The sequence below is a fragment of the Ranitomeya variabilis genome, chromosome 4, assembly GCF_051348905.1.
Source record: "Ranitomeya variabilis isolate aRanVar5 chromosome 4, aRanVar5.hap1, whole genome shotgun sequence".
NCBI classification, from domain to species: Eukaryota; Metazoa; Chordata; class Amphibia; order Anura; family Dendrobatidae; genus Ranitomeya; species Ranitomeya variabilis.
In genome coordinates, this window is record NC_135235.1 from 711,666,158 (window position 1) to 711,810,336 (window position 144,179).

The following is a 144,179-nucleotide window of genomic DNA, read 5'->3' on the forward strand; positions in this document are numbered from 1 at the left end:
ACTGGTTATTATGCAACTCACCATTCCAAATATAAATTATAATACGCCACTGAGCCCCTTCTAGCTATACATAGCCACTTTCCCCATTTAATATATAAATTAATTAGCACCTGTACTCTTTCTCCCAATTTCCAGTCACTTTATCCTCAACGATCCCACTATGCACCTCCCGCTCTAACCCTAACTCCGATTCATTATAGCTACATGCCCCTTCTGCCTCAATTCATTGTCATGTCTTCTCTCTCTCCCACCCTCTATTCATTATCAACTGCTCTTCCCCACCCTCAAAATTCATTATTTGCTCTCCCTACCTTCAATATACCATTGGCTCTCCCCACCCCCACCTACAATTCAATTGCTGTCCACCGTCCCTCACACTCACTTGATGTGCATGCAGTCCCCATCACCCCCACTTCATCATTTGCAGTCCACCTTACTTCATCATTTAGTCCCCTATCCCCCTTCACTTCATCTGCAGTCCCCCTTACTTTATCATTTGCAGCCCCCTATCATTTCATCATGTGCAGTACCCCCTCAACCACACTTCATCATCTGCAGCCCCCTATCATTTCATCATGTGCAGTACCCCCTCAACCACACTTCATCATCTGCAGCCCCCTATCATTTCATCATGCGCAGTGCCCCCTCAAGCACACTTCATCATCTGCAGCCCCCTATCATTTCAACATGCGCAGTGCCCCCTCAACCACACTTCATCTGCAGCCCCCTATCATTTCATCATGCGCAGTGCCCCCTTAAACACACTTCATCATCTGCAGTCTCACTCTCACCCACCTCACCCATTTAAAAAAACAAAAATAAAAATGTTTTTTTATACTTACCTCAGTCGTTCCGGGGCGTCTAGTGTTTCCAGCAGTGAAGCAGCAGCTAGAATGTATGGGCTGCTGAGAGGACCTGACAGGAGCCCCTACATTCTAGCACATTCACTACTGAGACGGCTAGAATCAGAGGTGTAGCTAGGGTTTCAACTTGGGGGGGGGGGGGGGGGGGGGGCGAAACATCTGAGTGGGCCCCTAACCAGCTAACCCTGATTACAGCTACGGTTGCGCACTCTGATTGTGAAACCTCAGAATATGACCCTACTGTTATTGAAAATAAATCTCTATATAAAAACAAACATTGACTTTACCGCCATATTGTGACCATATGAAACTTTGATGGTCACAATACTCCGAGTGCCCCTATAACAACGATGCTTAAGTGCCCACTTAACATTTAATAATGTCCCCTAAGTTCCCTCATGTACTGCTCCATTATACACAGTATGGTGAGCTTAAAGCTTCCCTATACACAGTCTAAGGCCCCCACAGCTCCCCTATACACAGTATGATGATTCTATAACTCCCCGATACACTGTATGATGTTCTCACTGCTCCCCTCTACACAGTATGATGTTCCCACTGCTCCCCTATAGATAATGAGCCCAATGCTCCCCTATACCCAGTATAATGCTGACAGAACTGCACTATAGAAAGTATAATGCCCCCAGAGCTCCCCTATATACAGTTTAATGGGCCAACAGCTCCCATATGCACAATATGCCTTCACAGTTTCCTATACCCAGTATGGTGGGCCCGCAGCTCCCGTCAAACAGTATGATGTCCCTCACAGTTCCCCTGTACACAGTATGATGGGCCCGCAGCTCCCGTATACACAGTATGATGGGCCCGCAGCTCCCTTATATATAGTATGATGGGCCCGCAGCTCCCATATATACAGTATGATGGGCCCGCAGCTCCCTTATACACAGTGTGATGGGCCCATAGCTCACTTATACATAGTATGATTGGCCCGCAGCTCCCTTATACACAGTGTGATGGGCCCACAGCTCCCGTATACACAGTATGATTGGCCCGCAGATCCCTTATACACAGTGTGATGGGCCCATAGCTCCCTTATACATAGTATGATGGGACTCGCAGCTCCCTTATACACAGTATGATGGGCCCGCAGCTCCCGTATACACAGTATGATTGGCCCGCAGATCCCTTATACACAGTGTGATGGGCCCACAGCTCCCGTATACACAGTATGATGGACCCCAGCTCCTTTATACAGAGTATGATGGGCCCGCAGCTCCCATATACACAGTATGATGGACCCCCAGCTCCCTTATACACAGTATGATGTGCCCACAGCTTCCTTATACACAGTATGATGGGCCCGCAGCTCCCGTATACACAGTATGATGGATTCACAGCTCCCGTATACACAGTATGATGGACCCCCAGCTCCCTTATACACAGTATGATGGGCCCGCAGCTCCTGTATACACAGTATGATGGGCCCGCAGCTTCCTTATACAGTATGATGGACTCACAGCTCCCTTATACACAGTATGATGGGCCCACAGCTCCCGTATACACAGTATGATGGACTTACAGCTCCCGTATACACAGTATGATGGACTTACAGCTCCCGTATACACAGTATGATGGACTTACAGCTCCTTTATATACACAGTATGATGGACCCGCAGCTCCCGTATACACAGTATGATGGACCCGCAGCTCCCGTATACACAGTATGATGGGCCCACAGCTCCCTTATACACAGTATGATGGACCCGCAGCTCCCTTATACACAGTATGATGGGCCTGCAGCTCCCTTATACACAGTATGATGGACCCGCAGCTCCCGTATACACAGTATGATGGACATTTACTCATCCTCCGGCGTATTCAGTATTTTGGGGCACTGCTGCAGTGCCGCTGCTCAAACTTGTGAAGGCAGCTTCTGACTGGCCAGAAGTTAGAAGCTATGTCAAAAGCTCTCAATGTAAGACTATGAGGCTATGTGCACTTTGTTGCGGATTTACTGTGGATTTCCTGTGCAGATTTCACCTGCGTTTTACCACCTGCGGAATCCTATACAGGAGCAGGTGTAAAATGCTGCGGAATCTGCAAATAGAATTGACATGCTACGGAAAATACAATGCAGCGTTTCCGCACCATGGGCACTGCGGATTTGGTTTTCCATAGGTTTACATGTACTGTAAACCAGATGGAAAACTGCTGCAGATCCGCAGCGGCCAATCCGCACCGTGTGCACATAGCCTGAGAGTGAGAACGAGGCCAGAACGAGGCTCCCACAGACTCACACTGATTAGTGACCTCTGCGCTGCTCCATGAAACACTGGAGCCTCGGACAGGCCACAAACTGCAGGAGACGGAGCCAAGCAGAGACTAAGGCTACGTTCACATTTGCGTTCGGCGCCGCAGCGTCGGGCGCTGCAGCGTCCCCGCATGCGTCATGCGCCCCTATATTTAACATGGGGGCGCATGGACATGCGTTGCACTTGCGTTTTGTGACGCATGCGTCGCTGTGGTGCATGCGTCAGGGCGCAGAGGACGCAGCAAGTTGCAGTTTTTTCTGCGCCCAAAACCATGCAAAAGTGGACGCATGCGTCACAAAACGCTGCGTTGTGCATGCGTTCACATTTGCGTTGTGCGTTGCGTCGCCGACACTGCGCGCACAATGCAAATGTGAACGTAGCCTAAAACAGATGAAGACGCCAGAAGGTGAGTATCAGACAGAGGGCAGGGGACGAGGATTGTCAGCACCTGGAAGTGGTGCTGTATATGTGATGCAGCTCTTGGTTACTGTATGGGGGCTCCTTATACTAACACTCATAAAATACCCAGGTGGTACATATCAAAGGCCCCCTACCCCCATCTCCAGCCTCCCCGTACATATACTATCATAACATAACATTATAATATTCAGCCCCCAGTGACCTGTCCCCCTCCCCCACAATACCCCCATCGTCTCACATCCACCCCTCAGTGCCCTGTCCCACCTCACCCACCTTCAGCCCTCACAACACCCCCATGGTCTCACATTCACCCCCCAGTGCCCTGTCTCCCCTCCCCCACAATACCCCCATGGGCTCACATTCACCCCCAGTACCCTGTCCCCCCTCACCCACTTTCAGCCCCCACAATACCCCAAGGGTCTCATAGTGACATACCTGAATTTAATAAACCTAAAATGTCCCATGCCCAGCACTTACTGATAAAGCTTGCACTGCAGGACCAGGAAGTGTCAGTGAAATGCAGGGTGTGGGCACTAGGACCCAGCGTGCCTGAGCCAATCCCAGCGTGCACAGAGTGAGGAAAACTGCAGTCGGAAAAAGCTTCATGATCAGGTCAGACGGGCGAAACCATTCACTGCAGGGGGGAGACTCTGCAGCCGTCACTGTGCTAGTAGCCAGCGTGCAGCTTGTCAGACGGGAGCAGACGTTATACTGCTCTGCTCCTATGCGGTGTTCTGAATCTGCCTCGTCACAGAAGTGGCCCTGCCCTGGCTCCCCGTGGGCCCCTTCATGTGACAGGGCCCGGGGCGATGGCCCCCTCTGCCCCCCCCCCCTACGCTACTGGCTAGAATGGATGGGCTGTAGTCAGGACCTGCAGGGAGCCCATACATTCTAGCTACAGCCGAGCAGGAGCTGTGCAGCCGACTAGGTAAGACAGCCGTGCACAGCTCCAAGTCGGCTCCCGGGCCCCAGCGCCGACATGTGCGCCGCAGTGCACAGTATTTTAGTGCACGATGGGGCCCGATCAGTAGGAGCACAACAGTGGGGCCCCGGATCTGCGGGCCCCTCTGTGTACTGCTGCTGACCGGGCCCCATACAGCAGTAACGGCTGTAATGCCCTGATGGCGGCCCTGCCCGCAGACTGTGAGGAATTGTATCTTAATTTCCCAGACAACCATGCAAACCAAAGGAATTGGCTTTTTATCTGTATATTGGCTTGTGAATTTAAGTGTTTATGTCTGGTGGGTCAAGAAGACTTGCCAACTGATATACTATCTAACATACTGTGTAAGTCTATAATAGTGACTGTACATAGGGTGTGTTAAGCTTTGCTTATTGATGTGTGCTGATATGCTAATAGTGCTACTTGATCCCATCACCATTGTTTACCTTATCTTGATGTTGGACTGAAGGACCCTGGGTAATTCTAAAAATATAAAAAATGAAAATAAGAGTGTCGCCGAATACTGCAGGGCTAATTGAAACTGCTGTAACTACAACAATCACCACCTCAGATTGTATTGTTAAGAAATGCCAAAAAAAATGAATATATGCGGAAATAGCATATATATGCATTCGCGCTGATTCTAGCCCTTATGGGAAAAAAGACAATGTGCAATAAATGTAATTAAATAAATACACACTCTGACATAGATCCGGAACGTTTTTCCTGAATCTAATGAACAGCACAAGTAAAAACAAGAGGACTCCTGATATATGAATAAAGTTCTTACCCTACTGGGAAGTCCATGCAGGTGCAGACAGTCTCATTGAACAAATGTCGATGAAATCCAATGTCCAAATGTCAATCGATAGCTGCCCCGGCCGGTGGCAGCATATCACTCCTCTAAGCACAACTCGCGGCGGCGTGCCGGCCAACAGGCGTCCCGCCCAGTGTATGAGTAATCAGAGCGGCGCTCGCGAAGGACCTACGTGCCGGAGTGAGCAGCGTGACCGCACACGTGACTTAGAGGCAAAGGTACAGATGACAATAGGGACCAGAATTACCGATGCATTTCGGAGACGTCTGTCTCCTTCAGGGATGGCCCCTACCCCCTAGTGGCAGTCCTTATAGCCGCCATCCGCAAATTGGATTATTGGAAGCCAAACAATTCAATTCCACTGTTCAATCCCTTAGGAATAACAGTGTCAAATATAAAATACAGTCTGTATAGTGTCTTGTGCTTGGGTGCAAGGAAACACAGAAGACACAGGCTTGTTTAAGTAGTTCTTGTATTACTTCATACAAGTAAGGGTTAACAGAGTTGCAGGCAGGATACAAGACAGGTAGGAATAAACCTTAAGTCGATCTAGTCACAGAAACAGGTTAAAGGTTCTCTCTCTACTTCCCTTGCCAATGTTGATGGTAAGCTGAGGGATTCCTGAGTCCACACATGTCCAAGGATCAGAAGCAGAAGGTGGTTAGGATAATAAGTCCATGTCTTCCAGGAGCAAGGTGTCAAGTACACTGCAGACTTGATTCTGAAGCACTGATTAAACAGCTGATGCTGCTTTTAAAGGGCAAGTGTCAGAGAACAGGGCGGAAACATTGAAACTGAGAACTCCATGCTGGTTAAGGGCAAAGTAGATACAGCAGAACAGAAAGCAAAATGGCCGACAGGGAAAACTAAGTTCTACTAAAAATAACAGCAGATATAGCAAATTGTCTTAAACCTTACAAACAGTGTCCAGTACGAAAATCCACTTAGCCTCTGCCCTCGACATAGATTTAATATAATTGCATCCTCTCCAATGTGGGTGTATTTTTTCAATGCCTGCAATTTCCATCTGTTGAATCTTTCCGTTATGATATTCAATAAAATGTTTTGAAAGGGGGTGACCCAGAAACCTTTTCTTGATGTTTTGAATGTGCTCACCGATTCTCATTCGTAGGGGTCTTTTAGTGTGCCCCACGTACACCTTTTTACACGGGCATGTTATAGTGTAGGTGACCCCTGTAGTAGAACAAGTAATGAATTCTTTAATCAAAAACTCGGTGTCATCTTTCATGATCTTTGTTTGTTTGCACGTTTGAACTTGTTTGTACATTGTGCATTTCTGGCACGGAAAAAACCTTTCAAAGTGTCCTGCGAGAGAGTGATTTGTGTAAAGCGGGATTTGTTTTGTACGGTAGGGGCGATTAAATTGCCCTGATTCCGGCATCTTCTATACACAAAGCGGGGATATTCAGGCATTTTCTCCCCCAGGACCTTATCATCCTTGAGTATATGCCAGTATTTTTTTACTATTCTACGCAGAATATTTGCATTGGCATTAAATTGTGTAATAATTGGAGTGAAATCTAAATTGTCCTTTGATTTAATTATCGGATTGGGCGGGGTTTAGAAAAGGCAGCTCTCCTAGCTCCCCCCAATGTTTCTTCATCATACCCCTTTTCCAAAAATTTTTTAGTTAATGTTTCAGCCTCTCTATCTCGATCTTGGGGCCTTGCCAAAAATTCTTTAGTTAATGTTTCAGCCTCTCTATCTCGATCTTGGGGCCTTGCCAAAAAATTTTTAGTTAATGTTTCAGCCTCTCTATCTCGATCTTGGGGCCTTGCCAAAAATTCTTTAGTTAATGTTTCAGCCTCTCTATCTCGATCTTGGGGCCTTGCCAAAAAATTTTTAGTTAATGTTTCAGCCTCTCTATCTCGATCTTGGGGCCTTGCCAAAAATTTTTTAGTTAATGTTTCAGACCCCTACGAATGAGAATCGGTGAGCACATTCAAAACATCAAGAAAAAGTTTCTGGGTCACCCCCTTTCAAAACATTTTATTGAATATCATTCATAATGGAAAGATTCAACAGATGGAAATTGCAGGCATTGAAAAAATACACCCACATTGGAGAGGAGGCAATTATATTAAATCTGTGTCGAGGGCAGAGACTAAAGGTATCATCACATTAAGCAACGCTGCAGCGATATAGACAACGATGCCGATCGCTGCAGCGTCGCTGTTTCGTCGCTGTGTGGCCGCTGGAGAGCTGTCACACAGACAGCTCTCCAGCGACCAACGATGCCGAAGTCCCCTGGTAACCAGGGTAAACATCGGTTTACTAAGCGCAGGGCCGCGCTTAGTAACCCGATATTTACCCTGGTTACCAATGTAAATGTAAAAAAACCCAAACAGTACATACATTCCGGTGTCTGTCCCCTCGCCGTCAGCTTCCCTGCACTGTCTCAGCGCCGGCCCTAACAGCAGAGCGGTGACGTCACCGCTGTGCTTTACGGGGTTACCAGTGAAGACATCGCTGAATCCGTATCACACACACCGATTCAGCGATGTCTGCGGGAGATCCAGCGACGAAATAAGGTGCTGGCCTTCTAGCTCCGACCAACGATTTCACAGCAGGATCCAGATCGCTGCTGCGTGTCAAACACAACGATATCGCTATCCAGGACGCTGCAATGTCACGGATCGCTAGCGATATCGTTGTTAAGTCGCTCAGTGTGAAGGTACCTTAAGTGGATTTTCGTACTGGACACTGTTACTCCTAAGGGATTGAACAGTGGAATTGAATTGTTTGGCTTCCAATAATCCAATTTGCGTATGGCGGATATAAGGACTGCTGCTAGGGAGAAGGGGCCATCCCTGAAGAAGGAGACAGACGTCTCCAAAATGCGTCGGTAATTCTGGTCCCTATCGCCATCCGTACCTTTGCCTCTAGTCATGTGCGCGGTCACGCTGCTCACTCCGGCACGTAGGTCCTTCGCGAGCGCCGCTCTGATTACTCATACACTGGGCGGGACGCCTGCTGGCCGGCACGCCGCCGCAAGTTGTGTTTAGAGGAGCGATATGCTGCCACCAGCCGGGGCAGCTATCGATTGACATTTGGACATTGGATTTCATCGACATTTGTTCAATGAGACTGTCTGCACCTGCATGCACTTCCGGGTAGGGTAAGAACTTTATTCATATAGCAGGAGTCCTCTTGTTTTTACTTGTGCTGTTCATTCTATTCAGGAAAAACGTTCCGGATCTATGTCAGAGTGCGTATTTAATTACATTTATTGCACATTGTCTTTTTCCCCATAAGGGCTAGAATCAGCGCGAATACATATATATGCTATTTCCGCATATATTGATTTTTTTTGGTAATTCTAAAAATAGCTTACATGCCTTGGGTATAAAAAGACTCAGAGATCACATCATGGGCGACTGAAGTAAGACAGAGCTACCAGCCAGACATTCTGCAAACCACCCAACAGACAAGAGAAAGGACTGCAGCCAATTCATCATGGCATCATCACGAGGGACACTGATCTATGATTCTATAGGAAACAACCTAGGGGTTTTCAGCTCTGGTTGGAAGGACACAGGTCTGATCCAGTGACCATCTCTGAACCATGGATATGTTTAGAGAAAGCCAGGTTTGGGACCCGCTGGTCACCTGGTTCCATGGAGATTGTCAGATAAGCGAGGTGGTGTCTCTCGTGTCAACTGGCTTTGGACCTTGTATGGACTCTATGGACAGTTCTTGGTCATTTCCCTACTCTTGTCGTTACCTCTTCTCCGTGTGTGTATCACAGGTGGAATAGCGACCCTGGGAGCTCTGATATAACATCTACCATTATCCCGGCAAGACAACGGAAGAGTAAGACCCTGTCATGTGCACTATGTTGGGGTAATTGCTGAGATTGTTCTGTATGCTATTGTGTGTTGTGGTTCAATAAAGTATTGCCACACTGTTTTACCTTAACCCTGTGTTGTCTGTGTAGTGTATTGCCCACAGGGAGATAGAGCGGGCATTCAGTGATATGAGCCCTGGTCCATACAGTCTTGCTAAAGACAGCCGGGCCAGCAGACGAGAGCACCCACTGACCCAGTTTCTCCACACAGACTATTCCATCAAACTCTGCATTTTAAAACGTCACTACTTCCCTTCTGAGCCCTGATGTGTGACCAAACAATGGTCCCCAAACTTATGGGGTATCATCGTACTTAGGACAAATTGGACAGCAAAATTTGGGGTCCAATTTCTCCTGTTACCCTTGGGAAAAAAAATTGGGGCTAAAAAAATCATTTTTGTGGAAAAAACATTTTATTTTCACGACTCTGCATTATAAACTTCTGTGACCCATTGGGCATTCAAATTGCTCATCACACATCTAGATAAGTTCCATGGGGGGGTCAAGTTTCCAAAATGGGGTCACGTTGTGGGAGTTTTCTACTGTTTAGGTACATCAGGGGCTCTGCAAACGCAACATAACGCCCGCAGACCATTCTATCAAAATCTGCATTCCAAAACGGCGCTCCTTCCCTTCCGAGCTCTGCCATGCACCCAAACAGTGGTTCCCCTCCACATATTGGGTATCAGCGTAATCAAGATAAATTGCACAATAAATTTTGGGATCCAATTTCTCCTGTTACCCTTGTAAAAGTAAAAATTTTGGGGTGAAAAGATCATTTTTGTGGAAAAAATATGATTTTTTATTTTCATGGTTCTACGTTATAAACTTCTGTGAAGCAGTTGGGGGTTCATAGTGCTCACCACACATCTAGATAAGCTCTTTGGGGGGTCTAGTTTCCAAAATATGGTCACTTGTGGGGGGTTTCTACTGTTTAGGTACATCAGGAGCTCTGCAAATGCAACATGAAGCCCACTTACCATTCCATCAGAGTCTGCATTTTAAAACATCACTACTTCCCTTCCGAGCCTCGATGTGTGCACAAACAGTGGTCCCCTCCACATATGGGGTATCAGGGTACTCAGGATAAACTGGTCAACAAATTTTGGGGAAAAAAGAAATGATCTAGCTGGAGATGGAGGCAGTTGCGACTTTGTGAGACTTTAACAACTAAAACGATAAATTGTTCAGAAAAATCTTTGCATAGCAAACACCTGTCACGCCAGTCAGGAGGATCAACGCGTTTCAACTATGAAGTCTTAGGCTACTTTCAAATTAGCGTCGTGCACTGCACTTCGCTATGCGTCGTTCTGGAGAAAAAACGCATCCTGCAAAATTGCTTGCAGGATGCGTTTTTTCTCCATAGACATGTATTAGCGACGCAGTGCGACGCAATGCCACACGTCGTATTCTATTAAATACAGAGAAAATTTGTGAGCGTCTTTCCAATAGAGGATATCCTAAATGGAATCTGGACAAAGCACGTAAAAAAATCTCCAAAGTAGATCGCAAAAATTTATTAGCGACGAAAAATTATAAATCCACTTATAATAATCCACAGAAAAACAATAATGTAGTATTCAGTACCCCATATAGCTCAAAATACAGGCAGATCGTGGATATTGCCAAAAACCATTTACCCATGCTTAAACATGACGACAAATTAAAACGAATTCTAGCACAGAATGATATCAAATTTGTTGCTAAAAGAGCTCCCACTTTGGGGTCGATCCTATCTCCAAGTCTATTCTCCAGCTCTCTAGGGGACACTAACAGAACAGGGTTTTTTAGATGCAGAGCCACTCGTTGCAAAACATGTAACTATGTGCATAAAACTAACAAATTTTCATCTTTTCACAATCATAAACAATTTGATATACATGATTACATTAACCCCTTTCTGACATTGGACGTACTATCCCGTCGAGGTGGGGTGGGCCCGTATGACCACCGACGGGATAGTACGTCCAGCGCGATCGGCCGCGCTCAAGGGGGGAGCGCGGCCGATCGTATTCCAAATGGCGCTCCTTCCCTTCCAAGCTCTGCCATGCGCCCAAACAGTGGTTCCCCCCACATATGGGGAATCAGCGTACTCAGGACAAATTGGACAACAACTTTTGGGGTCCAATTTATCCTGTTACCCTTGTGAAATTACAAAACTGGGGGCTAAAAAATCATTTTTGTGAAAAAAAAAAAATAATTTTTATTTTCACGGCTCTGCGTTATAAACTGTAGTGAAACACTTGGGGGTTCAAAGCTCTCAAAACACATCTAGATAAGTTCCATAGGGGGTCTACTTTCCAAAATGGTGTCACTTGTGGGGGGTTTTAATGTTTAGGCACATCAGGAGCTCTCCAAACGCAACATGACGTCCCATCTTAATTCCAGTCAATTTTGCATTGAAAAGTAAAATGGCGCTCCTTCACTTCCGAGCTCTGCTATGCACAGAAACAGTGGTTTACCCCCACATATGGGGTATCGTCGCACTCAGGACAAATTGCACAACAACTTTTGTGGTCTAATTTCTTTTCTTACCCCTGGGAAAATAAAAAATTGGGGGCGAAAAGATTGTTTTCGTGAAAAAAATATGATTTTTTATTTTTACGGCTCTGCACTATAAACTTCTGTGAAGCACTTGTTGGGTCAAAGTGCTCACCACACATCTAGATAAGTTCCTTAAGCGGTTTAATTTCCAAAATGGTGTCACTTTTTTTGGGTTTAAATGTTTAGGCACATCAGGGGCTCTCCAAACGCAACATGGCGTCCCATCTCCATTCCAGTCAATTTTGCATTGAAAAGTCAAATGGCGCTCCTTTCCTTCCGAGCTCTGCCATGCGCCCAAACAGTGGTTCACCCCCACATATGGGGTATCAGCGTACTCAGGATAAATTGTACAACAACTTTGGGGGTCCATTTTCTCTTGTTACCCTTGGTAAAATAAAACAAATTGGAGCTGAAATAAATTTTGTGTGAAAAAAAGTTAAATGTTCATTTTTATTTAAACATTTTAAAAATTCCTGTGAAACACCTGAAGGGTTAATAAACTTCTTGAATGTGGTTTTGAGCACCTTGAGGGGTGCAGTTTTTAGAATGGTGTCACACTTGCTTATTTTCTGTCATATAGACCCCTCAAAATGACTTCAAATGAGATGTGGTCCCTAAAAAAAAATGGTGTTGTAAAAATGAGAAATTTCTGGTCAAATTTTAACCCTTATAACTCCCTAACAAAAAAAAATTTTGGTTCCAAAATTGTGCTGATGTAAAGTAGACATGTGGGAAATGTTACTTATTAAGTATTTTGCGTGACATATTTCTGTGATTTAAGGGCATAAAAATTCAAAGTTGGAAAATTGTGAAATTTTCAAAATTTTCGCTAAATTTCTGTTTTTTTTCTCAAATAAACGCAAGTTATATCGAATAAATTTTACCACTAACATGAAGTACAATATGTCACGAGAAAACAATGTCAGAATCGCCAAGATCCGTTGAAGCGTTCCAGAGTAATAACCTCATAAAGGGACAGTGGTCAGAATTATAAAAATTGGCCTGGTCATTAACGTGCAAACCACCCTTGGGGGTGAAGGGGTTAATTGCAACGCCGAAAATGTAGTGTATTTAATAGAATGTATTACATGTAAAGTTCAATACATAGGCTGCACTACATATCCGCTGAAAGCAGGAGTGAGAGAGCATCTATCAGACGCCGTAAATTCTAAAGTCCTCTCTGCTTCAGCTGTGTCCAGACACTTTTACAACGTGCACAAAGGTAATTTAACTAGTCTTAGATTCTGCGGAATAGAAAAGGTTTATAAACCTCCGAGAGGAGATAATTTACAGCAGAAACTTCTTAATCGAGAAACGTACTGGATATTTATGCTTGACACACGCATTCCATATGGCCTTAATGCCAGACATGATTTAATGAAGCAAAACTAATTAATGTCCAAGTAATGTTCAAGCAATGTCCCTTAAGGGTATTTATTATGTCAATTTAAGCTATTTCTATGATATTCTTAAACGGTGATTTCTTCTTTCTACATTTATATGTGCTTTTTTGCATTTTTAATTGTCTGTCCAATCAATGTTTTGTGCACACTATATATATGTTCTCATTGCACTATTAGGTAGATCATGAGTAAGACTTCATAGTTGAAACGCGTTGATCCTCCTCACTGGTGTGCCAGGTGTTTGCTATGCAAAGATTTTTCTGAACAATGATTTATCGTTTTAGTTGTTAAATAAAGTCTCACAAAGTCGCAACTGCCTCCATCTCCAGCTGGATCATTTCTTTTTTTCTTCATTTGCTGTGGGCGCTCACCCCGAACCGTGCTGGGCGTTGGCAGGTCTGGGGATTTCTTCTAAGACCGGTAAGTTGACTACATTCCTTTTTTGCAACAAATTTTTTGGTCCAATTTCTCCTGTTACACTTGAGAAAATAAAAGTTTGTGGGCTAAAAAAATCATTTTTGAGGAAAAAAAAGGATTTTTTATTTTCATGGCTCTACGTTATAAATTTCTGTGAAGCACTTGGGTGTTCAAAGCGCTCACCACACATCTAGATAAGTTCCTTAATGGGTCTAGTTTCCAAAATGGTGTCACTTGTGGAGGGTTTCCACTGTTTAGGCACATCAAACTAAGAAAAATGGGGGCACCACAGTCAATGGGACTCAAACCAAGGCCTGAAAAAATGCCACATATAAACTAAAGAAGAAAGATGGGCCTTATAAATGGGAGTCAACACTCTATCAATAATGCAGTAAAAAATGTACAGCTTTATTAAACATGTATGCAGGAGACAGACAACACTAAAAACATTTAAAACACCAGAGGGATATACAATATCCCCATACTAGCAGAGGGCTCGTAATAGGGCACACAAACCGCACCCCCCTAACAGAGTATAATACACACGCCTGCTTGGCTAACAGAGCCTAAATGATACAAAATATATACAGCCTGGCCAGTCCCATACAGTGATCCTTGCAAGCACCCCATGGAAAAAGTTCCGCAATTAACACAGATGGTATAATAGTGTACAGAGCATAATACAACCCATACAGATGGTGAAAAATATAATAATAATAATGCAGTGCAAATAAAGAGCAAATAAAGAGATAAGTATGCTGACCAAAGTCCACCTAAAATGAGGCCAACCATCTAAAGTCAGTCAAACACCAATGAGAAGGAATGGCTACCATGTCCCATAGGTGCCGATATACGGCAGGGTCAGGCTGGGTAAACCTAAGTCAAAGAGGCATGTGTACCCTGAAAGGGAAGGAGGTGCGGACAGCAGGCACCCAACGCGTGTCGCCACACAGAGGTGGCTTCGTCAGGGGTAGTGCCAGCTCGTCCTGCCTCCTGCTTAAATACCAAATATTAGATACCTTACCGGCAGCAGCTGTGCAGCTATTGGGAGCGCTGCATGGAGTGTGTGTGATGGCGTCTGCAAATGCCGGGTCACAGGGGTGTTTTGTCTGGACTACTTCTCTAAACATGTCATTAAGTGGTTTCGCTATATTGATGATGTTGTGTTTATCTGGACAGGCACCCTTGATCATTGTAAAGAATTCGTGGGCATACTGAATGATAATCCCTGGAACATACGTCTGACCTCACATTATTCCCAGACGGACATTGAATTTTTGGACTTGAGATTGCAAGTGAAGGGACCTAAAGTCTCCACAACTCTGTATCGGAAACCTACGGCTACAAATAGCCTGTTACATTTTGCTAGCTTCCATCCGTTGCATCTTAAAACAGGTATTCCAAAGGGCCAATTTTACAGAATTAGGAGAAACTGCAGTGACCATCAGGACTTCACGACACATTCCCGCGATCTCACGGCACGCTTTCGAGAAAGAGGCTACCCCAAACGGGTTATTTCTCGTGCATTTTCTGCAGCCAATCACAGCAATAGGGGGGATCTCTTACAAAGTCAGGCTAAAATTGTGGAGAAGCCACTTGGAATTATCACAATGTTCAATAACCAGTGGCAGTGTATGGGTTGTATTATGCTCTGTACACTATTATACCATCTGTGTTAATTGCGGAACTTTTTCCATAGGGTGCTTGCAAGGATCACTGTATGGGACTGGCCAGGCTGTATATATTTTGTATCATTTAGGCTCTTGTTAGCCAAGTAGGCGTGTGTATTATACTCTGTTAGGGGGGTGCGGTTTGTGTGCCCTATTACGGGCCCTCTGCTAGTATGGGGATATTGTATATCCCTCTGGTGTTTTAAATGTTTTTAGTGTTGTCTGTCTCCTGCATACATGTTTAAAAAAGCTGTACATTTTTTACTGCATTATTGATAGAGTGGTGACTCCCATTTATAAGACCCATCTTTCTTCTTTAGTTTATATGTTTAGGCACATCAGGGGCTCTTCAAACGCGACATGGTGTCCGATATCAATTCCAGCCAATTCTGCATTGAAAAAGACAAACGGAACTCCTTCTCTTCCAAGCTCTGCCATGCGCCCAAACTGTTGTTTCCCCCCAAATATGGGGTATTGGCGTAGTCAGGACAAATTGCACAACAACTTTCATCATCTAATTTCTCCGGTTACCCTTGTGAAAATAAAAATGTTGGGGCGAAAATATCATTTTTTTAGAAAAAATGCGATTTTTTTATTTTCACAGCTCTACATTATAAACTTCTGTGATACACCTGGGGGTTTAAAGTGCTCACCGCATATCTAGACAGGTTCCTTAAATGGTCTAGTTTCTAAAATGGTGTCACTTGGGTGTTTCTACTGTTTAGGCACATCAGGGGCTCTCCAAACGCGACATGGATCCGATCTCAATTCCAGCCAATTTTGCATTAAAAAAGTAAAACGGAACTCCTCTTCCAAGCTCTGCCATGCGCCCAAACAGCGGTTTACCCCCACATATGGGGTATCGACATACTCAGGAGAAATTGCAGAACAACTTTCATAGTCTAATTTCTCCTGTTACCCTTGTGAAAATAAGAATTTGTGGGTGAAAAGATCATTTTTGTGTAAACAAAATGTGATTTTTTATTTTCACGTCTCTACGTTATAAACTTCTGTGAAGCACTTGGGGATTCAAAGTGCTCACCACACATCTAGATAAGTTCCTTAAGGGGTCTAGTTTCCAAAATGGTGTCACTTGTGGGGGGTTTCCACTGTTTAGGCACATCAGGGGCTCTCCAAACACGACATGGTGTCCGATCTCCATTCCACCCAATTCTGCATTGAAAAAGTCAAACAGTGCTCCTTCCCTTCCAAGCCCTGCCGTGCACCCAAACAGTGGTTTACCCCCACATATGGGGTATCAGTATTCAGGAGAAATTGCACAACAAATTTTCTGGTTCAGTTTTCTCTTTTTACACTTGTGAAAATAAAAAAAATTGGTTCTGAATAAAATGTTTGCAAAAAAAAGTTAAATATTCATTTTTTCCTTCCACATTGTTTCAGTTCCTATGAAACACGTAAAGGGTTAATAAACTTCTTGAATGTGGTTTTGAGCACATTGAGAGGTGTAGTTTTTTGAATGGTGTCAAGTTTGGGTATTTTCTGTCATGTACACCCCTCGATGTGACTTTAAATGAGAGATGGTCCCTAAAAAAATGGTTTTGTAAATTTTGTTGTAAAAATTAGGGGTGTGTTGGGGTTAGGGTTGGAGTTAGAATTGAGAGGTTTCCACTGTTCAGGCACATCAGGGGCTCTCCAAACACGACATGGCGTCTGATCTCAGTTTCAGCCAATTTTGCAGGCCCTTCCAAGCTCTGCCATGCGTCCAAGCAGTGGTTTACCTGCATGTATGGGGTATCAGCGTACTCAGGACAAATTGTACAACAACTTTTGGCGTCCAATTTCTCCCATTACCCTTGGTAAAATAAAACAAATTGGTTCTGAAATGCATTTTTTGTGAAAAAGTTAAATGTTAATTTTTTTTTAAACATTCCAAAAATTCCTGTGAAGCACCTGAAGGGATAATATGCTTCTTGAATGTGGTTTTGAGCACCTTGAGGGGTGCAGTTTTTAGAATGGTGTCACTTTTGGGTATTTTCTATAATATAGACCCCTCAAAGTGGCTTCAAATGTGATGTCGTCCCTAAAAAAAAACGGTGTTGTAAAAATGAGAAATCGCTGGTCAACTTTTAACCCTTATAACTTCCTAAAAAAAAAAAAGTTGTTTGCAAAATTGTGCTGATGTAAAGTAGTCATGTGGGAAATGTTCTTTATTAACTATTCTGTGACATATCTCTCTGATTTAAGGGCATAAAAATTCAAAGTTTGAAAATTACAAAAGTTTAAAAATTTTCCACATATTTCCGTTCTTTTCATAAATAATCTCAAGTAATATCGAAGAAATGTTACCACTAACATGATGAACAATATGTCATGAAAAAACAGTCTCAGAATCAGCGGTATCCATTAAAGCGTTCCAGAGTTCTAACCTCATAAAATGACAGTGGTCAGAAATGTAAAAATTGGTTTGGTCAATAACCCCTTTCTACCATTGGATGTACTATTCCGTCCATGTGGGGTGGGCCCTACTTCCCAAGGACGGAATAGTAAATCCAGTGCGATCAACCACGCTCACGGGGGGAGCACGGCCGATCGAGGCACGGACCGCCCCCGGCACATTAACCCCCGGCATACTGCGATCAAACATGTTCTGGCAATATAAGGAAGCATCGCGCAGGGAGGGGGCTCCTGGTGTGCTTCCTTGAGACCCTCGGAGCAACGCGATGCATCCGGGTCCTTCAGGGAGGTGGCTTAACAGCGCCTGCTCAGAGCAAGCACTGGTACGTGTCCCTGCTGTGCCTGTGTGATCGCTGATCTGACACAGTGCACAGCAAAGTGTCAGATCAGCGATCTGTCAATAAAATGTGATGCCCACCTGGGGCAAAGTAAAAAAAAAAATGTTTTACATATGTGAAAAAAAAAAAAATCCTAAATAAATAATAATAAAAAATATATATTGTTCCAATAAATACATTCCTTTATCGAAATAAAAACAAAACAATAAAAGTACACATATTTCGTATCGCCGCATCCGTAACGACCCGACCTATAAAACTGTCCCACTAGTTAACCCCTTCAGTGAACACCGTAAAAAAAAAAAGGCAAAAAACGTTTTATTATCATACTGCCGAACAAAAAGTGGAATAACACGCGATCAAAAAGATGGATATAAATAACCATGGTACTGCTGAAAACATCATCTTGTCCCGCAAAAAAAGAGCCACCATAAAGCATCATCAGCAAAAAATAAAAAAGTTGTAGTCCTGAGAATAAAGCGATGCAAAAATAACTATTTTTTCTATAAAATAGTTTTTATCGTATAAAAGCACCAAAACATAAAAAAATGATATAAATGAGGTATCGCTGTAATTGTACTGACTGAAGAATAAAACTGCTTTATCTATTTTACCAAACGCGGAACGGTGTAAACGACCCCCCAAAAGAAATTCATGAATAGCTGGTTTTTGGTCATTCTACCTCATAAAAGTCAGAATAAAAAGCAATCAAAAAATGTCTCATGCCGGAAAATGTTACCAATAAAAACGGCAACTCGTCCCGCAAAAAATAAGACCTCACATGACTCTGTGGACCAAAATATGGAAAAATTATAGCTCTCAAAATGTGGTAACCCAAAAAATATTTTTTGGAATAAAAAGCGTCTTTTAGTGTGTGACAGCTACCAGTCATAAAAATCAGATAAAAAACCTGCTATAAATAGTAAATCAAACCCCCCTTCATCACCTTCTTAGTTAGGGAAAAAATAAAAAATGTATTTATTTCTATTTTCCCATTAGGGTTAGGGCTAGGGTTAGGGCTAGCGCTAGGGTTAGGGCTATGGTTAGGGTTAGGGCTAGTGTTAGGGTTGGGGCTGCAGTTAAGGTTGGGGCTAAAGTTAGGATTAGGGTTGGGGCTAAAGTTAGAGTTAGGGTTTGGATTACATTTACGGTTGGGAATAGGGTTGGGTTAGGGTTAGGGGTGTGTCAGGGTTAGGGGTGTGGTTAGGGTTACCGTTGAGATTAGGGTTAGGGGTGTGTTTGGATTAGGGTTTCAGTTATAATTGGGGGGTTTCCACTGTTTAGGCACATCAGGGGCTCTCCAAACGTGACATGGCATCCGATCTCAATTCCAGCCAATTCTGCGTTGAAAAAGTAAAACAGTGCTCCTTCCCTTCCGAGCTCTCCCGTACGCCCAAACAAGGTTTTACCCCAACATATGGGGTATCAGCATACTCAGGACACATTGGACAACAACTTTTGGTGTCCAATTTCTCCTGTTACCCTTGGGAAAATACAAAACTGGGAACTAAAATATAATTTTTATGGAAAAAAAAAGATTTTTTATTTTCACGGCTCTGCGTTATAAACTGTAGTGAAACATTTGGGGGTTCAAAGTTGTCACAAGACATCTAGATAAGTTCATTGGGGGGTCTAGTTTCCAATATGGGGTCACTTGTGGGGGGTTTCTAGTGTTTAGTTACATCAGGGGCTCTGCAAATGCAACGTGACGCCTGCAGACCAATCCATCTAAGTCTGCATTCCAAATGGCGCTCCTTCCCTTCCGAGCTCTGCCATGCGCCCAAACGGTGGTTCCCCCCACATATGGGGTATCAGCGTACTCAGGACAAATTATACAACAACTTTTGGGGTCCAATTTCTCCTGTTACCCTTGGGAAAATACAAAACTGGGGGCTAAAATATAATTTTTGTGAAAAAATATGATTTTTATTTTTACGGCTCTGCATTATAAACTTCTGTGAATCACTTAATGGGTCAAAGTGCTCAGCACACATCTAGATAAGTTCCTTAGGGGGTCTACTTTCAAAAATTGTGTCACTTGTGGGGGGTTTCAATGTTTAGGCACATCAGTGGCTCTCCAAAGGGAACATGTCATCCCATCTCAATTCCTGTCAATTTTGCATTGAAAAGTCAAACGGCGCTCCTTCCCTTCCGAGCTCTCCCTTGCACCCAAGCAGTGGTTTACCCCCACATATGGGGTATCAGCGTACTCAGGACAAATTGTACAAAAACTTTTGGGGTCCATTTTCTCCTGTTACCCTTGGTAAAATAAAATTATTTCAGTTCCAATTTGTTTTTTTGTGAAAAAAAGTTAAATGTTCATTTTTATTTAAACATTCCAAAAATTCCTGTGAAACACCTGAAGGGTTTATAAACTTCTTGTATGTGGTTTTGAGCACCTTGAGGGGTGCAGTTTTTAGACTGGTGTCACACTTGGTTATTTTCTATCATATAGACCCCTAAAAATGACTTCAAATGTGATGTGGTCCCTAAAAAAATGGTGTTGTAAAAATGAGAAATTGCTGGTCAAATATTAACCATTATAACTCCCTAACAAAAAAAAATTTGGTTCCAAAATTGTGCTGATGTAAATTAGACATGTAGGAAATGTTACTTATTAAGTATTTTGTGACATATCTCTGTGATTTAATTGCATAAAAATTCAAAGTTGGAAAATTGCAAAATTTTCAAAATTTTCGCCAAATTTCCGTTTTTTTCACAAATAAACGCAGGTAATATCAAAGAAATTTTACCACTGTCATGAGGTACAATATGTCACGAGAAAACAGTGTCAGAATCACCATGATCCGTTGAAGTGTTCCAGAGTTATAACCTCATAAAGGGACAGTGGTCAGAATTGTAAAAATTGGCCCGGTCATTAGCGTGCAAACCACCCTTGGGGGGTAAAGGGGTTAAGTAACAAATTGGCTCTGTCACTAAGGGGTTAAATTAGTCTCCGAACTATTTCTTTACATGGGGATGAGGGTTCATGTGGGTGGGGGCATCGGCTTCAACTGCCTAGGGCAACAAATTGCCTTGTTCCAGCCCCATGTACAGTAGGATCAATTCATCATACTAAGCATGCGGAGAGTACTCTGTTGGAATTAACGTTGGGGGTATCTTACTGTGTTTGGGGGCAATTTAGTTGGCATCACACTTTATAGGAGCAATTAAAGGGGAATCTAGGGCTTCAATAGGAGGAAAATGACTCTGTAAGTGCTGTAAAGTGAGATCTGCTCTTCTCGGCCCCATCATTTCTTGTGCACCCCTGATTATCATGTTTTCAAATCTCTTTTTTACTGAAGTTCTTTGTTACCTGCTGTGACCTTCTTTCCTTGTGATTGGTCATGTTTGATCATGTTTGTGACCAATTCACAATTGTATGTGCAATGAATAAAGACAGCAGTCGGAAACGTGTTTGCGTGTAACAGACGGTTACCGGACTTGTGACCTTTATAAATATTTTTTTCAATAGTGTTTTATAAAGATTTGGATGCTGGAATTTCTGTACCTACCTTTTCCTGTGGCACCACAAGTTTCCTCTTCATGGATCTTCCATATGTGGCTGAGCTGACCATTTTCTCCTTCTTTGTCGCTAGATTGGACATCTGGACAGATGAGTACTGAGGTGACTAGAATGTTGTTGGAAGCAGTGCCGCACTGCCAATGGCACAAACCTTGCAGCTGCTATGGGGTCTGTGAGGTAGAGGGTCCCACCCAACATCGTAGGTTGAATTGTATCAGCATCCTGGATGCCAATACAGTTGCCAGCAATGATGAAATAGGGAAACCATCACCATCATTCTCCCTTTGTAGGTGCGTCATTTAATTGTGTCGCTGTGCTGAGAAGTGAAGAGTTTCAGAGCACAGACTATGGAGACTGGAGAAGCAGGGAAACCAGGAGAGTTGAGTATTTTATTATTTTAAATCAGTGAGTACATTGTGGCCCATTATATTGTATGTGTGGACTATTATACTAAATGGAAGGCAATGTGGTGGCCATTATTCTATATGTGTGGTAACATTATACTATTTGAAGGGTTATGTGAGGGCCATTGTACTTTTTCCAGTACTTTGTGGGGGCCATTATACTGTGTTTCAGGGCTAAGTAGAGCCCATTATACTGTTTGAAAGGCTATTATAATGAATGCGAGTAATTAAATTGTGAAGGTTTGTGTGGGGTCCATCGTAATGTGTGGAGGGCTTGGTAGGAGCTTTTATGCTGTTTGGAAAGCTGTGTAGAGTGGATTATATTGTTTTAAGGGCTAGCGGGGGCCATTACACAGTGTTGATGGTTGTGTTGGGGCCATTATACTGTCTGTGGGCCATTATAATGTATTTAGGGCTATGTGGGGGTCACATTTGGACAGTTGGGGTATCATACAGTGTTAGGGTCACCACAGTTTTACAGGTGAGTTGAGGTGGGGGTACAGGAGGGTCATTATACTGCATATTTGGTGGAATTCAATGTGAGGGTATCATACCATGTTTGGGTGGGCAGTTTTTGTCGCCCTCATTCTGTATAGGTGCAATCAAAAGACAATCAATGTGCGTCAATAGGAGGAAAATTAATTTGTAAGGGATGCAAAGTTGTGAGATATGCTCTTCTGTGACCGCACCAAATATTTTTTGGGGGGATTTCAATTAGGCTACTTTCACACTAGCGTTTTTCTGCGGACGTTGAAAAGCGTAGTTTTGGTGGAAAAACGCATCCTGCAAAATCTCCCGCAGGATGCGTTTTTTTCCCATAGACTTGCATTAGCGACGCATCGAGACGGATTGTCATGCGTTGTGTACGTTTTGCGACGGATGCGTCGGAATGTTCCGACACGTCACCTGGAAAAAACGTTGATTGTTACGTTTTTTGTCTGCGCCGGAAAAACGTGTTGCGATGCTTCCTTATTAATGCGTAGTTGGCTACAATAGCAGCCTATGAGCGCAGGATGCGTCGGGACACATTTTTTGACGGAATGCAGCGCTGCAATCTGTTTTTTTACACTGAGCATGCTCAGAAGCAGGATTTTGTTGCCAATTTCACCAGACAACCCCAAATCTATATAAACTAGGCCTGAGCCTTCAACCCCAGATATGCCAGAAAGAAGCCAGAAGACAGCCTGCCAGCATCTACCCAACATCTGCTCAGCATCTGCCCAGCCTGCCAACATCTGCCAAGCCTGCCAGCATCTGCCAAGCCAGCCAGTGTCCAGAGGCCTGCCAGCTTCAGAACCTAAAGCTGCAGCATTCCAGCCAGTGTGAGTATATATACTGCCATTTTTGCGTGCGTCTGTGTGCATGTGTGTGTGTGCGTGTGCATGTGTTTGTGTCTGTATGACGTACTGAATACAGTCGGCGCTAAACCTGAACCAGAGCTAAGCCTGAACCAGAGCTAAACCTGAATACAGACATAGGCCTGACATCATACTGCACCAGCCAGCGTCCTGTCAGAGCCCAGCTACAGCATGAGGACTGCTCTTGTGAAGCCAGTCAGCTTTGAGCTCCAGCCTGATTCCTGCCATTTATGCATTCGTATGTGGGTGCGTGTGTGTGTGTGTGTGTGTGCGTTTCTGTGTGTGTCTTGTGCTTTTGGCCGGCTGTGTTATTTTGTGTGTGTGCATGTGTGTGTGTTTGCGTACGGCTGTGTGCTTTTGTGTGTTTGTGCTTTTATGCCTGCACCTGTGTGCTTTCGTGCATGTGGTTTAGTGTGTGAGCGTGTGTCAGCATGGGTCTTGCGTGTGTGTTCTTTGTTTCTCAACATATATTTTTGGTGTTTTATTGCTGAATAAATTTCCATTTGATGTACTTGTGCAGCGCCCCAGAGTCCTGGTCGTTGCAGTAATGACGCTCTGCTGCTAAGGGGGGTGATGTTACGTCTGATGGCACTGAAGGAGTTCATCTGACCAGGTATCACATACACCAATACATTTCACAGTCGGGCCTCCAGGGGGAGCTAAGGGTACTATTCACTAGGCCACTCCTCACATACTGGTAAAACTGGGGGTCAGGCAGGAAGTTAGATGAGAAAGCTGACTGGGTTGGAACCAGGCAACACCTTGTGGCAGAGGGTGTTGTGGGGGAAGATTCGGTAGGGTCCCTGTCAGGGGTGGGATCCTGACAGAGGCCTGGCAATCAGAGAGAAGGATACGGGACCGTGCCTGCTCAGCATAGCGGCGGTGCCCTAAGAAAGGATAAGAAGCGAGATCTATTGTGCTGAGTGAGAAACGAGATCAAAGCAAGAAGGAGACTACCAGTAGGAGTCGTGCTGTTAGACCGAGGCAACATCCTACTGAGGCGCACAGCCGGCGGCCGGAACGCCGAGGAAGTATAAAGCTCCAGGCAATACTTCAAACCAACGGCAGGACAGTCAGTCACAGGCGGGCTGTCTCACCTAAATCACCTACGCAGACATAGGGGGCAACCTTTGGAGAGGGGCGACTCTAGGGTCCCGGAAGAGCTCCGAGCCTACCCGTCATACGGGTGCGTCCCAACCATAACACCAGGGAGGGACGGAGGATTAGCAGAACATCATCTAATCGAGTTGTGAGGGAACACGAGAAACAGACACAACAGTTGTGGGGACTATCCCGTAAGCTCAGCAGGGGAGGACCACAACACATAGCGCTAGCAGGAAGGCACAGATTTCCACCTGCAAAGGGAACTCTGGAGGTGCCATCGGACCGGCCGGACTTGCGCAGCCTGGTGAACCGGACTGAGGACCCAGAGACATTCAGTAAAGAGGTAAAGAGACTGCAACCTGGTGTCCTCGTTATTTACTGCGACCGGCACTTCACCGCACCATAACATCCTCACCATACCTCCACCTTTATTGTACGCCCCTCAGCAGGGTCACGGACTGGGCCTAGCCACCATGACAGCCCCAGGACTGAGACTAAGAGGCCTGGTACCGGGTACCCCTCGGCCCTGCGGCAGTGGGGGCGCTGCACTTGTATTTAAAATAAAGAGCATTTTCGCTCCTTTTGTGATGTTAAAAAAAAAAAAAAATTAATAAAAAGTTTATGAAAAATCTCCGTAGTATCATTTCACAAAGATAAATTTTTAACTGGTGTATGTACAAATGTCCACACATGCAAAACTGTGTTGGTGCAGGGTTTATTTATTAAAGATAAAAGGTAATCTATTTTTTTTTTTAGAAGGGAAATAAAATGTGGTACAGTTTATTTTAAATGGATCTTTTCAAATCACATACATGATCAATACATTTTGAACTGGTGTGTAGGCCTTTCAAGTTTCCAAAAGTTTTTTTTTTGGGGTGTGGGGGGGTAGGGGTAAATGGTTTTACAGCTAGCACATACAATTGCAGTAGGGAATCCAGCTCAGACTGGTGTGCCTTGGGTAATTTTTTGGGTGGTTTATCTCTGAACTTTCGCAGTTGGCCTGCATGAACATTGCTCTGATAATTTCAGCAGGGTGGTTATTACATCTTTTACATTCGTGAGTTTGGGGGGTTGTTTCTAACAATATAAACTTGTCATACTTGCAGAGCCACCAGGGAACACAGCGGACTACCTGAAGGCCCAGGAACACCTCCCACCAGGGACCACAGCCGCCCGGACCAAGTAAAGGACCCAGGGACCACATCCGCTTTGCTGATGTAAGTATTAAAGACCCTACAGCTTCAATTTCAATGTGTATAGTAGATTACAAGGGTTTTTATACTTGCAGAAACACCAGGGAACACAGCGGAAAGCCAGGGACTACAAAACAGTACGATGTCTTCTTCTGAGAGCCCTTCTCCACAGCGACAGCGTGTTGCGGTAATTATCAATGTTTACATGTGATGTAGCTACACGTAAAATGTTTTTTAATCACTACATGCCTTAATTATTTGTTCACAGGAAGCTGAAGCAGCCGAGGGACTCTCAGAAGGAGATGAGAGGGGTGGAGAAAGACGAGGAGCGGGCGCACAGAGTGTAAGTTGTGTCGAAACAGCTTCACGCATCACTGAGCACCCAACACATTCAAACCACAACATCATACATAACAGTACACATACAACATATGCATAACTTTAACGTAATTCTTTTTAATGTTTTCCAGTCTGCTGCACAGCAAGATCCTCCCAGCCGCTCCCGGAGCCGACGTAGTCGTGGCCGCGGTCGCCGAGAGGTGAGTTTATTTTTATTTTTTTGCCTCTATTGATCATTATTTGTTTCTGTGTAGTAATGTTCTTTTTATTTTTTTTATAAATATCAACAGCGTGCTCGCGACTCAGACGCTGATGACCTCTTCGGGATCGATGTGGAACAACTGATTGAGGAGGTCCGCGAGCGGGAGCCGCTCTGGCATATGGGTGACAAACGCCATGCAGATTTATTTGTGACCCGTCGGCTCTAGGAGGAAGTATGCCATAACGTTTTGCCGAGGTGGGATGACCTTGATCCAAGGCAGCAGACTCAAGAATGTAAGTATAAAATTTTCAGTTATGTTTTTAACTGAATGGAATGCGTTATAATTAACACTTGATTCTATTCTTGTCTTTACAGGTGAAAGGGTTAGGAAGTGGTGGCGGTCACTCAGAGATCGCTACAAGAGGGAGTTTAACGAGGAGATGCAGGCCCCGAGTGGCTCAGCACGAAGACGAAGGACTCCATATAAATATGGCCGGGCCCTGTCCTTCCTCCGGGAGAGTATGCTGCAAAGAGTGTAAGTATTCAACAGGCCATTGAATGACCTATTGTACCTAACTTGTTTGGTTTCAGTCAGGGCTTTTCCTCTGTCAATATATTAATTGTTGTTTGTTCTCTATTTCACAGCACCTTCTCCAGCCATCGGGCGCCTCTCAGGAGTCCGTCACCGAGGGCCACGTCGGTAGGCCACATCCCTCTGACCCCTCATCTGGCCCTTCCGGTACCTCTGTCCCATCCACTTCTACCGCCGGCAGCAGTGGAGCAGCATCGCAGCCCTCGTTACTGGAATCTGCTGGTCAAGACGTAGCGTTCCCTTTACCACACCCCTCTGATCCTGCCACCTCTAGACCACCATTAGGTTCGTGGCGGCAGTGACAGAGGGGTCCGGAAAGGAGCTATGCTCCTGAGTTCTTGCATCTGAATGCATCCTTCCAAAGCTCTTTCAAAATTTTGGGAGAGCAAGTGACTGCTGGTTTTAGCATGCTGCAATCACGTATCAGTGAAACCAGCACTGAAACCAGCAGTCGCTTGGATAGGCTGCATTCAGATGTAAGTCAATCTCCGGCCAACCTTTTTTTTCATTCAATGCTCAGGAGCATGGAAAAGCTTTCTCTTGACCAGCAGATGCAGGTAATGCACGACTGCCATGCTGCTCTACTGCGGGTCATGAGCCAAACTCCCACACCTCCCAACACAGCCACTACAAATTTCCCACCCCAGTCCCAATAGCAACCCCAGTCCCAATAGCAACCCCAGTCCCAATAGCAACCCCAGTCCCAATAGCAACCCCAGTCCCAATAGCAACCCCAGTCCCAATAGCAACCCCAGTCCCAATACCAACTCCAGTCCCAATACCAACCCCAGTCCCAATACCAACCCTAGTCCCAATACCAACCCCAGTCTCAATATCAAACCCAGTCCCAATACCAACCCCAGTCCCAAAACCAAACCCAGTCCCAATTCCCATCCTGGCCACAAATCACAGTGTCTTCCCCAATGTTTTCCTCGTCAAGCTTTCCTTCCCCGTTTACTGTTCCACCTACCCCTACAACACCCTCCCCTGCTCAGCCTCCTGCTTTTTCATCCCATTCCACTACACCACAACTCAGTAGGCTTTCCCCACCTATCGACGTGGTCCAACCTTCCAGCCCCTCCGCTAGTATCTCCACCCCACACTTTATGGATTTGTAAAATATTTGTTGAAAAATTGTTCTTTTATGTTGTGTAATTTAAAAAAATAAAAATAAAAAAATGGTAACAAAAAATAAAAGGATAAAAAATAAAATTGTTACCAATAAAAAAAAAATTAAAAAATGAAGTTTAAACAACTCTAAAAAAAAGTTACCAATAAAAAAGTTAAACAAGAAAAAAAAAATGGTGGACACAAATTTGGTGTTTCAACAAATTGTTCTTGAAACATTTACAATGTTTGTTTGTAATAACTTTTAAATAAATTTTGTTTTGGTTTGAAAAAAATTTGATTGTGAAGTGGCTTCATTTTATATGTTAAGAATTGGAAATTAAATACACACCACACGTTTGAAGGTATAACATTTGGTTTATTACACCACATATACCAAAGTGTATTCAACTAATTATGAAGTTGGTGGCAATAAAAAAAACTTTATACACAAACATTTATCACCAAGACCTGAAATAAAAGTTCACACAATGTTCTCTTGCCATGGCACCCTGCCCACAGGTGAAACAAAATACTCAGCAAAGTTGTCCCTCATTCTGGAAACAGAACCGGCAGAACGTACAGAGCTGCTGTGGTAATCCCACAGGGTGGTCTCCAAATCCTCATCATCCACGGAAACAGGCTCCTTTGAAAGTACATAGTTATGTAGGACCACGCAGGCCTTCACAACCTCATCCACAGTTCGTATGTGCAGAGTTATGGCGGTGAGCAGTACGCGCCACTTTGCAGTGAGAATGCCGAATGCGCACTCCACCACTCTTCTTGCTCTCGTTAAGCAGGTAATTGAACACTTTTTTGGTTCTGGTCAAGTCTTGGCTTGAGTACGGTTTGAGGAGATGTGGGGACAACTGAACGGCCTTATCACCCACACAGACATATGGCATAGGTGGTCCAGTTGTTCCCGGGAGTAGTCTGGCTGGTGGAAAGTCATATGTATCGCCATACAAACAACGGCCCATCGGTGAAGTTTTGAAGACTTGGGAGTCGTTGGACCGGCCATAGGCTCCAATGTCCACAGCCAGAAATTTGCAGTTGGCATCTGCTATGGCCATGAGTACGATAGAAAAGTACTTCTTATAGTTGTAGTACTCCGAGCCTGTTCCTGACAGTTTTGCTATACGGATGTGTTTCCCATCGACTGCCCCCAAGCAATTTGGGAAATGGCACACTTTCTCAAACTGTTCTGCACTCTGCAGCCAGATGTCCCTTGTTGGTTGTGGAATGTACTCCGTGTGCAAGGTATCCCATATCGCCAGGCAGGTCACTTTCACAATCCCGGAAATGGTTGATATTCCAAGGCGAAACCGGTAGTGTAGTGACGTTAGGGATTCTCCTGTAGCCAAGAATCTGTGAAAAAGCAAAACAAAAGTTATAAAAGATTGTAAAGACAGCTAAATAAATGACATTTGTAAGCAATTTACATAAATTTTTTTTTTTTTTTTTTTTCCATTTTAAAAATGCCACAGCTTTTTTTTGTTTTGGCTGTTGCAGTGCACATTAACAACAGCATTTTTACATCTGTGCATACATGGGCCCATACATGGAAAATATTAACATGGTCCAGAACATGCAACGCTGTGTTACAGCTCAGTATTTTGGGGACCATGTTCACTGCTGATGTTGTTTTCCATACGTTAAAATATGCTGGCATGGCATTAAATATGAACAGTGAGATAAAAAAAAATTTAATTACCGCAGGGTCACCATCAGCCGCTCCGCCGGTGTAATGGAAGACCTCATGTGTGTGTCCTGCCTTTGGATGACATCCCCAACTTGTTCCAGCAACACATCAAAGTGCTCCTGCCTCATCCGAAGATAATTATAAAATTTCTCCGGGTTCTGCCGTAACTCCATGTACAGGGTAGAATAGACGCCCCGGGTCATCCGCAGTGCGTTAATGGGATGAATCCACAGTCTGCGACATCGAGGGTGACGCATCCATCATCTTTGTGCTGCCGCCTCCTGCTCCTGAACCATGATATCCAGGCGAATGGTCTCAAAAATCACATCGGTAACCACGTTTGCAATGCTCACAAGCACTCCTTCCATCTCTGCCACTTTCTCTAAACCCTTTCGAAGATGGGCTGTAAAAACAGTCTGTATATAGTTTTCCCTATTTTCCAGTAGCCAATCACATAAGGAGACTCCCACTTTTATTATGTGGAAAACGGATCCGTCATAAAAACGGATGGAAACAACGGATGCAACGGATCCAGTTTTTCGACGGAACCGTCTAGCGAATCGACGAGGCATCCGTCGAAATAATGTAAGCGTTGTATCCGTTTTCCTGTCTTTACGACGCATCCGTCGATGCGTCGCAACCACGCATTTCGACGGCCGCAAGACGACGCTAGTGTGAAAGCAGCCTTAGACACAAAATGAGAAATACCTGTGCTAAAAGCCTTCAGAGAAGGACAGCCTATGGGAGAAAACAAAAGCTGCAAACAGGTATATTGCACACCCAGTCAAATGTCTACAAATTTACATAAGATACACTCAAGAAACCATAAATAGGTATATACCTTTTGCGCTATTATGTTGGTCCCAGGCAGGGCCGGACTGGGACTAAAATTCAGCCCTGGCATTTGAAGTTACACAGGCCCACTTGTCACTTGGTGACTGTATAATATCTTTGTACACTTGTAGGCAGGGCCGGTTTTAGGCAAAGTGGGGCCCTAGGCAAACTTTAAAATGGGGACCCAAATGCTAACATATTGCACATCACACAAAAGCATTTCGGTTGTATTTACGTGCGGTGAGTTCAGGCCGCTAAATGAGTTTGATCAACAATACTGAAGTTGTTCAACACTTGTTTCCCGGCCTCTTTCCACCAGCTGAGGAATAATGATGAGACAGAACGATCACTAATAGATCACTAACAGATCACCATACAGCATCATGTTATCAGCAGCACATCTACAGTTTACACCGGCGATATACCCCATAGTCCTCCATATATTATAATATGCTCCACAGTCCTCCATATAGTATAATACACTCCCTATAGTCCTCCATATATTAAAATACACTGCTCAGTCCTCCACATAGTATAATACACTCCTCATATTGCTCCATATAGTATAATGCACCGCCATAGTCATCCATGTAGTACAATCCACTTCCCATAGTATAATGCACCCCATAGTTCTTCATATAGTATAATGTATTCCCCATAGTCCTCGATACAGTATAATGTAGCCCACATATAGTATAATGCAGCCACCACCCTACAGAGTATAATGCAGCCACCCCACAGAGTATAATGCAGCCACCCCAGAGTATAATGTAACCCCCCATAGAATATAATACAACCCACCTCCCCATAATATATAATGTATCCCCCCATAGAATATAATGCAGCCCCCCATAGTATATAACACAGCCTCCCCCATAGAATATAATATACCGTCCCATAGTATATAACACAGCCACATAGTACATAACACGGCCTCCCCCATAGAATATAATATACTCCCCATAGTATATAGCAAAGCCCGCATTGTACTGTATATAGCACAACCCGCATAGTATATAGCACAGCCTGCATAATATAGCACAGCCCGCGTAGATAACACAGGCCACACAGTAGTATACAGCACAGCCCACGTAGTAGTATACAGCACAGCCCGGTAGTAGTATATAGCACAGCCCACACAGTAGTATATACTGCACAGCCCGCGTAGTAGTGTATACAGCACAGCCCGCGTAGTAGTGTATATAGCACAGCCCACACAGTAGTATATACAGCAGAGCCCACACAGTAGCATATACAGCACAGCCCACACAGTAGTTTATACAGCACAGCCCACACAGTAGTTTATACAGCACAGCCCACACAGAAGTATATACTGCACAGCCCGCGTAGTAGTGTATACAGCACAGCCCACACAGAAGTATATACTGCACAGCCCGCGTAGTAGTGTATACAGCACAGCCCACACACTAGTATATACAGCAGAGCCCGCGTAGTAGTATATATAGCACAGCCCACACAGTAGTATATACAGCACAGCCCACACAGTAGTTTATACAGCACAGCCCACACAGTAGTATAAATTTTATTTACGGTGGTGGATGAAGCGACAGTTTTTTTGACGTTTCGGCCGAACTCCGGCCTTTATCACATAGTCGCTGGAAAAAATATAAAACAATATATACAATCAGAATGCTTCATATACAAATATACAAGATATTTACAAAATATAAGAGAGCTAGTCTATCCAGGTTGATGAGGGTGCAAATATGTTAGGCTGGCAATATCAAAAACGACACTGGGTATCAGTAGTACAGGAGTTGGCATAGAACGTAAATGATTAAGTACAGAGTAAAAAGACATAAAAAGACATGGAGCATACCCTTTAAGGTCACCGAAAGGTTATTGGCACCGTTTATTGGGATGTCTCAAATTGATGATGCTCGTATTCCGCATCCAGTGCAGCACACAATTACTGCACGAGCACGTTGTTGCTCCCGCAAGACTACTACGCCTTCTATTTCTGTGAGTACTGTTGCATACATCTAGCACCCACCCGGTAAAATGACTCCAGCGCTATCATATACCATATTCTTACCCTGACTACTTTGCCCATTGTAGCTCAATTATCAAAATCAGGACAGCACTCCTTTGGCTTGCCGCAAACCCCTCCTGGATCATCCATTAAACGGGTACATATATATATATATATATATATATATATATATATATATATATATATATATAGACATAATTCTTTCCCCTCTCAGTTTTTTTCTCTCCTCTTGTTCCCACCCCCGGTCACGTCACACTATATCATTCAAGAGACGCACTACTACAAACTACATCAAGGTCACTGTTCTTAATGTTACACTTTGCCAGCGATTTCTAGGCCACCTTCTTAACTATTCTTCCCCCTCTCCTTTCACCTTCAGGAAGTATATCATCAATTTGAGATATCCCAATAAACGGTGCCAATAACCTTTCGGTGACCTTAAAGGGTATGCTCCATGTCTTTTTATGTCTTTTTACTCTGTACTTAATCATTTACGTTCTATGCCAACTCCTGTACTACTGATACCCAGTGTCGTTTTTGATATTGCCAGCCTAGTTGCATCTGCATATTTGCACCCTCATCAACCTGGATAGACTGGCTCTCTTATATTTTGTAAATATCTTGTATATTTGTATATGAAGCATTCTGATTGTATATATTGTTTTATATTTTTTCCAGCGACTATGTGATAAAGGCCGGAGTTCGGCCGAAACGTCAAAAAAATTGTCGCTTCATCCACCACCGTAAATAAAATTTATTCACTTGAAAGCATACCTTCTCTATTGAGTGCAGTGATTCTATAGCTATTTTTGGACTTTACGGAATCTTTGGTTCCTTTTCACTTGCACCTTTTTCTACGTGGTCGAGTGCTAACCATCTATACTAAAAAAAAAATCAAAAAAAAATCACACAGTAGTATATACAGCACAGCCCACGTAGTAGTATATACAGCACAGCCCACGTAGTAGTATATACAGCACAGCCCACGTAGTAGTATATACAGCACAGCCCACGTAGTAGTATATACAGCACAGCCCACGTATTATTAGTATATACAGCACAGCAGAGTCCTGCATACACTGAGGCCCCTGATCATGTGACCCCCTGACTCCTCCCCTCCTGTGACCTCATCACAGGTCCTGTGTGCACAGAGCGAGAGCAGCCATATATGTGGAGTGCGGCTCTGTGGGTGGAGGTCGGTGCTGGAGGCTCCATTATTCTCTATGTGGAGTGCGGCTCTGCGGGTGGAGGTCGGTGCTGGAGGCTCCATTATTCTCTATGTGGTGTGTGGCTCTGGGGGTGGAGGTCAGTGCTGGAGGCCCCATTATTCTCTATGTGGAGTGCGGCTCTGCGGGTGGAGGTCGGTGCTGGAGGCCCCATTATTCTCTATGTGGAGTGCGGCTCTGCGGGTGGAGGTCGGTGCTGGAGGCTCCATTATTCTCTATGTGGAGTGCGGCTCTGCGGGTGGAGGTCGGTGCTGGAGGCTCCATTATTCTCTATGTGGAGTGTGGCTCTGCGGGTGGAGGTCGGTGCTGGAGGCTCCATTATTCTCTACGTGGAGTGCGGCTCTGCGGGTGGAGGTCGGTGCTGGAGGCTCCATTATTCTCTATGTGGAGTGTGGCTCTGCGGGTGGAGGTCGGTGCTGGAGGCTCCATTATTCTCTACGTGGAGTGCGGCTCTGCGGGTGGAGGTCGGTGCTGGAGGCTCCATTATTCTCTACGTGGAGTGCGGCTCTGCGGGTGGAGGTCGGTGCTGGAGGCTCCATTATTCTCTATGTGGAGTGTGGCTCTGCGGGTGGAGGTCGGTGCTGGAGGCTCCATTATTCTCTACGTGGAGTGCGGCTCTGCGGGTGGAGGTCGGTGCTGGAGGCCCCATTATTCTCTATGTGGAGTGCGGCTCTGCGGGTGGAGGTCGGTGCTGGAGGCTCCATTATTCTCTATGTGGAGTGCGGCTCTGCGGGTGGAGGTCGGTGCTGGAGGCTCCATTATTCTCTACGTGGAGTGCGGCTCTGCGGGTGGAGGTCGGTGCTGGGGGCTCCATTATTCTCTATGTGGAGTGCGGCTCTGCGGGTGGAGGTCGGTGCTGGAGGCTCCATTATTCTCTATGTGGAGTGCGGCTCTGCGGGTGGAGGTCGGTGCTGGAGGCTCCATTATTCTCTATGTGGAGTGTGGCTCTGCGGGTGGAGGTCGGTGCTGGAGGCTCCATTATTCTCTATGTGGAGTGTGGCTCTGCGGGTGGAGGTCGGTGCTGGAGGCCCCATTATTCTCTATGTGGAGTGCGGCTCTGCGGGTGGAGGTCGGTGCTGGAGGCTCCATTATTCTCTATGTGGAGTGCGGCTCTGCGGGTGGAGGTCGGTGCTGGAGGCTCCATTATTCTCTATGTGGAGTGCGGCTCTGCGGGTGGAGGTCGGTGCTGCAGGCTCCATTATTCTCTATGTGGAGTGCGGCTCTGCGGGTGGAGGTCGGTGCTGGAGGCTCCATTATTCTCTATGTGGAGTGCGGCTCTGCGGGTGGAGGTCGGTGCTGGAGGCTCCATTATTCTCTATGTGGAGGGCGGCTCTGTGGGTGGAGGTCGGTGCTGGAGGCTCCATTATTCTCTATGTGGAGTGCGGCTCTGTGGGTGGAGGTCGGTGCTGGAGGCTCCATTATTCTCTATGTGGAGTGCGGCTCTGCGGGTGGAGGTCGGTGCTGGAGGCTCCATTATTCTCTATGTGGAGGGCGGCTCTGTGGGTGGAGGTCGGTGCTGGAGGCTCCATTATTCTCTATGTGGAGTGCGGCTCTGCGGGTGAAGGTCGGTGCTGGAGGCTCCATTATTCTCTGGTTGAGCCTAGAATGTATGTGCTCCTTCAAGGTATAAATTATTAATGCCAGCAGAATATATGGGCTCCTGCCAGGCCCTGACTGCAGCCCATACAGTCTAGCCGGCTCACTGGTGAATACACTAGACTGTACGGGCTCCTGTCAGGTATATATTATTGTAGATACAGACTGTACGGACTCCTGTCAGGTATATATTATTGTAGATATAGACTGTATTGGCTCCTGTCAGGTATATATTATTGTAGATACAGACTGTACGGGCTCCTGTCAGGTATATATTATTGTAGATATAGACTGTACGGGCTCCTGTCAGGTATATATTATTGTAGATACAGACTGTACGGGCTCCTGTCAGGTATATATTATTGTAGATACAGACTGTACGGGCTCCTGTCAGGTATATATTATTGTAGATACAGACTGTACGGGCTCCTGTCAGGTATATATTATTGTAGATACAGACGGTACGGGCTCCTGTCAGGTATATAGTATTGTAGATATACTGTAGATTGTACGGGCTCCTGTCAGGTGTATATTACTGATGATATCAGAATGTATGGGCCCCTGTCAGGTGTATATTACTGATGATATCAGAATGTATGGGCTCCTATCAGGTATATATTACGGATTATATCAGAATGTATGGGCCTCTGTGAGGTATATATTACAGTAGTGATGATATCAGAATGTATGGGCCCCTGTCAGGTATATATATTAGTGATATCAGAATGTATGGGCTCCTGTCAGGTATATATTATTGTAGATATTGACTGTATGGGCCCCTGTCAGGTATATATGCTGCGATTGTTCTCGTATGCTGATTCGGCATGTAAAAATAATCACAGATGTGATCTGCCCCATAGATTAACACTGGTCCGAGTGCCATGCGATGTTTTCTCACATAGCGCTCGTCCGTATTCTACGCTAGTGTGACCCCAGCCTTAAACTTATGAAGCGACACAGACCACCTGCAGTTCAGCCACCATCAATATTTAAATTACAAGTTTTTCACCATCCAAAACCTAGTTCAATAGGTTTCTTAAAGGGAACCTGTCACCAGGTTTTCCCCATATATAGTACCACCAGCACCTATATGCCCTTATACACACCCTTCTAGAGTGCTGTACCGTATATACTCGAGTATAAGCCAAAATTTTCAGCCCACTTTTTTGGGCAGAAAGTGACCCTCTCGGCTTATACTCAAGTCATTGTCGGCGGGGGAGCGGCGGCTGTCACATACTCACCTTCTGGCGCGGTCCCTGCATGTCCTATGGTCTCTGGGCAGCTCTTCCTGTGTTCAGCGGTCACGTGGTACCGCTCATTAAAGTAATGAATATGGACGCATATTCATTACTTTAATGAGCGGAACATGACTGCTGAACATAGGAAGACGCTGCTGGCTCCCGGAGACCATCTGACAGTGAGAAGCTGCCAGGGACCGCGCCGGGAGCAGGTGAGTATGACGGGGGGAGGTGAGCATTGTGCGATATTCACCTCTCCCCGTTCCAACGCAGGGCGCTGCTGTCTTCCGTCCTCTAGCTATGGCTGTTCAGGTCAGACGGCACAATGACGTAGTTAGTGTGCGCGACGCCCTCTGCCTGAACAGTCAGTGCAGAGGATGGAAGACAGAGCAGCGCACAGCGGTGGAATGTGGAAGGTGACTATCGCAAGTGCCGGGGGCCTGAGCGAAGAGAGGTGAGTATGTGATTTTTTTTATTTTAATTGCAGCAGCAGCATATAGGGAATAATGTGTGGAGCATCTTATGGGGCATAATGTGTGGAGCATCGTATGGGGCATAATCAGTGGAGCAGCTCATGGGGCATAATCTATGGAGCATCTTATGGGGCCATCAACCTTCATGCAGCATTGTATGGGGCAAAAGTTTCTATGGAGCATCTGATGGTGCCATTAACATTTGTGCAGCATTATATGGGGCATATTTTAATATGGAGCATCTTATGGGGCCATCATGAACTGTACTGAGCATTATATGGGGCTCCTGATTCAATATGGATATTCAAAAACACTTAACCTACTGCTGTCTCAATTAATTTTACTTTTATTGGTATCTATTTTTATTTTTGACATTTACCGGTAGCTGCTGCATTTTCCACCCTAGGCTTATACTCGAGTCAATAAGTTTTCCCAGTTTTTTGTGGCAAAATTAGAGGGGTCGGCTTATACTCGGACCGGCTTATACTCGAGTATATACTGTATGTCTGTAAGCCAATGTGCATAATGTAAATAACTTCTTATACTCACCTACGGGGCGGTTCGGTGTTATGTTTGGTGCTGGTCTTCATCCGGTGCAGTCCTTCCCATGGATGATGTGTTCTACATCATCCACACTCCCTCCCTCATCACGCTTCTGTGCAGGAACATTTGTCTGCTGAGCACAAAGCAAAGTACTGCAAAGGGCAGAAAGAAGTGCACTTGCAAAGGAGCGCGATGGAAGACACCATGTGGATGACATAGGACGCGTCATCGACTCAAAGAAAGAAGGATGGTGATAGAAGAGAAGGCACCGGATTAAGACTAGCGAAGCCCATTGGATGGGGCTAGGCAAGTCTAATATGCCACTATCTTAAGGGCATACAGATAGTGGTTGTGCTTTATAAAATGCTGTATATAAGGGTATACAGGCAGTTGGCCTACTATATATGCACAGCATTTTAGAATGCTGTATATACGTGCATATAGATGGTGGCTGTACTTTATATGGGGGGGGGGGGACAGAAACAATGATTGAATAACTTGTACTAAGTAAACGGCTATGGTGCAAGAAAATATAGGGTACTTAGTTAACACGTTTGTTTGATTAAAAAAAAATTGCAAAAGCAATCCCACCACTTCATGGTGAACCTAATTGGGACAGTCCTAACTAATATTAAAAACCTTAATATACACTGCTCAAAAATATAAAAACGGAACACTAAAATCCCACATCCTAGATATCACTGAATGAAATATTCCAGTTGTAAATCTTTATTCATTACATAGTGGAATGTGTTGAGAACAATAAAAGCTAAAAAAAGAACAACGTAAATCACAACTAATATAGCACAGAGGTCTGGAGTTGGAATGATGCTCAAAATCAAAGTGGAAATTGAAGTTATGGCTGATCCAACTTCAGCGGAAATGTCTCAAGACAAGGAAATGATGCTCAGTAATGTGTGTTGCCTCCACGTGCGTGCATGATCTCCCTACAATGCCTGGGCATTCTCCTTATGAGGCGGTGGATGTTATCCTGAGGGATGTCCTCTCAGACCTGGAATAAAGCATCCGCCAACTCCTGGCCAGTCTGTGGTGCAACGTGACATTGGTGGATGGAGCAAGACAAGATGTCAAAGATGTGCGCGATAGGATTAAGGGCTAGTGGACGGGCAGGCCAGTCCTTAGCATCAATGCCTTCATCTTGCAGGAACTGCTGACACGCTCCAGCCACATGAGGTCTGGCATTGTCATGCATCAGAAGGAACCCAGGGCCCAATGCACCAGCATATGGTCTCAGAAGGGGTCTGAGGATCTCCTCTCGGTACTTAATGGCAGTCAGGCTACCTATGGCGAGCACATGGAGGGCTGTGTGGCCCTCCAAAGAAATGCCACCCCACACCATTACTGACCCACTGCCAAACCGGTCATGCTGAAGGATGTTGCAGGCAGATCTCTCTCCATGGTGTCTCCAGACTCTGTTACGTCTGTCACATGTGCTCAGTGTGAACCTGCTTTCATCTGTGAAGAGCACAGGGCGCCTGTAGTGAATTTGCCAATCCTGGTGCTCTGTGGCAAATGCGAAGCGTCCTGCACGGTGTTGGGCTGTGAGCACAACTCCCATCTGTGGTCGTCGGGCACTCAGACCATCCTCATGGAGTCAGTTTCTAACCGTTTGTGCAGACACATGCACATTTGTGGCCTGCTGGAGGTCATTTTGCGGGGTTCTGGCAGTGCTCCTCCTGTTCCTCCTTGCACAAAGGCTGAGGTAGTAGTCCTGCTGCTGGGTTGTTGCTTTCCTACGGCCCCCTCCATGTCTCCTGGTGTACTGGCCTGTCTCCTGGTAGCGCCTCCAGCATCTGGACACTACGCTGACAGACACAGCAAACCTTCTTGCCACAGCTCGCATTGATGTGCCATCCTTGATGAGCTGCACTACCTGAGCCACTTGTGTGGGTTGTAGAGTCCGTCTCATGCTACCACGAATGTGAAAGCTCAACCAGCATTCAAAAGTGACCAAAACATCAGCCAGAAAGCATTGTTACCGAGATGTGGTCCCCACCTGCAGAACCACTCCTTTTATTGAGTGTCTTGATAATTGGCAATCAATTCCATCTGTTGTATTTTCCATTTGCACAAAAGCATGTGAAATTGATTTTCAAACAGTGTTGCTTCCTAAGTGGACAGTTTGATTTCACAGACGTTTAATGTACTTGGAGTTATATTCTGTTGTTTAAGTGTTCCCTTTAGTTTTTTGAGCAGTGTATATTGATGTGGTTTTCCATTGCTGTGTCCAGTAGGTGGGCCCAATCCTTCTCATCCCTTATCCACATGCATGTCACATGACAAAATAGTGTTTTTAATTTTAGACTTAGGACTGTCCAAATTACGGTCACCGTGGAGTGGTGGGATGGCTTCGGCTTTTTTTTTTTTTTGTTACATAACACTTTTTTTTTTTAACTAAATACCCTATATTATTTTCATGCACTATGCTATTTATTTACTGCAGGGTATTCAATCATGTTTCAGTCTGTTTTTTTATCTGTTCAGAGGTGTCACGATATTGTATGACATGTAATATGATGTAATATGATTTTGTAGCTTTGCCTGTCAGACCCATGCTGCAGGCTAAAACCCCCCCTTCTCTCTGTGTTTGTGTTTGCTGAGATGTGGACGTGTATAAAAGTTTTTATTGCTAGCTGTAAATTCCAGGCTCTGGGCAACTTACTCATCCCTCCTCCCATCTATAATCAGCTAGAACTGGTATAGAATTTCCCAAAATCCATGAAGTCCTTTGTTCCAATACTGTAAGATATTGGGCCAACAATTTGGCCTAGGAAAATAATAAGTACATATTGCTAAGGTCCATCGGCGGATCTGTCAAACACTGTAAGCATGAGCCTCTAGTTCAAACAGGGACAGAGTACAGATTTCTCCGGAACCGGGTGTCAAAACGAGCCCGAATTTAGTATCATTAGAAAGCCAATTTTAGAATAAGAAGAATGCTGGGTGTGTTATGATTCTGACATGTTTGGGAATGAAAATACGAGACTTATAAGAATTAGAGTTAAATTTGGTAAGTTTGAAGGGAGAGGACGGACTGGGAAAGCCAGCCCTTTTGGTGATGTCACGGGCTGCAGTCTATAAGTCTCTGGCAGGCCCCCAGCAGTTGGTTTTACCTGAGGAGCCCTGACTGCTAGCCCTGATGAACTGGGACATATGGGAACTCTGCCCACTAGCCTGGTTGCCTGCAATGCCCTGAACACATGTAAGTGTTAATGTCTCATTTAACCCCTGTTATTTTTATAATTACCTTGTACATATTTTCAGTTGTCTCATATTGTAACATCTTTATATGCCTTTTTGTAAACACTGCATTAATTTTTTACGGAGTAAAATATCTAAATACTAGTTTCGTTCTCCTGTTCTAAAACGTACCCTAAGTCTTCTGAAGGGAGTTACGCTACTGTTTTGGGTTAGCTTCGGACCTGTTTAAACGAAGCTGGTGGCAGCATACCTTTGTTCTGTGCCTTTGGGAGTCACCTTAGCGATGGCAGCGTTGACAATTATTGTTCCTGCCTGAGTGGGAGTAGTTATATCGCCTCGCTGCAGCTTGCCCAATAGCCAGTACAAAGCAGGCAGCCTTTCTGGCGACTAATTACCCTAGGTGCAGTACCTAACCTGACCTGAGGTTAAGGGGGGCGCCAGAGAGCTGCAAGTTCAAGCGTAACTGTAAAGCAGGATATACATAAATCCCTGCAGTTCGTGGTATATTGAAGAGCAGGGGGATAACTAAAATAAGCCCCTGCTGTAAACGAAGAGGTCAATAGCCTTGTGTGTGTTTTTTCATCACATTGTAGCAGTGGAGGGATAACTAGGATAAGCCCCCCTGTGCATGTGATAGCCGTCTATTGGCCTAAAGTCACCCTGATCCGTGACGTAGGGTGTTATGACCTGGTGGTTAAGGAACAACACTGATATGACCTGGTGGTTAAAGAACAACATGGGACGAGCTCTGGTAGCTGTACTGACCGCAGTTCCTAATCCTAACACCAACACTAGCAGTAGCCGTGGGATGTTCCTGTCACTCCCTAGACACCTCGTCACAGCCTGAGAACTAACTACCCCTAAAGATGGAAACTGAAAACTATCTTGCCTCAGAGAAAACCCCCAAAGGAAAGAGCCCCCCACAAATATTGACTGTGAGTGGAGAGGGAAATGACATACACAGAAATGAAAACAGATTTTAGCAAAGGAGGCCAATACTAATCTAAATAGACAGAATAGGAAAGGATACTGTGCGGTCAGTATTAAAAACTAAAAATCCACGCAGAGTTTACAAAAATGATCTCCACACCGACTCACGGTGTGGAGGGCAAATCTGCTTCCCCAGAGCTTCCAGCTAGCCTGAATATATCATAATGACAAGCTGGACAAAAAGAAACATAACATGAGCAGAGCAATAAGTCCACAGCAAATGGACAACAAGAGAACTAGCAAAAACTTATCTTTTGCTGAAATGGACAGGCCATAAGAGAAATCCAAGGGGAGATCTGAATCCAACCCAGAAAACATTGACAGCTGGCAAGAACTGAAGACCAGAGCCAGGTTAAATAGCAAAGCCAGGAGAGACAATGAGTGAAAGCCGCTGCTAAGCTAAACTCAAGGAGCAGCAGTTCCACTCGAAACCACCAGAGGGAGCCCAAGGGCAGAACTCACAAAAGTCCCATTCACAACCACAGGAGGGGGCCCAAGAACGGAATTCACAACAGTAGGGGTGACGGTCATGGTGTGAATCGTGACAAGAGGCCAGTGTGAATGTGTACTTACACGCTGCATGCAAACACCTGGTCACAGATTCCCTTTAACTCCTTAATGACCAATACACCTTTTTTACTGATCTAAAATGTAAGATCTAAGAGAATACCATCCCCAGACAGGTGGCAACCCTGCAGCTGTTGGCTGTACAACAGGGGTGTCAGACTGCATTCCTCGAGGGCCTCAAACCATGCATGTTTTCAAGATTTCCTTAGCATTGCACAAAGTGCTGGAATCATTATCTGTGCAGGTGGTTAAATTATCACCCGTGCAATACAAGGAAATCCTGAAAACATGACCTGTTTGCGACCCTCGAGGAATGCAGTTTGACACCCCTGCTGTACAATATAGCTGACAAAATGCTGCATCAGCCACAATCAGTGTTGGCACTGACCTTGGCTGTTTAAACCCCTTAAATGCTGCTGTCAAGTGACTTAAGCACCTAAATGGTTAAGGCTATGTGCGCACGTTGCAGATTTGCTTGAGGAAATTTCTGCATGGTTACTGCGTCTCTTAGCAGAAAACGCAGTGGAAATTCTGTACTTTTTTATGTGGATTTGATGCGTTTCTATAAATCATGAGTGCTAAATATATATTAAAAAAACAAAAATAAGGAAAATGCATCACAATTCCTTTATTTATTCAAACTCTTCATGAGATACCCTCATTAATATTAACTAAAGACACACACACACACACACACACACACACACACACACACACACACACACACACACACACACACACACACACACACACACACACACACACACACACACACACTTGTAGGAGCATTAACATAATTAACCTACATATGCTGTAAAAAAAACAACTAAGAAACCTGCGTGAAATGCAATGTTTATTTTTCAAAAAATTAAAATAAAACCTGCCTGGGCTCCCGCATAATTTTCATAACCAGCAGAGGGAAAGCTGACAGCTGATGTTACTATTCTGGAAAGGAGACAATAACCATAAAGGCTCCCAGGCTATTAATATCAGCTCACAGCTGTTTGCTTAGCCTTTACTGGCTATTTTACAGGGAGACACAAAATATTGACATGGGGTCCCTCTATCAAATCCAACCAGCAAAGGTTAGGCAGACAGCTGTAGGCTGATATTAATAGCCTGTGAAGAGGCCATGGATATTGGCAGCCCCACAGGCTAAAAACCATCAGCTCTCAGCCGTCCCAGAAATGGCGCATATTATAGATGTGCCAATTTTGGCATTTAGCCTCGCTCTTCCTACTTGCCCTGTAGCAGTGGGGTTCATATTTGTGCGGTTGATGTCACCTTTTTATTGTCAAGAAACAACAAGCCCACAGGTTAGTAATGGAGAGGCATCTATCAGACATCTCTCCATTACTACGCTGGCCTAATGTCACCTTACAATACAAAGGTGACATTAACCCCTTATTACCCCATATGCCACCGCTACAGGGCAGTGAGAAGACAGAGGCTGAGTGCCAGAATTGGCGCATCATACAGATGCACCTTTTCTGGGGTGGTAATAACCATGGTCCCTCTCTAGGCTATAATATCTGTCCTCAGTCACTGGCTTTCCCTCTGTAGCACAGAAAATTGTGCGGGAGCCCACGCCAGTTTTTTCAGTGAAGCATTTTTATTAAATACACACAGGCCCCAAATTTTACAGACACAGACACACACACACTACTAACCGTATTAGTCACTGACCTATATAAGTCTAACTGTTCTGCAATGGTTTGCTGTATGTAAACCATGTCTCCTATCCTGTCAGCCTCTGCAATGATTTGACAGAAGCCAACAAATTAACTATCGGCTATTCTGCTGTCCGTGTGATAGATTATATGTATACACACACACACACACACACACACACACACACACACACACACACACACACACACACACACACACACACACACACACACACACACACACACACACACACACACACACACACGTTTAGACACACCTCATTTAAAGATTTTTCTGTATTTTCTCGACTATGAAAATTGCACATTCACACTGAAGGCATCAAAACTATGTGGAATTATATACTTAATAAAAGTGTAAGACAACTGAAAATATGTCTTATATTCTAGGTTTTTCAAAGTAGCCACCTTTTGCTTTGATGGCTGCTTTGCACACTCTTGGCATTTTCTTGATGAGCTTCAAGAGGTAGTCACCGGGAATGGTCTTCCAACAATCTTGAAGGAGTTCCCAGAGATGCTTAGCACTTGTTGGCCCTTTTTGCCTTCACTCTGCGGTCCAGCTCACCCCAAACCATCTCGATTGGGTTCAGGTCTGGTGACTGTGGAGACCAGGTCATCTGGCGTAGCACCCCATCACTCATCTTCTTGGTCAAATAGCCCTTACACAGCCTGGAGGTGTGTTTGGGGTCATTGTCCTGTTGAAAAATAAATGATGGTCCAACTAAACGCAAATAGGATGGAATAGCATGCCGCTGCAAGAAGCTGTGGTAGCCATGCTGGTTCAGTATGCCTTCAATTTTGAATAAATCCCCAACAGTGTCACCAGCAAAGCACCCCCACACCATTACATCTCCTCCTCCATGCTTCACGGTGGGAACCAGGCATGTAGAGTCCATCTGTTCACCTTTTCTGTGTTGCACAAAGACACGGTGGTTGGAACCAAAGATCTCAAATTTGGACTCATCTGACCAAAGCACAGATTTCCACTGGTCTAATGTCCATTCCTTGTGTTATTTAGCCCAAACAAGTCTCTTCTGCTTGTTCCCTGTCCTTAGCAGTGGTTTCCTAGCAGCTATATTACCATGAAGGCCTGCTGCACAAAGTCTCCTCTTAAGGGCTTGTTTCTATTTGCGAGAAACACGTCCGTATCTCGAATGTGGAAACCAAGCTGTGGCGCCGGCACTCCAGAGCGGAGCGTGCGGCTGCATACGAACACATGGAGCTGCACGCTCCGCTCCAAAGTGCCGGCGCCACAGCTTGGTTTCCACATGCGAGATACGGATATTTTTCTCGCAAATGGAAACAAGCCCTAACAGTTGTTGTAGAGATGCATCTGCTGCTAGAATTTTGTGTGGCATTGACCTGGTCTCTAATCTGAGCTGCTGTTAACCTGCGATTTCTGAGGCTGGTGACTCGGATAAACTTATCCTCAGAAGCAGAGGTGACTCTTGGTCTTCCTTTCCTGGGGCGGTCCTCATGTGAGCCAGTTTCTTTGTAGCGCTTGGTGGTTTTTGCCACTGCACTTGGGGACACTTTCAAAGTTTTCCCAATTTTTTGGACCGACTGACCTTCATTTCTTAAAGTAATGATGGCCACTCGTTTTTCTTTACTTAGCTGCTTTTTTTTCCTTGCCATAATAGAAATTCGAACAGTCTATTCAGTAGGACTATCAGCTGTGTATCCACCAGACTTCTGCACAACACAACTGATGGTCCCAACCCCATTTATAAGGCAAGAAATCCCACTTATTAAACCTGACAGGGCACACCTGTGAAGTGAAAACCATTTACGGTGACAACCTCTTGCAGCTCATCAAGAGAATGCCAAGAGTGTCGAAAGCAGTCATCAAAGCAAAAGGTGGCTTCTTTGAAGAACCTAGAATATAAGACATTTTCAGTTGTTTCACTCTTTTTTGTTAAGTATATAATTCCACATGTGTTAATTCATAGTTTTGATGCCTTCAGTGTGAATGTACAATTTTCATAGTCATGAAAATACAGAAAAATCTTTAAATGAGGTGTGTCCAACTTTTGGTCTGTAGTGTGTCTCTTTAGATTTTATATACACCTATACTGTGTGTATATATCTATTCTATTGTAACCTGTCAGTGTGATTTTACTGTACACTGCACCTGAATTGTCGGGCCTTTCATAGGACACCGTTGCGTATTTATCGCAAGTCACACTGATGGCCCGTGTGGTGCGAGTTTTTCTTGCACAAATAGACTTTCATTGGCGAGGCTGATATACGGTGCAAATCACAGCATACTGCAATTTCACTCGCACATATAATACGGCCGTGAAAAAAAAAAAAAAGTGATGGGAGATTAACATTGGTCTGAGTGCTATGCGATTTTTTTTCTCGCATAGCACTCGTCCGTATTCCTCTCTAGTGTGACTCCGGCCTTCAAGGGAGAATCATTCAAAATTCCTATTTTTTACAATTTGTAAAATTTCTGATTTTTTTACAAAATAAAGCAAAACAAATCAACCCAAGTTTACCATTATCATAAAGTCTAATATGTCACGAAAAAAAAAAAAAAAATCTCAAAAGCAATGGGATGTTGAAGCATTCCAGAGTTATTACTATATAAAGTGACACTGGTCAGATTTTAAAAAAATTGGCCCGTCACTAAGGGGCTAAGAGCTTGTACAAGTGAACATTGTTTCAAAAGTGGTTTACCTGTCTCAGGCAGGTTTCACACCAGCGTTCGGCAGCCTTCTTCCTCCGTTAAGCCCCCCCCCCCCCCCCACTACTGCACCTCTTCCTTCAGCTCCGCCTAAGTCTGCATGCGTCCCCTATCTTTAACATTGGGTACGCAGGCATGCTTCATTTTGACGATGCGCTGAACTGCGTCGAACACAACATGTTGCATTTTATTGCGGTCGGCGCAGCGTTAAAACACATGCGGAGGCATCCGCTTGGCCTGCGTACCCAATGTTAAAGATAGGGTATGCAGGACGCATGCAGACGTAGGCGGAACTGAATGAAGAGTTGTGGCAGTGAGCGGGGCTTAGGCTACTTTCCCACTAGTCCGTCGGCCCGACGGACAGTGTGTTTTATGTAGCACAATGTGGGCAGCGGAGGCAGTTTTACAACGCATCCTTGGCCCATTGTGAGTTCCGGGGAGGAGGGGGCGGCGTTTCGGCGTCGAAAATGGCGGACTCGACGCACAAAAAAAACGTTACATGGAACTTTTTTTTGTGCCGACGGTCCGCCAAAACACGACGGATGCGACGTGTGGCAATCCGTCCCAGTGTGTCGCTAATGAAAGTCTATGGAGAAAAAAACGCATCATGCAGGCAACTTTGCAGGATGCGTTTTTTCTCCAAAACGACGCAATGAGACATGCCTCACACGACGCTAATGTGAAAGTAGCCTTAACGGAGGAAGAAGGCTGCCATCCGCATCCCTGCCGAATGCTGGTGTGAAACCAGCCTAAGGCTGTTATTATAGCACCTTACATGTGTTACACAGTGTAGCATGGCTAAAGGGTGTCTAATCGACGGGAGATATGTGTCACATAGATGGCTTACCGCTGTGATGTAACCATAGCTGTCAGTATGTGTGTCAGGACCTGTGGTGGGGTCACAACCACATGTCTGATCATGTGATGGGTTCTGGGTGTGGTTAGACCTATTAAAGAAAGCCTAATGCTAGCCTCCAGAGTGAGTGGTAGGCCATGTTCACACTTTGCGGTTTTTACCGCGGAACCGCCGCGATTTTGATGCTGCGGGTCCGCAGCAGTTTCCATAGCGTTTACATTAACATGTAAACCCTATGGAAACCGCAAACCGCAGTGCACATGCTGCGGGAAAAACCGCGCAGAAATGCAGCAGTTTACAACCCGCAGCATGTCACTTCTTTGTGCAGAATCGCTGCGATTCTGCACCCATAGGAATGCATTGAACCGCTTACTTCCCGCATGGGGCTGTGCCCACGTTGCGGGAAGTAAGCGGTTAATGTGCGGGTGGTACCCGGGGTGGAGGAGAGGAGACTCTCCTCCAGGCCCTGGGAAGCATATTTGGGTGTAAAAAAAAAAAGAATTAAAATAAAAAATCATGCTATACTCACCTCTCAGCGCTGCCCGCGGCGTCCGGTCTCAGTTGCTGTGCGAACAGGACCTGTGGTGACGTCGCGGTCACATGACCGTTATGACGCCGCGGTTACATGACCGTGACGTCACGAAGGTCCTTGTCGGCACAGCCGCTTGCAGCGCCGAGGAGATCGCAACGTCAGAGGGTGAGTATAGCCAATTTTTATTATTTTTTACATTACTATTGATGCTGCATATTGCTGCATATGCAGCATCAATAGTGCAGGAGTAATCCCGCAGCGGAAACCGCGGAACAAACCGCGATAAATCTGCAGGGATAACCGCAGCGGGTTTGCCCTGCAGATTTCTCAATTCCGCTGCGGGAGAACCCGCAGAGCACACCGCAAAGTGTGCACATAGCCTTAGGGATTCTGTCCTGGTGGACAGAGATCCCTGTGTCCAGGTGGGACACTACAGACAGGAGTCTGTGTGTGTGGAGGAGAGAGCCTCCACAGTGTGTTAAGGCTTCAGATAGAGCCTGAGTGCTGGACATTGCACAGCCTGTGTGCCCACAGGCCTGAGAAGAGCAGAGATCTTCTATGGACTCTTATGTTATGTTGGCCTGATGTACGGACTGTTTACCCGTTGTTCATGTTGCTATGTGGTTTATGGAGTGAATAAACCTACATGAACGCTAGAGAATGTGTCTCCTGTTTCCTCCAACGCACCTGAGCGAGTGAATCCTTACACAGATACATCAGGGGCTTGTCCTGCCCTACGCCTGAAATGAAAGGCTAAAATACAATGTGGAGACTTCATCAGAGCAATGTTTTATTTACATTCAGAACTGGTTTAAGAGGAACAAATGACCATTTCCCACAGAAATCTCAGACTTTTACTTATAGAAATACTGGATAAATATCATTTTACCATAAGATATAGAAACATTTCTAATTTTATAAAACTGCATTTATTTTGCATTGAATAACTTTATGCCTTTGCTTGTTTCATTTTATGCATTTCTAAAGTATTGTAAAACTGTAATATGCTGTTGGTGCCTGCGGGCTGGACTGTCGGTCTGGTATGTGGCTCTGCCCCCCCAGGCCTTCCTCCGGTGTCTGAGGTTTCGGTGTCCCAGACCAGAGATCATAATACCGGCCTTGAATTGTGAAGGACACTGCAGCCGACCCTGAGAAACATCCAAGGTGGGAAAGCCCCATCATGTCAAAGAGTCTGCTAGATCCAGGCCTAGCAGACCAGTGCTGGTGGGTTCATGGATGCCAGAAGGGGGCTGGCCTAAAGGAAGGTCTCGTCTTTTCCTGGTGGGTCGGAGAGTTGTCCCGTCGGTTTTTTGGACAGAACATTTCCAAAACAACCAAAATTGAACAGCAGATCTCTTGGGAGGCAGACTTTAGTCCTCTGTTGCAGAAGCAAAGTACTCTTAAACTGATCGGTGCAGAGTAGGATGCACTAGAAAGTTGGCGTGCATGATTGTTCAGGGCACTGGTGGTGTGGACCGGCCACCAGAGAAGGCCTAGACCGAAGCCTGGATATTTTAAGAGCAGGGTCACAGGAGCCTCTGGAAAACATGGAGGCTGCATGAATAGGAAGGTTTCCTCAGGAGACGTCCATATTGCTCAGGGGCAAACTAGGACATATTTGTCCTGTCCTTTCCATTTTTTTTCTTTTTTTTTTTTTAAAGTAGCCCCCTCACTGCCTGGTAGGATATACCTGTCCTGAAGATCACACATCATTCTTCGCAGACCGATGATGAAGATGGGCATGGAATAACCTGGACGCAGACCTTTCGGCGGCTGGCACATAACGGATTCGTCTTCCCTCCCTACTCTATCTGGCTCTGGGGGGGCGAGAGGGTAGGGGGATTCGTGGCATGGACCGTCCTCTGGGGAACCACAAACACTCTTGATGTGTTAGGGCCTTGCCTCGTAGACCACAGATGATACGGTAGTGACAATTCTAGGTGGGAGATTAGAGTGACAATTCCACTATCGCCCTCAAAAGCCGTATCTGGGGAAAAAAAAAAAATTAAAAGAAAAAGGAAAATCGTTAATAAAAAAAAAAACCCAAAACCTAAGTCAGAAACTGGGCTGGGCGGTCCAGACCCATGTCTGCCTCCTACTGACATTAAGCTAAAAAGGATTAGCTTCGTGCCAGTTGGTGGTGTAGCCTACTCTACAGGGAAATACCTAAATTTATTTTTTTTGCATAGCATAAGCAGCATACACTCATACCCCCCACATCAACCAGATGGCCACACAGCATAACCTCGCTCCCCCAGTCAGAAACCTCCACCTCACATTAACCAGCGGACCCCACAGGATAAATCCAAAGCCCACCAGACATTCCCTCCCCCAAGCGTAAATCCAAATATGATGCCCCCTGACCCAACCATAAATCCCATCAGACACCCCCCCCCAATCGAACGCCACCCCAGCTTAAACTCTCATCGGAGGACATCCAACCCCCACAAACCCATCCCACGTCCAGCCCCCACAAACCACCATCGGATGTCCAACCCCCATCGGATGTCCAACCCCCACAAACCCCCATCAGACGTGGACCCCTCACCCAGCACAAACCCCCAGATGCAGACCCCCCACCCAGCACAAACCCCCAGATGCAGACCTCCCACCCAGCACAAACCCCCATCGGACGTGGACCCCCCCCCCCCCTCCTACCCAGCACACACCCCCTTCGGATGTCCACCTCCCACCCAGCTTAAACCCTCTTCAGCCCCCCAAACCCAACCCATAAGCAGGTTGCCCCCCAATAAAAGGTATCCCCCAGTAAGCAGCAGGTCACCCCCTAATAAAAGGGTTCTATCCATAATCAGCAGGTCGTCCCCAAATCCCACCACGGGATCCCCCCCAATAGCCAGCAGCAGGTCGCCTCCCCACATTCCACGACAAGCAGGTCGCACCCCACAAACAGGCCGCCCTCAAATCCCACTGCAGGGGTCCCCCACAATAGCCAGCAGCAGCGGAGCCCCCCAAAATCCCACCGCAGGGGTCTCCCACAATAGCCAGCAGCAGCGGAGCCCCCCAAAATCCCACCGCAGGTCGCTCCCCACACAGACAAGTAGGTCGACCACCACAGGGCCTCCCCCCAATAGCGATCAGCAAGTAGCATTTTTTCACCCTGAAACCACTAACCTCCATGGCGTCCACAAGCTGTCATGCTGCCTTCATTTGCCGCCTTGGTAAAAAGAGAATACGCCCATGATGTGAACTCAGAACACGCCCCCTCACGATAGGACACGCCCCTGGAAATGACGTCACACCTGGAAGGAGCCCATACACTCTAGCATTTACCATTATTCTCTATGTGGAGGTCGGTGCTGGAGGCTCCATTATTCTCTACTAGACTGTGGCCCGATTCTAAAGCATCGGGTATTCTAGAATATGCATGTCCCCGTAGCATATGGACAATGATGATTCCAGAATTCGCGGCAGACTGTGCCCGTCGCTGATTGGTCAAGGCAACCTTTTATGTTACCAATTATATTATTCTCTATGTGGAGTGCGGGTGGAGGTCGGTGCTGGAGGCTCCATTATTCTCTATGTGGAGTGCGGCTCTGCGGGTGGAGGTCGGTGCTGGAGGCTCCCATTATTCTCTATGTGGAGTGCTGCTCTGCGTGTGGAGGTCAGTGCTGGAGGCCCCATTATTCTTTGTGTGGTGTGTGGCTCTGTGGGTGGAGGGTCCACACCAGAACTGTAGCAGGTAAAGACCCCAATATCCACATGTGTCCCTTCTAATTGGAGGGGAAGCTATCATCTCTAATAATCCTCGGACAGTTCTGACAAACACGGAAAAGTGCCCCTTTATGGAGGAGACAAAGTCTGTTTAGTCCCTTTAGCTCCATAGCATCAGCTCTAATCCAATGGTGAGAGAGCGATTTACCCTGAAGAGTCACAGATTGTGGGGTTGTTGTAAAATGTTATATTTAGGGTGTTTTGTGTTGTCTCCTTATAAGAATCACAATGGTTTTGTTCCTTTTCGCTGATAGATACAAACGACCGAAATATGAAAGACGGGAACCAAGGAAACATGTATTACTCTCATAGTACGGGGCCTCCACACAGTATTGTCGGGAAACCTTCATATAGAGGCCGGTGGGGATGGAGTCAGTGACGGACTCTGGACAGATCTGTTTCTAGAGCCGTAGTAGAAGATGAAGATGTCGTCCTCACCATGAAGTCGTTATTTCTCCTGTCACGTGTAATGAATATCTCCTGCAGTATTGCTAATGCCGATTCCAGGGTCGGTAAATGAGACGAGAATTAGCGATATGGAAGATGAGTCTATGAGAATCGTTTTCCGCTGCCGACTCCGAGGGAGAAACTGCTTGTTGTCTGTGGCCTAAATATATAGGGTTTATTAGTAGATGGAAAGAAGAAAACTAAACACTGTAAAATAGCAAATATACCATTGCTGCTTGGGTCCCCGCCAGTCTCTGATTGGCTGTAAGAATCATAACTTCGTTAGGACTGAGCAGAAAATACAGTCACCAAAGCAGTGAGTAACATAGGCAGTGATTGGGAGCATGGAGGAGATGTCTTAGTCAGCAATTCAACTTACGTTCCAGTCCATACAAGACTAGAGAATACAACATCTACAAGTTTTATCTTTTTATGTGTTTCCCCTTATTATCGCCAGGATTTTTATGATGTTACATCGGCTCATCTTTTTTTCATTCAGGTCTCTACAATATCCGATCCTCTGTGAAGATCTACTATAGAAGAGAATTTTCCTGATTTACCCATCAAAGATGGATATGGACAGAGACAAGATGGCGGAGAGGATATTACACCTCACCCTAGAGATCCTCTTCCGGCTTACTGGAGAGGTGAGAGATTCTGATGACGTCACATTACATCATTCTTATCTATGGGAATAACAGATGGACAGAACTGGAGAGGTGAGGACTCTGGAAATGTCTGTAGTGAGATTTATTAATGTGTCTCTCCATAACCAGGATTACACAGTAGTGAAGAAGACCTCTAGTGAGCGCTGTCAGGACCCTGTGTCTGAGGGACGGGGAAGACCCCTAAGCCCAATCACGGGACCTCAACCTCACCCCCTGATACATGAGAACATCAATGACCAGAAGATCCTAGAACTCACCTACAAGATGATTGAGCTGCTGACTGGAGAGGTGATACTGCTGGGAATGCTGGGACATTATACAGTAACGCTATGAAGGGATCGGGGGGATGACGGTGTCATTGTGTGTGTCAGGTTCCTATAAGGTGTCAGGATGTCTCCGTCTATTTCTCAATGGAGGAGTGGGAGTATTTAGAAGGACACAAAGATCTGTACAAGGACATCATGATTGAGGTTCCCCAGCCCCTAAAATCACCAGGTAATGGACTGGACTAAATACAGACGGCCTATAATTATCTGTATGTAAAGAATAAATTCAGTCCCTGTATGTGTTTCTTCCAGATCTATCCAGTAGGAAGACAACACCAGAGAGATGTCCCCATCCTCTTCTTCCACAGGACTGTAAACAAGAAGATCCCAATGTTCCTCGGGATCATCAGGTAGATAGAGAGGTGTCATGAGATCTCCCCTATGATGTGTAGACAACTGTGAATGTTTTGTGCTCAGTTTTGTTTTATCCACCATTATTGTGTTGTTTTTTTTTTCATTATCGCTGATCGCACCCACTGAGAGAAGGGATCCGTCCCCAGTAACAGGAAACCTACAGATGAAAAGGGGCTCACCTCCTCAGTTGGTTTCTTGTTCCTGCGGGAACCTGCACAGGAAAGGTTACCTGGGCCTGTGCCTGCCACCTGTGAGGTGTCTGGGGAACGGCAGGGGCTGCGGCACCTGAAGCAGCGTCTGGAGATCCCTGCCTGTCAGTCTTCACCATCGTCTGATGGTGGATGATGTGAGGCCAGGATCCGGAAGAGGCTGTCCTGGCTCACGCGGTGCAGTAGGACCAGACCGGCACTCATCTTGTGGAGCGGGATGCGTGCATCGGCTGCCCTTCTCTTCCATCGGGCAGTGCTTTCGGATTTAGGCCCATGCATGCGCACTGCCCATTCAACATTACTGAACTGAAATTGCTTGGGTTCACTTCCAGGGGTCCGGGGAGGCTTGTTCCGGAGATGGACGGGCTGTAAGTATAAGATCCGGCGGCCTCCTGCTGCCAATGTGTCCCAAAGATGTCCTCTCCAGGAGAATCTGAGGTGCACCCACAGGTGGTGGAAGTGCAGCCGGACAGCAATCCCAATAACAGCAGTGGGCGCTCCCAAGAGGGCAACTCCACTAACAAGAGTGTACGGAGTAAGCTGTACCATCTAGAACTCGTGCTGTGCCTCCGCTTCCAGAACCGGTACCACATGACAGCTTCACTGGGTGAGTGTTACATGACTCTGCCTCAGGGTGGATTGATTTAAATCACGCCGATTTAAATCATGATTTAAATCACTGATTTAAATCAAAAGGTTTTTTTTTAATATAAATCACGATTAAAATGAGAAGTGAGAGCAGTGCGCATGTGCGCCCATAGTTACACAGACGAAACTAGGGGCAACGATCTAACGCCAGGGTGAGGGGGGGACCCCAAAGTAAGTAAAAATCTTTTTTGTTTTACTATATGGCAATAGGTAGGTGTTTAAAAGCAGCATGTCTTAATTGTATAAACTATTAATAGCCTCCACATTTTGTTCATACTGCCCCTTTAATTCCACACTTCTAGCTTGGTTTCACTTTTGGTTTAGTTTCTTTTTCCATTCAGTTGACATGTCCAAACTTGTTGGATAGTCAGCATCCTACAGAAACCTCTGGAAGAGCATGGCATTGTGAATGTTACACATATACAGCCTTTATTCTACTGAGTTAAACAACTCAGCTTTATCTCATGATGGAAGAACCTTTGGATGGTAAAATATTTTCCTCAAAAAGCAGTTTATTGAAAAAAATCCGATTTAAATAAAAAAAATCCGATTTAAATCAAAAAAATCCGATTTTTTTGATTTTTTTTAAAAAACATTGATTTTTATCCACCCTGCTCTGCCTACTAAGCTGACTCACCTTCTTTCTGTGTACCTCCCTATCAGGCTAAGAAAACTAAAAAAGCCAAGCACAAAGAATGTGCCTTGTGCTCACAACCCCTTCCTGACCTCTATCTTAAAAGACTGTGTCAGAGTTGTATCAGCCAGACTTTAGAGGAGGAGTCCTCAGTTAGATCCGCTGATATATGATTAATAAGAGAGGAACTTCAGTCCTTAGGATGTTTAAACAGGCATAAGAAACATAAGTCTAAAGCAAGGAGTGTTACCCCTGTCTCCAGTTCTGCTTCCAGTAGTTACCAGGCTGGATTCTCTGGTGCTTCTGATTCATTGTCATCTGGTGAAGAAGGGCTATCTTTTTTTTCCCATAGAGAGTATGGATAACCTGGTGAAATCAGTTAGAAATAGTTAGAAATACCATGGGGCTTTTAGAGGTGAAAGAGGTTAGATCTACAAAGGAAATTATGTTTGCAGGTCTCTCGCAGAAAAAGACGAGCTTTCCCGGTTATTGGTGTGGTGAAGGATTTGGTCAGGATGGAATGGAGCAAGCAGGGACAGCGCGAGGGTTCCTCCCTTCATCTTCCAGGAGGAGGTATCCCTTTGTCCCTTTGAGGAAGATGACTGGACAGCTTGGTCCAAGGTGGACTCCACAGTGGCCTCGACTTCTAGACATTTTGTCCTGCCTGTAGAAGATTTTGTGGTCCTATCTGACCCTCTAGACAAGTGTTTCTCAACTCCAATCCTCAAGACCCACCAACAGGTCATGTTTTCAGGATTTCCTTAGTATTGCCCAGTTGATGGAATTAATGCTTGAGCAGGTAATGAAATTATCACCTGCGCAATACTAAGTAAATCCTGAAAACATGACCTGTTGGTGGGTCTTGAGGACTGGAGTTGAGAAACATTGCTCTAGACTGCAAAGCAGAGACATTACTTAAAAGATCATGGGAGTCCTGCACCAGAGCCTTTAGACCGGCTATATCCAGAACATGTACAAAAATTGTACATGTTCTGGATAAAATTGTACAAAGTCTAAATTGTGCTCAATTCCATGCCAAGGTGAGTTCCTGTTTGGCAGTGTGCTCGATTAGATCCTCACCAAGGCGGGAAAGAGAAAGAAGGGGTTCCCTAAACAGTCTGTTCCGTCCTACAGGAGGGCCTTCAGAAAGTGACCATTCGGTAGAAGGTGGCCTTATGAAAACGCTGGGAGACAAAGGAGACCAAACAAAAAGGTGCCCATTTTAGCGGATCCTCTCCCAGGAAGAGTAATAAATTCCATTGACCCTGACCTCCTGTGGGCGGCAGGTTAAAAATGTTTTGCCACAGATGGCGGGAGATCACTTCTAATCCCTGGACCCTGAGCTTAGTAACATCGGGGTTGAAACTAGAGTTTTGTCGAATCCCCTCAGATTCCTTTGTCATCACCTCTCTTAGATCCCCGGCACGTCCAGGATAGTTACTACGAATGCTAGCCCTGATGGATGGGGAGCTCATATGGACGATGACCTGGCCCAGGGGCAGAGGTCCATAGAGGAGGCTCTTGACTCCTCAAATCTAAAGGAATTAAAGGCAGTCAGTCATGCTTTACATCGCTTTCTCCCACAGCTGCGGGGGACGCATGTGAGAGTTTTGTCGGACAATACCATGTCAGTTTCATTCGTATACGTAAATTGGCAAGGCGGAACTTGATCAAAATTGCTGATGTCTACTGTGGTGGATGTTCTCGATCTGGCCGAAGCCCATCTCTTGTCCCTCTCAGCCCTTCACATCAGGGGAGTGGAAAATCTTAAAGCGGCTTCCTCAGTCGTCATACGTTATATCAGAGAGAATGGGGTCTCAGTCACCAAGTATTCAGGAATTTAGTGGACTTGTGGGGACTTCCGAAAATAGACTTGTTTGCTACCAGGGACAACATAAAGGTCCAAAGATTTGCCTCCCTGGACAGAGCAGATCAGCCGGAGTTGGTCGACTCCCTCCAGTTCCCTTGTCGCTTCAGTCTGGCCTATGTGTTTCCTCCAATGATGGTGCTTCCACAAGTCATCAGGCAGATCAGGGACGAGAGAGAAAGGGTAATTCTCTTCGCTCCTTTCTGGCCCAAGAGACCTTGGTTTTCATGGCTCAGAGCCATGTCCATATCTGACCCCTGGATCTTCCCATCAGATCCGGGCCTGCTCTCTTGCAGTCCATTCTGTCATCCTTGGGTGAGAGGTCTCCACTTGACGGCGTGGAACTTGAGGCAGTTGTTGAAATTAAGGGGGTTTTCTGACAACCTGATTAGTACCAGTCTGCACAGTAGGAAAGAATCCATGACCAAGATATACAGTACAGTGTGGAGGAAGTTCCTTAATTTTCATACTGGGCCTTTCTCTAGTGAGGTTCCAGTTGCTGCAATTTTCGAGGGTTGGGAGCTGGGTTTTTCAGTTAACACATTAAAGGATCAGATATCAGCTTTTGGGAGCCCTATCTAGTCGTAATATTGCAGGAGATAGATGGGTTGCACGGTTTATTTCAGCGTGTGAGCGTAGCGACTCTGTACACATTGCTCGCTTGCCTCCCTAGGACCTGAATCTGGTCCTTGATGCCCTGATAGGTCCGTCTTCTGTCTTGTCGCATTAAAGTACATATCATTAAAGTACATATTAAATATCCCTGAAGGCAGAGTACGGCTCTGTTTGTGTCTTTTCAGAGCCACAGGAAAGGGTTTGGAGTCACAAGGAGCACTTTATCACGTTGGATCACAGATACAATCTGTCTGGCTTACTCAGCAAAGGGTGAAGGTCCTCCGGATGGAATGAGGGCACATTCGGCACGGGCTATGGCATTCTCCTGGGCTAAGAAGGCGGACATCTCGATTGATCTGATATGTAATGCTGCAACATGGTCTTCACCATCTATCTTTTACAGCCACTATAGACTCAATTTGTCATCTGACTTTGTTTTCGGGAGACCTGTCCTCAATACAGTGGTCCCTCCCAGATGATGGTTCTCTGTAAGTCTCTCAGTGGGTGCTGTCATGGCGAGAATAAAAAAGGATTACTTACCGGTAATTGTATTTTATGGAGTCCACGACAGAACCCACTTCCCTCCCTTAGTAGCACATAATAGAGATGTGTATGTATTTCACTTCGGGTGATGGTAGTATACGTTGAAGTATATGTTTATACATATTGAGTAGTTTTTATGAAGATGTTCTAATGTTTTCTTGGCGGTTCCTCTTGTACTCTGTAATCCAACTGAGGAGGGGAGGGGGACCACCCCTTTTTATCTGTAGGCTTCTTGTTCCTGGGGGTGGATCCCCTCTCTCAGTGGGTGCTATCGTGGACTCCATAAAATACAATTACTGGTAAGTAATCCGGTTTATCCAGTTTGTAATAAGAACGGTGGAGATGGCAGGATTAGAGCTGATCATAGATGTGACTTCTCCATCTGTCTGTGACTTTTACAATATTTGTTTCAGTGTGAAGATCTGACCCGTATTAATACTACAGAGACGTATGTGAGGGGTGATGACGAGTGGTGTAAAGAGGAGATTCCTACATATGACTACCCAGGTGAGTAGTAACCACTAAATGCAGAGAAGTCACAGATTCTTCTCAGCCACTGTCTGTGGCTGCTTTATCGGTGGTGTAGTCTGGCTGGATCACAATCGTGTGATCACCATTTTGCCTCGAGACCACAACATTCTCCTCCACCCAAAAGTGTTCAAATGACTTTGGACTTTAAAAGCCCTTTTCTATAGAATATATAGCCTGGAGGGCCAACCTACACCCTGAAATTAGGAGACGATGGTCATAACCTGCCCAGATCTGTAAACTCAAATGACAGTGTACGTAGAATGTGCTGACAAGTTAGAAAATCACTTGAAGAAAAATACTATGATGGGCCTGTAAGAGAAATTGGAGGGTAATGATGCTGTTGGCTTCCTATAACCTGTTATCTTATTGGATGAATCTACCTTCTTCCCCTTCTGTGCTGCTGAATGTGCTCATATGGTCCCCACAAGACCAGGTCCAGTCTTTCTGGACAAACTTTGCTTTTATGATCGACAACATTAAATGTGCAGTGAGGGCCTAGTGTGAATTTCTGTACTGTAAGGGTATGTGTCCACGTTCAGGATTGCATCAGGATTTGGTCAGGATTTTACATCAGTATTTGTAAGCCAAAACCAGGAGTGGAACACTTAGAGGAAAAGTATAACAGAAACATATGCACCACTTCTGCATTTATCACCCACTCCTGGTTTTGGCTTACAAATACTGATGGAAAATCCTGACCAAATCCTGATGCAATCCTGAACGTGGACACATACCCTAACAGTTTCCCTTTTATACTGAATTATCAATTTTACCTCTCGCCACGACAGCACCCACTTGAGAGAGGGACCCGCCCATAGGAACAGGAAACCCACAGAGATAAAAAGGGCTGTCCCCCTCTCCTCCTCAGTTGGTTTCCTGTTCCTATCAGAAATCCCTGGATTCCTACAGATGGAGGTGGTTGGAGCACCTCCAGATTACCTGAGCCTGTGCACCCGCCTGTGTGGTCCTCTCGATGACAGCAGGGGCTGCGGCATCAGTAGTAGCGGCGGGGGAGCCACTGCATGCAGCCTCCCCCCTCGTCTGTTCACCATTCGGCAGGTTCCGGACAACAAAGCCCGGCCTATGGAGGAGGCATGTGTGTGGGGCCGATCTTCCAGTTACCAGCGGTGGAGTGCAGTGCTAGAAGGCGGCGGAGGCTGCATCGTGCGGGTAAGTCCATGCTGCTTCATTGAACCGGAAGTGGTCGGAGCACTTCCGGTTCGCGGCGGGCGGCGCGCTGCAGATGACCGCGCAATTCAAATGGCTGTCCCCGGCGCATGATGAGCATCCACCAGTGGTGGAGCAAGATAGCGCTGTCAAAATCAGCACTAAGGGCTCAAAATCATCGGCAAAAAGGAGTTGTCGTTCCATGGAAGGATCTGACACTCACATGAGAAGTAAAACGAGGAGTAGAGATGCAGATCTACTCAGACCCCACACAGTGTGTCCACCTCCAGAACCGGTATGATGATGATGAAGATGATAGCTTCACTGGGTGAGTGTTTATGATCCTCTACCTATAAGCTGATCCCTTCCTTCTCTGCCTCTCCCCTTAGGCTAAGAAGACCAATAAATCTAAGTATAAGGAGTGTGCCCTGTGTATGCAACCCGTGCCCGACACGTAACTTAAAAGGTTGTGTCAAACCTGTATAGATCAGACCTTACAGGATGAGGCGGCTGTTACGACCACAAATATCAGAGCCATAAAAAGGCAGGTGATCCAGTATCTGGGATCAAAATCCCTAAAGAAACATGGAAGTAAGCGCCTTTCTCCCGTTTCCAGTTCAGAGTCTGAAGAGGGCTTAATCTGATACTTCAATACCTCAGGATCATCTCCCAGCTCTTCTGAGGATGAAGGCGGAGCATGTTTTCCAGTCGACAGTATAGACAACCTTATAAAATCCGTTAGGAACACTATGGGGTGTCCAGATACTAAGGAGGTCAGGTCGGTTCAGGACATCATGTTTGCAGGACTAGGCCAGAAAAAACTGCGTGCCTTTCCAGTCATTTCCGCATTTGACCTTGTCAAAAAAGAATGGTACAAACAGGGCAAAGGGTTTCTCCCATCATCTTCCAGAAGGCGTTACCCTTTTAGTGATGAGGAATTAGCAGTGTGGTCTAAAGTCCCTAAGGTAGATGCAGCGGTAGCATCCACCTCAAAGCAATCTTCCCTTCCGGTAGAAGATGCAGGAATCTTACTAGATCCACTAGATCGTAAGACTGCAGCTCTCCTTAAAAGATCTTGGGAGACGAACACGGGAGCCTTTAAACCGGCCATATCAGGCACATGCACAGCTAGGTCACTATTAGTTGGATAGACCAGCTGGAGCAACAGGTAAAAGGCAAGATCACAAGAGAAAAAATTCTCCAGACAGTTCCACTGATCAGAAGTGCTGCGGCATTTTTAGCGGACGCTTCAGCGGATTCTCTCCGTCTGGCAGCGAGATCAGCAGGCCTGGTCAACGCGGTTCGTCGAGCCCTCTGGCTGAAAGGATGGAAGGGGGATGCACAGTCAAAATCCAGACTATGTACAATCACGTGCCTGGGTGAGTTCCTGTTTGCAAAGGTTCTTGACGACCTACTCAATAAAGCAGGAGAAAGAAGGAAGGGATTTCCTAAACAGTTTCTTCCTTCTTATAGGAGAGCGTTAATAGAGTAGTCACAAACATTTTACATGTACGAATATATAATCAATATTCTATCAGAAGAAAATTTACTGTGAATGTCACCTGCATGCATGTCAGGACTATAATCAGGAAAAGTGTTTTTTGTGATGTTTATATATGGAGTTTTGGCACAGTTAAATGCTCCCATAAAATGTATAAGTTTATTTAGAAACCAATAAAACATATATCAAAACAGAGGACAGATTAATGGATAACAATGAGGGAAGTGAAGCGCTATGTGGTGGTATAAGTTGCCCAAGGACTACAAGGCTCCATCACTGCACAACCATACCAATGATTATAATTAATAAATAAACGACCCATGGCCATATCAAGTAGAAAGGATCAATATCCCTATGTATGGAAGCATAATAGCAATACACCGGGGTCCGGGGTGGACTCTAGGCTTCCTGCTGTAACACATACCAGGTATTATTATTGTTGCATATTTAGATGCATGTGGCCATGATTTGTGTATTGCTATTATGCTTCCATACATAGGGATATTGATCCTTTCTACTTGATATGGCCATGGGTCGTTTATTTATTACCGTATATACTGGAGTATAAGCCGAGATTTTCAGCCCACTTTTTTGGGCTGAAAGTCCCCCTCTCGGCTTATACTCGAGTCATACCCAGAGGTCGGCAGGGGAGGGGGAGCGGGGGCTGTCTAAAAATACTCACCTAGTCCAGGCGCGGTCCCTGGCTTCCCCGGCGCTGGCAGCAGCAGCTTCAGCTTCTTCCTGTACTGAGCTGTCACATGGTACCGCTCATTACAGTAAATGAATATGCGGCTCCACCTCCCATGGGGGTGGAGCCGCATATTCATGACTGTAATGGGCGGTAACGGTGACCGCTCAGTACAGTTAGAAGCTGCAGCGCCGGGGAAGCAGGGACTGCACAGCGCCAGGACCAGGTGAGTATACGGGGAGGGGAGCGCAGCGCTGTGCGATAGTCACCTTTCCTCGTTCCGGGCGCCGCTCTGTCTTCAGCAGTGACTCTCAGGTCCGAGGGCGCGGTGATGTAGTTAGTGTGCGCCCTCTGCTGAACGTCGGTGCTGAACATGGAGTGGCGCCGGAACGAGGTGCGGGTGACTATTGAAAGTGCCGGGGTCCTGAGCGACGGAGAGAGGTGAGCATGTGATTTTTTTTTTTTTTTTTTATCGCAGCAAATGGGGCAAATATCTGTATGGGCATCTATGGGGCCATAATGTTTGTGCAGCACTATATGGGGCCATAATGTTTGTGCAGCACTATATGGGGCCATAACGTTTGTGCAGCACTATATGGGGCCATAACGTTTGTGCAGCACTATACGGGGCCATAACGTTTCTGCAGCACTATATGGGGCCATAACGTTTGTGCAGCACTATATGGGGCAAATATCTTTATAGAGCATCTTATGGGGCCATAATCAGCATTTGTGCAGCATTATATTGGGCAAATGTGTCTATGGAGGATCTTATGGGGCCTTTATTAACCTTTATGCAGGATTATATGGGGCATATTTTAATATGGAACATCTTATGGGGCCATCATAAACTGCATGGAACATTATATGGGGCTCCTGATTCAATATGAATATTCAAAAACACTTAACCTACTGATGTCTCAATTAATTTTACTTTTATTGGTATCTATTTTTACTTTTGACATTTACCCTAGGCTTATACTCGAGTCATTAAGTTTTCCCAGTTTTTTGTGGCAAAATTAGGGGGGTAGGCTTATACTTGGGTCGGCTTATACTCGAGTATATAAGGTAATTATAATCATTGGTATGGTTGTGCAGGGATGGGGCCTTGTAGTCCTTGGGCAACTTGTACCACCACATAGTGCTTCATTTCCCCTCATTGTTGTCCATTAATCTGTCCTCTGTTTTGATATGTTTTATTGGTTTCTAAATAAACTTATACATTTTATGGGAGCATTTAACTGCGTTTTTGTGATGTTTATTTATAGGAGAGCGCTTAGAAGACGGCCATTTAACAGGAAAAGGCCGTATGAGCCACAAAGGGATCGCTGGGAAACAAAGGAAACAAAACAGAAAGGTGCCTTATTTAGTTATCCCGAAACATCCAGACGTGGTAGATACCATCAGTAATGAAATCCCAGTGGGTGGAAGACTGAAATATTTTCACCACAAATGGGAATGCATAACTTCAAACCAGTGGATCCTTCGTCTAGTAAAATCCGGACTAAAATTAGAATTTTCCCAACTACCAAGGGATAATTTTATTGTAACATCACTGAGAGCACCGGAACAGCAAGAAGCGCTTCAGTCAGAAATTCTGAGTCTTTTGGCTAAGAATGTTCTTATAGAAGTACCAAAGCATCAGGAAGGGAGAGGATTTTATTCCTCTTTGTTTCTGGTTCCTAAACCGGATGGTTCTTTTCGTACTATAATTAACCTAAAAAGATTAAATTCCTTTTTGCATGACCACACCTTCAAGATGGAGTCAATAAGGTCCACTGTTAAATTTTTGTTTCCTAGATGTTTCATGACTGGTCTAGATTTGAAGGATGCGTACTACCATCTTCCTATCTATGCAGAACATCAACAATACCTCAGAGTGGCGGTCAACCTACAGGGCCGGATCCGTCACTTCCAATTTACGGCTATGCCATTCGGCCTTTCCATGGCTCCTCGGGTTTTCACAAAAGTCATGCTCGTGGTGATGGCTTATCTGTGTCATCAGGATACGTTAATCGTACCTTACCTAGATGACTTTTTAATAATTGCAAATTCAGCCTCGCAATGTAAAGAACGTTTGGCTAATACCATTTCATCTTTGCAGGCTTTAGGTTGAATTGTGAACTTCAAAAAATCCAGGCTTCAACCAGAAACACTTCAGTCCTTCCTAGGACTAATCTTGGACTCTGTAAGTCAAAAATGTTTCTTACTTCTTTCTTAAAATGGTGCTATTTATTTATTTTTTAACAAAGTTTGGATTTTTTTTTTCACCACTTGGATAAAAAAGAACGTAGACATGTTTGGTGTCTATGAATTTGTGGTAATCTGGAGAATCATACTGGCAGGTCAGTTTTAGTATTTAGTGAATATAGTAAAAAACCAAGACAAAAAACAACTGTGGGATTGCCCTTTTTTTTTCAATTTCACTGCACTTGGAATTTTTTTTCCCGTTTTCCAGTAAACAATATGTTAAAACTAAACTCTCGTTCAAAAATACAACTCAACCCACAAAAAACAAGCCCTCACATTACAATATTTAACAAAAAATAAAAAAAAGTTATGGCTCTGGGAAGAAGGGGAGCAAAAAATGAAAATGCAAAACCAAAAATACCTCTGGTCGTTAAGGGGTCAAAAAGGTCTCCATTCCCTTTTCCAAATGCTTGAGATCTAAATTTATCAAACGTCTGCTCTACACTATTGGGCTATATGCACACAATCCATTTTCGTGGCATTTTTTTTTACGTCTGTAAATGCTCCGGAAATGCAATGGAATACTAAAGCAAGGGAAATCAAAGACAATCCTGAAGTGTACTGCACATGATCAGTAAATTTCTGTCCGTATTTGTATTGTTTTATTTTCTGCAGCATGCCAATTCTTTTTGCGTTTCTGCTGCGTTTTTGACTCATTGACTTCAACTGAGTCAGTCAAATCTGCAGCTAAATCAGGTGTAAAAAGGTTTGCGGACTAGCTTCAGATTTGCTGTCAAAAACGCTGCAAATTGTCAAAGGGAAATACTGTCAAAAGGAGGAAAAGTGTGTAGGCGGAGAATATGTATGTGTCTGTGTGTAGGCAGAGAATATGTATGTGTCTGTGTGTGGGCGGAGAATACGTGCGTGTGTGTCTCTGTGTGTGGGCGGAAAATGTGTGTCTGTACTCAAGCGACGGACATGTATACCCAGGCGCCGTCTGATGGGACTACTACTCCCAACTGGCTACATCTTTTGACAGGAGGTAGTCGCTTCCGCAGTGTACCACTGAGCCACCGTGAAAGTTCACTGGAGTTGATTAGCTGATCAGCTCCGGTGCTCTCACTTACGGCATCGCTGTATGGGAAAGTTCTCACACAGCGTTAGTGCCCTAAGTGAGAGAATCGCAGCTGATCAGCTGATGAACTCCGGTGAACGCTCACAGCAGCGCACTGATACACTGCGGGAATAATTACCTCCTGTCAATGTATCACTGGTGGCCAGGTATAGCAGTCACATCTCCTGATGTGACTGCTTTACACGTGAGATCGCCGTGGGACACTTGATATTAAATGGACTACGGCGGACAGGATAGTATATGTTGGTTTATTATTGTTTTGATTGTTTGCGGGAGACAAGGGAGTTGGAGATTAGGCATTCAGTAAATATGGTATATTTTGATTCAATAAAGAAGTCTGTGATTATTTCAAATAAAGGACTTTATTCTGGGTGTCTGTGTTTTATACAATATCATTGGGGCTAGTAATGGATAGGTGTCTTATAGAAGTCTCTCCCTTACTAACCTGTGGGCTTGATGTCACCTGATAATACAAAGGCGACATCAACCCCACAAATATGAACCTCACTAGCCAACGCTACAGGGCAAGTGGGAAGAGCAAGTGGGAAGAGCGAGGCTAAGTGCCAGAACTGGCGCATCTATAAGATGCGCCACTTCTGGGGTGGCTGAGAGCTGAAGTTTCTAACCTGGGGGATGCCAATATCCATGGTTCCTTCCCAGGCTATTAATAACACCCCGCAGCTGTCTGTCAAGCCTTCGCTGGTTCGAGCTTATAGGAGGAACCCATGTCAATTTTTTTTCTGGGGTTTCCCTGTAAACTAGCCAGTAAAGGCTAAGCAAATAGCTGTGAGCTGATATTTATACTCGTAGCCTGCAAATCTTTGGCTTTTAGCTCCTTCCCAGAATATTTACATCAGCTGTCGGCTTTCCCTCTGCTGGTTATGAAAATTATGCGGGAGCCCGGGCAATTTTTAAAAAAATATTTTGAAATATAAAACAGATATTGCATTTCATGCAGATTTCTGACAATTGCTTTTTTGTTACAGCATATGTAGGTTAATAATGTTAATGCTCCTACATAGGCTGGTGTGTGTCTTTATTTAATATTAATGAGGATACCTGGCTGAAGAGGTTGAACAAGGAAATTACATCACAATTATAATTTTTTTTTTTAAATATATCTTTATTTAGCTCTTTGGATATGCAAAAACACATAAAAAACCACGTGTATTGTCAGCTGCGTTTTTCTGCCAAGAGATGCAGAAACCGTGTAGCAAATACGCAATGTGCGCACACAGCCTTATATATAGTTTTATTTAAAAGTATATTTCTTGTTGAAATTAATGTGATAGTTTATATTGCTATCGTAAAGGCCAATATTTTCTAAGAGCCACTGAGTTCCATACTCTAATTACCCTGACGAGGTTTTGCCGTTAGTTACTCATTTTTTCTTTTTATACTTAAAAAGACTGTTCAGCTTGATTATTTCAGTAGGTGTGTTATATAGTTGCAGTTTTGCCCATCATCCTTTAACTTCTTTAACCCCTTTACATCTGGATTTACACACAGACCCCTAGGCTTGGACCACATTGATATTTGCATTTCAGTAGTATGAGATGACAAGAAGAATAGTCAGGTAGTCTGGCTACAACCGTGAGGGAAGAGAAAATACAAAATCAAAAGACACAAGAGTAACCAGTAAACAGGCCGGAGTCACTACAGGAAACAAATACCCAAGCTGGGAGCTGAGTACAGAGGACTGAACCAGAGGAGAACCAGCCTGTATCTCGCAGCTTCCAGCAATATGCTTCAAGCTTTAGTGGGGTGCGGTGCTTTCCAGTTGGCTGAAGTAAGGAGCAGATTACTCTAGCTGGACAGCGTGCACACCCAAACCCATGGATGGTACCCCTGCCAGAATGGATGGTGTCACAGGTTGCAGGCAACTTAAACTTGGTGGCTCGACAGTCTGCGCCCCCCAGAGCTTCTGGTTCTTATGTCTCCTCCATTACCAGCGCCGCCTATAGAATGAATAAGCAGACGGCATAAGAGCAGATCCCAGAGAAGCTGGGACACAGCATTTGTAAAAGCCCTAATATGACAAAATGTCAGAAAACCAGAGCAGTAGAAATCCCTATAAAGTGACTCCATTTTGGACAGCATAACCCTCTGTGAATTAATCTTTAGGAGTAGTGACAATTTTGACTCCACAGCCACTTTCCGTTAATTAGCGCACAGTGGATGTTGGGTAATAAAACGGTAAATTTTCCATTTTTACTCTCCAACACATAGTGCCCAGATTGTGCTCCAGAAGACACACGCACCATAAATTAAGTGGGTTCTTCTCGCTATAGTAATGCCAAATACATGGATGCTAAATGTGGTTTGAGCACACTGCAAGGCTAGTAAGCGAGGGGGAGATTTAACTTTGGAGAGTGGATTTTGCTAGATTGGTTTATGGAAGTGATGTTGCTTTTCAAGCCACTAATAATGTAGAAACCTCTGTTTTTCCATTGACAGATGATGGACCTGAGAGGGGACTTGTTTTTTGTAAGATGAGTAGAACTTTTCATTGGTATTATTTTGTCTACATAACATTGTTTGGTGGCTTTTTATTCCATATATGGGAGACAGCATGAACAAACTGTTGACTGTTGAACCCCACGCTCCACTGGTTCATCATATGATGTTTTCTATTAGACTGTGAACTGTCATTTTGTTGGTGAATAATTCAAATATATTACATAAGTTGCCATTTTTAATGACCGTTTAAGTAGAAATGTTCAAAAAATATTAAATTGTTGATATTTCGTGGAAAAATAATTGGTTTTATTCTTAGCAGATTACTGTACCAGGAGATCAGAGGGCCAGCTTTCATCTTCAATTTTTAAATCAGAGGATCTTGAGATCACACGGGATACAATTGAAGTGAATGTCATTACGCCAGATATACCATCATGCCTTCACAGCAAAGATCTGCCATCTGATCCTTTGAAATGGGTCCTGTCTTCTGATTCCTTACCAACTACTAAGGAAAATCAAAGTCACAAAATAAGCATTAAAAAACGAACTGCTCCTAAATCAAAGAAGCCGTTTTCACCTTCCGAATATGGAAATAGCTTTCCGCTTGAAAAGCATTTTCTTAAACATCAAACAATTCACACAGCAGAGAACAGATGTTCCTGTTCAAAATGTGGGAAATGTTTTAACCATAAATCAAATTTGCTTAAGCACCAGAGAATTCACACAGGGGAGAAGCCTTTTTCATGTTCAGAATGTGGTAAATGTTTTATCCAGAAATCGGCTCTTGATTACCACCAGAGAACCCACACAGGGGAGAAGCCTTTTTCATGTTCAGAATGTGGGAAATGTTTTAGCCAGAAATCAGATATGCTTAAGCACCAGAGAATTCACACAGGGGAGAAGCCTTTTTCCTGTTCAGAATGTGGGAAATGTTTTAGCCAGAAATCAACTCTGCTTAAGCACCAGAGAAATCACACAGGGGAGAAGCCTTTTTCCTGTTCACAATGTGGGAAATGTTTTTGCCAGAAATCAGCTCTGCTTCAGCACCAGAGAATTCACACAGGGGAGAAGGCTTTTTCCTGTTCAGAATGTGGGAAATGTTTTTGCCATAAATCAGATTTGCTTAGGCACCAGAGAATTCACACAGGGGAGAAGCCTTTTTCCTGTTCAGAATGTGGGAAATGTTTTAACCAGAAATCAGCTCTGCTTCAACACCAGAGAATTCACACAGGGGAGAAGGCTTTTTCCTGTTCAGAATGTGGGAAATGTTTTAACCGAAAATCAAATCTTGATTACCACCAGAGAATTCACACAGGGGAGAAGCCTTTTTCCTGTTCAGAATGTGGGAAATGTTTTAACGAGAAATCACATTTGCGTACGCACCAGAGAATTCACACAGGGGAGAAGCCTTTTTCCTGTTCAGATTGTGGGAAATGTTTTAACGAGAAATCAGATATGCTTAAGCACCAGAGAATTCACACAGGGGAGAAGCCTTTTTCATGTTCACAATGTGGGAAATGTTTTTGCCAGAAATCAGATTTGCGTACGCACCAGAGAATTCACACAGGGGAGAAGCCTTTTTCTTGTTCAGAATGTGGGAAATGTTTTATCCAGAAATCGGCTCTTGATCACCACCAGAGAACCCACACAGGGGAGAAGCCTTTTTCATGTTCAGAATGTGGGAAATGTTTTATCCAGAAATCAGCTCTTGATCAGCACCAGAGAACCCACACAGGTGAGAAGCCTTTTTCTTGTTCAGAATGTGGAAAATGTTTTAGCCAGAAATCAGATATGCTTAAGCACCAGAGAATTCACACAGGGGAGAAGCCTTTTTCCTGTTCAGAATGTGGGAAATGTTTTAGCCAGAAATCACATTTGCTTACGCACCAGAGAATTCACACAGGGGAGAAGCCTTTTTCCTGTTAAGAATGTGGGAAATGTTTTATCCGGAAATCGGGTCTTGATCACCACCAGAGAACCCACACAGGGGAGAAGCCTTTTTCCTGTTAAGAATGTGGGAAATGTTTTATCCGGAAATCGGGTCTTGATCACCACCAGAGAACCCACACAGGGGAGAAGCCTTTTTTCTGTTCAGAATGTGGGAATTGTTTTAGCCAGAAATCAGATTTGCTTAAGCACCAGAGAATTCACACAGGGGAAAAGCCTTTTTCATGTTCTTAATGTGGGAAATGTTTTAAACGGAAATTGTATTTTCTTAAAGGAGTTGTCATCATGTTTTGCCTTGTTAAAATTAAAAAAAAAATCATTCACCTTCCGTACCGGTGTTATTCCAGTGGTATCGTCACTCACATTCCTGGGGCTCATGAGGTTGTTGCATCACACAAGCCCTGTGCCCAATCAGCCCCAGCTTCACTGTCCCCGCCCTCGATGTATTGAACATGAAGCCAGTAGGGTTGAGCGAAACGGATCGGACATTTTCAAAAATCGCCAACTTTCAGCAAAGTTGGGTTTCATGAAACCTGACCCCACTGTGGGTTCGGCCATGCGGTCGGCGATCTTCGCGCCAAAGTCGCGTTTCGTATGACGCTTTCCCCGCCATTTTTTCAGCCAATGAAGGAGTGTGGGCAACGTGATGACATAGGTTCCGGCTTGCTTTCTGCGGCGTCACAGGGGGTATAACTGCCATATTACCGTTTGGGATGTAGCGATTTCCACAGTCCAACACAACCAATGCTTTGCACGGAGGGGAGAGAGAGAGAGACTTTGATTTCCCATTGACTTACATTGGGTTTCGGTCGATCCCTGACTTTTCGCAATAATCGGCCGATTTCAATCGACTCGACTTTTGAGAAAGTCGGGTTTCGTGAAACCCGACTCGATCCTAAAAAAGTAAAAGTCGCTCAACCCTAGAAGCCAGTGCTGTGACTTCTCTTTGACTTCCTCTTATTGTTCGATTTGTTTGAAGGTGAGAACAGTGAAGCCAGCGCTAATTGGAAGCAGGGCTCATATGACATAAAAACCTGAGCCCCCGAATTGCAAGTGCTGACACTGCTGGAACCGCGCCAGCATGGGAGGTTTACAGAAGTGTTTATATTTTAACAGGACCAAACATGAGGAATGAGAAGTCAAAATCCCACACAGAGGAAATGACATTATCATACCTAGAGTGTGAAAAATGAATTACTGGAAAATAGTATTTTGTTGACCATCAAAAATAACTCAAACTATATACATTATTGACAAATTGTACAAAAACATATAAAAGACAGACTTATTATTGAATGAGAAAGGGAAATTACTTTAGAAATTACTATATTTCATGGTCTATAATACACACTTTTTTATTAGATAATTTTTATTAAGAAAATTACACAATAGTTTTTACAGAGACATCAGTAGGACAAATATTTTCAATGTTACATGGTATCATTATATGTTATTGTTCTACATAAAATATAACAAAGTTGTCATCTTCCAAGGATTCGATTTATTTATTTATTTTTCATTCAAACTAATACAACCATCCCTCCCCGATAATACTCCAGAGAAATCTGTATTCATATTATTTTTTTGTGGTGTGTATACATTAGAATATCTGCCATTCAGTTATCATAAATAGTTTGCATGTGTACTCGCCCTACTTATCTCATTTAACCTGGATTGATGATACTACAAGTGTTCATGAAGCCAGAAATTGCCATATGTTATTTCTCTGGAGTACTCCAGATGGTAGACATGGAACATTCAACCAGGTTCCTCAGATGTTGTCAAATTTCCAACCAAATAATATTGTTTTGCTTATTTATTAACTCATTAACTGTCGGTGGTTGACCGTCTGGCCAATGTTGCGCAATAAGTTTGTTAACTTGATACAATGTTCGCAAAAGATCTACAGCTATTGGGGATTCAAAACTTCCATAATCCGCATCACATCTGCTTCCTATTTTAATGTAGCTGTCAGGGGATGGTCTCCCATGTGAGACTGTGAGAGAGTTGCTGATAATTTCAAACATCTAAGCCGGTGGTGTATTTTGCCGCTGCTATTGAGTCTCTAGTAAATATTTATTTCGTATATCCGGGGCCACAGCACTAAAATGAATTATGCATGCAGATCTAAGTTGTAGGTATCGAAAGAAGAGGCCGTGAGGCAATCTAAACTCTTTTTGTAGTTTGTTAAAGCTTTTAAGTGTTCCATTTCCTACTAACTGATCTAAAGTCTGAATTCCCCTTGATTCCCAACCTCTGAAACCAGTAAATTTGTCAAAGTCCACCAGTCGCTGATTTTGCCATAATGGGGTAAAATTAGAGTATTCCCTTATCCCCAACAGTCTCTCCTATGTCCCACACGTTGTACATTATTGCTAAGGTCTCAACAGGATAACTCCTAGCAATTGGCTGGAAGCCATTTTACAGGTGTAGTAATTATACTAAATGGCTCTGAAAAACAAGCTGGAGGGTATTTAGTATATGCTTGTGCTGCCCCTTTAAGAATGAAGGAGTGTGCACATGTGTGTACTAGGTGCGCCGCTACAGCACTCACACAACCAGGAAGCAGGAAAATGCAGATGATTGTGCCGAGGGTCTGCGGCAGAGAGTAAGCCGGCGTCACCAGGGGGAAGGTGACACCATGCAGGGATGCCAGTAGTAGTACTACAAACACACTACGCCGTCATGGATTAAAATCTTTCAGGGCACGCAAGGTCCTGATACTCACGCCAGCATATGTCAAGGCCCGTTAGAAGTTCGCCAATGGCCATCTGATTGATCCAGAGGAGGCAAGGGAGAAGATCATGTGGTCAGATGAGACAAAATAGTACTTTTTGCTATCAACTCCTCTCGCGATATTTGGAGGAAGAAGCAGAATGAGTGCAACTCCAAGAACACTGTTCCAACCATGGAGCATTGTGGGGAACACATCATACTTTGGGGTGCTTTTCTGCAAACCAGACAGGACAACTGCAATATATTGAAGGGAGGATGAATGGGTCATGGATCGCAAGATTTTGGCCTTCTTTCAGTAGGTGCATTGAAGTGGGTCGTGGCTGGGTCTTTCAGCATGACAATGACTCAAAACACACAGCAAGTGCAACTAAGGAATGGCTCCGTAAGAAGCATTTCAAGGTCCTTGTGTGCTTAGCCGGTCTCCAGAACTGAAACCAATAGAAAATCTTTGGAGAGAGCTGAATATCAATGTTACACAGCAACAGCCCTGAAATCTGAAAGATTTGGAGCAGATCTGTATGGAGGAATGGGCCAAAATCCCTGCTGCAGTGTGTGCAAACTTGGTCAAGAACTACAGGAAATGTCTGACCTCTGTAATTTCAAACAAAGGTTTCTGTACCAAATATTTAAAACGTTATCTACTACCCTAATTCGTTTCATTTTTTATTCATTAATCTATTATTTGGCCAGTAAATGCATCCATACTCCTATTATAGATATATACCTTTATCATGCAGATAGCATCACTTGGTGTCTGCCAGATGCAACTCTGATGTTTTTAAATCACTTCTTGTCCCCAGGCGTACTGTTTTCTAATACTACAAGCTCCATCATGCGTTGCAGTCGCCTGTGAGCTAGCACTTAGCACGTCTTCTCCATTTTCCACACATATATATATACATAGACATATGCACACACATTTCCTATTCTTTTGCATGTTTGTCACACTTATATGTGTCAGATCACCAAACAAAAGTAAATATTAGACAAAGATAACACAAAATACAGTTTTTAAATGAAGGTCTTTATTATTACAGGAAAAAAAATCCAAACCTACAGGGCCGTGTGTGAAAAGTAATTGCCCCTTAAACATAATAACTGGTTGGGCAGCCCTTAGCAGCAACAACTGCAATCAAGTGTAAGACACCAGGGTCCTGGTTGTTACAGTGGCATTACTTTCCTCACGGGGAGAGTGATGTTACGCTTGGAAGCGAGGAAGGATATCTTTTATCAGGCAATCACAATACACACATGTTCACCCTCCAGGCCACAAGGGGGAGCTTTTGATCCTATTTCTAGGTGACTCCCCTGTGTGTGTGTGTGTGTGTATGTATGTGTATGTATATATATATATATACACTCACCGGCCACTTTATTAGGTACACCATGCTAGTAACGGGTTGGACCCCCTTTTGCCTTCAGAACTGCCTCAATTCTTCGTGGCATAGATTCAACAAGGTGCTGGAAGCATTCCTCAGAGATTTTGGTCCATATTGACATGATGGCATCACACAGTTGCCGCAGATTTGTCGGCTGCACATCCCAAAGATGCTCCATACAAGGCAGGATGGATCCATGCTTTCATGTTGTTTACGCCAAATTCTGACCCTACCATCCGAATGTCGCAGCAGAAATCGAGACTCATCAGACCAAGCAACGTTTTTCCAATCTTCTACTGTCCAATTTCGATGAGCTTGTACAAATTGTAGCCTCAGTTTCCTGTTCTTAGCTGAAAGGAGTGGTACCCGGTGTGGTCTTCTGCTGCTGTAGCCCATCTGCCTCAAAGTTCGATGCACTGTGCGTTTAGAGATGCTCTTAGGCCTACCTTGGTTGTAACGGGTGGCGATTTGAGTCACTGTTGCCTTTCTATCAGCTCGAACCAGTCTGCCCATTCTCCTCTGACCTCTGGCATCAACAAGGCATTTCCGCCCACAGAACTGCCGCTCACTGGATTTTTTTTCTTTTTCGGACCATTCTCTGTAAACCCTAGAGATGGTTGTGCGTGAAAATCCCAGTAGATCAGCAGTTTCTGAAATACTCAGACCAGCCCTTCTGGCACCAACAACCATGCCACGTTCAAAGGCACTCAAATCACCTTTCTTCCCCATACTGATGCTCGGTTTGAACTGCAGGAGATTGTCTTGACCATGTCTACATGCCTAAATGCACTGAGTTGCCGCCATGTGATTGGCTGATTAGAAATTAAGTGTTAACAAGAAGTTGGACAGGTGTACCTAATAAAGTGGCCGGTGAGTGTATATATATACAGTATATTGTGGTTTGGAGGGAAAGTGAGTCAGATAGTGCCGGACAGCAGTCTGAGGCAGGAAGAACATATGAGGGGCTGTGCAGCCACGAGAAAGTGCTTAGGCTCCTGGACAGAGGTTATTATTATTGTTTATTTATATAGTGCCATTAATTCCATGCTATAAATGAGAAAAGGGATTCCAGATAACGTTTACAGTAAACAAATTTACAATGACAGACTAGTGCAGAGGGGAGAGGACCCTGTCCTTGCGGACTTACATTCTACTGGATTAAATGAGATTATACTGAAAGCAGAACAGATTGCAGTGAGAGTGCAGGAGAGAGAAGCACAGGAGAGTGATACCAGTGGAACAGAGCAGTGAATTAGCTACCTCCCTGCCTGGCGCAGATTACAAGTAGCCGGAACACCGAGGTTGTGAGGGACTCTTAAGACTGACAGCAGAAACCGGCAGGACAGCTGGATTATATATCACCTGTTTGCCCTAATACCCAGGAGGCACAGTGACACATAGAGCCCGGGTCATGATAGAGATCCTGTAAAAAGACTCGAGTCACCTGCCATATGGGTTTATGTCCCACCTTCATGGAGGACAGAGAGAACTGTGAGGACCTTATCAGAAGTCATAGGCAGTAAGGGACTACAACACCACCGTGCTATGAGGAAGGCTTTTAACTCCACCTGGTAAAGGGGACTCTGTTTGCTTCCAAGCCAGTGGGACCCTGCCTGTCCTGTGATCTTGGTGCCCTGGACTGTGGCTGCCTGAAGTCTTCAGTAAACCAGGTAAAGAGACTGCAAACATGTGTCCTCAATCTTTACTGCACCATTTACCATCTTTCATCTACACACCGGGAGCCCTGGGGAATACTTCACCTGTGGGAAGTTATACCATCTAGCTGCCCTAACATCACCCCAGAGGACCCCTTAAAGCAGCGTTGGTGCCCACTGACAATACCACAGGTGGCGTCACGAATATTAACTTTAATCAATTTCCCTTTTACATGGGCGCCCAGGGCCACGAACCGGGTCGCCACCGTGACATCCCCCTGTGAACACCGGACCCGGTAACTGGTACCCCAAGGCCCTGGAGGGTGACTTATTTTGGCATCACGAACAGGATGGACCAACCTTGAGAATTGGGTCATGTGTGCCTAAGAGACTTGTGTTGTGCTGAAAGACTGTTAATTGTGAATTGCTGCCAAAACTGCCACCATTATAGCGCCACGAGGAGCGCTGGAGAAGAAAGGTGCGCCATAATGGGGGGGACTAGCTGTGGGGAGTGAAAGCAATGGCCGCCCACTCCAAATACTTTTGCACCATGAGGGCATGCCTGTCAGCAACTGAGATCCGCCTCCTGATCCTGAATGGGAGGAGGAAGATGAAGCTCCGCCCCCAAAGGAGAGAGCGGGAACCAGATGAGAACGCAGCAAGGAACATGAAGGACGACATGGCGAGCAGACCGAACCCGGAGCGTGGGGTGGAAGGTAAGGACTCCCCCAGCCACCAGGATGGAAGCCGCGCCGAGCTGTCACCTGAAGTCCCAGAGTTCCTGAAAGAGGAGGTGAAGGAGCTGAGCGACCAACTCCTGCGGATGCAGCTGAGCGCCAAGACCAAATGGAAGGCGGCGCTGGGATTGAAACTGTAGGAGCAGCGTCCTATCCGGTGGCCCCTGATGACAGCGGAGGAGACCGGCACCAGAGACCCCACAGCAGCAGGTAAGGAGACCGACCGTGCCCCATTAGTTGAGGAACTCCTAGTGGGCCCGCTAGCTGCACCACCATGTTATGGATCGTGACGGATTCATATCCTGGGGGAATGGGACCAAGCCAATGGGATGGAAAGCCTTGTGAGAGCCCCGATCCCACCCACCAGTATGCCAGGCGAGATAATACGCTGAACAGACAGTGTATCACTGGAAGAACCCTGGGACAGGTCTAATGGGGTTCCCTGGGGCAGAAAGGCAAGAAGGAGAAATAATGGAGGTCCATAGCTGGGAGGAGTATCCGCAGCAGCTCGCCTATAAGTGGAAGGAAAAGGACAAGGCGTACCAAGGTGGGCGCAAAGCATTTGATAAAAGATCTATGCGCTAAGGTTCAGGCCCGCAAGGACAAACAGACTAACCAGGCCCCCGCTGAGGCAGGGCACTGTAGTGGCCTTTAAGCTAAAAAGAGTTTGTGGGTTCATCAAGGAGCCAGGCTTGTATGCTGAGGTGTTTGTCAACCGGGGAGATGTGGAATCTCACCTCGGAGAAGGACACCCGGACAGGGACTTATATCCAGGGGACAATGTAACTTTCACTCGGCATTTTGGTGACAAGTGATGGTATGCCTTAAATGTAAGGAAACATAGACGCAGCTTCTAATTTAAAGGGTACCCAACCAAAGACACCAGCAGCGCCACCTAGAGCCAAAGTGGTCACCACTACTGCTCCAATTTCAACACCAACCCCTAAAGCCTTCACCAAGACCACAGTGTGTACCATTACCACAACTGAAACAGCAGTGGCTACAGTACCAGTGATCACGCGTACCCAGGCCATGCAAACTCCTATTGCAGGACATGACCTGACTGTACACGAATACAAGACACATGATGTCTACCTGTCACCAGGCGTAACCTTGACTTATGATCTTCCCAGGCCAGGAAGTAACCAGTGCCAAGTGTTGCCTTGAAAGCAGCCAAAATAGATAAGCTTGAATATGACTGTGAATAAGTTAACTGTTTGAAAGTTCGTTTTACCTGGCCAAGGTTTTTGCACTAAAGAGTTAAATTGTTTAAAGGACATTCGTATCATGGACAGTGAATGATTCACAAACTTTATTGTATATAGTTGGCACCTATTTAGGTGCTTTCTACTGGTTTTACAAAGAAGCTTTAAAAGAACTGTTTCAAATGTTGCCTTGAATATTGATTTGTTTACAGAGACCTGAAGATTGCGTTGTTCCGGTGTTCTGGAAGGAGTCCCCGGATCCAAGATGGCTCCTTCCGGGTCCTGAAGTGAAGTGGCTAGCCGGCGCCTGCTCACACAGTGCTATGCAAAGTGTCAGATCAGCGATCTGATCTAATATAATGATGTCCCACCCTGGGACAATGTTAGAAAGTAAAAAAAAAAAATATAGAATGTATAAAAAAAAAAAAAAATCCCCTAATAAAATTTTTTTTTCCCCAATAAATCCTTTTATTTATGTAAATAAAAAAAAACAAACAATAAAAGTACACATATTTGGTATCGCCACGTCCGTAACAACCCGCTCTATAAAACTATCTCACTACTAGATAACCCCTTCAGTGAACACCGCAAAAAAAATAAATAAAAAGCGAGGCAAAAACCAACGCTTTATTATCATACCGGCGAACAAAAAGTGGAATAACACACGATCAAAAAGATGGATATAAACATGGTACCGCTGAAAACGTCATCTTATCCCGCAGAAAAAAAGCCACCATACAGCATCATCAGCAGAAAAATAAAAAAGTTGTAGCTCTCAGAATAAAACGATGCAAAAACAATTATTTTTTTACATAAAATAGTATTTGTGTAAAACCGCCAAAACATAAAAACAGATATAAATGCGGTATCGCTGTAATCGTACTGACCTGAAGAATAAAGCTGCTTTATCAATTTTACCACACGTGGAATGGTATAAACGCCCCCCCCCCCTAAAAGAAATTCAGTAATTGCTGGTTTTTGTTCATTCTGCCTCACAAAAATCGGAATAAAAAGTGATCAAAAAATGTCATATGCCCGAAAATGGTACCAATAAAAACGTCAACTCGTCCCGCAAAAAACAAGACCTCACATAACTCTGTGGGCCAAACTATGGATAAATTATAGCTCTCAAAATGTGGTGATGCAAAAACTATTTTGCAATAAAAAGCGTCTTTTAGTGTGTGACAGCTGCCAATCATTAAAATCTGCCAAAAAACACTATAAAAGTAAATCAACGCCCCCTTCATCACCCCTTTAGTTAGGGAAAAATAATAATATGTGTAAAAATGTATTTATTTCCATTTTCCCATTAGGGTCAGGGTTTGGGCTATAGTTAGGGTAGGGTTGGGGCTAAAGTTAGGGTTGGGGTTAAGGTTGGGGCTAAAGTTAGGGTTGGGGCTAAAGTAAAGGTACCTTCACACTTAACAACGATAGCGATCCGTGACGTTGCAGCGTCCTGGATAGCGATATCGTGTTTGACACGCAGCAGCGATCTGGATCCTAAACAGCTGAAACAGCTAAACAAACCTACTTCTCATCTCTCATATCCTCCCTGTCTCACAACCCTAAACAGTTATTCAACACCTTCAATTCTCTCCTCCGTCCCCCAGCACCTCCTCCCTTCTCACTTATCTCTGCTGAAGACTTTGCCTCATTCTTCAAGCAGAAGATTGATAACATCAGAGACAGTTTTGGTCAACAAGCCCCAGAGCCCTTCCTCCCAACTTCCCTACCCTCCACCTCCAAAACCAACTACTCCACCATTACAGAAGATCAACTCGCCACTCTACTCTCAAGATCGCATCTCACCACCTGTGCACTTGACCCGCTCCCATCCCACCTCATCCCAAACCTCACCACAATCTTCATCCCAACCCTAACCCATCTCTTCAACCTATCACTAACAACTGGTGTTTTCCCCTCAAGCTTTAAACATGCCTCCATCACACCTATCCTCAAAAAGCCCTCTCTTGACCCATCCTCTGTATCTAGCTATCGCCCTATATCACTTCTCCCCTATGCCTCAAAACTACTGGAACAACACGTCTACCTTGAACTGTCCTCCCATCTCTCTTCTTGCTCCCTCTTTGACCGCTTACAATCTGGCTTCCGGTCACACCATTCCACTGAAACTGCGCTAACTAAGGTCACCAATGACCTCTTAACCGCCAAGAGCAAGCGACACTACTCTGTTCTCCTCCTCCTCGACCTGTCGGCTGCCTTTGACACAGTGGACCATTCCCTATTATTACAGACCCTCTCATCCCTTGGCATCACAGACTTAGCCCTATCCTGGATCTCATCATACCTAACAGACCGGACATTCAGCGTCTCCCACTCAACACCACCTCCTCACCTCGCCCCCTATCTGTCGGAGTCCCACAAGGTTCAGTCCTTGGGCCCCTGCTCTTCTCCATTTACACCTTTGGCCTGGGACAGCTCATAGAATCTCATGGCTTTCAGTATCACCTCTATGCTGATGACACACAGATCTACATCTCTGGACCAGATATCACCTCCCTACTAACCAGAATCCCTCAATGTCTGTCCACTATTTCATCCTTCTTCTCCGCTAAATTTCTGAAACTTAACATGGACAAAACAGAATTCATCATCTTTCCCCCATCTCACGTGACCCCCCCCAACGAACCTATCCATTACAGTAAATGGCTGCCCACTCTCCCCAGTCCCACAAGCTCGCTGCCTCGGGGTTATCCTTGACGCTGATCTCTCCTTCAAACCACATATCCAAGCCCTTTCCACTTCCTGCCGACTTCAACTCAAAAATATTGCACGAATCCGTTCATTCCTCAACCAAGAATCTGCAAAAACCCTAGTCCATGCCCTCATCATCTCTCACCTTGACTACTGCAACCTCCTGCTCTGTGGCCTCCCCTCAAACACTCTCGCACCCCTCCAATCTATTCTAAACTCTGCTGCCCGACTAATCCACCTGTCCCCCCGCTATTCTCCGGCCTCTCCCCTCTGTCAATCCCTTCACTGGCTCCCCATTGCCCAGAGACTCCACTACAAAACCCTAACCATGACGTACAAAGCCATCCACAACCTGTCTCCTCCTTACATCTGTGACCTCATCTCCCGGTACTTTCCTACACGCAACCTCTGATCCTCACAAGATCTCCTTCTCTACTCCCCTCTTATCTCCTCTTCCCACAATCGTATACAAGATTTCTCTCGCGTATCACCCCTACTCTGGAACCCTCTACCACAACACATCAGACTCTCGCCCACCATCGAAACCTTCAAAAAGAATCTGAAGACCCACCTCTTCCGACAAGCCTACAACCTGCAGTAACCACCGATCAACCAAACCACTGCATGACCAGCTCTACCCTCACCTACTGTATCCTCACCCATCCCTTGTAGATTGTGAGCCTTCGCGGGCAGGGTCCTCTCTCCTACTGTACCAGTTATGACTTGTATTGTTCAAGATTATTGTACTTGTTTTTATTATGTATACCCCTCCTCACTTGTAAAGCGCCATGGAATAAATGGCGCTATAACAATAAATAATAATAATAATGATGTCGTTGGTCGGAGCTAGAAGGCCAGCACCTTATTTCATCGCTGGATCTCCCGCTGATATCGCTGAATCTGTATGTGTGACGCGGATTCAGCGATGTCTTCACTGGTAACCAGGGTAAACATCGGGTTACTAAGCGCAGAGCCGCACTTAGTAACCCGATATTTAAAATGAAGAGATGATCCAGCTTCCATATAAAATGTAAAAGTTTAATCCAACATATTAAAATGAGGAGACGACTCCTGGGACGGCATCATACACATAGTAAGGCGAGCGACGCGTTTCGACCTAGCGGACTTTATCACAGCTGATCTGCTAAATGACATATCCGGTATACAGGTCCTTCTCAAAAAAATAGCATATAGTGTTAAATTTCATTATTTACCATAATGTAATGATTACAATTAAACTTTCATATATTATAGATTCATTATCCACCAACTGAAATTTGTCAGGTCTTTTATTGTTTTAATACTGATGATTTTGGCCTACAACTCCTGATAACCCAAAAAACCTGTCTCAATAAATTAGCATATTTCACCCGTCCAATCAAATAAAAGTGTTTTTTAATAACAAACAAAAAAACCATCAAATAATAATGTTCAGTTATGCACTCAATACTTGGTCGGGAATCCTTTGGCAGAAATGACTGCTTCAATGCGGCGTGGCATGGAGGCAATCAGCCTGTGACACTGCTGAGATGTTATGGAGGCCCAGGATGCTTCAATAGCGGCCTTAAGCTCATCCAGAGTGTTGGGTCTTGCGTCTCTCAAATTTGACCTGTATATGCAACCTAACACCAATCAAATGCTAGATAAATATCATGTGATGCATAGGCTCAAAAAAAATAAATAATATGCGAAAAAAAAAATGCAATAGATAATAAACAATGCACAATAAATAGAAATAAAACCGTAAAGAAATAAAGACTTAAAGAAATAAGAAAAAAAAAAAAAAAAAGGGACATTGCTAATAATGGAACATTAGTTCATTTCGTTTGTTCAGACCACCTGGAAACCTTGTACCTAAATTAAAGATCCAGAACGCTTCTCTAGTGAGTAACGCTCTGTGGATATCTCCACCGCGCGGAGGTTTTTTAATTTTCTCAATACCTGTTACTTTTAAAAAAGCTGTATTGCGGGAATGAAAATCAATAAAGTGCCTCGCCACTGAAGAAATGGTGCGACTATTATTTGTAGTACATTTAATATCATACAAGTGTTCCGATATGCGGTTTTTTAATTTTCGAAAGGTACACCCGATATATGACTTGTCACAGAACGTACAATCAATTTTGTAAACCACAAATCGTGTATTACAGTTGATAAATGTTTGAATTTTATATTGATTTTTATTCTCTCCGGTACCAAAAAACTTAACGGTGGTAAGATGTACACAGGTAGTGCAATTAGTTACGTTGCATTTGTAGCAACCTATACAATGCAACCAAGTATTAGTGGAATGTTTAGAAGAAAAGTGATTGGGAGAAATTATGTTGCCCAAAGTAGGCGCTTTCCTGGCTACTATATTGCATCCCTGAGACAAAATTTGAGCAAGAGTGGGATCTTCACGCAAAATAGGCAAAGCTTTGTTAATAATGGTTTTAATTTGATTGAACTGTGGGCTGAACTGTAGACACACATATGGTTTATTAGCTATATTAATTTTATTCATAATTTTTATTTTTTATTTTTATTATCTTTATTAATATCGCTTGTTCCACTGTCTACTTCTGAGGGAATAAGACTCGACTGCTCTTTCTGATCTACTATGTGTGCCGCTCTGTCAAGCATCCAATGCGGATATCCACGTTTTAAAAATGTATTTCGTGATTGAACTAGATCTTTAAATAAATCATTGTTGTTATTGCAGTTTCGCTTCAATCTCGTAAATTCACCCACAGGGATTGCCTTTACTGTGTGCCTGGGATGACTACTTTTAGCGTGAAGCAATCCATTACCTGCTGTAGGTTTTATAAAAGTTCGTGTGGAAATAAGTTCATTGGGAACACCTGTTAACTCAAGATCCAGAAAGGAAATTTTGGACACAGCTTGAACAGATGTAAATTTTAAATTGAAATTATTGTCATTAATATAATTTACAAAATCCTGTATGGCAGATACATCTCCACGCCAAATAAACAGCGTATCATCGATGTATCTGCCATACCAGTGAATGCATGCAGAAAACGGATTGGAAACTGCAAAGAGGTGTGAATACTCCCAATAAGACATGACCAGGTTTGCTAGGGAAGGTGAAAATTTAGCTCCCATGGCCACACCTGTGCATTGTAAAAAATATTCAGAATCAAAAGAAAAGAAATTATGCGTCAAAAGAAAATAAGTTACCTGTAAAATAAAATTAATCAAATCACTTGAATATGGACTATACTTTTTCAGATGGAATTGTAACGCTTGTATCGCAACATTGTGAGGAATACAGGTATATAAAGAGACAACGTCGCAACTTAACCAAGTATATTCTGATTTCCATTTCTTTTTTGTTATGATACCCAGTATATCTTTGGTATCTTTAATATATCCTGGGGTCCTGGATACCAATGGCTGCAGTAGCGAATCTAGCCACTGACCAAGAAATTCATTTAAAGATCCTACGCTGGAGACTATGGGTCTCATAGGTGGAAAAGCGGCTTGTTTATGAATTTTAGGAAGCCCATATAAAATGGGCATTACTGGATAAGAGACCCGTAAAAAATCAGCCTGTTTAATGGTCAGGACCCCCAAAGATATCCCCTCTTCAATGATTTTATCAATTTCAGATTTAAATAAAGGAGTAGGATCAGAAGTTAATTTTTTGTAAATATTGGTGTCCGTCAAAGATTTGAAAATTTCACTTTTATAATCAGAGGAATTCATGATGACAATTGTGCCTCCTTTATCACTAGTTTTTATAACTATGTCATTCATATCTTTTATCTCCTGAATAGCTCGTTTCTGGTTAATAGATAAATTATGTTTCACTGGAACCTTTTGATTCTGACTGTGAGCGCCAGCCGTAAAGTAAGAGCAGAGCACAGCGGTGACGTCACCGCTCTGCTTTGGGGCCGGCGCTTACACAGTGCAAGGAAGCGGATGCCGAGGGACGCGGCAGACACCGGAATGTAAGTATGTAGTGTTTGGTTTTTTTTACATTTACTCTGGTAACCAGGGTAAACATCGGGTTACTAAGCGCGGCCCTGCGCTTAGTAACCCGATGTTTACCCTGGTTACCCGGGGACTTCGGCATCGTTGGTCGCTGGAGAGCTGTCTGTGTGACAGCTCTCCAGCGACCACACAACGACGAAACAGCGACACTGCAGCGATCGGCATCGTTGTCTATATCGCTGCAGCGTCGCTTAATGTGACGGTACCTTTAGGGTTTGGATTACATTTACAGTTGGGATTAAGGGTTGGGATTAGGGTTAGGAGTGCGGTTAGGGTTATGGTTGGGATTAAGGTTAGGGGTGTGTTTGGGTTAGGGTTTCAGTTAGAATTGGGGGGTTTCCACTGTTTAGGCACATCAGGGGCTCTCCAAACGCGACATGGCATCCGATCTCAATTCCAGCCAATTCTGCGTTGAAAAGCTAAAACAGTACTCCTTCCCTTACGAGCTCTCCCGTGTGCCCAAACAGGGGTTTACCCACACAGATGGAGTATCAGCGTACTCAGGACAAACTGGACAACAAATTTTGGGGTCCAATTTCTCCTGTTACCCTTGGGAAAATACAAAACCGGGTCCTAAAAAATAATTTTTGTAGAAAAAAAAAATAAAAATTATTTTCACGGCTCTGTGTTATAAACTGTAGTGAAACATATGGAGGTTCAAAGTTCTCACAACACATCTAGATAAGTTCCTTGGGTGGTCTAGTTTCCAATATGGGGTCACTTGTGGGGGGGTTCTACTGTTTAGGTACATCAGGGGCTCTGCAAATGAAACGTGATGCCTGTAGACCAAATGACGCTCGTTCCCTTCCGAGCTCTGCCGTGCGTCCAAACAGTGGTTCACCCCCACATATGGGGTATCAGCATACTCAGGACAAATTGGACAACAACTTTTGTTGTCCAATTTTTCCTGTTACCCTTGGGGGAAAAAAATTGCTGGCTAAAAGATCATTTTGTGGAAAGAAAAAATGATTTTTAAATTTTCACGGCTCTACATTCTAAACTTTAGTGAAACAATTGGGGGTTAAAAGTGCTCACCACACATCTAGATAAGTTCTTTAGGGGGGTCTTCTTTCCAAGCTCTTCTTCCGAGCTCTGCCATGCGCCCAAACAGTGGTTTACCCCCCCATATGGGGTATCAGCGTACTCAGGACAAATTTTTTTTACGGCTCTTAATTATAAACTTCTGTGAGCACTTGGAGGTTCAAAGTGCTCACCACACATCTAGATTAGTTCCTTAGGGGGTCTAGTTTCCAAAATGGTGTCACTTGTGGGGGGTTTCCACTGTTTAGGCACATCAGGGGCTCTCCAAACACGACATGGTGTCCGATCTCCATTCCAGCCAATTCTGCATTGAAAAAGTCAAACAGTGCTCCTTCCCTTCCAAGCCCTGCCGTGCGCCCAAACGGTGGTTTACCCCCACACATGGGGTATCGGTATTCAGGAGAAATTGCACAACAAATTTTGTGGTTCATTTTCTCTTTTTACACTTGTGAAAATAAAAAAAATTGGTTCTGAGTAAAATGTTTGCAAAAGAAAAGTTAAATATTCATTTTTTCCTTCCACATTGTTTCAGTTCCTATGAAGCACGTAAAGGGTTAATAAACTTCTTGAATGTGGTTTTGAGCACATTGAGGGGTGTAGTTTTTTGAATGGTGTCAAGTTTGGGTATTTTCTGTCATGTACACCCTTCGAAGTGACTTTAAATGAGAGATGGTCCCTAAAAAAATGGTTTTGTAAATTTTGTTGTAAAACTTAGGGGTGTGTTGGGGTTAGGGTTGGAGTTAGAATTGAGAGGTTTCCACTGTTCAGGCACATCAGGGGCTCTCCAAACATGACATGGTTTCTGATCTCAGTTTCAGCCAATTTTGCAGGCCCTTCCGAGCTCTGCCATGTGTCCAAACAGTGGTTTACCTGCATGTATGGGGTATCAGCGTACTCAGGACAAATTGTACAACAACTTTTGGCGTCCAATTTCTCCCATTACCCTTGGTAAAATAAAACAAATTGGTTCTGAAATGCATTTTTTGTGAAAAAGTTAAATGTTAATTTTTTTTTAAACATTCCAAAAATTCCTGTGAAGCACCTGAAGGGATAATAAGCTTCTTGAATGTGGTTTTGAGCACCATGAGGGGTGCAGTTTTTAGAATGGTGTCACTTTTGGGTATTTTCTATCATATAGACCCCTCAAAGTGGCTTCAAATGTGATGTCGTCCCTAAAAAAAAAACGGTGTTGAAAAATGAGAAATCGCTGGTCAACTTTTAACCCTTATAACTTCCTAACAAAAAAAAAGTTGTTTGCAAAATTGTGCTGATGTAAAGTAGTCATGTGGGAAATGTTCTTTATTAACTATTCTGTGACATATCTCTCTGATTTGAGGGTATAAAAATTCAAAGTTTGAAAATTACAAAATGTTAAAAATTTTCCACATATTTCCTTTCTTTTCATAAATAATCTCAAGTAATATCGAAGAAAAGTTACCACTAACATGATGAACAATATGTCACGAAAAAACAGTCTCAGAATCAGCGGTATCCGTTAAAGCATTCCAGAGTTCTAACCTCATAAAATGACAGTGGTCAGAATTGTAAAAATTGGTTTGGTCAATAACCCCTTTCTACCATTGGATGTACTATTCCGTCCATGTGGGGTGGGCCCTACTTCCCAAGGACGGAATAGTACATCCAGTGCGATCAACCACGCTCACGGGGGGAGCGCGGCCGATCGAGGCATGGACCGCCCCCGGCACATTAACCCCCGGCACACTGCGATCAAACATGTTCTGGCAATATAAGGAAGCATCGCGCAGGGAGGGGGCTCCCGGTGTGCTTCCTTGAGACCCTCGGAGCAACACGATGTGATCGCGTTGCTGCGAGGGTCTCTAACCTCCTCCTCCCTGCAGGCCCAGATCCAAAATGGCCGCAAGGCTGCATCCGGGTCCTTCAGGGAGGTGGCTTAACAGCGCCTGCTCAGAGCAAGCACTGGTAAGCGTCCCTGCTATGCCTGTGTAATCGCTGATCTGACACAGTGCACAGCAAAGTGTCAGATCAGCGATCTGTCAATAAAATGTGATGCCCACCTGGGGCAAAGTAAAAAAAAAAATTTTTTACATATGTGAAGAAAAAAATATATATATTTGTTCCAAGAAATACATTCCTTTATCGAAATAAAATAACACAATAAAAGTACACATTTAGTATCGCCGCATCCGTAACGACCCGACCTATAAAACTGTCCCACTAGTTAACCCCTTCAGTGAACACCGTAAAAAAAAGAAAAAAAAAGGCAAAAAACAACGCTTTATTATCATACTGCCGAACAAAAAGTGGAATAACACGCGATCAAAAAGATGGATATAAATAACCATGGTACTGCTGAAAACATCATCTTGTCCTGCAAAAAAAGAGCCACCATACAGCATCATTAGCGAAAAATAAAAAAGTTGTAGTCCTCAGAATAAAGCGATGCGGTGTGGCTTAGGCACCATCAAGAGAGGAAGCTTCTTCCAGGAGCTCCTGATCTCCAGCCTGGAAATCAACATCCATCAGCCACACTGCTGCTGTAAATCATCTTATCTTACCATCTAAGCCTCCATGAGAGTGTGCTGCATCTGGTGGACCGCAAGAAAATAGCTCTTACAGACTGTGAAGGGATCTCTGGAGCCTGAGCCTTGAGGCCTGGTGAGTGTAACAGGCCTCTGCTTCCCCTGTGGAGGAGGGCCTGTAATTTGCTCTCTGCACCTCTCGCTTCCCAAACATCTAACAGCAGAAAAACCAGCACTTTTATAATCTTCCAGAGGTTTCCTTAATCCTTCTCTGCTCATAGCCAGATCTATTGGGAGATTCCCCCTGAGCAGAGGGGTGATTACAGCCTGCACACACTTGCAATAGCCCTGTTCTCAGTGGGGGGGCCAGGACAGATCCAGAGGTTGGAGGAGTGTTTAAACTAGGGATTGGGGGGGAGGGTATTCATTTTATAGGAGGGGAAGATAGTGCAGATAGAGACCTGGGCACAAATAAGGAAGTTGGGGGTGGCATGGGGGATGGGGTTAGAACAGTTAATAATTTAAGAAAGAGTAGAGGTACAGAGAGTAACATCAAGTGCATGTATACTAATGCCAGAAGCCTCGCCAACAAAATGGATGCATTAGAACTAATGTTGTTGGAGCATAATTATGACATGGTGGGGATATCTGAGACGTGGCTGGATGAGAGCCATGACTGGGCTGTTAACTTGCAGGGCTATAGCCTGTTCAGAAATGACCGTACAGATAAGCGAGGGGGAGGGGTGTGTCTATATGTAAAATCTTCCTTAAAACCCATCCTGCGTGATAATATAGGTGAATTTAATGAAAATGTAGAGTCCCTGTGGGTGGAGATAAGGGGAGGGGGAAAAAATAATAAATTACTGATAGGGGTTTGTTATAAATCTCCAAAAATAATGGAAGCAATGGAGAATATCCTCGTAAAGCAAATAGATGAAGCTGCGACTCAAGGAGAAGTCATTATTATGGGGGACTTCAACTACCCTGAAATAGATTGGGGAACAGAAACCTGCAGTTCCAGCAAAGGTAATCGGTTTTTGACAACTATGAGAGACAATTACCTTTCACAACTGGTTCAGGACCTAACAAGAAGGGGGGCACTGCTAGACCTAATATTAACCAACAGGCCAGACCGCATATCAAATATAAGGGTTGGGGGTCACTTGGGGAATAGTGGTCACAAAATAATACGTTTTCATGTAACCTTTAATAAGATGGGTAGTAGGGGGGTAACACGGACACTAAATTTCAGGAGGGCAAATTTCCAACGGATGAGAGAGGATCTTGGTGCAATTAACTGGGATGATATCCTGAGACACAAAAATACACAAAGAAAATGGGAGACATTTATTAGTATCCTGGATAGGACCTGTGCACAGTATATACCGTATGGGAATAAACATACTAGAAATAGGAGGAAACCAATATGGCTAAATAGAGCTGTAAGGGGCGCAATAAGGGACAAAAAGAAAGCATTTAGAGAATTAAAGGAAGTAGGTAGTGAGGAGGCATTAAATAAATACAGAAAATTAAATAAATTCTGTAAAAAGCAAATCAAGACAGCAAAGATTGAGACAGAGAGACTCATTGCCAGAGAGAGTAAAAATAATCCCAAAATATTCTTTAACTATATAAATAGTAAGAAACTAAAAAATGACAGTGTTGGCCCCCTTAAAAATAGTCTGGGTGAAATGGTGGATGAGGATGAGGAAAAAGCCAATATGCTAAATGACTTTTTTTCATCAGTATTTACAAAAGAAAATCCCATGGCAGACAATATGACTACTGATAAAAATTCCCCATTAAATGTCACCTGCTTAACCCAGCAGGAAGTACAGCGGCGTCTAAAAATAACTAAAATTGACAAATCTCCGGGCCCGGATGGGATACACCCCCGAGTACTGCAGGAACTAAGTACAGTCATTGATAGACCATTATTTTTAATCTTTAAAGACTCCATAATAACAGGGTCTGTACCACAGGACTGGCGTATAGCAAATGTGGTGCCAATATTCAAAAAAGGGGCAAAAACTGAACTCGGTAATTATAGGCCAGTAAGTTTAACCTCTACTGTGGGTAAAATCCTGGAGGGCATTCTAAGGGATGCTATACTGGAGTATCTGAAGAGGAATAACCTCATGACCCAGTATCAGCATGGGTTTACTAGGGACCGCTCATGTCAGACTAATTTGATCAGCTTCTATGAAGAGGTAAGTTCCGGACTGGACCAAGGGAACCCAGTGGACGTAGTGTATATGGACTTTTCCAAAGCTTTTGATACGGTGCCACACAAAAGGTTGTTATATAAAATGAGAGTAATGGGGATAGGGGAAAATATGTGTAAGTGGGTTGAGAGCTGGCTCAGGGATAGGAGACAAAGGGTGGTTATAAATGGAGCACACTCGGACTGGGTCGCGGTTTGCAGTGGGGTACCACAGGGGTCAGTATTGGGCCCTCTTCTTTTTAACATATTTATTAATGACCTTGTAGGGGGCATTCAGAGTAGAATTTCAATATTTGCAGATGACACTAAACTCTGCAGGGTAATCAATACAGGGGAGGACAATTTTATATTACAGGATGATTTTTGTAAACTAGAAGCTTGGGCTGATAAATGGCAAATGAGCTTTAATGGGGATAAATGTAAGGTCATGCACTTGGGTAGAAGTAATAAGATGTATAACTATGTGCTTAATTCTAAAACTCTGGGCAAAACCATCAATGAAAAAGACCTGGGTGTATGGGTGGATGACAGACTCATATTCAGTGGCCAGTGTCAGGCAGCTGCTACAAAGGCAAATAAAATAATGGGATGTATTAAAAGAGGCATAGATGCTCATGAGGAGAACATAATTTTACCTCTATACAAATCACTAGTTCGACCACACTTAGAATACTGTGCACAGTTCTGGTCTCCAGTGTATAAGAAAGACATAGCTGAACTAGAGCGGGTGCAGAGAAGAGCGACCAAGGTTATTAGAGGACTGGGGGGTCTGCAATACCAAGATAGGTTATTACACTTGGGGCTATTTAGTTTGGAAAAACGAAGACTAAGGGGTGATCTTATTTTAATGTATAAATATATGAGGGGACAGTACAAAGACCTTTCTGATGATCTTTTTAATCATAGACCTGAGACAGGGACAAGGGGGCATCCTCTACGTCTGGAGGAAAGAAGGTTTAGGCATAATAACAGACGCGGATTCTTTACTGTAAGAGCAGTGAGACTATGGAACTCTCTGCCGTATGATGTTGTAATGAGTGATTCATTAATTAAATTTAAGAGGGGACTGGATACCTTTCTGGAAAAGTATAATATTACAGGGTATAAACACTAGATTCCTTGATAAGGCGTTGATCCAGGGAACTAGTCTGATTGCCGTATGTGGAGTCGGGAAGGAATTTTTTTCCCCATGGTGGAGTTACTCTTTGCCACATGGGTTTTTTTTGCCTTCCTCTGGATCAACATGTTAGGGCATGTTAGGTTAGGCTATGGGTTGAACTAGATGTACTTACAGTCTTCCTTCAACCTCAATAACTATGTAACTATGTAACTATGTAAGATCCTCCTTTGCTGAGCAAACAGGACTCCAGTGTGAGAGATAAGGGAGGCTGACAATATCCCTTCTAGTCAACAGAAGCTGATAGTCTACCACTGTCACTCTCCTCCATAAGAAGAAGATAAACTTCTTCTTCTTCTTTGGAATCCCACCCCTTTTCCAGCAGCAGCACCCAGGAGAACAATAAGACATATATCAGAGACAGTGTGCTTCCTGTATGTTTTTTCCTCTGCTTCTACAACATCATCACTGAGTTGTACCCTCAAGTACACTGTCCTGGGCTGGTCCCACACCTAACCTTGTCATGCTGGACCTAAAATGAGGTGACGAGCTTCGGCACCACCAGACATAACGCGGCTCATACCGGCTTTCACTGACTCTCCTGACCTCTGAGGCGCTTACCGCTAGCACCGCAGCACAACTGGGCACATGATGACCCGAGGCAGATCTAATAAGAAGGCCTCTCCTCCTCGCCTGCCAGACTTCTTTCCGCGGTCTCAAACCTCACATGCCGCAGGGAAAATGGCGGCGGTTTCTCCCTCCAGATCATCACACTCCTCCCGCGGCTCCCGGGGTTCAGAAAGAGGTGAGACTTCAGCGGGAGCACAATATAGCAGCTCTGCACCTATGACCAGGGGGGATATGAAAGAATTCCTCACATCTATACGCGCCTCATTAAAAGAGGATATGCAGGACATGTTGAAGGAGATAAGAGGAGACATTAACGCCTTAGGGGCCCGCACAGATCATTTGGAAAACAAAATGTCCGAATATGTCTCTGTAATTAACGCTCTGGTGGATGAAAACCAAGCTATAAAAGGTAAGTTAGCAGGGGCGTTTGATAAATTGATCGACTTAGAGGACAGATCCAGGAGGAACAATATTCGAGTGAGAGGAATCCCTGAGAATGTTGCAGATAAAGATTTAGCTGCTTTCCTCCAGAATTTTATGCAGGCTGTCCTGCCCTCACTTTCCTCGAGAGATCTACTGGCGGACAGGGTACATAGAACACCCAAGCCCAAGCATCTAGATCCATCTCTTCCTAGAGACATCCTTGCACGGATTCATTTGTACACTACTAAAGAGACATTCCTGCGGCAGATAAGAAGCCCCCCTGACCTACCCCCTGAATTCCGGGATCTCCTGGTCTTCCCGGATTTGTCAGCTGCTACCCTGGCCAAAAGGAGAGAATACGCCCATGTCTGTAAAGCATTGAGGGACATCAACATACGATACCGATGGTTTAATCCTGTGCGTTTGATTATCACTTATGAAGGACGCACGGTCGCCTGCTCCTCGCCTAAACAGGCAGAGGAGAGGCTTACGGCCTGGAAAATACCCTTTGCTCCCAGACCTTCGGATACAAAAAGGAAAATAGCCTCAGACTGGTCTACGGAATGACAGTGCCACACGGACGGCGTCTGGATTGCTGAGCCCTCCTACTGCACCCCTCAGTGGGCCTTTGGATTGTGAACCTCTCACTTCCACCCCTCCACGCAGATTCTGTTCTGCGGACTGTCTGGACTGTTCCGGACGTTCCTACGAGGATTCCTCGTATATTGACCTATGTTTTGTTTTTTTCCTTTGTTTTTACTTCTTTTTGTTTTTTGGTTCTTTTTACTCTGGCATACATTTAGAGTCTCCTTCCAATGCGACTACATACTTGCCCTTCCCCTTTCTTTCCTCCAGGTTTTTTCTCTCCAAATCCCCGGGCATTCTCTGTCTATATTGATTTTTGATTGTTATTATGAAACTGGCAGTTATTTGTATATAAATTTCGGTACACTACCAGTGAGGTCACTGGGTAATACCAGCAGTATAGACTTTAGTATAATGGTACCATGAGTTTACAAATTCTTTCTTTGAATGTCAGGGGTTTAAACTCCCCTGAGAAGAGATCTATGATGTGGAGGGAGGTGAAGCGGTCGAGGGCAGATATTATCTGCTTGCAGGAGACCCATTTGTTGGCGGAGGATAATTTTAGGCTCCGTCATCCCCTCTTCCCACACATTCTATTTGCTAATGGCCCAACCAAAAAGGCTGGTGTGTGCATCATGGTGAAAAATACAATCGCTTTTAAATTGATAGCGCAAAATAATTACCCCACGGGTAGGTGTTTAACTATCACGTGCCTATTGAATGGTGAGCTACACACGTTGACAAATCTTTATGCTCCCAATGAGGGACAACATAAATTCCTGAGAACAACCCTTCATGAAGTCTCTGCGAATGTGAAGGGCAGCAATATAATATGTGGTGACTTTAATCTCCCCATGCATGTGGACCTTGATTGCTCTTCTGGTAGCAGACGACCTAGAGGGGACTTGACTCTACTCACAGGCGAATTCCACCTGCATGATTATTGGAGATATTTGCATGCATCTGAGAGGGATTATACCTTTTACTCTTCCAGGCATTCCACGTACTCCCGTATTGATTATTTTCTAACAGATAGTGCAACCTTGTCCAGATGTAGATCCGCAACTATAGGTTTAATAACGTGGTCTGATCACGCTCCCATCACTCTAACTCTTACTTTAGCACACCAAGCTAACCCAGCCTTTAGGCGGCGATTAAATGACGCATTGCTGCTGAATGGGGAGGTGTTAGATAGAATCTCTTTGGAGTTGGAACATTACTTTAAGATAAATGATAATGGAGAGGTTTCTGATGAGTCCTTATGGTTGGCGCATAGAGTAGTGATTAGAGGTGTGCTTCTTCAACAAGCTTCCTACCTGAAAAGGAAGAGGGAGAGTGGCAGAGAGGTATTACTTTCCCATCTGCAATATTTAGACAATATCAACAAGTCTGCTCCCACGCCTTCTATCTCCAAGGAGATCTATCAGATTAGGTTTAAATTGAGAGAAAATCTCCTGGCCAGATATGCACATAACATGAAGAAATTCAAGACTAATCTATATGCCGCAGGTGATAGGGCAGGTGCACTCCTGGCGCGCAGAGTACGTAAGAGGGAAGCTAAATCAAGAGTGGACCATATCTTAGATAAAAATGGGAAGGCCCTCAGGAACCCTCAGGACATAGTCCAAGCTTTTGCAGAATATTATACCGGATTGTATAACTTAAAAGATGACCCTTCTACTCCCCAACCGGACCACCAATCTATTTATAAATATCTAGACTCTATAAAATTACCCCGTATTACATCTGAGCAGCTAAACTACCTTAATTCTCCCTTCACAGATGTAGAAATTAACTCGACGATTAAACAAACTAAATCTCATAAGGCCCCAGGCCCAGACGGGCTGACGAATGACTATTATAAATCCTTTTATCTGTTGCTGACTCCATATTTGCAGAGATTATTCTCGGTGTGGAGAGACTCGAGTACTGTGGCGGCTCCTGGTTTGGAAGCTACCATATCTACCATACCCAAGCCTGGGAAACCCCTCACACACCCTGGTGACTTTAGACCCATTGCTCTGCTCAATTCGGATGTCAAAATATTCACTAAAATTATAGCGTCCAGACTAAAGCTTATTATCCCAACTATAATTTCACCGGACCAAGTGGGTTTTGTGGCCGGACGTGAGACGAAAGATGGGGTGCGGCGCATGCTGAATCTGATTAAAATAGCGAAGCTGTCTGGCCTACCCAGTGCATTCCTGTCGCTTGATGCTGAGAAGGCTTTTGACAGGGTGCACTGGGGGTATCTTCGGGCAGTATTCGAAAGGTTTGGACTGTCGGGCCCAATATTCTCAACAATCTGTGCTATGTACTCGACTCCTTGTGCCAGGGTCTTGACGTCCGTTTTTTTATCTGGTGCGTTTCAGATCACGAATGGCACTCGTCAAGGTTGCCCACTCTCTCCTATTATTTTCACACTGTGCATGGAGCCGCTTGCTGAACGCATAAGAACCTCTACTAATATCACCGGCATCAGGGTTGGACAGATGGAGCACAGAATTGACTTGTATGCTGATGATGTTATTCTATCCTGTGTCAACTTGGAGACATCCTTGACAGCTATTACCTTGGAACTCGGGGAATTCAGTAATGTGTCATACTACAGGTTGAATCCTACGAAGTCCTTGTTGTTTCCGGCGGCGGTTCCATGCGCGGCCAAGTCGAAAATGGAGGCTGAGTTTCCATTTAAATGGATGACAGAGGGTATCCCGTACTTGGGAGTTATATTGACGGACTCTGAACAGATTGTTGAGAAGAATTTCTCTAAATTGATCACACAGGTTAGGGCACAACTTGACCATTTTCACATAGTTATGACAACCTGGATTGCCAGGATTAATGTTTTCAAAATGATGATCCTGCCTAAAATACTGTATCTCCTTAGGTGTATCCCATTAAAAATCCCCAAACGTTTGATTTCGAAATTACAAACTATGACATACGATTATATTTGGTCACACAAAAAATCTAGAATCTCTAGGACCTTGATGTACTATCCGTATAAACGGGGAGGGCTGGGAATGCCGAACCTCATGCTGTACCATAGAGCGGCCATAATAACTGGACTTAGAGACTGGTGGCAGGCGGACAAAGACCATAGATGGCTCCAAATAGAAAACTACTATGCCAAAACTAGATCTACCCGGACGATTCTTGAGGCCGAATCTATTGCAATCACTGATTATTCCCCTACCTTACCAACCATGAAAATCGCGCTCCACTATTGGAGGACACTGGTCCCTTCCTTGATTAAATTATCTCATGACTCCCTATCCTTAAAAGCCCTTGAGACACACATCCCATTTATTAATCTCCAGCCTTGGGTTGATGCTGGAATCGTAACATTACGGCAGATATTTGATACCACTGGCCTCATCCCCTTTGACCGCTTGGCCTCCAACTTCCCGAATGTCCGGAGATATTTCTATCAATATTTGCAGATACGTCATCTACTTCATAATTCCCCAGACTCGCCTTTCTTCAACTCCCATTTAAATAACAGGGTTAATGGTTATTTCTTGTTGCCTGACTCTGGCCCGAAGGGAATTTCAATATTATATAAAGCCTTAAATGACCCAGCAGAAGATGTTAAACTGCCATATATGATCAAGTGGGAACAGGATCTGGACTTCCTATCTGACCCGATGGATTGGGAGGAGGGACTGGGTGAAGTACTATGGGTATCTGTCTGCGTCAATCATCTCGAACAATTGAAAAAAGTACACCTTAGATGGTATCAATATCCGGTTCAGGTGGCTCACTATGACCCTTGTTGTGAAATTGGATTCTGGGCTCCCCCGGTGGCCACTTATGGAATTGAACTTGTGTGCATCATCCCCTCTGTTCACCTGCTCCTATCAGGATGTGGGAGTCGCTATATAACCTTGCTCCTCTGTCAGTTTCATGCCGGTCAACAATGTAATCAGAAGCCTTTCTGTGCATGTTCCTGCTACCAGACAACTCCCAGCTAAGTTGGACTTTTGTCCTTGTGTGTTTTTGCATTTTGTTCCTGTTCACAGCTGCTGTTTCGTTACTGTGTCTGGAAAGCTCTTGTGATCGGAAATTGCCACTCTGGTGTTATGAGTTAATGCTAGAGTCTTAAAGTAATTTCTGGATGGTGTTTTGATAGGGTTTTCTGCTGACCATGAAAGTGTCCTTTCTGTCTTCCTGCTATCTAGTAAGCGGACCTCGATTTTGCTAAACCTATTTTCATACTACGTTTGTCATTTCATCTAAAATCACCGCCAATATATGTGGGGGCCTCTGTCTGCCTTTTGGGGAAATTTCTCTAGAGGTGAGCCAGGACTGTCTTTTCCTCTGCTAGGATTAGGTAGTTCTCCGGCTGGCGCTGGGCATCTAGGGATAAAAAAACGTAGGCATGCTACCCGGCCACTTCTAGTTGTGCGGCAGGTTTAGTTCATGGTCAGTATAGTTTCCATCTTCCAAGAGCTAGTTCTCATATATGCTGGGCTATGTTCTCTCGCCATTGAGAATCATGACAGTTTGACCGGCCCAAAAAAGGGTTAAATTTCTGGCTGAGAAAGGAGAGAAAAAAGAAGTCTGCTACAATTTTTTTTTTTTTTTTTTTTTTCCTCTAGTTCTGAGTGTGCTCTTAATTGAATCACTTGCTAGTTTGCCTATGCTGCAGCCTTCCTCTCTTTCTAATCCTTGAATGGCTCTGTGTTCACCTGTTTCAAATGGATCTTCAGAGTGTAGCTACAGGTTTGAATAATCTCGCCACAAAGGTACAAAATTTGCAAGATTTTGTTGTTCATGCACCTATGTCTGAGCCTAGAATTCCTTTGCCTGAATTCTTCTCGGGGAATAGATCTCACTTTCAAAATTTTAAAAATAATTGCAAATTGTTTTTGTCCCTGAAGTCTCGCTCTGCCGGAGACCCTGCACAGCAGGTCAGGATTGTAATTTCCTTGCTCCGGGGCGACCCTCAAGACTGGGCTTTTGCATTGGCACCAGGGGATCCTGCGTTGCTCAATGTGGATGCGTTTTTTCTGGCCTTGGGGTTGCTTTATGAGGAACCTCATTTAGAACTTCAGGCGGAAAAGGCCTTGATGTCCTTGTCTCAGGGGCAAGATGAAGCTGAAATATACTGCCAAAAATTCCGCAAATGGTCTGTGCTTACTCAGTGGAATGAGTGCGCCCTGGCGGCGATTTTCAGAGAAGGTCTCTCTGATGCCATTAAGGATGTTATGGTGGGGTTCCCTGTGCCTGCGAGTCTGAATGAGTCCATGACGATGGCTATTCAGATCGATAGGCGTCTGCGGGAGCGCAAACCTGTGCACCATTTGGCGGTGTCTACTGAGAAAACGCCAGAAAATATGCAATGTGATAGAATTCTGTCCAGAAGCGAGAGGCAGAATTTTAGACGAAAAAATGGGTTGTGCTTCTATTGTGGTGATTCAACTCATGTTATATCAGCATGCTTTAAGCGTACTAAGAAGCCTGACAAGTCTGTTTCAATTAGCACTTTACAGTCTAAGTTTATTCTATCTGTGACCCTGATTTGTTCTTTGTCATCTATTACCGCGGACGCCTATGTCGACTCTGGCGCTGCTTTGAGTCTTATGGATTGGTCCTTTGCCAAACGCTGTGGGTATGATTTGGAGCCATTGGAGGCTCCGATACCTCTGAAAGGGATTGACTCCACCCCATTGGCTAGTAATAAACCACAATACTGGACACAAGTGACTATGCGTGTTAATCCGGATCACCAGGAGGTTATTCGCTTTCTGGTGCTGTATAATCTACATGATGTTTTGGTGCTGGGATTGCCATGGCTGCAATCTCATAACCCAGTCCTCGACTGGAGAGCTATGTCTGTGTTAAGCTGGGGATGTAAAGGAACTCATGGGGACGTACCTTTGGTTTCCATTTCATCATCTATTCCCTCTGAGATTCCTGAATTCTTGTCTGACTTTCGTGACGTTTTTGAAGAACCCAAGGTTGGTTCACTACCTCCGCACCGGGAGTGCGATTGTGCCATAGACTTGATCCCGGGTAGTAAATACCCTAAGGGTCGTTTATTTAATCTGTCTGTGCCTGAACACGCTGCTATGCGAGAATATATAAAGGAGTCCTTGGAAAAGGGACATATTCGTCCTTCGTCATCTCCCTTAGGAGCCGGTTTTTTCTTTGTGTCTAAGAAAGACGGCTCTTTGAGGCCGTGTATTGATTATCGACTTTTGAATAAAATCACGGTTAAATATCAATATCCGTTACCACTGCTTACTGATTTGTTTGCTCGTATAAAGGGGGCCAAGTGGTTCTCTAAGATTGATCTCCGTGGGGCGTATAATTTGGTGCGAATCAAGCAGGGGGATGAGTGGAAAACCGCATTTAATACGCCCGAGGGCCATTTTGAGTATTTGGTGATGCCTTTTGGTCTTTCAAATGCCCCTTCAGTCTTCCAGTCCTTTATGCATGACATTTTCCGCGATTATTTGGATAAATTTATGATTGTGTATCTGGATGATATTCTGATTTTTTCGGATGACTGGGACTCTCATGTCCAGCAGGTCAGGAGGGTTTTTCAGGTTTTGCGGTCTAATTCCTTGTGTGTGAAGGGTTCTAAGTGTGTTTTTGGGGTTCAAAAGATTTCCTTCTTGGGATACATTTTTTCCCCCTCTTCCATCGAGATGGATCCTGTCAAGGTTCAGGCTATTGGTGATTGGACGCAACCCTCTTCTCTTAAGAGTCTTCAGAAATTTTTGGGCTTTGCTAACTTTTATCGTCGATTTATTGCTGGTTTTTCTGATGTTGTAAAACCATTGACTGATTTGACTAAGAAGGGTGCTGATGTTGCTGATTGGTCCCCTGATGCTGTGGAGGCCTTTCGGGAGCTCAAGCGCCGCTTTTCTTCCGCCCCAGTGTTGCGTCAGCCTGATGTTGCTCTTCCTTTTCAGGTTGAGGTCGACGCTTCTGAAATCGGAGCTGGGGCGGTGTTGTCGCAGAGAAGTTCCGACTGCTCCGTGATGAGACCTTGTGCTTTTTTTTCCCGTAAATTTTCGCCCGCCGAGCGGAATTATGATATTGGGAATCGGGAGCTTTTGGCCATGAAGTGGGCTTTTGAGGAGTGGCGTCACTGGCTTGAGGGGGCCAGACATCAGGTGGTGGTATTGACTGACCACAAAAATTTAATTTACCTTGAGTCTGCCAGGCGCCTGAATCCTAGACAGGCGCGCTGGTCGTTGTTTTTCTCTCGGTTTAATTTTGTGGTGTCGTACCTACCGGGTTCTAAGAATGTTAAGGCGGATGCCCTTTCTAGGAGTTTTGAGCCTGACTCCCCTGGTAATTCTGAGCCCACAGGTATCCTTAAAGATGGAGTGATATTGTCTGCCGTTTCTCCAGACCTGCGGCGGGCCTTGCAGGAGTTTCAGGCGGATAGACCTGATCGTTGCCCACCTGGTAGACTGTTTGTTCCTGATGATTGGACCAGTAGAGTCATCTCTGAGGTTCATTCTTCTGCGTTGGCAGGTCATCCTGGAATCTTTGGTACCAGGGATTTGGTGGCAAGGTCCTTCTGGTGGCCTTCCCTGTCACGAGATGTGCGAGGCTTTGTGCAGTCTTGTGACGTTTGTGCTCGGGCCAAGCCTTGTTGTTCTCGGGCTAGTGGATTGTTGTTACCCTTGCCTATCCCGAAGAGGCCTTGGACGCACATCTCGATGGATTTTATTTCGGATCTGCCTGTTTCTCAGAAGATGTCTGTCATCTGGGTGGTGTGTGACCGTTTCTCTAAGATGGCCCATCTGGTTCCTTTGCCTAAGTTGCCTTCTTCTTCCGAGTTGGTTCCTCTGTTTTTTCAAAATGTTGTTCGTTTGCATGGTATTCCGGAGAATATCGTTTCTGACAGAGGGACCCAATTCGTGTCTAGATTTTGGCGGGCATTCTGTGCTAGGATGGGCATAGATTTGTCTTTTTCGTCTGCTTTCCATCCTCAGACTAATGGCCAGACCGAGCGGACTAATCAGACCTTGGAGACATATTTGAGGTGTTTTGTGTCTGCGGATCAGGATGATTGGGTTGCTTTTTTGCCTTTGGCGGAGTTCGCCCTCAATAATCGGGCCAGCTCTGCCACCTTGGTGTCCCCGTTTTTCTGTAATTCGGGGTTTCATCCTCGATTTTCCTCCGGTCAAGTGGAATCTTCGGATTGTCCTGGAGTGGATGCTGTGGTGGAGAGGTTGCATCAGATTTGGGGGCAGGTGGTGGACAATTTGAAGTTGTCCCAGGAGAAGACTCAGCTTTTTGCCAACCGCCGTCGTCGTGTTGGTCCTCGGCTTTGTGTTGGGGACTTGGTGTGGTTGTCTTCTCGTTTTGTCCCTATGAGGGTTTCTTCTCCTAAGTTTAAGCCTCGGTTCATCGGCCCGTACAAGATATTGGAGATTCTTAACCCTGTGTCCTTCCGTTTGGACCTCCCTGCATCCTTTTCGATTCATAATTAGTGTTGAGCGATACTTTCCGATATCGGAAAGTATCGGTATCGGAAAGTATCGGCCGATACCGTCAAAATATCGGATCCAATCCGATACCGATACCCGATCCCAATGCAAGTCAATGGGACGAAAATATCGGAATTAAAATAAACCCTTTATAAACTTGTAGGTTCATTCTACATGAAGGAAAACAACTAAGAATAATGTAGGATGTATTGGGGGACGTGGCGGAGATATTAAAGGGACAGAGGTTTAGCCCAATGTAATAGAATAGCAGGATTTTTAATTTTTTTTTATGAAGTTCGGCGTTAGAAAGAATTTGACTATGTTATTTTTTTTTTTTTTATGTCAGATATTGATGTTTCACTACTTCCACGCCCTTCACCTTCTTTTTTACTTCTCCCACGCTTTCTTCTTAATTATCCTCATCATCAGCTTCTTTGACATCAACTTCTTCACCTTATTCATCTTCTTCTTCATCTTCTACCTATTATTTTTTGGGTTACATTGTTCATATTCTTTTTATTTTACTATTATCTTCATCATATTCAACTTCTTCATCATATTCTTATTTGTGACAGGCATTCCCGTAGTTGTTATCTATAAAAGTTTGAAGATTACACCTTCCGTTCTGCCTGTCACAAACCAGTTACATTTGTCCGCGTTCAGTTTGGCCTGCAGCATCAGGCTTTATCCAGGGGCACCACGAGGAGGAACGGACTCACCCCCATACACTGCTTAGTCTTCTTCTGCTTATAATTTACATAATATTTTTTTGCTCTGATATTTTGTGTTATGCTTAATGTCCTTCTGCTCTTTGTTCTGCAGCCTCTTGTTCTTCTGCTTCTCGGTCTTCCAGGTCGTCGTCGTCTCCAGGGTCGTCGTCTCCGGGGTCGTCGTCATCGGGGTGGTCTCCGGGGTCGTCGTCATCGGGGTGGTCTTCAGGGTCATCGTCTCCAGGGTCGTCGTCATCACGGTGGTTGTCGTCTCTGGTGTCGTCGTCATCTTAGGGGTGTTCTTCCGGGTCATCGTGTTTAGTCTCTTGAACTTGGAAATGTAGCAGAAGGTACAAGAAGGCTGAGAAAATGCCGAGAACCAGCTGATGGAACTGAAACTCGGATGGCTACCCGAAGGTCCAAGAGCCAATGGAACTACCGAGGACCAGCTGACGTTACTGGAACCCGGTTACTAAGCAGGAGGTACCCGTGCCTGAAAGCACTACCAAGGACCACCTGACGTTGGTGGAACTCGGATACCCAGAGGGAGGCACCTAAGCCAAAGGCTCTGCCCGGAACCAGCTGACGGTACTGGAACCAGGATGGGGAGCAGAAGGTACAAGAGCAAAAGACACTGCCGAGAACCAGCTGACGGTGCTGGAACCCGGATGGGTAGCCGAAGGTCCAAGAGCCAATGGAACTACCGAGGACCAGCTGACGTTACTGGAACCCGGTTACTAAGCAGGAGGTACCCGTGCCTGAAAGCACTACCAAGGACCACCTGACGTTGGTGGAACTCGGATACCCAGAGGGAGGCACCTAAGCCAAAGGCTCTGCCCGGAACCAGCTGACGGTACTGGAACCAGGATGGGGAGCAGAAGGTACAAGAGCAAGTGTCTGCGTGGCTTTTGCAGGACACGATGCCGGCTGCACAGCAGGGGAACAGCTGGCGGTGCTGGACCCCACTGACACATTGGCTGGTGTTTTTCTCTGTGCAGCTAGCACATCTGGGCCCCAACTGGCGGTGTGTTAGAGCCCAGGGACAGCAGGAGGAGGAGCAGGAGGAGGAGGAGCAGGGGGAGGGGAGTGTAGGCCGAAGCCTGCACTGGCGGCAGCTTTGGGTGTGTTGTGTCTGCGTGGCTTTTGCAGGACACGTTGCCGGCTACACAGCAGGGGAACAGCTGGCGGTGCTGGACCCCACTGACACATTGGCGAGGTGTTTGGCTCTGTGCAGCCAGCACTTCCGGACAGCAACTAGCGTTGTTGGAGCCCGGGCTCTGCAGGTGGAGCAGAGTGTAGGCCGAAGCCTACTTGAACCGATTTCAAAGGTCACCTTTAACCCCCCCTCAGGGGTTAGAAAGTAGAAGAGCCACAGCTTATGCAGCAGTAGTGCTGCACAAGTCAAAGGTTGCTCTTTTAATTTTTCTCCTTGCACACGCTGAATGAAACACGTATAACATTTAGCCCTTTATACAGTCAAACTGTGTAATGGAGGCGCGAGTTCCCTTTGTAATGAGACGCAGCACAGGTGTCAAGAATCCCACCTTGGTGCTGGGTGCAGCCTCCCGAGCGTTGTTATTTGCTGTACAGGAGTCTGCGCTGTCGTGTTATCCCCTGGCCTAGCGCCGTTAGCGCTGCCCATCTTCTGGCATCATGTAATGTCGGCCGGTGCGGTTCGCGATGACCATGAATCCCAGCCCCGCAGTGTCTTAACATTGTTAAAACACTGCGGGGCTGGGATTCAGGGCCTGGCGCAGCACATATGTTGGCCTCTCACACTCGGGTCCTTACACCCGCTTCAGACTGTGCGGCGTCATCTGATCCCTTATCGCATGCCACGGCCATGAAGCCGCACAGTCCGAAGAAGGCGGAAGGAGAGGAGGGACAGGCGAACTGATGCACTGATCCTGCCCATCAATCACACCCTCGCAGTCCCAATAAATAAGACAACGAGGGGCGTTGTGTGGGTCAGGGCGGCCGCAGAGGCGCAGGCAGCCAAACAATGATGCCAGAAGACGGGCAGCGCTACCAAGGGGGTTGCAGCGTGTCATTACAAAGGAAAGTCACACCACCGGGACGGTTAAATGGTCACACAGAGGACACATTGCAGACGTGTTTTCAGTTCCACATGTGCGAGGAGAATACGTTTCTGAGCCACCTTGCACACATGCAGCATTACCGCTGTACAAGGTGGCTGGATAACGTAAAAACGCCTGGGGGAGGGGGGACAGGTTCCCTTCAATTTCAGTTCTTGTGTCTGCGTGGCTTTTGCAGGACACGTTGCCGGCTGCACAGCAGGGGAACAGCTGGCGGTGCTGGACCCCACTGACACATTGGCTGGTGTTTTTCTCTGTGCAGCTAGCACATCTGGGCCCCAACTGGCGGTGTGTTAGAGCCCAGGGACAGCAGGAGGAGGAGCAGGAGGAGGAGGAGCAGGGGGAGGGGAGTGTAGGCCGAAGCCTGCACTGGCGGCAGCTTTGGGTGTGTTGTGTCTGCGTGGCTTTTGCAGGACACGTTGCCGGCTACACAGCAGGGGAACAGCTGGCGGTGCTGGACCCCACTGACACATTGGCGAGGTGTTTGGCTCTGTGCAGCCAGCACTTCCGGACAGCAACTAGCGTTGTTGGAGCCCGGGCTCTGCAGGTGGAGCAGAGTGTAGGCCGAAGCCTACTTGAACCGATTTCAAAGGTCACCTTTAACCCCCCCTCAGGGGTTAGAAAGTAGAAGAGCCACAGCTTATGCAGCAGTAGTGCTGCACAAGTCAAAGGTTGCTCTTTTAATTTTTCTCCTTGCACACGCTGAATGAAACACGTATAACATTTAGCCCTTTATACAGTCAAACTGTGTAATGGAGGCGCGAGTTCCCTTTGTAATGAGACGCAGCACAGGTGTCAAGAATCCCACCTTGGTGCTGGGTGCAGCCTCCCGAGCGTTGTTATTTGCTGTACAGGAGTCTGCGCTGTCGTGTTATCCCCTGGCCTAGCGCCGTTAGCGCTGCCCATCTTCTGGCATCATGTAATGTCGGCCGGTGCGGTTCGCGATGACCATGAATCCCAGCCCCGCAGTGTCTTAACATTGTTAAAACACTGCGGGGCTGGGATTCAGGGCCTGGCGCAGCACATATGTTGGCCTCTCACACTCGGGTCCTTACACCCGCTTCAGACTGTGCGGCGTCATCTGATCCCTTATCGCATGCCACGGCCATGAAGCCGCACAGTCCGAAGAAGGCGGAAGGAGAGGAGGGACAGGCGAACTGATGCACTGATCCTGCCCATCAATCACACCCTCGCAGTCCCAATAAATAAGACAACGAGGGGCGTTGTGTGGGTCAGGGCGGCCGCAGAGGCGCAGGCAGCCAAACAATGATGCCAGAAGACGGGCAGCGCTACCAAGGGGGTTGCAGCGTGTCATTACAAAGGAAAGTCACACCACCGGGACGGTTAAATGGTCACACAGAGGACACATTGCAGACGTGTTTTCAGTTCCACATGTGCGAGGAGAATACGTTTCTGAGCCACCTTGCACACATGCAGCATTACCGCTGTACAAGGTGGCTGGATAACGTAAAAACGCCTGGGGGAGGGGGGACAGGTTCCCTTCAATTTCAGTTCTTGTGTCTGCGTGGCTTTTGCAGGACACGTTGCCGGCTGCACAGCAGGGGAACAGCTGGCGGTGCTGGACCCCACTGACACATTGGCTGGTGTTTTTCTCTGTGCAGCTAGCACATCTGGGCCCCAACTGGCGGTGTGTTAGAGCCCAGGGACAGCAGGAGGAGGAGCAGGAGGAGGAGGAGCAGGGGGAGGGGAGTGTAGGCCGAAGCCTGCACTGGCGGCAGCTTTGGGTGTGTTGTGTCTGCGTGGCTTTTGCAGGACACGTTGCCGGCTACACAGCAGGGGAACAGCTGGCGGTGCTGGACCCCACTGACACATTGGCGAGGTGTTTGGCTCTGTGCAGCCAGCACTTCCGGACAGCAACTAGCGTTGTTGGAGCCCGGGCTCTGCAGGTGGAGCAGAGTGTAGGCCGAAGCCTACTTGAACCGATTTCAAAGGTCACCTTTAACCCCCCCTCAGGGGTTAGAAAGTAGAAGAGCCACAGCTTATGCAGCAGTAGTGCTGCACAAGTCAAAGGTTGCTCTTTTAATTTTTCTCCTTGCACACGCTGAATGAAACACGTATAACATTTAGCCCTTTATACAGTCAAACTGTGTAATGGAGGCGCGAGTTCCCTTTGTAATGAGACGCAGCACAGGTGTCAAGAATCCCACCTTGGTGCTGGGTGCAGCCTCCCGAGCGTTGTTATTTGCTGTACAGGAGTCTGCGCTGTCGTGTTATCCCCTGGCCTAGCGCCGTTAGCGCTGCCCATCTTCTGGCATCATGTAATGTCGGCCGGTGCGGTTCGCGATGACCATGAATCCCAGCCCCGCAGTGTCTTAACATTGTTAAAACACTGCGGGGCTGGGATTCAGGGCCTGGCGCAGCACATATGTTGGCCTCTCACACTCGGGTCCTTACACCCGCTTCAGACTGTGCGGCGTCATCTGATCCCTTATCGCATGCCACGGCCATGAAGCCGCACAGTCCGAAGAAGGCGGAAGGAGAGGAGGGACAGGCGAACTGATGCACTGATCCTGCCCATCAATCACACCCTCGCAGTCCCAATAAATAAGACAACGAGGGGCGTTGTGTGGGTCAGGGCGGCCGCAGAGGCGCAGGCAGCCAAACAATGATGCCAGAAGACGGGCAGCGCTACCAAGGGGGTTGCAGCGTGTCATTACAAAGGAAAGTCACACCACCGGGACGGTTAAATGGTCACACAGAGGACACATTGCAGACGTGTTTTCAGTTCCACATGTGCGAGGAGAATACGTTTCTGAGCCACCTTGCACACATGCAGCATTACCGCTGTACAAGGTGGCTGGATAACGTAAAAACGCCTGGGGGAGGGGGGACAGGTTCCCTTCAATTTCAGTTCTTGTGTCTGCGTGGCTTTTGCAGGACACGTTGCCGGCTGCACAGCAGGGGAACAGCTGGCGGTGCTGGACCCCACTGACACATTGGCTGGTGTTTTTCTCTGTGCAGCTAGCACATCTGGGCCCCAACTGGCGGTGTGTTAGAGCCCAGGGACAGCAGGAGGAGGAGCAGGAGGAGGAGGAGCAGGGGGAGGGGAGTGTAGGCCGAAGCCTGCACTGGCGGCAGCTTTGGGTGTGTTGTGTCTGCGTGGCTTTTGCAGGACACGTTGCCGGCTACACAGCAGGGGAACAGCTGGCGGTGCTGGACCCCACTGACACATTGGCGAGGTGTTTGGCTCTGTGCAGCCAGCACTTCCGGACAGCAACTAGCGTTGTTGGAGCCCGGGCTCTGCAGGTGGAGCAGAGTGTAGGCCGAAGCCTACTTGAACCGATTTCAAAGGTCACCTTTAACCCCCCCTCAGGGGTTAGAAAGTAGAAGAGCCACAGCTTATGCAGCAGTAGTGCTGCACAAGTCAAAGGTTGCTCTTTTAATTTTTCTCCTTGCACACGCTGAATGAAACACGTATAACATTTAGCCCTTTATACAGTCAAACTGTGTAATGGAGGCGCGAGTTCCCTTTGTAATGAGACGCAGCACAGGTGTCAAGAATCCCACCTTGGTGCTGGGTGCAGCCTCCCGAGCGTTGTTATTTGCTGTACAGGAGTCTGCGCTGTCGTGTTATCCCCTGGCCTAGCGCCGTTAGCGCTGCCCATCTTCTGGCATCATGTAATGTCGGCCGGTGCGGTTCGCGATGACCATGAATCCCAGCCCCGCAGTGTCTTAACATTGTTAAAACACTGCGGGGCTGGGATTCAGGGCCTGGCGCAGCACATATGTTGGCCTCTCACACTCGGGTCCTTACACCCGCTTCAGACTGTGCGGCGTCATCTGATCCCTTATCGCATGCCACGGCCATGAAGCCGCACAGTCCGAAGAAGGCGGAAGGAGAGGAGGGACAGGCGAACTGATGCACTGATCCTGCCCATCAATCACACCCTCGCAGTCCCAATAAATAAGACAACGAGGGGCGTTGTGTGGGTCAGGGCGGCCGCAGAGGCGCAGGCAGCCAAACAATGATGCCAGAAGACGGGCAGCGCTACCAAGGGGGTTGCAGCGTGTCATTACAAAGGAAAGTCACACCACCGGGACGGTTAAATGGTCACACAGAGGACACATTGCAGACGTGTTTTCAGTTCCACATGTGCGAGGAGAATACGTTTCTGAGCCACCTTGCACACATGCAGCATTACCGCTGTACAAGGTGGCTGGATAACGTAAAAACGCCTGGGGGAGGGGGGACAGGTTCCCTTCAATTTCAGTTCTTGTGTCTGCGTGGCTTTTGCAGGACACGTTGCCGGCTGCACAGCAGGGGAACAGCTGGCGGTGCTGGACCCCACTGACACATTGGCTGGTGTTTTTCTCTGTGCAGCTAGCACATCTGGGCCCCAACTGGCGGTGTGTTAGAGCCCAGGGACAGCAGGAGGAGGAGCAGGAGGAGGAGGAGCAGGGGGAGGGGAGTGTAGGCCGAAGCCTGCACTGGCGGCAGCTTTGGGTGTGTTGTGTCTGCGTGGCTTTTGCAGGACACGTTGCCGGCTACACAGCAGGGGAACAGCTGGCGGTGCTGGACCCCACTGACACATTGGCGAGGTGTTTGGCTCTGTGCAGCCAGCACTTCCGGACAGCAACTAGCGTTGTTGGAGCCCGGGCTCTGCAGGTGGAGCAGAGTGTAGGCCGAAGCCTACTTGAACCGATTTCAAAGGTCACCTTTAACCCCCCCTCAGGGGTTAGAAAGTAGAAGAGCCACAGCTTATGCAGCAGTAGTGCTGCACAAGTCAAAGGTTGCTCTTTTAATTTTTCTCCTTGCACACGCTGAATGAAACACGTATAACATTTAGCCCTTTATACAGTCAAACTGTGTAATGGAGGCGCGAGTTCCCTTTGTAATGAGACGCAGCACAGGTGTCAAGAATCCCACCTTGGTGCTGGGTGCAGCCTCCCGAGCGTTGTTATTTGCTGTACAGGAGTCTGCGCTGTCGTGTTATCCCCTGGCCTAGCGCCGTTAGCGCTGCCCATCTTCTGGCATCATGTAATGTCGGCCGGTGCGGTTCGCGATGACCATGAATCCCAGCCCCGCAGTGTCTTAACATTGTTAAAACACTGCGGGGCTGGGATTCAGGGCCTGGCGCAGCACATATGTTGGCCTCTCACACTCGGGTCCTTACACCCGCTTCAGACTGTGCGGCGTCATCTGATCCCTTATCGCATGCCACGGCCATGAAGCCGCACAGTCCGAAGAAGGCGGAAGGAGAGGAGGGACAGGCGAACTGATGCACTGATCCTGCCCATCAATCACACCCTCGCAGTCCCAATAAATAAGACAACGAGGGGCGTTGTGTGGGTCAGGGCGGCCGCAGAGGCGCAGGCAGCCAAACAATGATGCCAGAAGACGGGCAGCGCTACCAAGGGGGTTGCAGCGTGTCATTACAAAGGAAAGTCACACCACCGGGACGGTTAAATGGTCACACAGAGGACACATTGCAGACGTGTTTTCAGTTCCACATGTGCGAGGAGAATACGTTTCTGAGCCACCTTGCACACATGCAGCATTACCGCTGTACAAGGTGGCTGGATAACGTAAAAACGCCTGGGGGAGGGGGGACAGGTTCCCTTCAATTTCAGTTCTTGTGTCTGCGTGGCTTTTGCAGGACACGTTGCCGGCTGCACAGCAGGGGAACAGCTGGCGGTGCTGGACCCCACTGACACATTGGCTGGTGTTTTTCTCTGTGCAGCTAGCACATCTGGGCCCCAACTGGCGGTGTGTTAGAGCCCAGGGACAGCAGGAGGAGGAGCAGGAGGAGGAGGAGCAGGGGGAGGGGAGTGTAGGCCGAAGCCTGCACTGGCGGCAGCTTTGGGTGTGTTGTGTCTGCGTGGCTTTTGCAGGACACGTTGCCGGCTACACAGCAGGGGAACAGCTGGCGGTGCTGGACCCCACTGACACATTGGCGAGGTGTTTGGCTCTGTGCAGCCAGCACTTCCGGACAGCAACTAGCGTTGTTGGAGCCCGGGCTCTGCAGGTGGAGCAGAGTGTAGGCCGAAGCCTACTTGAACCGATTTCAAAGGTCACCTTTAACCCCCCCTCAGGGGTTAGAAAGTAGAAGAGCCACAGCTTATGCAGCAGTAGTGCTGCACAAGTCAAAGGTTGCTCTTTTAATTTTTCTCCTTGCACACGCTGAATGAAACACGTATAACATTTAGCCCTTTATACAGTCAAACTGTGTAATGGAGGCGCGAGTTCCCTTTGTAATGAGACGCAGCACAGGTGTCAAGAATCCCACCTTGGTGCTGGGTGCAGCCTCCCGAGCGTTGTTATTTGCTGTACAGGAGTCTGCGCTGTCGTGTTATCCCCTGGCCTAGCGCCGTTAGCGCTGCCCATCTTCTGGCATCATGTAATGTCGGCCGGTGCGGTTCGCGATGACCATGAATCCCAGCCCCGCAGTGTCTTAACATTGTTAAAACACTGCGGGGCTGGGATTCAGGGCCTGGCGCAGCACATATGTTGGCCTCTCACACTCGGGTCCTTACACCCGCTTCAGACTGTGCGGCGTCATCTGATCCCTTATCGCATGCCACGGCCATGAAGCCGCACAGTCCGAAGAAGGCGGAAGGAGAGGAGGGACAGGCGAACTGATGCACTGATCCTGCCCATCAATCACACCCTCGCAGTCCCAATAAATAAGACAACGAGGGGCGTTGTGTGGGTCAGGGCGGCCGCAGAGGCGCAGGCAGCCAAACAATGATGCCAGAAGACGGGCAGCGCTACCAAGGGGGTTGCAGCGTGTCATTACAAAGGAAAGTCACACCACCGGGACGGTTAAATGGTCACACAGAGGACACATTGCAGACGTGTTTTCAGTTCCACATGTGCGAGGAGAATACGTTTCTGAGCCACCTTGCACACATGCAGCATTACCGCTGTACAAGGTGGCTGGATAACGTAAAAACGCCTGGGGGAGGGGGGACAGGTTCCCTTCAATTTCAGTTCTTGTGTCTGCGTGGCTTTTGCAGGACACGTTGCCGGCTGCACAGCAGGGGAACAGCTGGCGGTGCTGGACCCCACTGACACATTGGCTGGTGTTTTTCTCTGTGCAGCTAGCACATCTGGGCCCCAACTGGCGGTGTGTTAGAGCCCAGGGACAGCAGGAGGAGGAGCAGGAGGAGGAGGAGCAGGGGGAGGGGAGTGTAGGCCGAAGCCTGCACTGGCGGCAGCTTTGGGTGTGTTGTGTCTGCGTGGCTTTTGCAGGACACGTTGCCGGCTACACAGCAGGGGAACAGCTGGCGGTGCTGGACCCCACTGACACATTGGCGAGGTGTTTGGCTCTGTGCAGCCAGCACTTCCGGACAGCAACTAGCGTTGTTGGAGCCCGGGCTCTGCAGGTGGAGCAGAGTGTAGGCCGAAGCCTACTTGAACCGATTTCAAAGGTCACCTTTAACCCCCCCTCAGGGGTTAGAAAGTAGAAGAGCCACAGCTTATGCAGCAGTAGTGCTGCACAAGTCAAAGGTTGCTCTTTTAATTTTTCTCCTTGCACACGCTGAATGAAACACGTATAACATTTAGCCCTTTATACAGTCAAACTGTGTAATGGAGGCGCGAGTTCCCTTTGTAATGAGACGCAGCACAGGTGTCAAGAATCCCACCTTGGTGCTGGGTGCAGCCTCCCGAGCGTTGTTATTTGCTGTACAGGAGTCTGCGCTGTCGTGTTATCCCCTGGCCTAGCGCCGTTAGCGCTGCCCATCTTCTGGCATCATGTAATGTCGGCCGGTGCGGTTCGCGATGACCATGAATCCCAGCCCCGCAGTGTCTTAACATTGTTAAAACACTGCGGGGCTGGGATTCAGGGCCTGGCGCAGCACATATGTTGGCCTCTCACACTCGGGTCCTTACACCCGCTTCAGACTGTGCGGCGTCATCTGATCCCTTATCGCATGCCACGGCCATGAAGCCGCACAGTCCGAAGAAGGCGGAAGGAGAGGAGGGACAGGCGAACTGATGCACTGATCCTGCCCATCAATCACACCCTCGCAGTCCCAATAAATAAGACACCGAGGGGCGTTGTGTGGGTCAGGGCGGCCGCAGAAGCGCAGCCAGCCAAACAATGATGCCAGAAGACGGGCAGCGTTACCAAGGAGCTTGTTGCGTGTGTCAATACAAAGTCAAATCACACCTGAGGGACGTTTTAATGGTCACAGAGGACACATTTTAGACGTGTTCACTTCAACATGGGCAAGGAGAATAAGTTTCTGAGCCACCTTGAACACATGCAGCATTACTGCTGTTCAAGGTAGCTGTAAAACATAGAAACACCTGGGGGAGGGGGGACAGGTTCCCTTCAATTTCAGTTCTTGTGTCTGCGTGGCGGTCGCAGGACACGTTGCCGGCTACACAGCAGGGGAACAGCTGGCGGTGCTGGACCCCACTGACACATTGGCTGGTGTTTTTCTCTGTGCAGCTAGCACATCTGGGCAAAAACTGGCGGTGTTAGAGCCCAGGGTCAGCAGGAGGAGCAGGGGGAGCGGAGTGTAGGCCGAAGCCTGCACTCGAGCAAGTTGAAAGGAAACCTTTAACCCCCCCCCCCCCCCAGGCGTTTGTAGCTGAAAGAGCCATTGTGTACAGCACTAATGCTGGAAAAGGTAAACTTAGCTCTTTTAATTATGGTCCTTGTACATGCGGAACCTAACATTTATGAAATGTGTCCCCACACAGCGTTAAACCGTCCGGTAGGTGGAACTTTCCTTTGTCGTGTGACGCAGCACAGCCATCATTTTTACCCCCTTGTCGCCGTTCGCCCCCTCCTCAGCGTTGTTTGAATCTGTCCCGGAGCCTGCGCTGTTAGGTTAGCCCATGGCTATGCACACATGTTGCGCTGCCCGTCTTCTGACCTCATTTGGTGTCAGGCTGGCTGCGCCTGTGCGGGTGCGTTGGCCGAGATCCCGCCTCGCAGTGTCGTCTCATGTAATCCCACCGCGGGCCTGTGATCCGTGCCCGTGCGCAGTGCATATCCTCTCCTCTCACTCCCCTCCCTACGGCTTTTTCAGACTGTGCGGTGTCACGGCCGTGGCATGCTATTAGGGACCAGCTGACATCGCACAGTCTGAAGAAGCCGTAGGGAGGGGAGTGAGAGGAGAGGATATGCACTGCGCACGGGCACGGATCACAGGCCCGCGGTGGGATTACATTAGACGACACTGCGAGGCGGGATCTCGGCCAGCGCACCCGCACAGGCGCAGCCAGCCTGACACCAAATGAGGTCAGAAGACGGGCAGCGCAACATGTGTGCATGGCCAAGGGCTAACCTAACAGCGCAGGCTCCGGGACAGATTCAAACAACGCTGAGGAGGGGGCGCACGGCGCCAAGGGGGTAAAAATGATGGCTGTGCTGCGTCACACGACAAAGGAAAGTTCCACCTACCGGACGGTGTAACGCTGTGTGGGGACACATTTCATAAGTGTTTGGTTCAGCATGTGCAAGGAGCATCACGAAAAGAGGCACTTTTTCCCTTTGCATCATCATTACTGCTGCACAAGGTGGCTCCTTCAGTAACAAACGCCTGGGGGGGGGGGGGGGGGTCAGGTTCCCTTACATTTAACTTGTTGTGTCTGCGTGGCGGTCGCAGTACACGTTGCCGTATACACAGCAGGGGAACAGCTGGCGGTGCTGAACCCCACTAACACATTGGCGAGGTGTTTGGCTCTGTGCGTACAGCACTTCTGGACGGCAACTAGCGGTGTTGGAGCCCAGGGACAGGTGGAGGAGGAGGAGGTTGGAGGAGGTAGGAGGAGGTAGGAGGGATTGCCACACACACAGCAGGGGAACAGCTGACGTTACTGAACCCCAATAACAGAGGAGGGACTGTTGACTGTGCGTACAGCACTTCTGGACGGCAACTGGCGGTGTTGGAGCCCAGGGACAGGTGGAGGAGGAGGAGGTTGGAGGAGGTAGGAGGGATTGCCACACACACAGCAGGGGAACAGCTGACGTTACTGAACCCCAATAACAGAGGAGGGACTGTTGACTGTGCGTACAGCACTTCTGGACGGCAACTGGCGGTGTTGGAGCCCAGGGACAGGTGGAGGAGGAGGAGGTTGGAGGAGGTAGGAGGGATTGCCACACACACAGCAGGGGAACAGCTGACGTTACTGAACCCCAATAACAGAGGAGGGACTGTTGACTGTGCGTACAGCACTTCTGGACGGCAACTGGCGGTGTTGGAGCCCAGGGACAGGTGGAGGAGGAGGAGGTTGGAGGAGGTAGGAGGGATTGCCACACACACAGCAGGGGAACAGCTGACGTTACTGAACCCCAATAACAGAGGAGGGACTGTTGACTGTGCGTACAGCACTTCTGGACGGCAACTGGCGGTGTTGGAGCCCAGGGACACGTGGAGGAGGAGGAGGTTGGAGGAGGTAGGAGGAGGTAGGAGGGATTGCCACACACACAGCAGGGGAACAGCTGACGTTACTGAACCCCAATAACAGAGGAGGGACTGTTGACTGTGCGTACAGCACTTCTGGACGGCAACTGGCGGTGTTGGAGCCCAGGGACAGGTGGAGGAGGAGGAGGTTGGAGGAGGTAGGAGGGATTGCCACACACACAGCAGGGGAACAGCTGACGTTACTGAACCCCAATAACAGAGGAGCGACTGTTGACTGTGCGTACAGCACTTCTGGACGGCAACTGGCGGTGTTGGAGCCCAGGGACAGGTGGAGGAGGAGGAGGTTGGAGGAGGTAGGAGGAGGTAGGAGGGATTGCCACACACACAGCAGGGGAACAGCTGACGTTACTGAACCCCAATAACAGAGGAGGGACTGTTGACTGTGCGTACAGCACTTCTGGACGGCAACTGGCGGTGTTGGAGCCCAGGGACACGTGGAGGAGGAGGAGGTTGGAGGAGGTAGGAGGAGGTAGGAGGGATTGCCACACACACAGCAGGGGAACAGCTGACGTTACTGAACCCCAATAACAGAGGAGGGACTGTTGACTGTGCGTACAGCACTTCTGGACGGCAACTGGCGGTGTTGGAGCCCAGGGACAGGTGGAGGAGGAGGAGGTTGGAGGAGGTAGGAGGGATTGCCACACACACAGCAGGGGAACAGCTGACGTTACTGAACCCCAATAACAGAGGAGCGACTGTTGACTGTGCGTACAGCACTTCTGGACGGCAACTGGCGGTGTTGGAGCCCAGGGACAGGTGGAGGAGGAGGAGGTTGGAGGAGGTAGGAGGAGGTAGGAGGGATTGCCACACACACAGCAGGGGAACAGCTGACGTTACTGAACCCCAATAACAGAGGAGGGACTGTTGACTGTGCGTACAGCACTTCTGGACGGCAACTGGCGGTGTTGGAGCCCAGGGACACGTGGAGGAGGAGGAGGTTGGAGGAGGTAGGAGGAGGTAGGAGGGATTGCCACACACACAGCAGGGGAACAGCTGACATTACTGAACCCCAATAACAGAGGAGGGACTGTTGACTGTGCGTACAGCACTTCTGGACAGCAACTGGCGGTGTTGGAGCCCAGGGACAGGTGGAGGAGGAGGAGGTTGGAGGAGGTAGGAGGGATTGCCACACACACAGCAGGGGAACAGCTGACGTTACTGAACCCCAATAACAGAGGAGCGACTGTTGACTGTGCGTACAGCACTTCTGGACGGCAACTGGCGGTGTTGGAGCCCAGGGACAGGTGGAGGAGGAGGAGGTTGGAGGAGGTAGGAGGGATTGCCACACACACAGCAGGGGAACAGCTGACGTTACTGAACCCCAATAACAGAGGAGGGACTGTTGACTGTGCGTACAGCACTTCTGGACGGCAACTGGCGGTGTTGGAGCCCAGGGACACGTGGAGGAGGAGGAGGTTGGAGGAGGTAGGAGGGATTGCCACACACACAGCAGGGGAACAGCTGACGTTACTGAACCCCAATAACAGAGGAGCGACTGTTGACTGTGCGTACAGCACTTCTGGACGGCAACTGGCGGTGTTGGAGCCCAGGGACAGGTGGAGGAGGAGGAGGTTGGAGGAGGTAGGAGGGATTGCCACACACACAGCAGGGGAACAGCTGACGTTACTGAACCCCAATAACAGAGGAGGGACTGTTGACTGTGCGTACAGCACTTCTGGACGGCAACTGGCGGTGTTGGAGCCCAGGGACAGGTGGAGGAGGAGGAGGTTGGAGGAGGTAGGAGGGATTGCCACACACACAGCAGGGGAACAGCTGACGTTACTGAACCCCAATAACAGAGGAGCGACTGTTGGGACTGTGCGTACAGCACTACCAGGCAACAACTAGCGGTGTTGGAGCCCAGGGACAGGTGGAAAAGCAGAGGAACACAATGTAGGCCGAAGCCTGAGAAAGTCGAAAGGGAACCTTTAACCCCCCCCCAAGGCGTTTGTAGCTGAAAGAGCCAGCTTGTGCAGCACAAAAGATGCAAAAGGAAAAGGTGGCTCTTTTCATCATGCTCCTTGCAAACACAGAACTAAACACTTATAAAATGTGTCCCCTGCAACCGTAAAACCGTCCCGGAGGTGGGACTTTCCTTCGTAATGTGACGCAGCCCAGCCGTCATTCCTACCCCCCCGGCGCCGCGCACCGGCTCCTCAGCGTTGTTTTATTCCGTCCAGGAGCCTGCGCTGTTATGTTATCCCGTGGCCAGGCACACTTAGCGCTGCCCGTCTTCTGGCATCATTTGGTGTCTGGATGGCTGCGCCTGTGCGGCCGCGCTGGCAGAGAGCCCGCCTCGCAGTGTCTTCTGATTTAATCCCACTGGGGGCCTGGGATCCATGGACATGCGCAGTGCATATCTGAACCTCCACCTCTCACTCATCTCCCTATGGCTTCTTCAGACTGTGCGGTGTCACGGCCGTGGCATGCTGTTAGGGACCAGCTGACACCGAACAGTCTGAAGAAGCCATAGGGAAATGAGTGAGAGGTGGAGGTTCAGATATGCACTGCGCATGTCCATGGATCCCAGGCCCCCAGTGGGATTAAATCAGAAGACACTGCGAGGCGGGCTCTCTGCCAGCGCGGCCGCACAGGCGCAGCCATCCAGACACCAAATGATGCCAGAAGACGGGCAGCGCTAAGTGTGCCTGGCCACGGGATAACATAACAGCGCAGGCTCCTGGACGGAATAAAACAACGCTGAGGAGCCGGTGCGCGGCGCCGGGGGGGTAGGAATGACGGCTGGGCTGCGTCACATTACGAAGGAAAGTCCCACCTCCGGGACGGTTTTACGGTATCAGTGGACACATTTTATAAGTGTTAAGTTCTGCGTGTGCAAGGAGCTAAACAAAAATAGCTACCTTTTCCTTGGGCAGCATTACTGCTGCACAAGGTGGCTCTTTCAGTAACAAACGCCTTGGGGGGGGGGGGGACAGATTCCCTTACATTTCAGTTGTTGTGTCAGCGTGGCGGTCGCATGACACATTGCCGGCTACACAGCTGGGGATCAGCTGACGTTACTGAAACCCAATAACACTGGGTCGTATGTTTTGACTGTGCAGACGGCACGTCTGAGCCTCAACTGGCGGTGTTGGAGCCCAGGAATTTAAGTTCAGGTGGTAGAAAGATGAACACAACAGGAGACCTGGATAACGTATACAGTGACCTAATTATTCAATCAGGAGGAGGAGTGGCAAATTCCGGCGAGATCCAGGCCTTGTTCATTTTCAGGAAAGTAAGCCGGTCAACGTTATCGGAGGATAGTCGCATGCGACGGTCAGTTAGTACACCACCTGCAGCACTAAAGACACGTTCCGATAATACACTGGCCGCAGGGCAAGACAGCACCTCCAATGCATACTGGCTTAGCTCTGGCCATGTATCCAGCTTTGAGACCCAAAACTTGAAAGGGGAAGAGCCGTCTGGGAGTACAGCAAGAGGGCAAGACATGTAGTCTGTCACCATCTGACGGAACCGTTGCCTCCTGCTGACTGGAGCCGTCTGTGATGGTGTAGACTTTTGTGGCGGGCACAGAAAACTGTGCCACAGTTCGGCCATACTGGTCTTGCCTTGGGCAGAGGCACTGCTTCTGCTCCCTCTTTGTGCAGAGCCTCCACCACGGCCTGGACGCACTGAGCTGCTTTGGAATGCACTAGCAGCACTTCTCTCAGTTGGAATGGAGAAGATGATGGAATTGACCAGTGTGTCTTGGTACTCCCGCATTTTTCGCTCCCGGTTCAACGGTGTGATGAGGCTTTCTACGTTGTCCCGGTAGCGAGGATCGAGGAGGGTGAACACCCAATAATCAGACATGTTGAGAATGTGGGCGATGCGGCGGTCGTTTCTCAGGCACTGCAGCATGTAATCCACCATGTGCTGCAGACTGCCAACTGCCCAAGAAACGCTGTCCCCTGCTGGAGGCGTGATCTCTGCCCGCTCGTCATCACCCCACCCTCGCTGTACACACTGACTACTGGACAATTGTGTAACTCCCTCCTCTGGACGGATGTCTTCCTCCTCCATTGACTCCTCCTCATCCTCCTCACAAACGGTCCCCTGCCTACGCGTTTGTGAGGAACCACGTGGCGCTGACTGTCCAGAAGATGATGGAAATGGTGAATCCTCATCCTCCACCTCTTCCACAACATCATCCCTTAGCGCTTGCAGTGATTTTTCAAGCAGGCAGATAAGGGGGACAGTCATGCTGACTAGTGCATCATCTGCACTCGCCATCCGCGTGGAATAATCAAAGGGACGCAAAACCTGGCAGACGTCATTCATAGTGGCCCACTCTGTGGTTGTGAAGTCTGTACGGCGCTGACTGCGACTTTTTTGCGCCTGAAGCAGCTGGTACTCCATTACAGCTTGCTGCTGCTCACACAACCGCTCCAACATATGTAACGTGGAATTCCACCTGGTAGGTAGGTCACATATGATGCGATGTTCCGGCAGGCGGTGTCGGCGCTGCAGAGCCGCAATGCGCGCTTTTGCCGTGCTGGAACGCCGCAAGTGAGCACACTCTAGGCGGACCTTGTGCAGCAGTGCATCAAGATCCGGATAGTCCCTCAAAAAGCTCTGCACGACCAAATTGAGCACATGTGCCAGACATGGGATGTGAGTGAGGTTGCCGAGGCCCAGAGCTGCCACCAGATTTCGGCCATTATCACACACTACCATGCCTGGCTGGAGATTCGCTGGCACAAACCACACATCGCTCTCCTGCTTGATGGCATTCCAGAGCTCCTGCGCTGTGTGGCTACGATTCCCCAAGAAAATTAATTTCAAGACGGCCTGTTGACGTTTGGCCACGGCTGTGCTCATGTCGGTCGTAACAGGTACACGTTCATCACGGGTCCATGTGGAGGTGGACTGTGACGGCTCCTGCAGCGATGATTCTGAGGAACTGGTGTAAGAGGAGGAGTCAATGCGTACAGAATGGATTCCGGCAATCCTTGGAGTGGGCAGGACACGTCCTGCGCCACTCGCACGGTCTGTACCCGGCTCAACGACATTAACCCAATGGGCAGTGAGGGAAAGGTATCGCCCCTGTCCATGTTGACTGGTCCACGCATCGGTGGTGAGGTGGACCTTGCTACTGACGGCGTTCAGTAGCGCGTGTTTTATGTGTCCCTCCACATGCTTCTGCAGGGCAGGGACGGCTTGCCTGCTGAAGTAAAAGCGGCTGGGCACATTGTACTGTGGGACTGCCAATGACATCAAGTCACGGAAGCTGTCAGTCTCCACCAGCCTGAATGACAGCATTTCCAGTGACAGAAGTTTGGCAATGCCTGCAGTCAGAGCCTGTGCTCGTGGGTGGTTTGACGAGAAAGGCCGCCTTTTCTCCCATGCCTGTACTACCGATGGCTGTAGACTGGGCTGGGAGTGTGTGGATGACTGGGAAAGTGGCGCTGCGGGTGGAATTACAGCGGGTCTCTGGACAACAGGGGCAGAGGTTCTTCCACGGCGATCCTGGGAGGACGCCGAACCAGCTGCGTGTGAGGTAGAGGAAGAGGCAACACGAGCTGAAGAGGTGGTAGCTGCCGCTGTTGGTTGGCCTACCTCTTCTGTGTGTTTTTCTAACTCCGCCGGGTGCCTGTTGCGCACATGTTTCCACATGTTGGAGGTATTGAGGTTGCTGACATTTTTCCCTCTTTTGACTTTTTGATGACACACGTTGCATCTGACATAGCAAATGTCATCTGCAACTGTGTCAAAAAAGGACCAGGCACTGCAAGTCTTGGGAGCGCCCTTTTTGGCTTTTGGAAGAGACATGCTCCTAACGGGTGCCAAAGCGGAGGCTGCAGGATCCGCAGTCTTCCCCCTCCCTCTCCCTCTTTGGGCCGTACGGGGAATCTCTTCCTCAGAGCTGCTCCCACCACCTTCCTGTCCCTCACGCCAAGATGGGTCGAGGACCTCATCATCTACACTACCCTCTGCCCCCAACTGCTCCTCCTGGGTAGTCTCAGCAGCAGAGCACGCACCAGTAAGTGGCACCTGAGTGTCATCATCAGCTGATGCGGCCTGCGATGTGGTGACCGGAGCCACTGGCCCACCCGCCTCTTCAGAGGAAGACAGAAAAAGCTGTTGGGCATCACTGCACCCTGCCTCTTCTTCCATTTCTCCAATGCTGCTTGGCTGGCCCCCTGTTTCCAAGCCAAGAGATTCAGAGAACAGAAGTAGAGACGGCTCCTGTCCTGGGCTCTCTGTCTGCCTGGGCAATTTGGCAGGTGGTGAAGAGACAGATGGCTGCTCTCCAGTGCTCTGTGTCTGAGAGGATGTGGCACTAATGGAAGTTGATGCATTAGCTGCCATCCATCCGACAACAGCTTCAATTTGTTCTTCACGCAGCAGCGGTGTACGGCGCTCGGACACAAAGCTTCGCATGAACGACTGTTGCCTGGTGAAAGTGGGTGCTGATGAGTCACCGGTGCCCGCAGCAGGCACAGAATCCCCACGTCCCCTCCCTGCTCCGCGCCCACGCCCACGCCCACGTGCCTTACTCACTGCCTTCTTCATCTTGGTTGACTGATAAAGATAAGCAGAAAAGTACTAACGGATTTGTGTGCTTATTCCTGAGCAACTCCTCCTAACAGGTATAAGAAGCACTAATTATCTAAAGTGTGGACTAGACTTTAATATGAGCTAATGTGGCCTACAGAAATGTAAAGTGGTGTAACTGGTGTGTTTGGTGAACTTTATTATTTATTTATTTTTTGGGGGCTGAACTGACAACAGATAGAGCTGCAGTCACACGGAGACCGTGCAGACAGACGTAAACGGCGCTACAAGGCCCAAAAACCCTCCTCTACTTTATCCTATGTAGTGTTTTTCCACAAATTAGCTGGAGACGGGTGGAAAGACACTAATAGGATTTTTTTGAATAAATTAGCAGCAGACTACACTATTTGGAAAAAAAAGAAAATTGATTTGGCGGTATGACGCAGTGAAAAACCCTGAGCTGGAGACAACCAGGCTATAGCTGCTCACAGATTACAGGGCGAGCTGCAGTCACACGGAGACCGTGCAGACAGCCGTAAACGGCGCTGCAAGGCCCAAAAACCCTCCTCTACTTTATCCTATGTAGTGTTTTTCCACAAATTAGCTGGAGACGGGTGGAAAGACACTAATAGGATTTTTTTAAATTAATTAGCAGCAGACTACACTACTTTGAAAAAAAAGAAAATTGATTTGGCGGTATGACGCAGTGAAAAACCCTGAGCTGGAGACAACCAGGCTATAGCTGCTCACAGATTACAGGGCGAGCTGCAGTCACACGGAGACCGTGCAGACAGCCGTAAACGGCGCTGCAAGGCCCAAAAACCCTCCTCTACTTTATCCTATATAGTGTTTTTCCACAAATTAGCTGGAGACGGGTGGAAAGACACTAATAGGATTTTTTTAAATTAATTAGCAGCAGACTACACTACTTTGAAAAAAAAGAAAATTGATTTGGCGGTATGACGCAGTGAAAAACCCTGAGCTGGAGACAACCAGGCTACAGCTGCTCACAGATTACAGGGCGAGCTGCAGTCACACGGAGACCGTGCAGACAGCCGTAAACGGCGCTGCAAGGCCCAAAAACCCTCCTCTACTTTATCCTATGTAGTGTTTTTCCACAAATTAGCTGGAGACGGGTGGAAAGACACTAATAGGATTTTTTTGAATAAATTAGCAGCAGACTACACTACTTGGGAAAAAAAAAAAAAAAAGGAACAGTATGAGGCAATGAACCACCCTCCCTGAACTGAATACAACCAACTATGGATGGCCTATGTGGCTGCACTCAGACTGGAGACTGGGCTGCACTCACACACACACACACACAGACCCTGCAGATCGCTGTGAAAACAGCGCTACAAGGCAAAAGCAAGGTGAATAGTAGGTGAACACAGCGGTTGCTAAATTAGCCTTTGGAAAGCACAAAGAAGCAAATCGCTATCTCTAAACTGTCCCTCAGTCAGCAAACAGCGTCCTGTCACTAACTGAATTCACAGCAGAGTGATCGCAAAATGGCGCCAGCGACTTTTAAACTGCATCATGACATCATTACACCAGCCAATCACAGCCTTGCCAGTAGTTTCATGCCCTCCATGCTAAACAGGATGTGCCCACACTTGGAATCAATCTCATTGGCTGAATTTCTGCTTTTTGAATCTTAGAACTTCCGATTCCGGTATCCGATACGCGGCAAGTATCGGAATCCCGGTATCGGAATTCCGATACCGCAAGTATCGGCCGATACCCGATACTTGCGGTATCGGAATGCTCAACACTATTCATAATGTTTTTCATCGGTCATTGTTGCGCAGGTATGAGGTACCGGTTGTGCCTTCCATTGAGCCTCCTGCTCCGGTGTTGGTTGAGGGTGAGTTGGAGTACGTTGTGGAAAAGATCTTAGACTCTCGTGTTTCCAGACGGAAACTCCAGTATCTGGTCAAATGGAAGGGATACGGTCAGGAGGATAATTCTTGGGTCACTGCCTCTGATGTTCATGCCTCCGATCTTGTCCGTGCCTTTCATAGGGCTCATCCTGATCGCCCTGGTGGTTCTGGTGAGGGTTCGGTGCCCCCTCCTTGAGGGGGGGGTACTGTTGTGAAATTGGATTCTGGGCTCCCCCGGTGGCCACTTATGGAATTGAACTTGTGTGCATCATCCCCTCTGTTCACCTGCTCCTATCAGGATGTGGGAGTCGCTATATAACCTTGCTCCTCTGTCAGTTTCATGCCGGTCAACAATGTAATCAGAAGCCTTTCTGTGCATGTTCCTGCTACCAGACAACTCCCAGCTAAGTTGTGCTTTTGTCCTTGTGTGTTTTTGCATTTTGTTCCTGTTCACAGCTGCTGTTTCGTTACTGTGTCTGGAAAGCTCTTGTGATCGGAAATTGCCACTCTGGTGTTATGAGTTAATGCTAGAGTCTTAAAGTAATTTCTGGATGGTGTTTTGATAGGGTTTTCTGCTGACCATGAAAGTGTCCTTTCTGTCTTCCTGCTATCTAGTAAGCGGACCTCGATTTTGCTAAACCTATTTTCATACTACGTTTGTCATTTCATCTAAAATCACCGCCAATATATGTGGGGGCCTCTGTCTGCCTTTTGGGGAAATTTCTCTAGAGGTGAGCCAGGACTGTCTTTTCCTCTGCTAGGATTAGGTAGTTCTCCGGCTGGCGCTGGGCATCTAGGGATAAAAAAACGTAGGCATGCTACCCGGCCACTTCTAGTTGTGCGGCAGGTTTAGTTCATGGTCAGTATAGTTTCCATCTTCCAAGAGCTAGTTCTCATATATGCTGGGCTATGTTCTCTCGCCATTGAGAATCATGACAGACCCTGTCGGGTCGGATAAATGCTGGAGGGGGTGTGGTCACAGGGGAACTCTGGAACATACCTGGTGGTTGTGCCCAATTCTTCAACCCTGGTGGAGAGATATGGACCTTTTAATTGCACAGGTCTTGGGGATCCAGCTGACTCCTAGGCAGGTCATTCTTCACATCGGCCTGGAGGACATTCCACACATACTTCGAGGTACACTATCACATATTCTAATAGCTGCCAGGTTATTAGTCGCCTCAAGATGGAAAGACACTAATTCTCCCAATATTAGAGAATTAACTAATAAACTTAATGTCCACTGCCAATATGAACTCTCCTTGGCTCACTCCATTACTGCCAAAACCAAAAGACAAAATATTTGGCACCCTTGGTTACATAGTGGTCATTCCTCTATTGACCCACACCACCTTGTTTGACCGTTTACTTGAGTGGGAATAAGTAAGCATAATTGACATGTATGTTTTCGTGTTTGTAATATTCTTATTCTGCCACAGTTTACCAGGACCCCTTGTCTATAACTGAACTGCTAGATAATGTCTTGTGAATGCCTATACTCCTTTCCTCCCCCCCTATTCCCCCTACCGTACCAACCCCCCCCCCCCCTTCTGATTGGTTTTGTTTTTCTCACTTATTTCTGGTAATTTTTAGTTGACCTCTGTTACTGTTATTACTGTTTGACTGTACTGTATTGTTTTGGAAATCTTCAATAAACACTAATTGATAAAAAAAAAAGAATAAAGCGATGCAAAAATAACTATTTTTTCTATAAAATAGTTTTTATCGTATAAAAGCGCCAAAACATAAAAAAATGATATAAATGAGGTATCGCTGTAATTGTACTGACTGAAGAATAAAACTGCTTTATCTATTTTACCAAACGCGGAACGGTGTAAACGACCCCCCAAAAGAAATTCATGAATAGCTGGTTTTTGGTCATTCTACCTCATAAAAGTCGGAATAAAAAGCGATCAAAAAATGTCTCGTGACGGAAAATGTTACCAATAAAAACGGCAACTCGTCCCGCAAAAAACAAGACCTCACATGACTCTGTGGACCAAAATATGGAAAAATTATAGCTCTCAAAATGTGGTAACCCCAAAAATATTTTTTGGAATAAAAGGCGTCTTTTAGTGTGTGACAGCTACCAGTCATAAAAATCAGATAAAAAACCTGCTATAAATAGTAAATCAAACCCCCCTTCATCACCTTCTTAGTTAGGGAAAAAATAAAAAATGTATTTATTTCTATTTTCCCATTAGGATTAGGGCTAGCGCTAGGGCTATGGTTAGGGTTAGGGCTAGTGTTAGGGTTGGGGCTGCAGTTAAGGTTGGGGCTAAAGTTAGGGTTAGGGTTGGGGCTAAAGTTAGGGTTAGGGTTTGGATTACATTTACGGTTGGGAATAGGGTTGGGTTAGGGTTAGGGGTGTGTCAGGGTTAGGGGTGTGGTTAGGGTTACCGTTGAGATTAGGGTTAGGGATGTGTTTGGATTAGGGTTTCAGTTATAATTGGGGGGTTTCCACTGTTTAGGCACATCAGGGGCTCTCCAAACGCGACATGGCATCCGATCTCAATTCCAGCCAATTCTGCGTTGAAAAAGTAAAACAGTGCTCCTTCCCTTCCGAGCTCTCCCGTACGCCCAAACAAGGTTTTACCCCAACATATGGGGTATCAGCATACTCAGGACACATTGGACAACAACTTTTGGTGTCCAATTTCTCCTGTTACCCTTGGGAAAATACAAAACTGGGGACTAAAATATAATTTTTATGGAAAAAAAAGGATTTTTTATTTTCACGGCTCTGCGTTATAAACTGTAGTGAAACATTTGGGGGTTCAAAGTTGTCACAAGACATCTAGATAAGTTCATTGGGGGGGTCTAGTTTCCAATATGGGGCCACTTGTGGGGGGTTTCTAGTGTTTAGTTACAACAGGGGCTCTGCAAATGCAACGTGACGCCTGCAGACCAATCCATCTAAGTCTGCATTCCAAATGGCGCTCCTTCCCTTCCGAGCTCTGCCATGCACCCAAATGGTGGTTCCCCCCACATATGGGGTATCAGCGTACTCAGGACAAATTATACAACAACTTTTGGGGTCCAATTTCTCCTGTTACCCTTGGGAAAATACAAAACTGGGGGCTAAAATATAATTTTTGTGAAAAAATATGATTTTTATTTTTACGGCTCTGCATTATAAACTTCTGTGAATCACTTAATGGGTCAAAGTGCTCAGCACACATCTAGATAAGTTCCTTAGGGGGTCTACTTTCAAAAATTGTGTCACTTGGGGGTTTCAATGTTTAGGCACATCAGTGGCTCTCCAAAGGGAACATGTCATCCCATCTCAATTCCTGTCAATTTTGCATTGAAAAGTCAAACGGCGCTCCTTCCCTTCCCGAGCTCTCCCTTGCACCCAAACAGTGGTTTACCCCCACATATGGGGTATCAGCGTACTCAGGACAAATTGTACAAAAACTTTTGGGGTCCTTTTTCTCCTGTTACCCTTGGTAAAATAAAACAAATTGGAGCTGAAATAAATTTTTTGTGAAAAAAAGTTAAATGTTTATTTTTATTTAAACATTCCAAAAATTCCTGTGAAACACCTGAAGGGTTAATAAACTTCTTGAATGTGGTTTTGAGCACCTTGAGGGGTGCAGTTTTTAGACTGGTGTCACACTTGGTTATTTTCTATCATATAGACCCCTAAAAATGACTTCAAATGTGATGTGGTCCCTAAAAAAATGGTGCTGTAAAAATGAGAAATTGCTGGTCAAATTTTAACCATTATAACTCCCTAACAAAAGAAAATTTGGATCCAAAATTGTGCTGATGTAAATTAGACATGTAGGAAATATTACTTATTAAGTATTTTGTGTGACATATCTCTGTGATTTAATTGCATAAAAATTCAAAGTTGGAAAATTGCAAAATTTTCGCCAAATTTCCATTTTTTTCACAAATAAACGCAGGTAATATCAAATAAATTTTACCACTGTCATGAGGTACAATATGTCACGAGAAAACATTGTCAGAATCACCAAGATCCGTTAAAGTGTTCCAGAGTTATAACCTCATAAAGGGACAGTGGTCAGAATTGTAAAAATTGGCCCGGTCATTAACGTGCAAACCACCCTTGGGGGTAAAGGGGTTAAGTAACAAATTGGCTCTGTCACTAAGGGGTTAAATTAGTCTCCGAACTATTTCTTTACATGGGGATGAGGGTTCATGTGGGTGGGGGCATCGGCTTCAACTGCCTAGGGCAACAAATTGCCTTGTTCCAGCCCCATGTACAGTAGGATCATCATACTGTGCATGCGGAGAGTACTCTGGAATGAACGTTGGGGGTATCTTACTGTGTTTGGGGGCAATTTAGTTGGCATCACACTTTATAGGAGCAATTAAAGGGGAATCTAGGGCTTCAATAGGAGGAAAATTACTCTGTAAGTGCTGTAAAGTGAGATCTGCTCTTCTTGGCCCCATCATTTCTTGTGCACCCCTGATTATCATGTTTTCAAATCTATTTTTTACTGAAGTTCTTTGTTACCTGCTGTGACCTTCTTTCCTTGTGATTGTCATGTTTGATCATGTTTGTGACCAATTCACAATTGTATGTGCAATGAATAAAGACAGCAGTCGGAAACGTGTTTGCGTGTAACAGACGGTTACCGGACTTGTGACCTTATAAATATATTGTTCAATAGTGTTTTATAAAGATTTGGTTGCTGGAATTTCTGTACCTACCTTTTTCCTGTGGCACCACACGTTTCCTCTTCATGGATATTCCATATGTGGCTGAGCTGACCATTTTCTCCTTCTTTGTTGCCAGATTGGAGTTACTTCTGCGACGATCTTCCTGAATCAACTCCAATCTGGACAGATGAGTACTGAGGTGACTAGAATGTTGTTGGAAGCAGTGCCGCTCCGCCAATGGCACAAACCTTGCAGCTGCTATGGGGTCTGTGAGGCAGAGGGTCCCACCCAACATCGTAGGTTGAATTGTATCGGCATCCTGGATGCCAACACAGTTGCAAGCAATGATGAAATAGGGAAACCATCACCATCATTCTCCCTTTGTAGGTGCGTCATTTATTTGTGTCGCTGTGCTGAGAAGTGAAGAGTTTCAGAGCACAGACTATGGAGACTGGAGAAGCAGGGAAACCAGGAGAGTTGAGTATTTTATTATTTTAAATCAGTGAGTACATTGTGGCCCATTATATTGTATGTGTGGACTATTATACTAAATGGAAGGCAATGTGGTGGCCTTTATACTATATGGTGGACTATGTGGTAACATTATACTATTTGAAGGGTTATGTGAGGGCCATTGTACTGTTTGCAAGGCCATTGTACTTTTTTCAGCACTTTGTGGGGGCCATTATACTGTGTTCATGGCTATGTAGAGCCCATTATACTGTTTGAAAGGCTATTATAATGAATGCGAGTAATTAAATTGTGAAGGTTTGTGTGGGGTCCATCGTAATGTGTGGAGGGCTTGGTAGGAGTTTTTATGCTGTTTGGAAGGCTGTGTAGAGTGGATTATATTGTTTTAAGGGTTAGCGGGGGCCATTACACAGTGTGGATGGTTGTGCTGGGGCCATTATACTGTCTGTGGGCCATTATAATGTATGTAGGGCTATGTGGGGGGCATATTTGGACAGTTGGGGTATCATACAGTGTTGGGGTCACCACAGTTTTCCAGGGGAGTTGAGGTGGGGGGTACAGGAGGGTCATCATACTGCCTATGTGGTGGAATTCAATGTGAGGGTATCATACCATATTTGGGTGGGCAGTTTTTGTTGGCCTCATTCTTTATAGGTGCAATCAAAAGACAATCAATGTGCGTCAATAGGAGGAAAATTAATTTGTAAGGGATGCAAAGTTGTGAGATATGCTCTTCTGTGACCGCACCAAATATTTTTTGGGGGCATTCCAATTAGACATAAATTGAGAAACACCTGTGCTAAAAGCCTTCAGAGAAGGACAGCCTATGGGAGAAAACAAAAGCTGCAAACAGGTATATTGCACACCCAGTCAAACGTCTACAAATTTACATAAGATACACTCAAGAAACCATAAATAGGTATATACCTTTCGTGCTATTATGTCGGTCGCAGGCAGGGCCGGACTGGGACTAAAATTCAGCCCTGGCATTTGAAGTTACACAGGCCCACTTGTCACATGGTGACTGTATAATATCGTTGTACACTTGTAGGCAGGGCCAGTTTTAGGCAAAGTGGGGCCCTAGGCAAACTTTAAAATGGGGCCCCAAATGCTAACATATTGCACATCACACAAAAGCATTTCGGTTGTATTTACGTGCGGTGAGTTCAGGCCGCTAAATGAGTTTGATCAACAATACTGAAGTTGTTCAACACTTGTTTCCCGGCCTCTTTCCACCAGCTAAGGAAAAATGATGGGACAGAACGATCACTAATAGATCACTAACAGATCACCATACAGTATCATGTTATCAGCAGCACATCTACAGTTTACACCGGTGATATACCCCATAGTCCTCCATATATTATAATGTGCTTCACAGTCCTAGTATATAGTAGTATATACAGCACAGCCCACACAGTAGTATATGCAGCACAGCCCGTGTACTAGTATATACAGCACAGCCCACACAGTAGTACAGTATATACAGCACAGCCCACACAGTAGTATATACAGCACAGCCCACACAGTGGTATATACAGCACAGCCCGCGTAGTAGTATACAGCACAGCCCACATCTCTTCCCCCCCCCCCACTCCCCGAGAATGGCCCCACAGTCCAGGAAAAAAAAACAACACACTCCTCACCTCTCTTGCCCACGCTGCTCCCTGCTCCTGTCTCGGCGTTTGCAGTCTGCCCGGGACACAGCAGGTGCGCGATGATATGATGTCATCGTGCACCCACAGTGTCAGAGGCAGAGCGGGGAATGATGGGAGAGGCAGCGTCTGTAGACGCTCTCTCATCCATCATTGCATTCAACTGTACCGGCGTCATAGACGCTGGTATAGTTGAATGCGACGGCAGGGGGGTGAGTCGGCGCTGGCGGAGGGGTGAGTCGGCGCTGGCGGGGGAGGCGGATCGAGCAGCCCACTACTGGCACTTGCCCTTCTGGCATTTGCCAGTAGTGCCCAATGGCCAGGACTCACAGCGAGTATGCTAAATTGAAAAAACTTTATGTATACAGTACATCAACAGCACAATACGTATATATGTAAATGAAAACCAATAAAAACACAATATGAGGTAGTTTGTGTGCACTGTACACCGAATAGCAAACTTTGGGGTAGTGACAAACCAGGCTGCAAACAGGTGATTTATAGAAATTAAAGTATGGAGATCAGCCTAATCTGCCCACCCTGCCATCGTAGCGTATGTGCCAATATGCATTCAGCTACACATTAAAAACCTCAACAAACAGAGGAAACACTATACAGTAATGAAGTATGTAATTACCCCATTCCCCGCTATGCAGTCCAGCAAAGTTCTTAGTTGCATCCACTTGAAACAAGAGCCGCACTCGGTGCTGTACGGAGGTCCTTGTCGAAATAAAGAAGCAAGTAGAGCTGCGGGCCTGGATGGTGACGTGTCTGAACACAAAAACCAAGGCAATACGGGCACAGGTACAGCAGCTTGTGACATCACATAGTCCACGGAGCAAGAAAGCCGATGCGATACACCAGTCCTAGTCCTTACACGTTTTGGAAAACTCGATTTCCTTCTTTAGAGGATGTAATGCCGGTGGGTTTGTACCTTGTTTCTCCGGTGTTACTCTGCATGTCTCTGCTTTAACCCTTTGCTCCTCTCCGCCTAACTAGCAGGGATACTGTTGTCTGTTACCTGTATGGATGCAGCTCAGTTCCCTGCTCCTCTGTGTAGCTGTACATGTGTTGTGATGGCTTTGCTCTGCTGCATGACCATCCGCATGTGCGGTTCCTGGTTGCCGCTGTGGAAGCTATACACGGGTTGCAAGGTGCACTGCAGCTGGTGCATGAATTTCCACATGTGTCCAGGCTTGCAGCCGCTGTCAGGTGCCCTAAGCCTTAGTTTCTGTGTTAACTGTTCTGTAATGGTTTCTGTTTGTGCTTAGGGTGGGCGTGGCCACACCTTCCCTGCTTTTATTAGGGTTAGTGTGTGCACCTGAGTTGCCTTCCCCAGCCTATTGCTGAGGGGCAGCTCCTATATAAACTCCATCTTTCCTGTTGGGCATTGCCAGAGCTTTACAATAAGTCTGAGTCTTGCCATGTGTGTGCGGGGTTCAGCTCCTGTTCTGCCTGCATTCAGTTCTGGGAAAGCTGACCCCTGTTCTTCCGCCTGCTCTGGGGGCTGAGTACCCAGATCCGTTTCTGTTTGTGTCTTGTTTTTCCGCCTGCTCTGGGGGCTGAGTACCCAGATCCGCCTTTCCTGGAGGCTGCAAATCCAGGCCCGTTTCTGTTGTGTTTTCTTTCCTGCCTCCTTGATGGCTGCATTCTCAGGTCCAAACCCTTGATCCTGTTTCCATTCCTCTACCTGACCCTGTCTGAACTGTGTCCTCTGTGTTATGTTCCTGAAGTCCCTCTGTGTCTGAAACCCTGTACCCAGTGACTGTGAACTAACCTGGGTTCATCCTTTAAAGATGGAATCCGGTGTTTTTGCTGAGCGTTTACTATGCTGTGCTCAGCCTGCTATGCAGTACTAGCTCAGTCTGGCCCCAGTCCAACTCAGCGGTGCTGGCACCATCCAGCTTGAGTACCTTCCTAGGTCCGATTCCCAGAGCCTGACGGCCATAGTTAGAAACCTGACAGCCACTGCCTGGAGATGATGTCCGGAGACTGGCGACTGCTGTCTGGTTCCCGGAGACCAACCACCGCTGACTGGTTCTGTGTCATCCGTGTCCCAGCCGATGACCTAGGCCAGCACACCGGTGTCCCAATGTCATGCTGGTGCTCCAATGTCCTGCCTGTGTTCCGATGTCCTGATGTCCAGCCCGTGTCCAGATGTCCTGATGTCCAGCCTGTGTCCAGATGTCCAGCCTGTGTCCTGATGCTCCGATGCACAGCCTATGTCCAGCCTGTGTCCAGATGATCTGCCTGTGTCCCGATGGTACCCAGGGGTCCACACTGTGATGTCTGTCCTGGGTCGGTGTCTGATGTTATCCTACTGAGCCTGTGCTATGCCTAAGGCCTGATAGAGAGGCCGTCCTAGTATGCCCGTGCCAGATGACCCTGGACTACATCAATCCGTGATGTCCTCCTGCCTTCGTCTGTTTCCCTGAGACATGTACCCTTTCTTGACGTGAGTAATCGGGAGCCTGGCATAGTTATGTTCTGTTTATGTACTGTGATTTTGTTAGAGTAAACTTTATCTTTCTTCTTACCTGAAATTGTGCGGTGTTACCTAGTTCTGTATGTCACCATCTTGTCCACAAGTTCAGCTGCCACAGACCCTGCTCGCTGCCCTTCCCTAGTCTGGGTAGGTCCAGGTTCCCTTCTGTGGTCCAGTGGGTCCACATTCCATTCCCACCTGGGACACTCACCCCACGTCATCGTGGTCTGGCGACGTGGATGCATCTGCGTTCGCAGCTGTAACAAAGGGGACTGGTAACAAGCTATACTGAGAGGCTTTTGTGTCCCTTTAATGCAGCAGAAAATGTAAGTAAAATATGCAAATTATGGATATGCAAATACTGCCTGCACTTCAGAAGATGAATATATAGATGCATACACACATCATAAGATATTAATCGCAAAATATATGGGTGTCAACAAAGGATACACACAGCCATCTGCACATGCTGCCCACAAGAGGGAAAGACATGTTTAAAAATCTATTTTTTTCTTCCACTCAACTTCCCATTAATATGCTTGGATGCAGCACTCTGTGAACATCCAGCTTCTTTAGCAATGGCCTTTTATGGCTTACCCTCCTTGTGGAGTGTCAGTGACTGCCTTCTGGACATCTGTCAAGTCAGCAGTCTTCCCCATGATTGTGGAGCCTACTGAAACAGACTATGGGATCTTTTTAAATGCTTAGGAAGCCTTTGCAGGTGTTTTTTGTTAGGCTAGGGTCACATTTGCGTATTTGGGTGCAGCGTCGTCGACGCAACACATGATGCACTGAAAACGCACGCAAAACGCAGCATATTTTTTACTGTCTAGACACTAGATAAAGACCACCAATGGATAGAAGAGGGTGGGTGTAATGGAATTTGTGTATATATACCCTGGCAGAGATGAATTCCTCCCTTTTTGCTTGTGGTTACAGCATCAAGATGCAGCGTCCCATGGAGAGTATCTACATGAATATGAATTGGATTTTGCCTTGGCTAATGCTTATGCTATTGCCTTTCATGAACAAAGGAAAAGAGAAAAACGGAGGAGTCATCGGCGCTTTTGGCTACACCCAATACTTGAAGTCCGTGAGAGCCGTGGAGCCTACCATTGCTTATTTGGTGAGCCGAATGACAATCTGGAAAAATATTTTGAATATACCAGGATGTCACAAGACAGCTTCCGCTATCTGCTGCGTCTTGTGGAAGGATCCATTACCAGGCAGGACACACAGCTACGGAGCTCAATTTCTGCAGAGGAACAGCTGCTGGTGACTTAGGTTTGGAGTCTCCACACTTTCCAGAATTGTTGCCGACACATGCCGCGCTTTGTGGGACAATCTCCGTGATTAATTTTTACCCCTCCCTACTACTGAATTATGGGAGGCCAACGCCAAAAAATTTGAACAAGTTTGTTCTTTCCCGAACTGCATTGGAGCTGTGGATGGGAAGCAAATTAGGATTACAAAGCCTGCAAGAACTGGATCTCAGTTCTTTAATTACAAAAAATACTTCTCCACAGTGCTCATGGCAATTGCAGGTGCAGACTGCAGGTTTATCGCCGTGGACATTGGAGCGTTTGGCCAGACAAATGACTCGCGGACATTTAAAGAGTCAGATATGGGCCGAAGGTTATATGGGAACAATTTTAATTTCCCCCAGCCACGACCTCTTCCCAACACCGAAGGCCCGGCAATGCCATTTGTTGTGGTTGGGGATGAGGCATTTCAAATGTGTGACAACCTACTGAAACCCTACTCCAGTCAGGGCTTGGACCACACCAAAAGTTGTTTTAATTATAGACTTCCAGGGCCAGAAGAACTGTGGAGTGCGCCTTTGGGATCCTTGTCTCCAAATGGCGTATTTTAGGATCCGCCATTAATCTGAAAATTGAGACAGTGGATGACGGTGAAGGCTTGTGTGTTTCTCCACAATTACATTATTGCTAAAGAGAGACTGAACGTGGAACTAGATGAACCCATATCAAACCCTTTGCCCGATTACCAAGATCATCCTCTGAGGAAAACTGTTGAAATTGGGCAGATGAGGGATCGATTTGCTTCCTATTTTGTTTCTGATGTTGGCCGTGTGTCATGGCAAGATCAAATGGTGTAGTGTTTATGTTTAACAGTTATACTTTATCCTGCTTTTAACTTACAATAAATTTATTGTGCTTAAAATCAAAGAAAACACTGACATTTAAAGATTTTAACACTATTGTGTCCTTTAAATGTAACTAGGTACCTAATGTAATGTTCTTTCAATTTTGTAATGTTCCTAGATTTTGTACTGTGTTGTGTTTTGAATAAACGTACTTTATTGTGCCTTTCCTTTTTAAAAACTGCTCATTTTTTAAAATTTTTTTGTTGTCAATAAAAAATTTTTAAAACTATTCCAATGTCCATTTTAGTACCAACTGTGTGTACCACAAAAAATGTGCTCAGGTGATCACCAGTTCCCAAATAGACTCTGCCAAACCACCCCACTTATGTTCACATAGCCGTGTGTTCCATAGTTGAGTGAACATGATCGGCTCCCTCCTTGTCAAGCTATGAAGCTTGCAGACTAGTTGCATATGGAACCCGGCTTCATGTAGCGCGCTGGCTGAAGCAGTTTTCAGCCGTTGCAGCTGCATGTGCCGCGGCTGTGTGACAGGCTCTACACATGCATGGCGAGGCCAACAAATAGGCCTGGGTTGTGCATGTGTTCTGCCTGTCACACAGCCTCGGAACATGCGGTTGCGGTGGAGGAAAAATGCAGATCATAATCCGCACTCCAGGAAGCCGGGTTCCATATGCTAGTAGTCGGCAAGTGTTATAGCTTGCCAAGGAGGGAGCCGATCATGTTCGCTCAACTCTAGTGAGTTAACACTATTGAACTCAGGATGCTGGAAAACATCCTGAGTCAAATAGTGGCGACACTTGGCCACGTGACTATTGCTACCACCTCACCTGACCCATTACCTTAAAGTATGTTTAAAAATTGTAATATTTTTTTGTAATCCTCTTTGTGTTTGTAACACCTCATAGTACAATGAGAGACACGAAAAAAAAGATTAAAAAATGGATAAAATAGTGTCTGACATTGCAGATATGAGGTGTGAAAAACAAAAGATTTGTGTACACGGCGCACGGTGTGAGTTGCCGGCAACTAATTTTAGAACAATAAAAAGAAATTGAGTTTGCAACATAACATTTTTATTGGGGGAAACAAAAAAAAAAAAGGGGGAAAGATTCTTAAGGGGTATCTACGTCGGCAATTAAGGGCGACTGATATCCACCGGTTTGGGAGTGGGTAGAGGAGGAAGAGGAACCGTACTCAAGAATGCTGGACGGTATCTCAGACCACCCTGTGGCCGACGGTGGTGAGATTGCCAAAGCAGGAGGGGAGGGAGGAGGCACGACCAGTCGACGAGTGACTGTTGACTGGCTCTGGCTACTCCTGCTCCGGCTTGACCCCGGCCGAGAGCTCGGTGAGGGTATTGGAGCAGCCAGAGCCGCCGTAGCTGTCCGGGTTTTTCGTTTTTTCCTCTCTCCCTCTGGGTGTTCCTCTGCATGCCGTCTTCTGGAACTTGATGGCCTGGCAGGAGCAGGACTCGGCGGCTCGGTGCGATGGTGTCGGTGGCAGCATCCCTCAGCACCCGGACCTCGGTAGAGTTGCTGTGCAGCAGGACTAGGAGTCATGCTTGCCAGCGTTGGTACAACTGGCATTGTAGTCGCTGACTGCATGATCCTAGCCTGCTGCAGAGCACTCACACAGGTGTTGTTGCAGGCCTGCATCACCGAAATCTGGAGTTCCGGTGTAAGGTGTTCCACCATACCCTTAGCAATGGCACTAAAAAAATGTTTTGCCGGCTTCATGAGCTCGGATTCCATTGATTCAAGGTGCCGGTCGATATTGGACAGAGCAGTGTCCATCCTATCTCCCAGCACCTTGAAACAATTTTGGAAAACCGTGCCCAAATGAAAATATTCGGGCATTAGCGGCCTGTCCAAGGACCGCTGATGCTGTCGGGAATACCCGAAAGAAGGAGCGCCTGAGGCCTCGGCCAAGGGAACACCAGATGGACCGCCTGCCGGTTCTCCAGATGGTGGTGCATGCCTGCTCTCGCTGTGGGACGGCTGTGACTGCTCAGATGGCGATTCATGAAGGACCGCTCCAGATGGCCGAACAGGTTCGAGGGTGCTGCTGTGTGTTCTGTAAAAACATAAGGAAAACATTAGTATACAAAATATAACATTTCACATTCGCCATCTCCTGTGTAATATAAAGTTAACATTACATCACACAACACTATAAAATAATTTAACATAATTGTAAAGGGTCACTTCCGTCTGTCAGTCTGTCTGTCATTCACTCACGGTTATTCATTCGCTGATTGTTCTCGCCAGCTGCCTGTCATGGCTGACGCGACCAATCAGCGACGGGCACAGTCCTGAATAAAATGGCCGCTCCTTACTCCCTGCAGTAAATGCCTGTCGCCCGCATACTCCCCTCTGTCATCGCTAAACACAGGCCGGCGGTAACGCACCACGTTATGCCGCGGGTTAAGCAATCCGTTGCCGCCGTTAAACCTTGGTGTCACCAACTTTTTACTATTGACGCTGCCTATGCCGCATCAATATTAAAAAAATTTAACAAATTTGATTTTAAAAAATACCATGCTATACTCAACCTCCGTAGCCGTTTGCGATGGCCGCCATCGTTTACGCTTATCGGCGGACCGGCCATGACGTCACGGTCATGTGACCGAGACGTCATCACAGGTCCTGTGATCAGACAAACCCTGGGAACGGAAACTGCCGTGAACTAGAAGGTCTCCCGTGGAATTTTATTTATTTTTTTAAACTGTGACAAACCTGGATGGGCATTATACTACGCCACTATGAAATATTGTACGTGGCTGGGCAATATACTATGTGGCTCTGTGCTGTATACTACGTCACTGGACTATACTAAATGGTTGGGCAATATACTACGTGGCTGGCCAATATACTACGTGAACATGCATGTTGTACAATACCCGATGTGTTGGAATAGGTACTAAATACTTACTCTCGGCGGCCAAGGATCGGTCTCAGGAACTGTAGAAGTTGTGTGTACTTATACGTTGATGTCCTTGCCGCAGCAGCACCACTTCGAGCCTGTTCCTCCTCCTTCCGCAGGCCCCGATTGAAACGGTCCTTCATGGAACGCCATCTTGTCTTCAATTTTTTGACTGTGAAAAAGCCCCCCCCCAAAAAAAGGTTACAGATTGAACATTTTCAAATGATAACACAACCGTGTGCGATGCAACAAACTTGCAGGAGTTGATCACATCACACATGGTTGTGTTATCCTGGCCTAATGGGTCAGAGCGGCGTTTCAGCAATACTTACCAAAGTTAGCTTTGTCCGTGGATGAAGCACTGTCAAAGCCATCCCACAGCGATTTGGCCACCTCAGCCCACATACGCCTCAACACGACCTGGTCCGCGTGCTGGGGGTCACGGCTGTCCCACAACGGGCCTCGCTCTTGGATACAGGTGACCATGAGATCAACGTCAATCCCCTCATCTTGGTCCCATTGTGAAACCTTAAATAATTGAAAAACATTAATGTTTTCAAGCTACATAAAAATAGCTACCCCCCCCCCAAAAAAAAATGAAATGAAAAAAAAAAAACATTCCTAATGTTGTTTGAAAAAATATACTTACTCGCCGTCTTGCCACCACAGCTTGGCCCCGAAGTCGCTGCTCCTGCTGGGTCGCTTCCTCCTCACTTGAAGAAGCCTGGAAAATATTTAAAAAAAAATTAGTGACACGTGTACAAATACAACGAATAGTAAGCAACAGTAGATCATGTACTCACTGAACTCCCCTGCGGCGTTGTGTGGCTTGAGTCTGTGGCCATTACCACGATAAATTCTGCAAGGAAAAATTGAAAAAAATGATTACATTAACAGAATGCACAATACACAGCCACATAGAAGAAAATATCAAAAATACCATACATAACATTAAGACCACAACGGACAGTGCACTCATAGGACAATGCCAACTGCACAAGTGCTGAGCAAACCACACTGCCATATATTAAAATAAAAATCAATGGCAGAGATGACACAATGCCAGAGTATAGCAAAAGCAGAATACAACAGTCCCAGAAAAGATAACAAAACAAATAATAAGCAACTGCCCCCTATGTACAAATCAAAAAAAGACGCATATACCTTTTTTTAAAAAAAAATATATTTTTCAGAAAGGGCCAAGAAAAGGCAATCCATTATAAACCACCATACTTTACAATAAAACCAACAAGACAGGAGCCAAGAAAAAGCCATACGGTTACATATAACCCCAGAAATAGAAACCAGAATTAAAACCCCAGAAATCATAAACCACATAACCCCAGAAACGGAATAAAAAAAAAATCATATAAAGAAAAACCACAGTGGAACCACCGCATGCAATTACAGAACAACCCAAAAAGCGAACCCCCCCCCCCCCCCAAAAAAAAAAAAAGGGAAAAGAAAAGTCAATCCTGGATAAACCACCATACTTTACAATAAAACCAACAAGGCCGGAGGCAAAGAAATGCCATCATAACACCAGAAATACATCACAACCAGATAATAAAAAAACACCAATTTCCATTAGGCTACTTTCACACTAGCGTTAACTGTAAACCGTCTAAAAACGTCTTTTTTGCCGAAAAAACGGATGCGTCAAAAAAGTGCAAAACGGTGACAAACGTATGCTACGCATACAGCATTTCGACGGATACATCGCAAATCCGCTAAACGTTTCCGTTGAAAATACTGGATACGTTGCATCCGTTTTACCATCCGTTGCATCCGTTTTTCCGACGGATCCGTTTTTAAAATGGGAGGCTCCCAAATTTGATTGACTCCTGGAAAATATGGAAAACTATATAGTTACTGTTTTTACAGCCCATCTTTGAGGGTTTTAGTTTAGTGGCAACGATGGAAGGTGTTCTTGGTAGGATTGCGAGTTTGTTTACTGATGTTATCTTTGAGACGAATCGCCTGGATATCATAGTGCGGGAGAAGGAGGCGGCAGCGGAAAAACGTAGGATGCTTCTGCAGCAACGGAGAAGGAGGCGACTGTGGATTCATCCGATTAATGAACTACGGATGACCCGGGGTGTCCAGTCCACTCTGTACCTGGAGTTGCGGCACAATCCACACAAATTCTACAACTACGTGCGGATGAGGATGGAAAATTTTGACTTTTTGCTTGCAAAAATGGAGGATGTCATCCAAAGACAGGACACAAGGATGAGGCTTGCCATCACACCGGCGGAGCGGCTGATGGTGACCCTGCGGTAAGCCTCTTTTTTTTCTGTCATTGGTCATTTTTAATGTTATATTACATGCTGCAGACAATACTGCGCTGGCATACTGCGCACTATTTTCTGCAGCATGTAATTTTGGTTTTCTTTGCGGCCATTCCACTGCTTTTTTTAAATGTCATTGCTGATATTGAATGTTTTACAACAGACTGCAGAAAATACTGCGCTGAAATATTGCGTTGCATTTTCTGCAGTTTTTTTTTTTGGGGGGGGGGGTTGGTTGACATGCAACTTCTTGTTTTTCTGTCATTGGTCATTTTTAATGTTATATTACATGCTGCAGACAATACTGCGCTGACATACTGCGCAGTATTTTCTGCAGCATGTAATTTTGGTTTTCTTTGCGGCAATTCCACTGCTTCTTTACACCGGTTTCATGCTGGTTTTATTGGGTGTCCCGTCCTTAAAAAAAATTTCACAGTGCCATATTGAAACTTGTTGGTCTGTGCAATTTTTCTAACATTTTTTTTTTTTTTTACAGTTTCCTAGCTACGGGTGAATCTATGACTTCGCTCCATTACCAATTCCAGCTGGGCATTTCCACTATTTCAGGAATAGTGAAGGACACATGTCGGGCTATTTGGACCACATTACAACCAGAGTATATCCCCCAACCATCCATGGAAATCTGGTTGCGAAGTGCAGAACAGTTTCAGCAAATTTGCAATTTCCCAAATTGTGTGGGTGCAGTTGACGGGAAACACATACGGATTGCGAAACCGGCAGGAACAGGATCGGAGTACTATAATTACAAGAAGTATTTCTCCATCGTCCTTATGGCTATTGCAGACGCCAACTGCAAGTTCCTTGCCGTGGACATAGGAGCGTATGGACGGTCCAACGATTCGCAAGTTTTTAAAAACTCTCCAATGGGTCGTTGCCTTTATGGAGAGAGCTACGATATCCCGCCAGCCAGACCACTGCCAGGAACAAGTGAACCAGCCATGGAATATGTTTGTGTAGGTGATGAAGCCTTTCAACTGTCGCCGCACCTACTGAAACCGTATAGTAGCCGGAACTTAACCCATACCAAGCTGGTCTTTAATTACCGGCTTACTAGAGCACGAAGAGTAGTGGAGTGTTCTTTTGGCATATTGACGGCGAAGTGGCGAGTTCTGCTGACGGCTATCAAACTGAAAACCACAACTATAGACGAGGTAGTTAAAGCCTGTGTGGTGCTCCACAACTTTGTCCTTTCAAAGGAGCCCGTTTCCTTGGATGACGAAGAGTTGGAGACCACCTTGTGGGCTACCGCAGCAGCTCGGTTCGCTCTACAGGTTCTGTTACAAGGATAAGGGACCAGTTTGCCGATTATTTTGTGTCACCTGTCGGGCGGATCCCATGGCAAGACATGATTGTGTAACCTGTTTTCCATGTGTTTGTTTATGTAAAAAATGTGTTTCTTCAGAAAAAAAAAAAAAAAGTACAAAAGCGTGGTTTTCTTGCTAGTAAAACCAATATGTTATACCTTTCACACGTCTGGTGTTTATTTTACCTTTGTTATTAGTTACCATATGACCTTAATAAATCCACACACACACACAGAGTAGAATTTTAATCAAACTGAATTTTATTTGAACTCTTTTTTCAAAACTTTATTTTATTTCCAAAAAACATATATATTTTTTTTATGTTCAAACTTTTTTAAAAATATTTTTTCCATTTTTGGGTAGAAAATAACTTTTTTAACAAACAGCCATTTATAAGTCTTGAAAGTGTGGGGTGGAGATACGAGGGGAGGAGGGGCTGGAAGGTTGGACCACGTCGATAGGTGGGGACACCCTACTTGTTTGGGGTGCAGTGGAAGGGGGGGGGGTAAAACCAGGAGACTGACCACAGGGGGGTGGTGTTGGGGTAGGGGGAAGACTTACTGGGGAAGAAAAGCTGGGCAAGGAAGAAAACATTGGGGAAGAAATTTGGTTTGGGGACCGGGATGGGTATGGGGACTGGGTTTGGTGTGGGGACTGGGTTGGGTAATGGGGCTGGGTTGGGTAATGGGGCTGGTATGGGGATTGGGGCTGGGTTTGGTATTGGGGCTGGTGTGAGTATTGGGGCTGGGTTTGGTAATGGGGGGTATGGTGTGGAAATGGGGCCTGGGGTTGGGCATGGTGTGGAAATGGGGCCCTTGGTGGGGCCTGGGGTGGAAATGGGGCCTGGGGTGGAATTGTAGTGGAGGTGTGTGGGTAGATTGGGGGTCGTTAATGGCCTTCAGTAGAGCATTATGGCAGGTATTCATTACCCGCATCTGTTGCTCAAAAGAAAGCTTCTCCATGCTCCTGAGCATGGATTGAAAAAAAATATTGGCCGGATCTGGACTTACAGCTGAATGCAGCCTATCCAAGCGACTGCTGGTTTCCTGGCTTGTTTCACTGATGCGTGATTGCACCATGTTGAAACTAGCAGTCACTTGCTCTCCCAAAATTTTGAAAGAGCCTTGGAAGGATGCATTCAGGTGTAAGAACTCAGGAGCATAGCTCCTTTCCTGACCCCTCTGTCGCTGCCGCCAAGAACCTAATGGTGGTCTAGAGGTGGCAGGATCAGAGGGGTGGGGTAAAGGGAACGCTAACTGTTCAGCATCAGATGCGAGCAATGAAGGCTGCAATAATGCTCCACTGCTTGGGGCGGATGAAGTGGAGGGGACAGAGGGGTCAGAGGAGGGGGTCAGTGGTGTGGGGCCTACCGACGTGGCCCTCAGTGGCGGACTCAGGAGGGATCGCTCCAGAGGGCGCAGAGGAAGATGCAGGCGCCCGGTGGCTGGAGAAGGTGCTGTGAAAGAAAAAACAAACGAAATTAATACATTGATATGAAAAAGCCCTGACTGAAAGCAAACTAAGTAGACAGGTTAACATGGTTATTAGTGGGCTGTAGAATACTTACAGTCTGCTCAGCATTGTTCGCCTCAGGAAGGAGAGGGCCTGGCCATGGTTATATTTGCTCCTCTTCCTTCCTGCAGAGCCACTCGGGGCCTGCATCTCCTCGTTAAATTCCCTTTTAAAGCGATCCCTCAGTGACCGCCACCGCTTCCTAACCTTTTGACCTGTGAAGACAAGAATCAAAAGAAAAAAAAAAAAATTGGTAAATGAAATACATTACAGTCAGCTCAAAACATCACTGGAAAGTGAATACTTACCTACTTTGCTCAGCTGCTGAGGATGAAGGCTCTCCCACCTTGGAAAGAGGTTGTGACACACTTCGTCCCAGAGCCGACAGGTGACACCGGTATCGGCATGCCTGCGGTCAGCCATGTTCCACAGCGGCTCCCGCTCGTGAACCTCCTCGATTAGACAGTCAATGTCGATGTCATCATCGTAGTCTTCGGCGGGAGCACGCTGTGAAGCCTGTGCAAAAAAAGAAGAAAAACAAACAAATGAGTACACTGAAACACTAAAGTACCAATAGAATCCCCCTCCCAACAAAAAAAAACCTCACTGATGGCCGACCGCGGCGACGATACCGCCGACTTTGGGAGTGTCTGGGAGAACCTTCAGCGGCAGCAGCAGCAGCAGCAGCCTGAAATAAAGGAAACAAATTCTCAGTAATGTAGGCATATATTTTCTGTGTTTAGTTATGTATGAAAATCTGTTTTGTGTATGGTGCAGTGTGATGTGCGAAGCAAATGTTTCACCACTACTTACACTTGGTTCCTCCTCCACTAGCATCTCTCCACCCGTCTCGCCCCCTTCTGACAGCTCCTCATCTGATTCAGCTTCCTGTTGAAACATAATTTATGCATGTAGTGATCCACAAAAATGTAAGTTTAAAAAAAACAAAAACATTTAAACCACATGCTGCACAGACCACTATACTTAGTAAACACATCAGGAAAAGGCAATTAACCAATTAAGGCATGGACAAATGCACATGCAATCAATAAGATGCGCACTAACATGAGCACTAACATGCTTGGTATGTGTCCACGTTTAGGATTGCATCAGGATTTGGTCCAGATTTTCCAGCAGTTTTTGTAATCCAAAACCAGAAGTGTAACAATTAGGAAACGTATAATAAAAAAAAACATGCACCACTTCGGCATTTTACACCCACTCCTGGTTTTGGCTTACAAATACTGATGAAAAATCCTGATGCAATCCTGAACGTGGACACATACCCTCCCACATGAACAGGCATAAGATTGGCAAAGGCATAATAAGGTACAGGCACATGAAGACATACTTACAAAAGCACACAGTCGTACAAAAATACACACGCACGCACGCACGCACGCACATAAGCTTTATGCAAATACACATATGTACAACAAAGGCAGAAAGGTGGACCCAATCAGAAGACGCATACACACACACACGTAAAAAAGGCTGACAATCCTTTGGCTGGAGCTGCATGTCTTCACAGTGGCTGGCATCAGGGTGGACCTGGACTCTAGCATGGCACTGGCTGGTGCAGGACGATGGCAGGCCTCAGGTTCTCTTAAGGTTTTAAGCTCTTGCTGTAGTCAGTACCTCATACACACACAAATGCACAGGCACACAGATGCACACAAAAATTGCAATACTCACACTGGCTCTATGGTGGCTGGAGTCTTGTGGCTGGCTCCTGTGGCTGGCTCCTGTGGCAGGCTGGGGTCTTGTGGCTGGCTCCTGTGGCTGGCTGGGGTCTTGTGGCTGGCAGTCTTCTCTCTTGGGTCTTGCAGGCATATGTGGGGTTGAAGGCCCAGGCCAGGTTTATATAGATTTGGGGGTGTCTGGCCAATTGGCAACAAAATCCTGCTTCTGAGCATGCTCAGTGTAAAAAAAACGTATTGCAGCGCTGTATTGCGTCGTACGACGTGTCCCGACGCATCCGTCGCTCATAGGCTTCCATTGCAGCCAACGACGTATGCCGCAGGATGCGTCTCAACACGTTTTATATGCGGAGACAAAAAACGTTACAATCAACGTTTTTTGCCGACGACGTGTCGCCAAATTTCGACGCATACGTCGTAAGACGGACACGACGTATGC

At 46.1% G+C, this 144,179-nt stretch overlaps 1 protein-coding gene and 1 long non-coding RNA gene across 4 annotated transcripts; one reads left to right on the forward strand and one right to left on the reverse strand.

Annotated features, from left to right (window-relative positions):
• The first annotated feature begins 34,179 nt into the window (after positions 1-34,179).
• LOC143766505 (uncharacterized) lies at positions 34,180-71,027 on the forward strand. Its single transcript, XM_077254244.1, has 7 exons — positions 34,180-34,366; positions 52,645-52,792; positions 52,922-53,101; positions 53,185-53,308; positions 53,392-53,489; positions 58,423-58,516; positions 67,998-71,027. The coding sequence occupies exons 2-7, from the start codon at positions 52,715-52,717 to the stop codon at positions 69,605-69,607; spliced, it is 2,184 nt and encodes a 727-aa protein (XP_077110359.1). The 5' UTR covers positions 34,180-34,366; positions 52,645-52,714; the 3' UTR covers positions 69,608-71,027.
• LOC143766543 (uncharacterized) lies at positions 49,593-53,771 on the reverse strand. Of its 3 annotated transcripts, none has more exons than XR_013213585.1 (2): positions 53,673-53,771; positions 49,593-49,953 (listed from the first exon to the last, which is right to left on the reverse strand). It is a non-coding gene; the product is annotated as an uncharacterized LOC143766543 (long non-coding RNA). The 3 variants fall into 3 exon arrangements; XR_013213583.1 differs by lacking the exon at positions 53,673-53,771 and adding an exon at positions 51,099-51,182; XR_013213584.1 differs by lacking the exon at positions 53,673-53,771 and adding an exon at positions 51,084-51,146.
• Positions 71,028-144,179: the final 73,152 nt, after the last annotated feature.

Excerpts from the sequence above, each read along its gene's own strand:
- LOC143766505 (XM_077254244.1), top strand. The coding sequence starts at position 52,715 with ATGGATATGGACAGAGACAAGATGGCGGAGAGGATATTACACCTCACC. Across the intron at positions 53,102-53,184 it reads TTGAGCTGCTGACTGGAGAG|GTTCCTATAAGGTGTCAGGA; the intron begins GTGATACTGCTG and ends TGTGTGTGTCAG. Across the intron at positions 53,309-53,391 it reads CCAGCCCCTAAAATCACCAG|ATCTATCCAGTAGGAAGACA; the intron begins GTAATGGACTGG and ends TGTTTCTTCCAG.